General features: G+C 43.0%; 1 protein-coding gene across 1 annotated transcript; it reads left to right on the top strand.

Annotated features, from left to right (window-relative positions):
• Window positions 1-1,492: 1,492 nt before the first annotated feature.
• abca12 (ATP-binding cassette, sub-family A (ABC1), member 12) lies at window positions 1,493-96,254 on the top strand. The gene is given in 80 exon segments (XM_039006272.1): window positions 1,493-1,561; window positions 1,917-2,010; window positions 2,711-2,870; window positions 4,473-4,597; window positions 4,981-5,054; window positions 5,856-6,035; window positions 6,203-6,408; window positions 7,747-7,868; window positions 8,768-8,871; window positions 9,838-9,981; window positions 11,017-11,186; window positions 11,484-11,614; window positions 11,762-11,892; window positions 16,145-16,315; window positions 16,750-16,961; window positions 21,140-21,270; window positions 22,997-23,117; window positions 23,687-24,017; window positions 24,282-24,941; window positions 25,031-26,848; window positions 27,185-27,564; window positions 27,904-28,026; window positions 29,922-30,052; window positions 30,328-30,470; window positions 32,003-32,179; window positions 32,320-32,543; window positions 34,448-34,577; window positions 34,673-34,810; window positions 35,044-35,140; window positions 35,267-35,619; window positions 35,746-37,194; window positions 37,421-37,715; window positions 37,978-38,203; window positions 38,656-38,759; window positions 42,953-43,059; window positions 43,397-43,605; window positions 43,742-43,818; window positions 47,242-47,372; window positions 47,693-47,863; window positions 48,806-48,970; window positions 50,851-51,046; window positions 51,539-51,678; window positions 51,858-51,977; window positions 52,259-52,349; window positions 52,770-52,949; window positions 53,126-53,377; window positions 54,154-54,232; window positions 55,126-55,240; window positions 55,454-55,629; window positions 55,752-55,905; window positions 56,061-56,130; window positions 56,361-56,495; window positions 56,780-56,919; window positions 56,970-56,982; window positions 57,099-57,282; window positions 57,536-57,754; window positions 58,007-58,203; window positions 58,767-58,924; window positions 59,157-59,393; window positions 59,564-59,708; window positions 60,068-60,314; window positions 71,139-71,228; window positions 72,947-73,040; window positions 73,143-73,270; window positions 73,869-73,956; window positions 74,683-74,791; window positions 75,987-76,041; window positions 78,149-78,326; window positions 78,665-78,780; window positions 83,221-83,380; window positions 83,745-83,998; window positions 84,440-84,644; window positions 84,859-84,968; window positions 86,439-86,589; window positions 89,916-90,050; window positions 90,602-90,705; window positions 91,392-91,484; window positions 95,011-95,116; window positions 95,546-95,683; window positions 96,138-96,254. Coding segments are annotated over 80 exon segments (15,663 nt in total).
• The last annotated feature ends 25,642 nt before the right edge of the window (window positions 96,255-121,896 follow it).

Genomic DNA, 121,896 nt, shown 5'->3' with positions numbered 1-121,896 from the left:
GTCTAGGTGTCACGCCCTGACCTTAGAGACCCTTTTAATTCTCTATTTGGTTAGGTCGGGGTGTGACTAGGGTGGGCAATCTATGTTTTCTATTTCTTTGTTGGCCTGGTATGGTTCCCATTCAGAGGCAGCTATCTATCGTTGTCTCTGATTGGGGATCATATTTAGGCAGCCTTTTCCCACCTGTTGTTTGTGGGATCTTGTTTTTGTGTAGCTGCCTGTGAGCAGCCCAGAATGTCACGTTTCGTTTTCTTCTGTAATGTTTTTGGTGAGTTTCATATTAATTATACATGTGGAACTCTAAGTACGCTGTGCCTTTGTCCACTCATTCCAACAACGAGCGTGACACTAGGACCAAAAGGCTTCTCAACAGCATTTACCCCCAAGCCATAAAACTCCTGAACAGGTAATCAAATGGCTACCCGGACTATACCTACATATTACCTCAATTAGCCCCAATGCCCCCGCACAATGACTCTGTTCCAACCAGTTTGTGCCGGGTGGGAAGTTGTGGTTTGCAATATGTAACGTGTTTGGTAACGTAGGCTACCTATTTCTTGCCGCTCACTAATAAGACCACAATTAGCTATTGGGGATCCGCATTTACAACACAACTCGAAGGCAAATTAACTTCATAGACAACATTTTGTAGCCTGCATTAAAATAGTTATAACATTTTATAATATTAGCGCGGGAGCGAATTTTACGTACGCACGCATGCACAGACACACACACACACACACACTCAAATAAACAGGACAGGCAAGTTACAACACCCGCCCCTTAAGGCTGCATTATTAGTCCATGACTGTCTATGAAGCACCTGCAGAAGCCAAGAATCACGGCAAACTAAATTGGATTCAGACAACCACTCTGGACTGTAACTGCTGGCTGGGCCCACAAGATATTCCGCATATTATAATAAGTCACTAAACGCTGTGGATTGAAGTAGCCTGTTTTCTTTCTTTTCTTCAAGTTGTTCCGACTGACGGAGAGCGGCTGCTAGGATTTACTTTTACGATGTCCCAGTTGGAGTCTGTCGATAATATCCGATAAGGACTTTAGGCTACCCGGGAAAAACCAAGAGAAAATGTAACCTAATTGAAATGTTATTTTCGTGTTATATGTTTTGTGTTCATTTGAATATGTTCTAAAGATGATGATAACCAGGCTAATGTGGGGAGAATCTGTAACATGATCGAATTGATATAAAAATAAATAATGTTGGCTTAGATCTGGCCAAATTATATTAGGAAATTCAGGTCATGGTCTAGTTTCTCTATCTTTACATAATACATAACGAAACCCTATAGGTTTTTTCCATAGTGTCTGTTAAATGCAATGATTTGATGACTTTATATAATAATACAAATAGTACTGATTATATTATAGTACTGAGCATATTATAATGATTAGTATTCAACATTGACATATACATAATTTGACAAGTCCTTTTCCCCCCCATCGTTTTCTCCTCCAGCTTCCTTTACTGATGGCCGGATTTTTCCAACAGCTGCGACTTTTACTTTGGAAAAATGCCCTTGGTGTCATTAGACAACCGGTATGTAAAAAAACAAGCATTTCATTGGTTTATTGTGAAAGCTATTCCTTCAATAATTATATGAGGAGCATGAGTGACATCTTGAAAGAAAATAATTATGTCATACCAAACGAATTTTCTCATGTTCTAAGTCTCTGATGATCTATTACACATTAAGACACACATTTTAGATCAACATTACATGTTCTGTAATTTCAATGCACTTATACAAATGTATACAAAACTATGAACAAATGAAAGCAACATTGACTGTCTTCAGAAATTGTCTGTGTTTTTATCTAGTCTAAACAATGTAAGGTGTTGTGTGTGTTAGGGCTGGACTATCTGATCTGAAACTTTGTATTCTGTCCATCAGGGCTGGACTGTGGCCCTCCTGGTTTGGCCACTGGTCATCTTCATCATCCTGGCCATCACCCGCTCCCAGTTCCCCCCTAAGTTGAAAGACTCATGTAAGTAAAGGACCGTTTCTAGAGAGGTGCACTGATTTATGACATTGCGTAATAACTTGTTGGTGAATCTATGACACATTTAAAAAAAATAAAAAAATCCCCTTGAGATTAGAGAATACATCAGTCAATACTAAACTAAAGTATTGAGTTGAGTTAATCATATACCATTTTTTTTTACAGGTGTATGTGGTCATTATACTACTGCGTTAAATTACAATTCCATTAGTGACAGAGTTTAACTACTGTGTTTGCTTCATCTTCAGTTACAATGTTTTGTTCTGGAGATCTTTTCCAAAGCTTGAAAACAACAGATGAAAAGATTTGTGTGTATGTTTCCCTCCCTGACGTAAAACTCTAAAGAGTTAGTTAAGACGGTCAATGTGACGTGGGAGATCTCGTGACCCTGGGGTCCTCACCTCTCACAAAGCTCCTCATCACGTGATTCAGCAAATAAAAGAAAACTTACAACACAAATAGGAGTGACCGAATTGTGTTAGAGTTGAGATGCCATCATGATTGGTCTATGGGCTTTCGTATAGCAATACCAGTAAATTGTGTTGTTTCTGTCCAGTTTTAAGTCAACAAAGCATGACCAAAATAACTTACATTCAAGATGCATAATCGGTAGGGCTGGGAATTGCCATTGAACTCACGATACGATATTGGGGTGTCTGTTTGTCTATCTATCTTTTTTTCCTAGGCTATGTGGCCCCTAGGAACCTCCCCAGTACAGGTTTCTTCCCCTTTCTCCAGACCCTCATGTGTAACACAGACAGCTCCTGCCACAACACAACTCGTCTGTTCGCCAAGAGTTCAACTAAAAACACCAGGGCATCGTGGACAGAACACGATGCAAAGAGGTACTCTGTCTTCACATAACTTTGTGGTTTTATATAGTGCTTTTCCAGATGCTCAAAGCACTTTGCGTAGTAAGGGGGGACATTCAACTCATCCATCATTGGCCATTCTCATACAACATTCTCCTGAACCTGAACCTGAACTACTGTGCTTTAGTGGTCAAGTTATCTATCAGAATTGGATGATGCTGTGGTTTTGATTTTGCAATTCCATTGCCTAGAAGGATAGAGTCAGGGAATAGTGTGAGGAAACAGGCTGTCTTTGATTTCAGAGCAGAAAGGCCTCATGAGTCATAATATAAGTTAAAAAAGTCAAACCTCAACATCCACCAGAACTGAACAAATGAATATAATGATAACCCAAAAGGATTTGTTTTTACATTAAGTCGTTTGTGGATGTGTCACATCAATTATTCCTTTCAGATTCATCAATATTGTGATACCACTGAGGAATAAATATATTTTTGTTTTGCGTTGAGGCTCATTTTATCATCTGGTATAGTTTTAGTGAGTAGAGAGACAAAGAGACAGGCTGGAGATCAGCAACCCCACAGCACAGAGGAGGGAGACACCTTGATGGTACTGCATCACATCACAAGGGAGGGGATTAGTGTTTTCATGGAAAACTTCCTTGGGGGGGGGGGGGGGGGGGGGGGTAAGCCTCAGACAATAGACACAATCTCTGGAATGCTTTCTAACTCTGTTTTTTTCTGCTGACTGATAATGGCCTGTCGTACACAGCAATGACAATGTTGTTCATTAGACATTTTTTGTAGTACAGTTTTGAATTTGTATTGGTCAACAATATAATTTAAAATAATATGTTTAAGGTAAGATAGACGTGAGTCCTTTTCTGAACATTTGACCATGGAAAAGTCTTGCTTTGTAGAGTTAGGTGTGTTGCATATTTCAAGTTCCTCTGTGGAATCAACTGTGACTCCATCATTATGTTTAGTCCATGCTGTCGTTGTCACTTAATTCTACTTATTGTTGTTGAGCATAAGAACATTCCATGAGGGTGCCAATGTTAGGAGAACCTGTTTGGTTTCCCCTTTCCCTGGTGTAATACGTAACTGACTGACAGATTGCTTTCACAATGCCTCACCCTTCATAGCTTCTATTTTCTACCTTTTTGTTTGGACACATCTTCAGCCTTTTATAAATACTCATTATCATCGCCATTCTAGTGTAGTAAGTGTTTCTTTGTGTTAAAAACAACAGCTATTACATAAGTAACTGATGGGTGTTTGTTGTCAAAGTGTAGGGTTGTGTGAAAAGATTGTGAAGAGGCTATGTATGATGGTTGGCATTTGTAAAGGTCATTGGTTGTCATTGTACTCTACTGTGTGGTACATTTATATTTTCTCATACTGATGCCTTTTATTTTAATAGCCTAGGTGGCTGTTTGTTTCTGCTCTCTCATTATTGAATTGTCATGCTTGACAATGAACGCAATGGAGTTGGAAAGAGCACAAACAGATCTGAGACCAGTCTAAGTGGTCCCCTCTCTTACCTTACCCTCTCGCTCCACCCCTTCTCTCATTGCATAACCACTCTCACCGTACTTTCTCTCTCCTCTCCTCTCCCTCTCTCCATATATAACAGGGTATCCCTGCTGCCCCATGGCACCCCCATGCTAATGGGCATTGGGATGGGTGGTAGAGTCCGTGCTGTGCTGCACGAGACATCTGACCAGCCTCAGATCATGGAGCTCTGGGACAACTTTCTGAGTAGGTCCACTTCCTCAGTAACAGAAAACCATGGTCTGGTCCCAGATCTGTTTGTGCTCTTGCCAAATCTATTGCTGTCATTGTCAAGCCAAGCGTTTTTGTCAATGTTTGGCATGACAATAAGTAACAAGAAGTTGACATGATAGCACAAACAGACTGGCTAGAGAAACCATAGGAAAGTCTAAAAACATATAGGTGAACTGCTAATAAATACTACACTCAATATAACTATGTTGATTTGTTTCCCTTGTAGCCTATGTTAACAATCTTTGTGGCAATGTCTCTTGTTTATATTTGTTACAATTTATACAATGACATAAGGATGGTGTAATGAATGGTACCATGCTGGCCTATAATTTAATTATATCCTTCATATTTTCCAGATGCCAGCCACCAAGATAAATCAAAGTACAACTCTCCCATGGAGGGATTGAACAACACCCTACTGGGAGACAAGGTGCGTCTGATGGAAATCATCAATATGTACAGTACCAGTCAAAAGTTTGTACATTGTAGAATAATAGTGAAGACATCAAAACTATGAAAAAACACATATGGAATCATGTAGTAACCAAAAAAGTGTTAAACAAATCAAAATCGATTTTATATTTGAGAGTCTTCAAAGTAGCCACCCTTTGCCTTCATGACAGCTTTGCCCACTCTTGGCATTCTCTCAACCAGCTTCATGAGGTAGTCACCTGGAATGCTTTTCCAACAGTATTGAAGGAGTTCCCACATATGCTGAGCACTTGTTGGCTGCTTTTCCTTCACTCTGCGATCCAACTCATCCCAAACCATCTCAATTGGGTTGAGGTCGGGTGATTGTGGAGGCCAGGTCATCTGATGCAGCACTCCATCACTTTCCTTGTTTGTCAAATAGCCCTTACACAGCCTGGAGGTGTGTTGGGTCATTGTCCTGTTGAAAAACATATGATAGCCCCCTAAGCGCAAACTAGATGGGAGTGCGTATCGCTGCAGAATGTTGTGGTAGCCATGCTGGTTAAGTGTGCCTTGAATTCTAAATAAATCCCTGACAGTGTCACTAGCAAAGCACCCCCAAACTATCACACATCCTCCTCCATGCTTCATGGTGGGAGCCACACATGTGGAGATCATCCGTTCACCTACTCTGCGTCACACAAACACGGCGGTTGGAACCAGAAATCTCAGAAAGTGGTTTGTATTGAGATGATGTACTGTATATATAACTCATTCCAAATACCTATGTGCCATCCTTCTACCCTGTGCGAGCGAGCAGGAAGCGCTGGATGCGATGCTGGATTCCGTGAACCTGTTGAAGAGGTCTCTGTGCTCCTTCTCCCTGACGGTCCTTAACGTGTCCTCCATGTCCTCCATCGACCCCCTAACCTACGGACTGGTCACCTTCTGCAAGTCCAACAACACCCTGCTGGAGGTCTCACTGCTCACCATCAACCAGGTGTGTATGTGTGTGTGCTCTCAAATTTCCTCTTCCTCACTGTTCCAACAGTGACAAACAAGACTTGGAAGGATGGCAACACAATACTAATATTATGCAAATTCAGACATAAGATAGATGGATCATGTTTGATTTTTAATGTTGAAGCATGCTGCTGGTTCCCTCAGGTCCTGACGGAGCTGTTGCTGAAAGACCCAGCGCAGGCCCTAACCACAATGGGCACGGCAGTTGTGGTGTTTGAGAGGCTGCAGAGGGAGACTTCGCTGTGGGAGGGGCTACTGGGCCTGCCACGTCTCCTCATGCCCACCACCCCCGATAAGATCCTGGATCAGGTGCTGGATGAGGGGGAGAGTCTTCTGCAAAACATCAAGAGGTAATGTATTAATCAAATGTATTTTACATCAACAGTTGGTCATGTGTGGCTCAGTTGGTAGAGAATGCCTCTTAGAAGTCTTGCAATGCCAGGGCCATGGGTTTGATTCCCGCTAAGGCCATCCATATGAAAATGCATGCATGCATGATTGTAAGTCGCTTTGGATTAAGCCTCTGCTCAATGGCATTTACTATTATTAGTTGTCACAATGTACCTAACAAAGTGCTCAACAAAGTGCTCAACAAAGTGCTCAACAAAGTGCTCAACAAAGTGCCTAACAAAGTGCCTAACAAAGTGCCTAACAAAGTGCTTAAAAGTAACCCGGCCTAGAGCACAAAGAGCAAGCAGAAGCACACCAACAAGGAAACAACTAACTACAAGGAAGGACCCTAGAAAGGAACCAGGCTCCGAGGAGAGTATTGTTGAGGAAGAGGGCAGAGTTTGGGAGGAGAGAGATAGTTGTAGTATGGAGGGTATACTGTTGATGGCGTTTTAAACTGTACTGACCCTAGCTTCCAACCTTGGTTGGTTCTGGGGGTAGGGAATAGTTGCCCCCAGATGTTGATTTGGGGTCGGTTTTGCATTTCCCCCACCAATGGTTTAGGTTAGGATTGGGAGAGGGGAAGCTGATCCTAGATCTGTGCCTAGGGGAAACTTCAGCCTGTAGCGTGGTTCTGTGAGTTTAGCAAGAGATAGATAGTTGTAGAGTACAGGATGAACTATAGAGGGAGTTTCGACAAACACTGCTGAACTTTACCATTCCTTTTTATCTCAACAATCTGGTTTGTCAGCCGCACCATGGTGGAAAAATGCATACCTCCTAAGCTGTGTTTTAATCATAATGAATGACGGGCTCTTTTTTCTCCGTGACAAAAGTAATGTCGAAACTTGTTTCTTCAAGGTATTACATAAGCATAATGAACTCATCTTGCTGCAGGTGTCTGGAATGTGTGTGTGTGTGTGTTTCAAGTTTTATTTGTCGTATGTACGGCATACACATGTTATACACCATCCAACGAAATGCTTACTTCCAGGTTCCTTCTAGACAATGCAACAACAATAAGAAATAAGATACGATAAGAATACAAACATAAAGTAAACTGCTCAGTAGAATAGAATAAACATTGTAGCATTAGTATAATACAGGAAGGCACAATTTATGATCCAATATTGTACGTGTGTGTGTGCTACGTGCATGCGTACATCCATATGTGCGTGTGTGTGCTTCCGTGCATGTGTGCACATTCAGATATTTCTATGTCTGCTCACCATAGCCTACATTAGGTGAGTAAATCATTATCAGGCATATGTTTTCTCCTCCTCCCCTCTCCTTTGTAGGACTATGGCTGCCATCGAGAGCAACTTCCCGGAGGCTAATCTTTCAGCTGTCTCCATGGTGAACCCTGCTATTGTCGGAAGCATCAACTTGCTCCAGTACGTCAGGAACTGGCATGGCAAAGGTACAGTACCTATGCCAAGAACAAAGCAATCAACAAAATCAGATCTGTTTATTAGACAATTTATTTTAACACAAGTAGAAAAAGACAACATGCATAAATACAATTATTGAGGATTACACAAAAAATGTATATTTACACTGTGGCCCTCTTTAAATCACTTCCAACCTTTTTCTTACATCACGTTTGATCTCCATGTCTACTGACTATCTCTATTGGTTTCTGATGACTCTCTTATTAACATCCTTATTCTTTCTCTAATTACTACTTTACCTCAAGCACCAAATGTTCATCTGCACTCATTTATATGTTTTTGATTTGTCAATGTATTTATTCAGTTGGGAAGACACAAATATAATCTGATGCTCGGAATCAGATGCATTTTACATTTTTGAATTCAGACTCCACATGCAGGCCCACAACAATAAACCTTTATCCTAAGGGGAAACCCCCTAACAAAGCACAATACTGTTTCGCCATGTTATGGCGTTATCATCTGGGTTAATACAAGATGCAATGGCTTTAATAACTATTAAATAAAGAATCAGGAATTTCTGACCTGTTGCTTTTGGATAAACAATTTGTGATAGAATAAATCCTGGCAACTACCAAACTAGCTCATTTCAGTTCAGCTATGTGAGTCAGCCAGGTTAATTGGAAGAGGACAGAGGTAGTGTTTTTATTTGTCATGACTTACAGAATCAAACAACATTCTTTTGATTTAGAAGGGAACACTATGAAAGAAATTAGAATGTGAACGTACATCCAACATTTATACTAGGCCAAAATACAAACCCCTCAGAGGAATGTTGACTGTCATGTTTTCAGCTGTCACTTGTCAGTAACCTCTTTAGATAGGCCACTTTTATCTGACATTTCTCAAAAAATATGATTTTACACAGATGTCTACATCACTCTTGGTGATGTTATCATGGTGCCACCCAATACCTCAGCACCAGCAGCTGTCAACACCCTCATGCAGCAGGTCAGGATACCACTAGACCAGGTAAACCTCCCTTCCCTGGCCAAAGGCCCTGTTAGAATGCTTTAGAAATGTGAGTTAAGCTTCCCTAGCCTGGTCCAGATCTGTTTGTGCTGTCTAGCCAACTCCTGTGTTCATTGTCGTGTCACATTGGCAAGACAGCACAAACATATCTGGGACCTGGCTAAAGATTCCATTCCCTGGGCTAAATCTGTTCTTAGTACAGCACAGTATGTGTTTGAATATCCTCCAGTAAATAAATATTTAGCCGGTATGACGGGCATACTAAATAATATAATCTGATAAGTCTAGGTACCAGGAAGTGACTAGTGACTCTATCTGATATCAGGATGGATGTAAAACCTGTTCTTACTCAACAGTGATACTTATCACCACTTTTCTAAAAGGGACAATATAGCTTCGTCTATGAATTTGAGTTCTTCAGCACCATCCCTAAGCTATTTACCCCAAAAAGTGGCGGGGTGGCTGTTTTGTTGTTATTTGAATGCCTGATTGTCCCTTTAAAGGAATACTTCAGGATTTTGGCAATGCTGCCCTTTATCTACTTGCCCAGAGTTAGATGAACTGGTGGATACCATTTTTAGGTCTCTGTGTCCAGTATGAATGAAGTTAGAGGTAGTTTTGCGAGCCAAAGCTAACTAGTATTAGTGCAATGACTGGAAGTCTATGGGTATCTGCTAGCATGCTAGTAGATACCCATAGACATCCAGACATTGCGCTAACGCTAGTTAGCATTGTCTCGAGAAACGACCTCTAACTTCCTTCATACTGGACACAGCGACATAAAAATTGTCTGGAGAAGTAGATAAAGGGCCTCATTGCCAAAATCCCGAAGTATCCCTTTGAAGGAGATATGTACAATTACTCCTAAAAAATTATGTTAGTTCAAAGTAATTATGGGATTATTAAAGTATAAATTAATTTGCTGATGCATACCCAAACATGAACCTCTCCAACCCCAACCTTTAGGCTGTGGCGCTTACAATGGACAAGGCACTCCTGCATTCCTACATATGTTCAGGAAACCTCAGTGTTGAGCTCCAAGCAGCTTGTACTGGAGGGACAATGGATATGCTGCTGGGGTGGATCAGTGCCGACAAGGTGGCCCAACAGGTATGTGTGTGTGGGTAGGTGGCTATGTGTTATGGCATCAGCGCAGAGAACAGAGGAAAACAGACAGTGAAGGTGATGTCTGGGGTAGGGCCATTGCTGTCTTTCATTTCCTATCTGAATAGCATTACAAACCTTTTTTCCCCTTATTCTTTTCTCTGTTGTTCAAATGTAAAGACATGAATACATTATATAATTCCACTTTCTCTCTATCTCTCTTCCTCCTCCTCTCTCTCTTTGTCCCTCCCTTCCTCGCTCTACCCCCTTCTCAATACAAACACTCAATCAGAGACACAGGGGCAAACCAAACAAAGGGTTACCTTGGTAACATCCTAGCTTCAACAACATAACAGAGCAGTGGGGACTGATGGGGGAACTCACAGGGCCACCTGTATAACAGGACCCCAGAGATGACCAATTACACCTTTCTGCCAGGCTGCCACGAGGCTAGGGGTAGAGCTTTAAACTTATTACCAGTCAGAGGCAGAGGCAGTGAGCTAAGGCGCCTCTCAACTGTTAGCTCACTCACTGAACTGTTGGGTTCAGAAATAATATATTTCTTGGATGATAGCCTGACTGTTTTTTCATTAATGGACTGATCTTGTGATCAGTGGTTATTGTACATAGGTACAGTAGGCTGACATCAATCTCTTAAAAGCAAAGGGAAACACGATGTCAATGGAGATTCATTGATTAGAGGTCTATTCCATGTTAATGCAGTCAATTTAGGAAGTAAGCAGAAATTCCAATGAAACATTTCCTCATTAAATAGCAATGAGGAAAAATTGTTAAAAAATGTCAGCTTTCTTCCTGAAATGAAATTGACACCAACCCTGGTTCCTTATCTCTTCCCTCTCTCCTTCCCTTTATCTTCCCATCTTGACACACTTCAGGCTGACTGTTTGATCCCTAATGGGCTTATATGATGATCAGTGGTAACTGTATTAAACATACTGTGCATACAGGGTCGCAAAGGATATTGGGGTTCAATGGGGTTTATTGGTCCTCTGTGTGGCTTGCTGTGTTTCCTATCTTCAGAGCCTCCTGGCCTCGAGTAAAGACACTGCTCCGTGGGATGTGACCTTCGCCAAAGGCCTCGTCCACAGCCTGATGGGACTGTTTGAGGCCCCCGGGGGCCACGGCTTCTCCAACAACACCAGGTCCCAGCGTAGCAGCGACACGCAGCCTCAGACCATAGAGGAAGAGCTGTGAGTGAAAATTGTTTTGTTTCTCTCATTGTGTAGTTTTGGTGCTAGATACATGTAAAATACTGCACATTTAAAATTGTTAGTTCAATAGTTTTGGAAATAGACTTAAAGTAGTCGTCGGTGATGATAGGACTTTCACTTGAATCTACCTGAAATAGGTGTAACTGATCTTAGTACCTGGAAGCTTCAGAATAGTCTATAAACTCCATAAGAAAGTATATTGCCAAGCAAAGAAGCCCAAAGTCTATCCATAGTGTCCATTCTCCCATGGGTGACATCTAAACTCTGTGTTGGCAGGTTCCTGGGTGTGTCCTCAGTAGCAGTGGAGCTTCTGAAGGGCATTCCTGGCTGGAACTACGTTCAGATGGCCCTCACCACCGGCCATGCCTCCATGCAGCTGGCTACGACAGGCTTGGATACTGTAGTGGGTATGTACTGTGTGTATAGTACTGTATGAGTGCTGCATATACTGTATCCAATGAAGATGAACTGCAACTGTATACTTCTGTTGTGCCAATAAAGCATTTTGAATTGAATTGACCATGGTCACCTTGTGTTTTATTTCTGACACACAGAGATGATGGGGAAGGTGTCGACGGACGCCCATACCTACCAGGATACCTTCCTCTCCCTGATGTCCAACCAGGCTGCTGCTGACAACTTTGCTGGACAGGTCATGGACTCAATAGTGAAGACAATCATGAAGGTGAGTGGACTGGCTTTAATTAGGAAAAGCAGGCAAAGCTGGTTGAAATTACATCATAAAAAGAACTTAAGCACTTATAACCTGCTTACAACCAGAAGTATGCTGAACAAAAATGTAAAGTGTTGGTCCCATGTTTCATGAGCTGAAATAAAAGATCCCAGAAATGTTCCATACCCACAAAAAGCTTCTTTCTCTCAAATTTGTTTACACCCCTGTTAGTGAGCATTCCTCTTTTGCCAAGATAATCCATCCACCTGACAGGTGTAGCATATCAAGAATCTGATTAAACAGCATGATCATTACACAGGTGCTTGTGCTGGGGACATTCAAAGGCCACTCTAAATGTGCATTTTTGTCACACCACACAATGCCACAGATGTATCTCAAGTGCAATTGACATGCTGGCTGCAGGAATGTCTACCAGAGCTGTCGCCAGAGAATTGAATGGTAATTTCTCTACCATAAGTGCCTCCAACGTTGTTTTAGTGCCTCCAACCGTCCTCATAAACGCAGACCACGTGTAACCATGAAAGCCCAGGACCTTCACATCCGACTTCTTCACCTGCGGGATCGTCTGAGACCAGCCACTCAGACAGCTGATGAAACTGAGGAGTATTTCAGTCTGTAATAAGTAGGTGGGCCTATGCACTCCCAGGCCCACCCATGGCTGCGCCCCTGCCCAGTCATGTGAAATCAAAATATTAGAGCCTAATATTTATTTAACATTTATTTTATTTAATGATTGAGAGAGTAGTATCATTGTCTTGGTGTTTTTTTTTTGTGATATGCATTTACAGTTGAAGTCGGAAGTTTACATACACTTAGGCTGGAGTCATTAAAACTAATTTTTCAACCACTCCACACATTTCTTGTTAACAAGTTTTGGCAAGTCAGTTAGGACATCTACTTTGTGCATGACACAAGTAATTTTTCCAACAATTGTTTGCAGACAGATTATTTCACTTATAATTCACTGTATCACAATTCCAGTGGGTCAGAAGTTTATATACACTAAGTTGACTGTGCCTTTAAACAGCTTGGAAAATTCACAAAATTATGTCATGGCTTTAGAAGCTTCTGATAGGCTAATTGACATCATTTGAGTCAATTGGAGGTGTACCTGTGGATGTATTTCAAGCCCTACCTTCAAACTCAGTGCCTCCTTGCTTGACATCATGGGAAAATCAAAAGAAATCAGCCAAGACCTCCGAATTTTTTGGGGAGACTTCCACAAGTCTGGTTCATTCTTGGGAGCAATTTCCAAACGCCTGAAGGTACCACGTTCATCTGTACAAACAATAGTACGCAAGTATAAACACCATGGGACCACGCAGCCGTCATACCGCCCGACACGTTCTGTCTCCTAGAGATGCAAATCAATCACAGAACAACAGCGAAGAACCTTGTGAAGATGCTGGAGGAAACGGGTACAAATGTATCTATATCCACAGTAAAACGGGTCCTATATTGACATAACCGGAGAGGCCGCTCAGCAAGGAAGAAGCCACTGCTCCAAAACCGTCATAATAAAGCCAGACTATGGTTTGCAACTGCACATGGGGACAAAGATCATACTTTTTGGAGAAATGCCCTCTGGTCTGATGAAACAGAAATAGAACTGTTTGGCCATAATGACCATCGTTATGTTTGGAGGAAAAAGGGGAGACTTGCAAGCCGAAGAACACCATCCCAACCATGAAGCATGGGGGTGGCAGCATCATGTTGTGAGGGTGCTTTGCTGCAGGAGGGACTGGTGCACTTCATAAAATAGATGGCATCATGAGGTAGGAAAATGATGTGGATATATTGAAGCAACATCTCAAGACATCAGTCAGGAAGTTAAAGCTTGGTTGCAAATAGGTCTTCCAAATGGACAATGACCCCAAGCATACTTCCAAAGTTGTGGCAAAATGGCTTAAGGACAACAAAGTCAAGGTATTTGAGTGGCCATTACAAAGCCCAATCCTATAGAACATTTGTGAGCAGAACTGAAAAAGTGTGTGCGAGCAAGGAGGCCTACAAACCTGACTCAGTTACTCCAGCTCTGTCAGGAGGAATGGGCCAAAATTCACCCAACTTATTGTGGGAAGCTTGTGGAAGGCTACCCTAAATGTTTGACCCAAGTTAAACAATTGAAAAGCAATGCTCCCAAATACTAATTGAGTGCATGTAAACTTCTGATCCACGGTGAATGTGATGAAAGAAATAAAAGCTGAAATAAATCATTCTCTCTACTATTATTCTGACATTTCACATTCTTAAAATAAAGTGGTGATCGTAACTGACCTAAAACAGGGAATTTGTACTAGGATTAAATGTCAGGAATTGTGAAACTGAGTTTAAATGTATCTGGCTAAGGTGTATGTAAACATCTGACTTAAACTGTACATTTACATTGTCATAAGTTAGATTTTATGAAAGGACATTGTGAGTGATATGGTGATATTGTGTATGGGCTTACAGTGCATTCGGAAAGTGTTCAGACCCCTTGACTTTTTCCACATTTTGTTACATTACAGCCTTATTCAAAAAAAGATTTAAAAAAAAATATCCTCAGCAATCCACACATAATACCCCATAATAACAAAGTAAATAATAATAAAAATTATAAACTGAAATACCTTATTTACATAAGTATTCAAACACCTTGCTATGAGACTCGAAATTGAGCTCAAGTGCGTCCTGTTTCCGTTGGTCATCCTTGAGATGTTTCTACAACTTGGTTGTAGTCCACCAGTGGTAAATTCAATTGATTGGACATGATTTAGAAAGGCTATATAAGGTCCCACAGTTGACAGTGCATGTCAGAGTAAAAACCAAGCCTTGAGGTCGAAGGAATTGTCTGCAGAGCTACGAGACAGGATTGTGTCGAGGCACAGATTTGGGGAAGGGTACCAAAAAATGTCTGCAGCATTGAAGGTTACCAAGAACACAGTTGCCTCCATCATGCTTAAATGGAAGAAGTTTGGAACCACCAATACTCTTTCTTGAGCTGGACGCTCGGCCAAACTGAGCAATCGGTGGAGAAGGGCCTTGGTCAGGGAGGTGACCAAGAACCTGATGGTCACTCCGACAGAGCTCTAGAGTTCCTTTGTGGAGATGGGAGAACCTTCCAGTAGACAACCATCTCTGCAGCACTCCACCAATCAGGCGCTTACAGTAGAGTGGCCAGACGGAAGCCACTCCTTAGTAAAAGGCACATGACAGCCCACTTGGAGTTTGCCAAAAGGCACCTAAATTCTCTCAGAAAATGAGAAACAAGATTCCCTGGTCTGATGAAACCAATATTGGACTCTTTGGCCTGAATGCCAAGTGTCACGTCTGGAGGAAGCCTGACACCATCCCTACGTTGAAGCATGGTGGTGGCAGCATCATGCTGTGGATATCTATTAGAGGCAGGGACTGGAAGACTAGTCAGGATCAAGGCAAAGACGAACGGAGCAAAGTACAGAGAGATCCTTGATGAAAACCTGCTCCGGAGCACTCAGGACCTCAGACTGGGGCAAAGATTCACCTTCCAACAGGACAACGACCCTAAGCACACAGCCAAGACAACGCAGGAGTGGCTTCGGGACAAGTCTCTGAATATCCTTGAGTGGCCCAGTCAGAGCCCGGACTTGAACCCAATCAAACATCTCTGGAGAGACCTGAAAATAACTGCAACAACGCTCCCCATCCATTCTGACAGTGCCCCATCCATTCTGACAGGATCTGCAGAGAAGAATGGGAGAAACTCCCCAAATACAGGTGTGCCAAGCTTGTGGCGTCTTACCCAAGAAGACTCGCGGCTGTAATCGCTTCCAAAAGTGCTTCAACAAAGTACTGAGTAAAGGGTCTAAATACTTATGTAAATGTAATGTTTCAGGTTTTTATTTCTAATAAATTTGCAAACATTTCTAAAATGATGATGAATTCTTTCTGAAGGCACTGTGTATGGGTTATATGAGTGGTATTTTCAGTGATATGGTGTTCTTGTTGGTTTCCAATAGATCCTAATGGCTCAGGGACATTCATTCATTCAATCATCAATTCATTAATTAATAAATAGATTAATTCAATCATTATTGAATAAATAAATACATGTATTCATTCATTCATTACTTGTTGGTTTCCAGTAGGTTCTAATTGCTCAGTGACATTCATTCATCCATCCATTCATTCATTCCTTGTTGGTTTCCAATAGGTTATAATGGCTCAGTGACATTCATTCATTCATTCATTCATTTATTCATTGCTTGTTGGTTTCCAATAGGTCCTAATATCTCAGGGACCAGTAAGGTGTGAAGATTTGCTGGGCCAGTGGTCCTGGCTCTCCTCTCTGAGCTCCATGGACCCCAGCCTGTGGAACGCCCTCTTCTGCCCAGGGAACAACTCTCGTCTCCCAGATGCTCTGCTGGCTGAGTGGATGCCTGTGGTTGACAAGGTAAGTCATGTGTACCTGGACAGCTCTTACAGGTTGTGTCTTATTGGCTAGGTCTCCCTAGAAAATGAGGTTCTGATTAAATAACTGAAGATTAAAAGGTTATCACAAAAGCAGAATACAAATAACACAAACCTCCCTCCGACCCAATACTGGTTTAGACCATGTAGGTCATTTCCATGAGAAACATTGATGAATGGTCTAGTGAGAATATCGTTGGTAGTAAACAGTAAACAGAAACTGTGTCATATATGAGCCTATGGATTTTCTTTCTATATTTTTTTTCTTCCAGAAACCATTTTGTTACTTTAAGTACATTTTTGGGGATATTAAGACATTTTAGAATAAGCCAGCAATTGTTGTTATGTTATATCCTAAAACATGTACAGTATATTCAACTTTCTTTGATCATTTTATAATTTCCTTCTATATCCAAGGCGACTCAGCTTATGAACATAGTACAGGGCACTACCAACGCCAATGTCACCCTTCCCATGATCCTCACTGAGTGGCATGCACTGGCTGGCTCCTTTGTCAGCGGTGAAGTGGCCTTGAGGAACTTCAGTAATCTGTTGGATGCTGCCTACCTGGTGGGCTGGGTCCCTGAGAACATCACTGCAGTGGACTGGACACAGATTCTCATGACAAGGTTAGTGTGTACACACACTAATGAAGGCCCTTTGGCCGAAACGTTGGTCAAATAAATCGACCAAGTAGAGATGAGTGTGTACTTTCTTTTTCATTTGTCATGGTTAGTGTACCTTTAGTAACCACAGGATGACCATGCTGTCTTGAGATAATATAATCAAGGTTTGTGTATAAATGAGTATACAATATCCTTGCATCCACAAGCGGAGTTATCAGTATGTACAGTACCAGTCAAAAGTTTGGACTCACCTACTCATTCAAGGGTTTTTATTTATGTTTACTATTTTCTACATTGTAGAATAATAGTGACGACATCACAACTATGAAATAACACATACAGAATCATGTAGTAACCAAATATATTTTATATTTGAGATTCTTTGCCTTGATGACAGCTTTGCACACTCTTGGCATTCTCTCAACCAGCTTCATGAGGTAGTCACCTGGAATGGATTTCAATTAACAGGTGTGCCTTGGTAAAAGTAAATGTGTGGAATTTCTTTCCTTCTTAATGCATTTGAGCCAATCGGTTGTGTTGTGACAAGGTAGGGGTGGTATACAGAAGATGGCCCTATTTGGTAAAAGACCAAGTCCATATTATGGCAAGAACAGCTCAAATAAGCAAAGAAAAACGACAGTCCATCAAAACTTAAAGACATGAATGTCAGTCAGTCTGGAAAATTTCAAGGACTTTGAAAGTTTCTTCAAATGCAGTCGCAAGAACCGTCAAGCGCTATGATGAAACTGGCTCTGATGAGGACTGACAAAGGAAAGGAAGACCCAGAGGTACCTCTGCTGCAGAGGATAAGTTCATTAGAGTTAACTGCACGTCAGATTGCAGGCCAAATAAATGCTTCACAGAGTTGAAGTGACAGACACATCTCAACATCAACTGTTCAGAGGAGACTACGTGAATCAGGCCTACGTGGTCGAATTGCTGCAAAGATACAACTACTAAAGGACACCAATAATAAGAAGAGACTTGCTTGGGCCAAGAAACACAAACAATGGAAATTAGACCGGTGGAAATGTGTCCAAATTTGATGAGCACAAATTTACTCCGCCGTGTCTTTGTGAGACGCAGAGTAGGTGAACGGATGATCTCTGCATGTTTTGTTCCCACCATGAAGCATGGAGGAGGAGGTGTGAGGGTGTGGGAGTGCTTTGCTGGTGACAGGGTTAGTGATTTATTTAGAAATCAAGGCCCAATTATCCAGCACGGCTACCTGTAACAAGTGCGTTGAGAGTCGGGAAGCAAGTTCAGTGAGTGAATGTTTTAATAAATAAACGTAACATAATATAAAACAAGGAAACGCGAACAATGCGCAGACATGAAACAGAAACAATGACACCTGGGGAAGGAACCAAAGGGAGTGACATACATAGGGCAGGTAATCAAGGAGGTGATGGAGTCCTGGTGAGTCTGATGACGAGCAGGTGCACGTAACAATGGTGACAGGTGTGCGCCATAACAAGCTGCCTGGTGACCTAGAGGCCGGAGAGGGAGCACACGTGACACTACCACAGCATTCTGCAGCAATACGCAATTCCATCTGGTTTGTGCTTAGTGGGACTATAATTCCCACTAATTTTTCAACAGTACAATGACCCAAAACACACCTCCATTCTGTGTAAGGCCTATTTGACCAAGGAGAGTTACAGAGTGCTGCATCAGATGACCTGGCCTCCACAATAACCCGACCTCAACCGAATTGTGATGGTTTGGGATGAGTTGGACCGCGAGTGATGGAAAAGCAGTCAACAAGAGCTCAGCTTATGTGGGAACTCCGTCAAGACTGTTGGAAAAGCATTCCTCATGAAGCTGGTTAAGAGAATGCCAAGAGTGTGCAAAGCTGTCATCAAGGCAAAGAGTGGCTACTTTGAAGAATATTAAATCTAAAATATATATTTTTTGGTTACTACATGATTCCATATGTGTTGTTTAATAGTTTTGATGTCTTCACTGTTATTCTACAATGTAGAAAATAGTACAAATAAAGAAAAACCCTTGAATGAGTAGGTGTGTCCAAACTTTTGACTGGTACTGTAGGCGAGCCGACATCATGAAAATATTGAGTCTATCAACATGCGTTAGCAAATACAACATGCAGAAATGATACTGAATAGACATTGATGTAAAGTGAGATTCCACTTGACCGTTGAGTCACAGTAATCTCCTTTTATGCGCTCTGGACATACTTTGGTAGTTCCCAACTTGCTAACGACCATCAGGTCCTAACAACCTGGTACTCAGGGCTCTATTGTCCCTCTAACCACTCTGATGTCAATGCAAATGCAATCAAAAATCACATCCAACACTTACCATCAAAACAGTATGTGCTTTTAAATCTCACCTCACTGTGATGATCAATTTGAAAAAAGAAGTTCAAAAACAAGTTGAAGCTGAGTGGAAAACATGGTTGTTTTTGATGTTGTTTCAAAGCCTTAACACAACAAAATGGATACCACTTTCTAAGGTGATGATTAATTCAAAGCACCCATATGCATATTAGAATGAGCCATTAAAACTAAATTGTACAATACATAGCCTACCGCTTATTACGCATGGCAGAAAAACATCAAATAAAACCGATTTAAGATGTCCTTGCTACATCATTGGTCTAGCCTATACTCCAAAATTAAACAAATTGGAGTAGGCCTAATCACCTTTGAGTGTGTACTGTATTATTATGCATACTGGATGGACTGGTTAACTTATGCTGTGCTCCAAATTTCTATTCATGAGTCTGGGAGAGAATGAATAGCCCTAGGCGTTGCTGTAGGTTCATTGATTGTGTAGGGGAGCTTACAGGTAGCCTACAATTATAGTGCATTTGTATTTGATTTTGAATAGCCTAGTAATAGGGTATTTTTTATATTTTCCTAATTAATCGGGTGGCACATTACCTTTAGCTATACAAAATATCTCACCACCAAGTGTTTCCATCTCCTACTCTCTCCTTTATTCCTTTCAGGAGCATTCAGAGAAGCTGAATTTCATTGTGAAAACATGTTACTATATTTATTCCCAAACAGATTTCACTTGGTTTCCCAAATTAAGCACTGGGTAGCTGCAGAAACAGGGTTGGGGAGCCCAGCAATAGCATGCACCTCAAATAGTGGTTGATGCATGAAGTGAAATAAGTGTTGTTGTATTTATTTTCCAGCTGCTCATATTAAGCACAGCTCTGCTATAAAACCCAAGTAGGCTACCAGGAATAATTGAAAAACGGACCGGTGGGAAGTTTGCGGCCTCCATTCACTGTCTTTTCCCCTGCCCCTTGTTCCTGCCCATTTGATAATGGGCCGTTCTAAATCGAAACTAATTTCACATATTTGTGAAGACAAGATTAAATTGAGAATAATCTGATGGGTGAAAATATGATCACTTGATGAGAGAACAGCTGTGCATCCTGAGGCAATGAACAGAGCGCATGCTTTTTTTTGCAACTTTCTCAAATCATCAATAGCCTATAGTCTCGTCATGCAGCCCATATATCTTTTGATTTCTAAGATATTCTAAGGTTGATCATTCACAACACCATTTTCCAAAGAAATCTAAATCTATTTTATAGGACCTGTTTCAAATGATCACTTTTACGCTCAGCATAGCCATTTCATATGTGCACTCGCTCTGGACTGGTAAAAAATCCTTTCTATTTTATTCAGCTATATTTAATTATATTCTTCTTACCATAAAGTTATATATGGCACGGGACTTTTAAACATATCTTGTCAGCTAAATGAACAAGCCTACAGCCTATGGCATGGAGCATAGCCAGATAACATACAGTAGGCCAACTCATATTCTGTTAATCTGAAATACATTTTCTTCATATCATAATGTTTCTTTAGACCTGACTAAAATAAATAATAGATTTATTGTGATGGTGTATATTAAATTGAATTATTAGACTTTTTGAAATGTAGATGTTCCAAAGGCGCTTGTATGTTTGGAGGCCTGGAGATGCTAAACACGTTTATGTTCATTAACGGTCAATTACCGTGAGACCAGCAGTCTTTTGCATGACAATAACCGGTTGACAAAATTTCATGACCGCCACAACCCTAGCTGAGATAAGGTATTGCTATCCAATATGTTAGTGGGATATGTAAGTGTATATAGGTTATGAGTTGGTTGTCATGTATAAACTCAACATCCATTTCTCTGTCTCTCAGGGGTTTGGGGGCATTCGTCACTGTGGGCTCTCACCTTCAGAACAGCTCAATGTGGCCGTCTATGGAGTCATACTTCCACATCGCCTACTGGATAATGAACTACCAGCCCAACGTCACCGCTTCACCAAATTGTGAGTCAGGCACGCATACACCAATCCAACAAACACATTAAGAACACACGCACACATAAGAAAAGGTACGTACAGTGCGTTCGGAAAGTATTCAGACCCCTTGACTTTTTCCACATTTTGTTACTTTACAGCCTTATTCTATTATTTCCCTCATCTATCTACACACAATACCCCGTAATGACAAAGCAAAAACTGTTTTTTTGCAAATTTTGCAAATATATTAACAATAAAAACTGAAAATAACATTTACTTAATTATTCAGACACTTTACTCAGTACTTTGTTGAAGCACCTTTGGCAGTGATTACAGCCTTGTGTCTTCTTGGGTATGACACTACAAGCTTGGCACACCTGTATTTGGGGAGTTTCTCCCATTCTTCTCTGCAGATCCTGTCAAGCTCTGTCAGGTTGGATGTGGAGCGTTGCTGCACAGCTATTTTCAGGTCTCTCCAGAGATGTTTGATCGGGTTCAAGTTCGGGCTCTGGCTGTGCGACTCAAGGACATTCAGAGACTTGTACCGAGCCACTCCTGCATTGTCTTGGGTTGTGTGCTTAGGGTCGTTGTCCTTTTGGAAGGTGAACCTTCGCCCCAGTCTGAGGTCCTGAGCGCTCTGGAGCAAGTTTTCATCAAGGTTCTCTCTGTACTTTTCTCTGTTCATCTTTGCCTTCAATCCTGACTAGTCTCCTAGTTCCTGCTGCTGAAAAACATCCCCACAGCATGCTTCACCGTAGGGATGGTGCCAGGTTTCCTCCAGACTTGGCATTCAGGCCAAAGTGTTCAATCTGGGTTTCATCAGACCAGAGAATCTTGTTTCTCACAGTCTGAATGTCTTTAGGGGCCTTTTGGCAAACTCCAGTGGGCTGTCATGTGCCTTTTACTGAGGAGTGGCTTCCATCTGGCTACTCTACCTTAAAGGCCTGATAGGTAGAGTGCTGCAGAGATGGTTGTCCTTCTGGAAGTTTCTCCCATCTCCACAGAGGAACTCTCTTCCCCAGATCTGTGCCTCGACGCAATCCTGTCTTAGCGCTCTACTGACAATTCCTTCGACCTCATGGCTTGGATTTTGCTCTGACATGCACTGTCAACTGTGGGAACTTATATAGACAAGTGTGTGCCTTTCCAAATCACGTCCAATCAATTGAATTTACTACAGGCGGATCAATCAAGTTGTAGAAACATCTCAAGGATGATCAACAGAAGCAGGATTCCCCTGAGCTCAATGTCAAGTCTCAAAGCAAAGGGTCTGAATACTTATGTAAATAAGGTATTTCTGTTTTTGATTTTTATAAATTATAAATTGATTTTTATAAATTGATTTTTATAAATTAACTAGCAATTTGATTACTCATTATAATGAGGAATAAACAAACATTTATAGTCAGCAATATCCAGTATCCATATCCAATGCTCAAAGCTACATGCATTTTTGGCAATATGGCCGCCATTGCACGTGTGTACATTTCGATAACGTGACTACTCATTGCCCTGGTTGTCTTGGTGTTGTTATCAACGCTGAGCAGTAGCTCTGTGACAAAGATACATAATGACAAGATACTCTGTTTGTCCCAAATGGCACCCTATTCGCTATAGAGTGCACTTCTTTTGACCAGAGCCCCCTGGTCAGTAGTAATGCACTACATAGGGTGCTATTTTGGACGCAGGCTCTGTCTGTTCCACTCATGAGCTCTATCTGTTTTAAAACAATATATATGAACTGTCATAACAGGTACTGTTGATTCTACCACATACGCCTATATCTGCAATACTGGGTTTACCTGGCAGCAGTTTATCCCAACCACCGCTGCTCTGGTGCAGGAGTTTTCTGCTAATCCTGCTGTAATACTTCGGTAAGTAATCTCATAGGGCAGAGAAGGATAGAGCCTGGCCATAGGTGTGGAGTCTATGGTATAGGCTGTGTCCAGAATGGCAACATTTTCCCTACTTAGTGCACTACTTTTGACCAGGGCCAATTGGGCTCTTTTCAAAAGCAGTGCGCTATATAGGGATAGGGAATAGGGTGCCTTTTGGGATTTATCCCGTGCCTATAAGTAAAGTGTTATCTAACTACTGTAACTTCACTTCTGCCACAGACTTCTGCCATCTCCCCTGGTGTCTTTCCTTCTCCTGCTCACATTGTGTCTAACTGTTCCTCATATTGTGATGACTCCGATTCACACTTACTTCTTAGTGATGCGCTCTCATTGATCTGTTTTGTTGTTGTCAATTGATCATATATTTTATGACTAGATTATTATTATAACATATAGACTAGTAGATTATTACTAAAACAAATGATTTGTTATTGATTTTGATTAGTGGTTTATTAAATGTCAATGTACCTTTTCTAGTTGATTATGAGGCATGTGTTTGGTGCCAAGTGAGAAGATAACAAACATTTTTGTTCTCTTTTCCACAGGCATGTCCAGGGCTCCTTGTCTTTCCTCCAGGCTGTCTATGGAAACATCGCCACGGGCCTGGTCACCCAGCTCCTCAGCGCCGACCTAGTCCTAGGGGACGGCTCCATCCCAGCCCTCCTGGAGAACCTGATCACCATCCTGAACAAGGACATCACGCTGGTCTCCAACCTCATGTCCCTGGAGCAGTTTAGCACCAACTCCGAGCTGCCCCTCTCTCTCCTGGGGGAGATGTTAGAGGCCCTGGGCCTGAAGCCTCTGGAAGCCCTGTGGATCCAGGGAGGTAGATCCCAGGCCCCCAACACCTCATCTGTGATGGCCATTGCCCTGAAGGTAGCCAAAAACATTAGACAGAGATTAAGCCTAATTCTGGACTAGAAAGCATTTTCAAAGGAGATTCTTTATTGAGCATGATTTTTAGTCCAGGACTAAATTTAATCTGTGTCCGGGAAACCACACCGTATAGTATTTTGCAATTGTATTATTTATTCAAGATCAATGTTTTTAAGAAACTGTAGATTTGATTAAGCTTCAGAACATCATTAAAACACCCCAAAATATCATATGTAATAATAATAAAGTCAATGAACTTCTCAGGTGGCCAAGAACACCCGGCATCTAGTTACCGGGCTCCCTGTCGAGAACGCCAACATGCCAGACCTGACCGGGGTGGAGTCTCTGCTGATGCAGTGGCTCTCAGTAGCTCAGGGAAACCTGACCCTGCCTCTGTCTCTCAGTATGGGAGATGCTCTGATCACCTACTCTGGCTCTTTCAACTCTACCTCCCTGGCCTTCCTCAGACAGCTGCTCAATCCTCTCACCAACCAGAGCTCAGCGGGCATAGCAGACAACATCCTGTGGGCCATGGAGCGGCTGAAGACTGTGCTGGATGCTCCTAACGGTGACTCAACACCCATTCTCCTGGGGTATGTGATCCAACTACAGGAGTTGCTGGTCTCGACTCTACAGCTACGCAGATATGAGCAGCTCTTGCTTCCAGATGGGAACCTCACCACAGCTCAGGTGACAGACCTCCATTTGGCTGTGGTGGACCTCTTCCAGCTCCTGTACGTCCAGCAGCTCAGCCAGGCTGGGGATCAGGCTGCCCTACAGACCCTACTACAGAGACTCTCAACCCTACTACCTCTACAGCTCCAACAGCAGTACCTTGGGATGGTCAGCCACTTCCAGGCTGTGATGGAGAGCTTGGTGTCTTGTACAGCGGCAGGTCAGGACTGCACGGCTACGGTCCCACAGGTTGGTTTTGTATTTGTTTTGCCATCCATTGTCCTTCATTTTTTTAAAGGCATTTTAAATCCAATGTATTATTATTGTTATTATTACAGGTGCTCCAGATCCTGGCAGCTAGTGGGGACCACATGTTCAGTGGGGGCCAAGCTAAACCCAGCATGCCAAGCCAGGAGTCCATGAAAGTGACTGTCAACCTGCTTACTCTCCTCTTCGCCTGGCACGATACCGACATGTCTAACAATATGTCCGTCACGCCAGAGTCTGTCCTCAAGACCGTGGACCAGACTGCCTTCTTCCTCCAGCAGATTACATCGACTCCCAACATCAGCGTATCCTCTCTCCAGCAAGCTATGCTACAATCCAACCTTACCCTGGGGGAACTGGAGAAGATGGCTGCCCTGGCCGGCGCAACCAACGCACCAGCTCTCCTGGCTAGCATCATGGGTGTCATCAACGTGCAACAATGCCTGGAGCCCCAGCCCAACAATCCCATCAGCCTGGCCCAGTGTGCACTGGAGCTGAGTGAGAGAGTCACTGGTTTTATCCTTGCGCTGCCTATACCTCCGGGATGCCAGTCCAACTGCACAGCGCTAATCTCCCTCCTTCCCATCCTGGTCAACCACTCTGTGAGTATCGGCCTTGCCGCCGGCTCTGGCCCAACCCCACTCATACCAACAACTGAGGCTATTACAGCTACCATAGCCAGCATCAGAGAGAATCTACAGCATCTCAACCTGGAGTCTGTGGAGCTGATCAGTAACGAGCTCCATGTCCTTGAGGGTTTAATCAAACTGTCCGCCTCTGGACAGTCTCCAGTCTACTCACACAATTCCACTGATCCACTGATGCAGGACTCGGGTAATGTACAGAAGGTGTATTTGGAGATGGCACAGTGTTATCTGAGGAAGCTAGAGAATGTGACCAGAACCAGTACCTTCTCAGAACTCCTGGACCCTTTCTTCCATATGGCAGAGATGCAGCTGGCTCTCCAACTCTCTCAGACTGAATTTACCATCTTTGTTAGTAAAGAGGTTGAGTATTTGATGAGAAGTATCCAATACCCTATCAACGGGACAGACGTGAGTAAAATCGGCCAATCGGTCATCAGGATACTCAAGGGTAACCTGGACCTGTTCAAGTTAAACATTGCTTACCAAGCGGTTATGGGGAACAATTGGCTAAACTACAGCTTGATTAATGAGGCCGAAACCCTGATCAATAATGAACTCCCTGTGCTTGAGGGTTTGATCGAACTGTCCGCCTCTGGACATTCTCCAGTCTACTCACTCAATTCCACTGATCCACTTATGCAGGATCCAAATTACGCACAGAAAGTGTATTTGGAGATAGCACAGTGGTACCTGAGGAAGCTAGAGAATGAAACCAGCACCAGTGCCTTCTCAGAAATCCTTGACCCTTTCTTCCGTATCGCAGAGATGCAGCTGGCTCTCCAACTCTCTCAGACAGAATTCACCATCTTTGTTAGTAAAGAGGTTGAGTATTTGATGAGAAGTATCCAATACCCCATCAATGGAACAGATGTGAGTAAAATCGGCCAATCGGTCATCAGGATACTCAATGAAAACCTGAACCTGTTAAAGTTAAACATTGCTTACCAAGAAGTTTTACAGAACTCTTTCGGGAACTTAAACTGGCTAAACCACAGCTTGTTAAGCGAGGTCGAAACCCAGATCAGGGAGTACCTCAACCTGACACAGGATTGGCTGAGACAGCCCCGTGTGACCCAGGTCCTGACCAATATGCTGCATTGGAACATAAGCGGTGGGATGATGAACGTGACTACTCCTGGGATGGACCTCCAGCAACTTCTCAGGACTCTTGGCTCTTTCCTCACCCCAGAGCAACAGGCCTACCTCACAGCCATCCAACACAACAGCCAGACTCTCAACCAGGTAATTTCATTTTACACAGGTAGTCCCATTGAGGTCAGAAGACTTATTTTGCAATTTTACAATGTTGACAGTATTTGTAAATATTTTACTATGGGGTGAATTTTAACTGTCAATGGGATACAAAGTGAAAATGGATACTTTTAAATTAGGATTACAGCCCCTATGGCTGTAGTATGACAGACAAACTAATTTCCACTTGGGGATTTATAACACAAAATCTTGTATCTTCTATTTTCTTCTCTTCTCTTATCTTCTCCCTTTTCTTCTATTTTTTTCATTTTGTTTTCTCCTCTCCTCTCCGTTCCTCTCCTCTCCTTTCCTCTCCTATCCTTTCAGGTTCTGTTGGTGGCCAGTCAGGAAGGAGGTCTGGGTAGTGACCAGTTCATCCAGGCGATCATGGATGCTGCAAGCTCTGTCCTGAGTGGCTTCACCATGGACCTCACACCACAGAACGGCACTGCAGAGATCCAGGGTATTCTACAGGGTGAAGAGGTCCAGATTATTCTTCAGGATGCCCTCCAGCTGGCATTCAGACCTAACATGAGCAACGCCCAGTCACTCAACATCACCATGGAGATTGTCAGGAGGGCGGAGGGTGTGGTTAGATTGCTGGTCCCCCAGGAGGCTGTTGGGTATCTGTTGCCAGGGTTCAGGTTCATTAGCACCTACCTTGAGACAGTCTCCAGACCTGGCGGGCCTGATAAGTGGAATGAGATGTGAGTTGTACTGTGTGTGGACTGTCAATATTAATGTATTTTAGGTTGCGTCCCAAATGGCAGTAGTGCTGTGCGTGGATCCTGGTCAAAAGAAGTTCCTGAGATAATAGGGTGCTATTTGGGATGTAACCTTACTGATTCTAAATGCTCACTGAAAATCAGAAGACGTCAGTGTTTTTTAGGATGATGCTGTTGATGACAAAAAATATTATCATCAGGTTGTTTTGTTACTCCCTCCCCTCACAGTGAAGATGATGACAATGATACTGCTACTTTTGCTGCTGCTGATGACGATAAACGATAACATAACGATAACAATTACATTTTCTTTCCTCTCAGCATTGTGAACGAGCTGAAGATGGTCCAGGGCCTCCTGGCCCCTGACAGCAGTGCCCAGGTCTATCTCTCTGTCATCATCAACATCACTCATGTCATCCTGGACTCCAGCCAAAGCCAAGGCAAGTTGCCTATAACAGCTCCTCAATATCACTGTAGGACTACATCCCAAATGGCACCCTATTCCCTACATACAGTAGTGCGCTACATTTGACCAGGGACCATAGGGTAGTGCACTACTATATAGGGAAAGGTGGCAATTTGGGACAGTGCGTCTACTGTCCTAATGGCCTGTGATATAGTACTGCTGGCACCATACACTTCATTATTAAATAACCCTACCAGGATCTCAGCCAGACACTTTAAGCACAGTTTATTGTGTCCTCTAGGAAAACAATGACTGTATCTGTATATTAACAGTGGCCAGAAATCAACATGGCAAAATACTGTACATCTATCTGTCTCACTGTCAGAATCTGTGTCTTCTTGGAAACAATTAAGTTAGCTAACAGAAGCTATCGATTTGTTTGATTGTTGGCTACAGTTATGTTAATAGCTAACGATATGCTGTCATTTTTCATAATTGTAACATTATTATCGTCAACAGTTAGCAACATGGGCCCTTGGAGCAACATGAGTCTATGGGCTAACATTGGTAATGATATGACTGCTGAAAACCTTGCAGAAATTGCTGGTCAGGTAAGGCCTTATATATTATACCTTTGCGTTTATTATCAGTGAAATGGGGCGGCAGGGTAGCCTCGTGGTTAGAGCGTTGGGCTAGTAACCGAAAGGTTGCAAGTTCGAATGCCCGAGCTGACAAGGTACAAATCTGTTGTTCTGTCCATGACCACTGTTCCTAGACCGTCATTGAAAATAAAAATGTGTTCTTAATTGACTTGCCTAGTTAATTAAAGGTAATTTTTAAAAATAATAATCAAATTCCTTCTACGACAGTGGCAGTTCTGCAAAGTCATCTTTATACATGTGCTGTAGGCTTGTCAGTTGTATGACATATACCTCAGGCAGTCAACAACATGCCAAAGCACAAAATGCTATCCGATGCAGATATCAAGATTGTATATTTTGTGGTTTGTCCAGTTTACATCTTATAATATGTGTCAGTGTTTTTCCTCAGTGGGTTACTGACTTGCCTAGTTAAATGAAGGTTTAATACAAAATGTAAAAATACAAAGATTGAGCTGTCACTGACATTCAAGAGTCACAGTAGCTCATGGTGTGGACAATTCCAATACTAATTTCAGTTAGTCAATCTTTCCTTCTGTCTAATAACCATGCCTTAATAAATGGTGCTGTTTTCCAATGGAGAACACTAGCAACATGATATTTTTGTATCCTTTCAGATGACTGGTCTCCTAAACTCTGTGCTACCCCTCATCCTTGGGCAGCAGGGTATCATGCCTTTCCCTCTGCCTTCTCCTGAGATGCTCCCTGACATACTCCCTGTGCTGATACAGATCCTCACTCAGCAGGCTAACCAAAGCAGCTGGGATAAGTACGTTCAGGGGTCAGGGGTCATCGGTACAAGGAAGAAAGTGGTATCTGGTTAGATGGGGAGAGAATTACCATGGTGTTTTAACTATAGTAAGGTAGTATAGCATGCTTGGGCTACCGAGTGGCGCAGTGGTCTAAGGCACTGCATCTCAGTGCAAGAGGTGTCACTACATTCCTTGGTTTGAATCCAGGCTGTTTCACATCCGGCCGTGATTGTGAGTCCCATAGCGCGGCGCACAATTGGCTCAGCGTCGTCTGGGTTTGGCTGGGGTAGGCTGTCATTGTGAATAATAATTGACTTGCCTAGTTAAATAAAATATAGTATTATATTTTAGTCAGTGGGGAGAACATTATCATGTTTGTTTTGGTAGTATAGTATTATATTTTATTGTATAGTATTGAGGGCCACAACATAACCACCTGTTGTGTATATAGTGATAGTTTTAAGTTAGCTATATTATGTTGGTTGTAAAGTTTCTAAACCAAGTGCTTCCCTGTGTTGTCAGGTTGGAGGGGATGATTGGGGCCCTCCTGTCGACCCTCAGGGACACCCCGGTGTGGGACTCTGTTCACCCTGCTGTTTCTGTCATGAGCCAAGTCATGGGAGCCTTGGTCAACAATATGCAGGCTGAGACAGGTGAGACTGAGAGGCAGCTTTCCATACACCCTTGACAGCACTGTTGTTTCCTTTGTACCACAGATTGCTAGTAATTCTGTACATTAGACATACAGTACATGAGATACACAAGTTAGGGATTTGGTGAACTGTAGCCTAGCATTGAAATTTATTTATGCAAATACTTATCTTAGTTGCTCACAAATGCTCCCATAAGTGTCCCATTGTAAAACTCTCTCTCTCTCTCTCTCTTTATCTCTCTCTCTGCCCCCCCCCCTTTTCTCTCTCTTTCCCAGCATTCATCTTGAGTTTCCAGAAGCCACTGGCTGTCCTGATGTCAGAGTTGGTACAAGCTGTGAATGGCAGTGATTTCAATATGGCTGACGTGTCTGAGGGAATGATCCCTGCCATCGAGCTCACTGTGGAAGCTGCCATACAGGTTTGGTCAGAGCACTGGCTGCAGTCTTTCTGTTTTCTTCTTTCTGCCTTACTGCTGAGAACTGCTGGTTCTGCTGGTGAGAACTGCTGGTTCTCACCCTCTTCGTGACATTTACTAGGTTACGTGGTTGGTAACACAATGTCCTCAGTGCTCACTAGGAATGTCATGCTCTTCACAATAAATAACACATGGGCCAATTTCATGAATTCATGTTCAATTGTTAAAGAATTTACCGGTTTGATGGCTTCAGTGGAAGGGAAACTAAATACCTCAAGCTATGCTGCTGTTGAAAGACAATTGGCTCCTCATGTTTTGAACGTTCATCCTGACTTGGGTAGGCTATTGTTTGTCTGTTTAGCTATCTGTCACTGAGAGAACAGTCTCAGGAATGGTCACAAATATCAAATATACTTTTTAAAATCTGGTTCAGAGATGTTCTTAACGACAACACAATGAGCATAGACTCACCTTTGCACTCTAAACGGTGGGCCAAGATCATTGTTTTCAGTAAAAAATATATATATATTCAGTTGACCGTTGCCAAAACTGATTGCCCTAGTATCTCATACCCCATCTCGTTGTAAGCCACATTACCTGTCAATATTGCCTAAAAAAGTTGTCTAGAACAGTTTCACAACCGTAAGAATCAGGAGGGAGATGTATCACAATAGGTATTTTCACATTACCTAGCCAAACCAAACTAAGCAGTACTGAGCTGGCCAGGTTACACATCCACCATAGATGCTGGAACCATGCTGAAAAGAACAAATTGAAATAAAATATCAGAGCCAGCACAGTTTAGTTTGAGTTGGTATGACAGTGTGAAAAGGGTTCATGTGGATCAGGACAAAGTTCTCCCCTGAGATTCCAGCCCACGCCCAAGCTTGGACAATAAGGTACAATAAAAGATGAATAGAAAGAGAATAGGTCACAGCTTCCCCAACTTCCTTTCAAGTTGTGGGTGATCCAACAAGGAAAAGAGACAAGGAAAAACTACACCATTGAGTTTAGTTTTAGTAAGTTTTATGATTCATTCTCAATAGATCACCTTTCATGTGACCAAACTCTTAGTCATGCCATACATATTTATACAATAAAAGGAAGTGTTTCTACATAAATATGGAGGCTATACAAGTTTTATTGACACACTTGACCGGCTTACTTAATCGTCTGTTCTATTACCCTTCATATGATATACTGTATTGTTGTGTGTTTACCCTAGAGAGAATCTGATGACAGTCCAGAATAAAGAAGTCAAATAAGGCCGATATTTTATCCCCCATTGTATGTATGAGACAGTATGCAGTCTTCAAGATTATCACTGATAACGGTGTGAATCTTCTGCCCTTCTCTTTACTGGAACTGCTTGTGGAGAAGAATGAGTCCATTTCCCCACGTTTGTCTTGATGTCAATTAGTTTATTATTATTATTATTTAATCCCATTCTTCTGTTAAGCTGTTTTGTTTTTTAAACAATTAAGTAGAAATCACAATTCACTGTCCCTCCTTGTTGCTGTTTTTCACCATCATAGGCTGCTAATAGGAGTAAGACCTTGGAGTGCAGGCAGGTCCTGAAAGCCTGGGAGCCAGTTAGAGAGGCGGCTGGGCTGAGTGAGGCCAGCCTGGGTTTGTGGTGTAACATCAGCCTGCTACCAGTCATGGAGGCCGATGCTGCGTCCAACTATGTCTATGCCAATCCAAACATGACCGTGAGTAGTAGTAATCACTAGGATTTCAGTTTGTAAAACTTCCCCACTAGAGGGCACTGTGGTAGCACCTAGTAATCTCTGCTGCTACGTTACTGACACAGCTCCTTTGCCTGTTGTCTTCTGTTGTGTTCTCTTCCCAGGGCATGGGGATGGGGCATGGGCCAGTATCAGTGGACACTACAGCAGCTATGATGGTGGCAGCTCTGCGTTCGTTCTACTGGGTCCAGGTTAACCGCACCATAGTTACTGAGCAGCTTGGTGCAATGCTGTTCAACACATTGTACCAGCTACAGGGACTTAATATGACCACCGAGGACCAGGCTCACTGGAACGCACAGTTTCTCCAACTACAACTGAGCCAGAGGTGAGTACTGTGTGGCTCAGTTGGTATAGCATGGCACTTGCAATCCCAAGTTCTGCAGGTTCAATTCCCCCTGGGGACACCCAAAAGTGTCTACTAAATATTATTATTATATATTAGTTAACAACCAAAACACTAATGCCCCTTTCACATGACTGATCCGAGCTGAGCTGTACTGCATTGGCCTGGTTACGTATCCACCATATGGTAGTGGCTGGAAAGGACAATGTGAAATGAAAATATCAGCATAGGACGGTTTGGGCCAGAACAATAGTGTAAAAAGGGTATAACAGTGACAAATACTTACCTGACCAGACCTTCGCATGACTTTGTTTCTATGTGCCACTAATGGTTGTTTTGGGTCACCACAAGGTAAACTTTGACAGTCAGAGGAAGAGTGCAAGTCATCTCCGGTGCTGCTTTGTGTTTTTGTTTATTCTGCCTTTCTCAGTATACCCGATTGACACACCCTGTTTACTTTATAAGCTGTTTATAAGCTGTTTCTCTGACTGTATTCAAAAAGCATCCCAGAGTAGGAGTGCTGAGCTAGGATCAGGTTTGCCTTGTCCATATAATCATATTCATTATGATCTGGAAGGCAAAACTGATCCTAGAACGGCCCTTCTTCTCTGACACACTTTGTGAATATGGGCCCTGGGAGTGCTCAAATACAAGACATCGAGAAGGACGAGGAGAAAAGCATTAGGCAGAATAAAATGTTTATCTCAGAGGGTTAGAGAGAGAATTAAATGACCAATAAAGACACAAATCACAGTCATTTTATCACCTACACGCACAAACCAGAGGCAAACCAATTTAGATTCCTTCCTAAATTACATTAGAGAATTTGGAACAATCAAATGTGCATTAGTTTAGTTTAACTCTTTACCTGAACACAGATCCTGTGTGTGTGTGTGTGTGTGTGTGTGTGTGTGTGTGTGTGTGTGTGTGTGTGTGTGTGTGTGTGTGTGTGTGTGTGTGTGTGTGTGTGTGTGTGTGTGTGTGTGTGTGTGTGTGTGTGTGTGTGTGTGTGTGTGTGTGTGTGTGTGCAGATAGTGATGTCTAACTATTATTCAGTTATCTGAGTCTCTTTTCCTCTTTAATTGATTTCCTTTTCTGTAATAATGAACTCAGTGCTGATAAGAATCACATTATACATATCTCATGGAATCAATCACGATTGCATCCCAAATGGCACCCTATTCCCTATATAATGTACTACTTTTGACCAGGGCCCAATGTGATAGCGCTCTATGAAGGGAATAGGTTGCCATTTGGGATGTTGACCAAGTTTGACGGCGAGAGTCGTAGATCACTGACCACTGTAATGGAAATATCCCAAAGAAAGAAACAATCTTATACCTTAAACCACGGCCTAAATTATATCCCAAAATTATGAATAAGTACCCCCCAAAAAAATACATGATGAATTATGATTATATTCAATCCAGATGAATTAAATAATGGTATTACTGAGTCATTATTATTTTATGTAGGGGAAAAGTGTAGCAGTTGCAGTACATGAAAGCATACAGTAAATACATTCTCTGTTTCAATTTAACCACAGGCTATCCAACTTTAGCTATATGCTATTATATTCTTTGTTTCTGACACCAACATATCTCTTGCTGCTATTTCACTAATGGGAGAGTAGTTTCACTGACACATAAGTAGCATTTCTGTCCTGCATGTATGAAATTATAATATATGTGAAAGCATTCAATTTATCTATGTCTTTAACACATAGGGCCTGTTTCCCGGACACATATTCTCCATTGAGCTTGGAAACCGCTCCCTATTGTCCTCACTCACAGTCATAACCTTAAACATACAGATCTGTATATTCTTGTTGTAAATGATTAGTTGTACAGTCATTGGTCCTAATCCATGTCTCTTGTCCTCCCCAGTACTCAGGATCTCAGGATGGCCTTGGAGCAGCTGGATGCCCTGGCCATGGACAACCCCTGGATGAGACCCTACCTTCTGGCTGTAGAGATGACCCTAAACTACACTCTGGAGAATAGCCATCTGCTCCAGGTATCTTACAATCTCCCCTCAATGTGCGTGTGCGTGTGTGTGTGTGTGTGTGCGTAAACTATTCTATTCTATTTCAGAACTCCACCTCCGCCCAGCATGTGTTCATGGAAGCCATGGAGATCCTCCTGAAAGGCATGAACTTCACCGAGGACCTGGACCTGTGGATGCGTCCCTACCTCCAAGCCATGGAGATGACTATCAACTACACCATGGTCTACAGCCAGCTCCTCCAGGTGCTGTGCCATCTTCTTCCTTTGTGCCATTGATCAAGGCAATCACTTAACCCTAAAGTGCTCTCCATGCACCCGGTGGTTTCTGACCCCTGTGCCTCTCAACATTTGTGTGTGTGTGTGTGTGTGTGTGTGTGTGAGAGAGAGTGTGTGTCTGTCTGGGGGTGTTGGGAAAAGGCAGAAGCGGAATTTCAGTTTTCACCAAATGGACAATAAACGATTCTATTCTATTGCAGAATGCCACATCTGCCCAGCACCTCCTGATGGAAGCCCTGGAGATGCTCCTCACCGGGTCTAATCTCACCCAGGACTCCATCCAGGCCATACTCACAGGTACAACTTTGCACTGTTATGTCATTTAAAATTGTGTCTAATTATCACATAAATGATTGGTCACATGAATGTTACAAGACAGAAATTGAAACTCATTCATCCATTCTTTCATTCATCCATTCACAGAGAACATCTTCTCCAGGCCAGACGGAGGGTCGATCAACAAGCTGCTGAAAGATATGATCAGGGAGCTGGTCCGTGTACAGTTTCTGGGAGACTGGCCTATTGTCTACGGCGTCATGGAACAGTTCCTATCTGCCAACGCCACAAACCTCATCCTGGAGAAGGCTATTGAGTTCAGCGGCTGGTGGGGCTCCTCTACCGCCACCGGGTTGGATCTGGTAACCCAGGCTCTGCCCAGGATGTACGAGGTGGTGAAGGCCTTCTTATCCACTTTGAGACAGATGAGTGTCCCCTTCCCTCCCATCTCTGAGATGTTTGTGGAGCTAGCAGAGCACGTCATCACCATGCTCAGACAGGTATCCCAGACACATGCATGTGGTTAATGAAGATATGATGTTATTATAAGTTAAAGAAAATAAACACAAAGCTTCAATTGCAAATCATATTCAAGTAGGTGCTGGCCTTTTTTTCTGCATTTTTAGGTATCTCAGACCAGTGATCTCTTCGCCCCGCTGGACTACTACCTGAGCCAATTACAAGACGAGATGACCGGGCGGAGCAGGAGTCCCTTCCCCCACCACAATGAGGGTGTGTCCAGGAGGGTCCGCCGCGAATTGATGAGGGAGGAGCCAATGAAAGAGCCAATGGATGACTTCCTTGATCTGTTCTACTTGGACTACCCTGTCTTGTTCCAGGCCCTGGCAATGCCACCCACCATGCCAGACATCATGGAGACTGCCCATATGTTCTTCGGCAACCCTGACTTGTCTGTAGTGCTCAAAGGGGTCTCTAGGGACATGGGCATGGTACCACCATCACTACCACCCATGGGGAACGTCTCCAGGTCCATGTCCAGGGCCGGAGCCGTGACATGGGGCCCCTCAGTCCCCCCTCCTCTGGACGACCCCATCGACGTGGCCCTGGGCATCCTCTCCTACCTCACCCTCCCCAAACAGTGGCAGGCATACAGCCAGCTATTCGTGGAGATAGCACATGAAGACTGGATCATGGAGGACTTGGCCAAGATACAGAAGTTGTCAGCAGGCCTGGGCAAGATGGCGGACATGGCCATGGTGCTGTCCCAGCATCCCCCACTACAGGTCGCCCAGAGGGTGGAGCATATGGTTAGGCAGCTGAGTGCTGAGGTGGCAAGGATCATCTACAGTGGCCCCAACAATGGATCCAACATGGCCGTTCAGTTTCTCACCGCCTTCAACGACATCCTGGCGGATAACCTTGAAGAGGTCTCTGATATTACATCTCAGATCAATGCTATTATTCAGAACATCCTCAGCTCTCTGTCCAGACCAGAAGCTTACATGAGTCTGGCTCCGTACATGATGGCTCTAGACCAGACCATTGCTGTGTTCACCTCTTACCTACCCACAGACAGCCTGATGTACCTCAACACCTCTGGCCAGATGGTGAAAGGCTTTGCACGGCTGGTTTCACACCCACGGGACATGAATAAGATGATGAAGGCTACAAGCATGCTCTCTGCCTCACTGGATCATCTCCTGGCCTCTGATAGGGAGACAACCCTTCCGGACAGGAAGCCGATCCAGTCCATCACTCACCCTCTCTTCCTGAACAGTGCCTTAGCCACTCATACCCTGTTCAACCTCTCCGCTGAAAGTCACAACTTCAGCAGCCCTCACGAGAAAGAGGCAATGATCAATCAGACTTTCCTTGCCCTGGTGGCCTTTCTGCCTGAGGACCAGAGAATATACGTTCTCCCTCTGGAGCCGGTCCTTCTCGCTGCCCTCTCTGGGGTCTCCAACACGGCCCAGATCCCTCCATCCTTCCTGGGGATCTCCAAGCAGGTCACCATGTCTATCCTTACCATGCTCAACCTAACCAACACCCCAACAGGGTACCAGGGGGACAGTGCTGGTGCCACGGTCCAGGTCCTGTTTAGAGTGTCACAACAGGTAATGTTTGTGACTGCCTTTGACAGATATTATAATGTCTTATGTAGCTGTTATAAGTGCTTTATGAATGCATACATAAGTAAATATCAACAGTAAATATGTTAGCCATATTTGTAATGTTTCCTATTGAATCATTACATTGTAAATTGTTCTTGCAATTGAGCTTGTGGCTGGCTATTTGTACAATGATTTTTGAACAATTAAAAAACATCATCATCATCACCAGGTGTCCACCAGCCTGTGGCAAGGTTTATCAATGCCCCAATCAGCCGTCCACGTACCCTCCATGTTGGCATCCCTCAACCGGGCCGCCATGGCTGTGGCACCCCTGATGCCTGATGGCAGTGAACACTACTTCAACGTCTCCCTCCATATCTTGCACATCACCACCATGGCTATCAACTACACCGCCACCACTGGGGACATAGCCGGCGCTATGGCTGTCATCTCTAGCTCGGTTCAGAGTCTCCTGGTCTCTCTGTCTTCATACCCCAGCCTGCAGACAACAGGCAGTATCATAGGTAATTCTTTCTCCATCTTTTTTTGTACCAGGGAACTATGATACAAGGTAATGGTCCCTCTTGTGTCAGGGACTGGCAAGCTATAATTATCTGCTCCATAGATGAGCACTTACAATTAAGATCAAGCAAAACATTTGCTAAACATTTTTTATGTATTGATTCAAACAAATTAACCAAGATATACTTGTTCCTCCTTGAAGGAATGCTTACATTAAAACTAGCACTGTAGAAAGGACTATATTTGTGTCTGTTAACCATTTAGGCGACCTGGAACATGCCATCCAGAAGATGTTGCAGGTGTTACGGTCAGGCCGAGGCCCCCTGGCCCAGACTGCTGATATCACCCAGCTGCTTCTCCATAACGTTCAGGGTCTCCTGGGCCTGGCAAACACTAGCATGGAGGCCAGCGTGGCTCGTCTGGTACTGGCTGCAGCCAAGATGAACACTGGACATCTGCTAATGATGAACGAGACCAACTGGACAGACAAGTTCGTTTTCTGTTTTTAGACTGATTGCATATCTGTTTGTCCTGTCCTGCCAACTTCTATGGTCGTTGGCATGAAAATGATCATAGACGTTGGCTATCAAGCACAAACAGGTCTGGGACCAGGTTAAGTTTTTCTGTTGCTTTGGAGATAAATGGTTAATGAAGCTGAATAAGTGTCCCATCTGTCCCATGACAATAGCTTGTGCTCACAGGTGTAGCATACAGAGATCTCAGCTTGGATGACTTATTCTTTTATCTCAGAAGCAGTATTTTCCAGTTACTTGGTGTTTACTTTAATACTATAATCTACTAATATTATCATCTAGTCTGTTAGGATCATGTGCATAACAACCATGATAAAAGATGTAACTAATTGTAGTGTACAGTACTACATGCAGAAATGAGAGGAGCAGCTGATGATGATGGTTTTTCGTCTTCCGCACACTCCCACAGGTTGACGATGGTTCTGACAGACATATCTAACAGGGTTCCCGAGGACCTTCCCTATGCTCCCCTTATTAAGAATATCACAATGGGCCTGGCCACTGAATCACAAGGTAAGCCTAGTTACTTTACTCTTCATTTACAAATCAATCAATTCTTGACTCCCTCCCCCTCCTCTCTTAGTGGTTCAGAGGCTCATGGCTCAGTCAGGACTCCCTTGAAATTAGATGTATTGCTCAATAGGACGCACGTTGTTTAAATGGTTGATAAATAAAGGAGACAAGAGTCTCACTATAGACCTGACCGATTGGCTCCAGAAAGACATTACAAAGACAAAAAAATCCCATTTAGTTTCCATCGTTAGTTTGATGGAGGGGAATCCGCTGAGTGGGCAAGATTACTTTTCTTCATTCTTCCATTATCCCAGCCTCTAACCCTAGAATATCTCTAACTAGGCCTACATCCCAAATGGCACCCTATTCCCTATTTAGTGTAGTACTTCGGACCAAGGGCCATAGGGCTCTGGTCAAATGTAGTGGGGTCGTTCTTGAGTTGCGGTAGCATTTGCCCTTGCCTTTGCAACCATGAAAACACTTTAAAATGACAAATAGTTACACATCATACATGTTTTTGTTTATATTGAGATGTTTATCAATTATAAAACATAATGCAAGTCCTTTATACAATGTTTATGCATTGTTCAAAGTACTTACAGTAGGGTAAGCAAACTGGCTTGTCCCCAGTAGTGATGTGTAGAGTTAATAGTGACATATTTTGGGGATTTAGAGATATCTGTCTATTATGAATGCTAGAAAGTGAACAAAAGTATTTATCATATTGTATAGATTATTATAAACAAACAAAGCTATCAAAATACCTATTTTATTTACTAGTATAATTTCTGTCCCTCAGTTATGCCATATGTCATTAATGTTAGCGCCTTGAAAATCACTCTTTACGAAGACATACAAGGACCTTGAGCATTCCCTCCAGTGGCAAACTGTTATCGGGGGAGGTGTCTATATTAAAGAAAATGATTCGCTTATCACACCCTTTTAGAATGTCATCAATTTGAGGATTCCATTGATAATTTGGTGTGTCTAAATCCAAAGTGTCACTTGTTGTTACTAAATGTAAATGAAGGGAAATAACATTGTGAGCAACATTTTTAATCATATCACTTTAGTCAATTATTTTTAAAGGGTTAATAACCTTGATTTGAGCATAACCTTGATTTGAGCGTCTTTGGCCTCCGTTTAAGAAAATATCCTCAACAACCTAAAATGTCTCATTAGTGTTACCATCATTGGTGTTACTACTGGTGGCACAATGTTATCATAATATCCAAAATGTGTAAAGTCATTAAGCTGCCATATTAGTTGATTTAGAGTGGGAAGATGTACCTAAATACATTTAAATAAGAACATTCTAGAATAAATAATTTCTTTCTAAAACGCCTCTAACTATATGTTCTCCTACTAACTCCACTTCTCTCACAGACAATCTCCCCTGGTGTCTTTCCTCCTCCTACTCACATTGTGTCTAATTGCGTAGCGGCGACTCTAGACTCCTACAGACCTAACCCTCACAGACAACCACATGCAGTCTTCACACTGTTAAATGTTCATATGCATTATTTGATTTCTACAACTCCACGTGTCAGGTGTCCTCTGATACAGAAGTCAGAAAAAGTCAGAAGTCAGACCTTCCCTCCGCCTCTCTATTTGACCTTTATATAACTCCTACTAGGAACTCCTACTTGAGGAATCCCACGCAATCAATTATTTATATACACTAGATGACTGACAGGGGAGCTGTTTTGAAGCCATCGTGCCTCGTGCCTCCATCTTGGCACTACCCCACCATTGTAAAAAATATTTTGGAAGCTATAGAAATGCATTTTTTAATGTCTACATTTTTGCCAATTTTATGATACTATCAACATCTTAATGCATACTTCAAAGTTATATTATAAAACTGGTTGTTTGGATCCTAGATACTGATTGGACGAGCAGCTTTCCAAGCTATGCTGTATTCGCCGCCATAGACACACGAATGCCTGCTAACAGTTCCATATGAAAATGATCACTCCATAAGAATATCATGCTCATGTTGCTGTCCGAATCAGCGCTTGTATTTATCTCTACTCGCACATTATTTCTCCTTGCTTCCAGCCTGGCATTTAGTTTCGTACAGCAGGGGTTAATATAAGTCTCTCTGTCTGCCTGTCTGACCTTGGAAACAATGTTTCACTTTTGAATTCTGATCTCTGTAGTACCATACATACTGTAGAGCTAGTTGAATCACACATCAACGTCTTTATCATGGACATATCCAAGTAATTTTTTTATTTTATTTTTTTATTTCACCTTTATTTAACCAGGTAGGCTAGTTGAGAACAAGTTCTCATTTGCAACTGCGACCTGGCCAAGATAAAGCATAGCAGTGTGAACAGACAACAACACAGAGTTACACATGGAGTAAACATTAAACAAGTCAATAACATGGTAGAAAAAAGAGAATCTATGTACAATGTGTGCAAAAGGCATGAGGAGGTAGGCAATAAATCGAATAATTACAATTTAGCAGATTAACACTGGAGTGATAAATCATCAGATGATCATGTGCAAGTAGAGATACTGGTGTGCAAAAGAGCAGAAAAGTAAATAAATAAAAGCAGTATGGGGGGTGAGGTAGGTAAATTGGGTGGGCTATATACCGATGGACTATGTACAGCTGCAGCGATCGGTTAGCCAAAATGCCAATAGAACATAACTCAAACAAACAAAAATGCAGCTAGTGGACTGTCATTCCAGTTTCAATGTTTGACATGTCTGAGTCATCTGAAGTCGGTGACAAGTGACAAGAACATTATCCAGCCTGCATAGCAACCATTCTGTTTAGAACGGACGACCAGTCCTTTTGCATAGCAAATTTGTGAAAAATAATTAACAACTGGGTCGCGTTTATAGCAACATGACCAAAAGAACTAACGACCACATTTTTGTCCAGACAATATCTTGAGGTGGAAGAATGAAATTTGATGAAAGTTTTGATGAAAATGTGTAATTCATTGTCATTTTAATGTTGGTATCGTGTCGGTCCAAACAACGCCATTTACATGTGACTGTATTCATGATACAGCACTGCCTCTTGTGCCTTATTGGTATATTATGTGAGCGAAACATACAAAAAATATCTACATTTTCCTTAAAGTATAATTTTTTGAAAGTACTAATGTTACTGTCCCCACTACAACAAAAAAATATATGCTTAAATACATGTCATGTTTTCCTATTCAATTAAAATACTGTAGGATTCCATCCATTCCTATGGAGGACTGCTCCTTCTGGGGAGTGCCAATATGGCTGACCGGTGGCTTCAAAGCCTCTCATTGGCCAATACATAGCATCAGCAATCCAGAGTTTATATACATCATTGCGCACAATCTGTTTTTAATGTAGCCATATTCCAAACACCATTATTATATAATGGACATATTTCATATTGAAACCAGGCAGTGCAATAGGATAGGCTTAATAATGTGAGCTTTGTTAGAACTCCAGATAAGCCAGGAGGCATATGGCACATCTCCAAGAGAAAGACACTCTGCACCTTATTAAACATTATTAAATCGCATTAGCCTAGTAAGAATTCAATCACTAAATACCCCCCCCCCCCCCCACGCACAAATATAATAGCTTTGTGACCACATTTTAATTGGCTACTGTACTTGTTTTATAATGCCACGTAACAAGGTTATATCTCTGTATATGCAATATAGTCACTTGTAAAACTGCACCACAGCTACTTCAGCTACAACCCTTTCATTTCCCAGAGGTATGATCCTAGCTTGAGGATCATACCCTTTTTATTATTTTCTCCACTGCAGTACCCCTGAGATCCTAAATGATTCAAAGAGTATGTTAAGTCACTCGCTTTTCTTCTGGGTTTTCAATGCAGTGCACCAATATTTACCATTCACCGTAGTTCATGTCTCGTTTTAATTAGATGTTTCGCCTTGAGGTCTCACTGCTTTGACCAGAGACCTAAGTAGTGCACTATGTGAGGAATAGGGTGCCATTTGGGACGCAGAGGTTGGTCCCTTTGCCTTGTCAGTAGTATGCAGGGTCCCACATAATTTGGTGCTTGCTGTTCAGAGAAGCCACCCTGAAATAGAGGTGGTAATGATGCCCTGTGGGACACTGTGTTACCATGTCACCTTAACACATCTCTACTGCCCTCCCTTTCCCTCCCACGCTCTCTCTCTCCCTCTCACTCCCTCCTTCTCTCCCTCCCTCCAAAGTGAACCTACACCTCCTACTCCAGACCATCCAGTTAGGGTCTGAACTCTTCAGCAGCAGCTGGTCAGGTGGAAACTTCAGCAACAGACTGGTCTCCCTGACCTCTACGGTTAGAACACAGTACTTCTCATGAAACTTTCATCTGTAGGGCGAGAGGGATATAGAGGCTATTCTCTCTGGAATAATGTCTAGACTACCATAACATCACCAAGACTAGGGTAGGCACAGACATTTGTTGCAACAGCGAGGAGCTACATGTGTTCTACAACAAGACACATACAGTAACCTGTTTTATTTACAGTGTTTTGACTGCTACCATTGGCCTTCTATACGGACAAAATTCACAGTCCATATGACTCAGCTTGCACGTTCTGCTTCGTGAGTGAGATTTTCAATGTAGGCCTATTCATTACACATTGCAAATAAACTTGTAACTTGTGTTGCAGGTGTGTGCGCTGGAGGATATGGACTCCATCCAACAGGTGATGCAGGCTCTGTCTCTTGGCCCAGGGTTCCTGTGTGAGACTGCCATGCCCATTCTCCAGGCCTTCCACATAATGACCCGGAGTCTGGTCCAGGACAGCTCTGACCTGTTTGAAGCTCTGTTCGAAACCTTCATAGGAGACCCCAACACCTACAATGTCAACATAAACTGGTATGGAGACATTGTAGGACATGTAGACTTAAAAATAAATGAAGAACTAAATGGTATATTGTGTAAATGGAAGTTATCGTTGACAAATGTTTGTGTGTGCATGTGTGTGATATGCCTGTGCATGTTTGTGACACAGGACCTCTGCACTCACCCAGACGCTTGGCCTGAACATCAGCAGCCTGAAAATCCTCAACATCAACATGACCTCTCCAGGTATACCAATTACTTTTCAACATTTATTTATTAGGATTTTATTGTTGTTTTTGACGGTGACAGGCATGGATGAAGGGGAGATAGATAGATAGATAGATTCATTAAAGGGAGATACAGAGGTGAGAAGGATGGTGAGGCCCGGGATTCAATCTCATGCAGGCAGGGGGACAATATGTGCTGGAGGCAGTGGCCTTAACCACTAGACTAGATCAACTCCAGGCACCACTGCCCCATTACTTCAATTACTCTACTCGATAAGCTAAGTCATTAATGAGCTAATTGCTTATTAATTCAGGGTTAATTAGCTAATCACTTAGATAATTTGTTAGCTAATTGCCTAATTATACTATGAAGCGTAAAGCTCATGTAATGTATTTTGCTCTTCTGAACATGCAGCCCGTACTGCTTTTAGAATTACTTATAATTATATTTAAAGGTGGTATATTATAACCTGGGTGGTTCGAGCTCTGAATGATGATTGGCTGACAGCAGTGGTATATTAGACCATATACCACACGTATGACAAAACATTTACTGCTCTAATTACGAGGGAAACCAGTTTATAATCCCAATAAGGTACCTCGGGGGTTTGCATTGTGCATAAGAACAGCCCTTAGCCCTGGTATATTGGCCATATACCACACCCTCTTGGACCTTATTGCCTAAATATACACTACAGTTTAAACGTTTGGGGTCACTTAGCAATGTCCTTGTTTTTTAAAGAAAATGACATTTTTTTGTGCATTAAAATAACATAAAATTGGTCAGAAATACAGTGTAGACTTTGTTGATGTTGTAAATGACTATCGTAGCTGGAAATGGCTTATTTTTTATGGAATCATCTACATAGGCGTACAGAGGCCCATTATCAGCAACCATCACTCCTGTGTTCCAATGGCACGTTGTGTTAGCTAATCCAAGTTTATCATTTTAAAAGGCTAATTGATCATTAGAAAACCTTTTTGCAATTACGTTAGCACAGCTGAAAACTGTTGTCTGATTAAAGAAGCAATAAAACTGGCCTTCTTTACACTAGTTGAGGATCTGGAGCATCACACAGAGTTCCTCTGTCCAGTATCTGTGTTCTTTTGCCCATCTTAATCTTTTATTTTTATTGGCCAGTCTGAGATTTGGCGTTTTCTTTGCAATTCAGCCTAGAAGGCCAGCATCCCAGAGTCGCCTCTTCACTGTTGACGTTGAGACTGATGTTTTGCGGGCACTATTTATTTAAAGCTGCCAGTTGAGGACTTGTGAGGTGTCTGTTTCTCAAACTAGACAATTTAATGTACTTGTCTTCTTGCTCAGTTGTGAACCGGGGCCTCCCACTCCTCTTTCTATTCTGGTTAGAGCCAGTTTACGCTGTTCTGTGAAGGGAGTAGTACACAGCGTTGTACGAGATCTTCAGTTTCTTGGCAAATCCTCGCATGGAATAGCCTTCATTTCTCAGAACAAGAATAGACTGATGAATTACAGAAGAAAGTTCTTTGTTTCTAGCCATTTTGAGCCTGTATTCGAACCCACGAATGCTGATGCTCCAGACACTCAACTAGTCTAAAGAAGGCCAGTTTTATTGCTGCTTTAATCAGAACAACAGTTTTCAGCTGTGCTAACGTAATTGCAAAAGGGTTTTCTAATAATCAATTAGCCTTTTAAAATGATCAACTTGGATTAGCTAACACAACATGCCATTGGAACACAGGGGTGATGGTTGCTGATAATGGGCCTCTGTACACCTATGTAGATATTCCATTAAAAACAGCCGTTTCCAGCTACAATAGTCATTCATTTACAACATTAACAATGTCTACACTGTATTTCTGATCATTTTGATGTTATTTTAAATCTCAAATTTGGACTCATCAGACCAAAGGACAGATTTCCACCGGTAATGTCCATTGCTCAGGTTTCTTGGACCAAGAAAGTATTTTCTTCTTATTGGTGTCCTTTAGTAGTGGTTTCATTGTAGCAATTCGACCACGAAGGCCTGATTCACGTAGTCTCCTCTGAACAGTTGATGTTGTGATGTGTCTGCTGCTTGAACTCTGTGGAGCATTTATTTGTGCTGCAGTTTCTGAGGCTGGTAACTCTAATGAACTTATCCTCTGCAGCAGAGGTAACTCTGGTTCTTCCTTTCCTGTGGCGATCCTCATGAGAGCCAGTTTCATCATAGCACTTGATTGTTTTTGCGACTGCACTTGAAGAAAGTTCTTGAAATTCTCCATATTGACTGACCTTCATGTCTTAAAATAATGATGGACTGTCACTTCTCTTTGCTTATCTGAGCTGTTCTTGCCATAATATGGACTTGGTCTTTTACCAAGTAGGGCTATCTTCTGTATACCAACCCTACCATGTCACAACACAACTGATTGGCTCAAACACATTAAGAAGGAAATAAATTCCACATATTACATTTTAACAAGGCACACCTGTTAATTGAAATGCATTCCAGGTGACTACCTCATGAAGCTGATTGAGAGAATGCCAAGATTGTGCAAAGCTGTCATCAAGGCAAAGGGTGGCTACTTTGAGGAATCTCAAATATAAAATATATTTTGATTTGTTAAACACTTTTTTGGTTACTACATGATTCCATATGTGTTATTTCATAGTTTTGATATCTTCACTATTATTCTGCAATGTAGAAACTAGTAAAAATAGAGAAAAACCCTTGAATGAGTTGATGTGTCCAAACTTTTGACTGGTACTGTATATATATTTATATATATTGTACTTTTTACGCTTTTTTCTCCCCAATTGGTAGTTACAGTCTTGTCCCATCGCTGCAACTCCTGTACGGACTTGGTAGAGGCAAAGGTCGAGAGCCATGCGTCCTCTGAAACACGGCCCTGCCAAGCCTCGCTGCTTCTTGACACAATGCTCGCTTAACCCAGAAGCCAGCCGCACCAATGTGTTGGAGGAAACACCGTACAACTGGCAACCGTGGCTGTGTGCATGTGGCCGGCCAAACCCTCCCCTAACCCAGACAACGCTGGGCCAAACCCTCCCCTAACCCAGACAACGCTGGGCCAAACCCTCCCCTAACCCAGACAACGCTGGGCCAAACCCTCCCCTAACCCAGACAACGCTGGGCCAAACCCTCCCCTAACCCAGACAACGCTGGGCCAATTGTGCGCCGACTCCTGGGTCTCCCGGTCGCGGCCGGTTGCGACACTGCCCGGGATCGAACCCTAATCTTTAGTGACGCTTCAAGCACTGCGATGCAGTGCCTTAGACCGCTGCGCCACTCGGGAGGCCAACGTATAAATATATCATGTAAAATATATATTCTATGTTTCCCAGGTGTGGTCAAGATCCTGTATTTTCTCTTCAGTCACCTGTTACATTTTTTCTACAGGTGTGGTCAAGGTGTTGAACCTCCTGTATTTTCTCTGCAGTCACCTATTGTATTGTATTTCCTAGGTGTGGTGAAAATGTCGGAGCTCTTGAGGAACAAGACAGCATTTGCTCTGGAGGTCCAGCGTTACACTGACATCCCACCTGAGATCCTCCACCTGCTGATGGAGACCACCATGCCTAACAGCAACTTCCAGGTGAGCTCACCTCAGCTTATTCTAAGCCACAGATCAGCTGTGATGCCCATAGGATGTGTAACAATAACACCAAATACAATTATCTCAAAAAGAGAGAGAAATCATATAATCATCATTTTTAGAAGTTGTCATGAAAGTCAGACCAGTCTTCAACCTCTCTATGTCTACTGTAGATCCTAGCCTGGCTGGCTAACATGCACCACTGCAGTGAAACATCTCTCTCTCTTCTCTCCATCATATGTTCTTACTCTTCTAATTTGCTACTAGCTAGTACTATATCTAGTGATCTGACCCATACACAATCTCTATCTCCCCTCTAGATCCTAGCGTGGCTGGCTAACATGCACCACTGCAGGGACCCAACCAGCCTGCAGATGAATAGCACAGAGCAGCTCATCTTCCAGGTCTTCTGCAACCTGCCTATAAACCAGTGGTACAACTTTGTAGTCATCGTGGCTCGCTACGTCCACATGGAGAACGTGATATACAGGGTATGTGTGTGTGTGTAACCTGCCATCTCAGCAGTTTTACAGTACAACTTCATAGTGCTGTTGGCTTGCTACGTCCACATGGAGAGTGTCGTCTACAGGGTAAGGAATGGTTATGTCTCAGTGCCAGGGCAGGTCATGTAAAGGTTACACATTGGAATTCTCTGTGACTATATGTGCGTCTGGGGACCCAAACTAGTGCACATTTTTGTTTTATCACTAGCACTACACGTCTGATTCCATTAATCAAAGGTTTGATGATGCGTTGATTGGTGGAATCAGGTGTGTAGTGCTAGGTGTGTAGTGCTAGGTGTGTAGTGCTAGGGCAAAAACAAAAATGTGCACCCCTTTGGATCACCAGGACCGGGATTAAGAAACCCTGAGATAGGTAGACATGTAATGTAATTAAGGACAGTAAGGCCAAAGGTTGATTCTGTCCACAGGCTCTCAGACGACAGAGAGTTCAGCTGTCTACAGCCTAGTCCTAATGACAGAGGGTTCAGCTGTCTACAGCCTAGTCCTAATGACAGAGGGTTCAGCTGTCTACAGCCTAGTCCTAATGACAGAGGGTTCAGCTGTCTCCAGCCTAGTCCTAATGACAGAGGGTTCAGCTGTCTCCAGCCTAGTCCTAATGACAGAGGGTTCAGCTGTCTCCAGCCTAGTCCTAATGACAGAGGGTTCAGCTGTCTACAGCCTAGTCCTAATGACAGAGGGTTCAGCTGTCTCCAGCCTAGTCCTAATGACAGAGGGTTCAGCTGTCTCCAGCCTAGTCCTAATGACAGAGGGTTCAGCTGTCTACAGCCTAGTCCTAATGACAGAGGGTTCAGCTGTCTACAGCCTAGTCCTAATGACAGAGGGTTCAGCTGTCTACAGCCTAGTCCTAATGACAAAGGGTTCCGCTGTCTACTGTGTGATACTAATGTCCCTCCATATGTCTCTCCACAGCTGATGCTGTCCAGTGAGATGCAGAGCATAGTGGGGTTCATGCTGCAGATGGTCAAGTTCCTGACGGACATGATGGGCAAGCTGCTTCCTGCCATCGCCCACCTGCAGGACTACATGTTCTCCATACGAGACCTCAACCTGGTCTCTGACCCAGAGTTCCGCAGTGTAAGTATTAAAGCATGATGCTGCGACAATCTGGGAGGATTGTAGCTAGCAGTCTGTCTACCTGTCTCTGTCTTCCTGTTTCTTTCTCTCCTTCTGCTCATACTGAGACAAACACACATAATTAGATAGAACAGTAGTATTGTGTTTCTTTATGGAGACCCTATGGAGTATTACATAGAGCTCTACTCATACTGAGATAGTAGTGAATGGCTGAGTCTGATATAGAGCTCTACTCATACTGAGATAGTAGTGAATGGCTGAGTCTGATATAGAACTCTACTCATACTGAGATAGTAGTGAATGGCTGAGTCTGATATAGAACTCTACTCATACTGAGATAGTTGTGAATGGCTGAGTCTGATATAGAGCTCTACTCATACTGAGATAGTAGTGAATGGCTGAGTCTGATATAGAGCTCTACTCATACTGAGATAGTAGTGAATGGCTGAGTCTGATATAGAACTCTACTCATACTGAGATAGTTGTGAATGGCTGAGTCTGATATAGAGCTCTACTCATACTGAGATAGTAGTGAATGGCTGAGTCTGATATAGAGCTCTACTCATACTGAGATAGTAGTGAATGGGTGAGTCTGATATAGAGCTCTACTCATACTGAGATAGTAGTGAATGGCTGAGTCTGATATAGAACTCTACTCATACTGAGATAGTAGTGAATGGCTGAGTCTGATATAGAGCTCTACTCATACTGAGATAGTAGTGAATGGGTGAGTCTGATATAGAGCTCTACTCATACTGAGATAGTAGTGAATGGCTGAGTCTGATATAGAGCTCTACTCATACTGAGATAGTTGTGAATGGCTGAGTCTGATATAGAGCTCTACTCATACTGAGATAGTTGTGAATGGCTGAGTCTGATATAGAGGTCTACTCATACTGAGATAGTAGTGAATGGCTGAGTCTGATATAGAGCTCTACTCATACTGAGATAGTTGTGAATGGCTGAGTCTGATATAGAGGTCTACTCATACTGAGATAGTTGTGAATGGCTGAGTCTGATATAGAGCTCTACTCATACTGAGATAGTTGTGAATGGCTGAGTCTGATATAGAGCTCTACTCATACTGAGATAGTTGTGAATGGCTGAGTCTGATATAGAGCTCTACTCATACTGAGATAGTAGTGAATGGCTGAGTCTGATATAGAGCTCTACTCATACTGAGATAGTTGTGAATGGCTGAGTCTGATATAGAGCTCTACTCATACTGAGATAGTAGTGAATGTCTGAGTCTGATATAGAGCTCTACTCATACTGAGATAGTAGTGAATGGCTGAGTCTGATATAGAGCTCTACTCATACTGAGATAGTAGTGAATGTGTGAGTCTGATATAGAGCTCTACTCATACTGAGATAGTAGTGAATGGCTGAGTCTGATATAGAGCTCTACTCATACTGAGATAGTTGTGAATGGCTGAGTCTGATATAGAGCTCTACTCATACTGAGATAGTAGTGAATGGCTGAGTCTGATATAGAGCTCTACTCATACTGAGATAGTTGTGAATGGCTGAGTCTGATATAGAGCTCTACTCATACTGAGATAGTAGTGAATGGCTGAGTTTGATATAGAGCTCTACTCATACTGAGCTAGTAGTGAATGGCTGAGTCTGATATAGAGCTCTACTCATACTGAGATAGTTGTGAATGGCTGAGTCTGATATAGAGCTCTACTCATACTGAGATAGTAGTGAATGGCTGAGTCTGATATAGAGCTCTACTCATACTGAGATAGTAGTGAATGGCTGAGTCTGAGAGGATTGCTGCTATCAGTCTGTGTTCTGGCTGAGGGTCTGTCTGGCTGTGGGTCTCTCTCTCCCTCTCTCATTCATCCCTCCTAACTCTCTTCTTTTCCCACCCCCAGATGGTGCATGGTAAAACCAGAACAATGTCCAGCAGAGCTACATTCACCACTGTGTCCAGAGCCATGTGTAACCATGGCATCATGTCCCTGTTTGGCATCTCCAAGCTGCCCATCATGACTGAGACAGACCCCTCCACACAGCAGGAGCACAGGATGGAGGAGCTGGTCAACAAGTTCAAGATCCCTCGCAATGCCAGTATGGAACTCACTTTGCAGAGGGTTGATTAGTTGATTGTTTTGTTGATTGATATCATTTATTAGATAATTAAAAGTAGCAGGCTTTTATGCTACCGAAAGGTTGCTAGATTGAATCCCTGAGCTGACAAGGTAAAATCTGTCGTTCCGCCCCTGAACAAGGCAGTTAACCCACTGTTCCTAGGCCGTCATTGTAAATACGAATTTGTTCTTAACTGACTTGCCGAGTTAAATGAAGAATAAATAAAATAGGCTGCTCTAGCCGGAGACAACATTACATACATTTTACATACATAAGCACACATTGCTTATTTGATTTAAGCATAGACCCAGTGTTCAAAGCTGATTGAAATTACATCATTACAACAAGATTATGAGTATCTTTATTTATTATTAATTATGATTTAATATGAGGTTGAAAATTGTGACATTTTCCTATAAGAATGTAGGACTGACACATCTTATAACCTGCTCCTTCTCTTCCCCTGGCCAGCTCCGTTCTGTATGAACTTCTACCTAGACATGGTGAACACCACTGGAGGAGCCATAGCCTGGGCCTTCCTCAAGCCCATGCTGCTGGGACAGGTCCTGTACAGCCCAGACACACCACTCACTAGGACCATCATAGAAAAGGTACAATCACACACACAAACACACACACCCATGAACACACACACACACACCTATGAACACACACACACCCATGAACACACACACACACACACACACACACACACACACACACACACACACACACACACACACACACACTACACTACACTGTATCACCATCTGTATGTATTGTCTTCCAGTCCAATGCCACATTGCAGCAGTTTGCCAACCTGAAGATGTACTCCCAGGATTGGCTCCAGTCCTCTTCCTACATTATGGACTCAGTCAAGATACTGAATCAAACCCTGCCAATGCTCCAGGTATGAACCAGCTATTCTCAAAGCTACAATGGATTTATATAAACTACAATCTGCTTTTTTCTGGAATCCATGGCGGTGTCCCAAATGGCACCCTATTCTCTATATAGTGCACTACTTTTGACAAGGGTTCTGCTCAAAAGTAGTGCACTCTCTAGCAAATAGGGTGAACATTCCATCTATCTAGGAAAGTAGAGGAAAATACTAGAACGTTTTTTCAGCAACTGAAAGTTTCAGCAACTGTATCTTGATGTTATTTTACTCAACTTCTTTCTCCCTCCTAGAATTCCCTTGGCAATTCTTTTGTTCAGAATTTCATTGAGATGCAGACAGACATTGATGTGAGCAAGATGAAGGATACTCTCAAGAACTTCTGTGAGTTTTGTATTTGAAGGTCTTACTTTTGGAAAATGGGTACATACAAGACAACCCTTATCCCTTCTTTAGTTCCATGTATCTCCATGTAAAATATAAAACATATCAAGGCCTTCAATTAAGACACATTCCAATAAAATGTGTCTTAACATATCTTCTACATTCAAATTCCCTTCGGGGCAATACATGTTTTCATTAATTCATACATTCTTTCAAATGTGGATCTTTTTTTCTTTAGTTTTATATTATCTTTGAATTTAATATACATCTTCCCCCTGACTCCTGACCCCCTGACCACTTCTCACCACTTAAATATCTTAATCCGTCTTAAGATATTTATCCCCTTTATTAGCTATAGATCTTCTTTATCTTTCTAGTTTTATTTGTATTTGATCTAATAGACTCTTGTTCTCCCCCTAGCTAACACAACGACCCTCCTGGAGAAAAACAAGGACATTGTGACCCAGATCACCACTCTGTCCAACCTGATGATGAACCTGTCTTCCTGTATTAATTTTGACCGTTTCCACGGCATCAACTCTACTGACAACCTCAACACCATGGCCGAACACCTCACCCAGACCAGAGACCTCTACGCCAGTTAGTCTATCCTTTATATTTCAAAATAAGCCTTGTGTTTTGACATTTTACCCTACAGCCGTCTTGATTCCTATATTAAATATTTTCTCTGTAACAATACAGTTACTTAATATAATATTCAAGTAGTCAAAAATAAAATAGCAGTTTGTGTTCTATTCCTGTGTTTCTTTCTGCAGGTATCATCTTCAAGCTGCCCAAGGATGATGACGACTCACACAGGAAGCGGCGAGACGCCTCACGCTCCTCCTCTTCTGCGCTGCCTCCCAAGGTGGACTACACCATCCGCATGTCCATCGAGAACTCCATGCGGACCGACCGCTCCCGCAACCCTTTCTGGGTGAAGGACCCCTACATCTCCTCATTGAAGACCCAGCGCTACAACCGAGGCTTTGTATACCTGCAGGAGAGCATCGACAGGGCCATCATAGGTAACGTTATGTTGTTGATGATATGTTTACATTTACATTTTGGGGATTTAGCAGATGCAATTATCCAGAGTGACTTACAGTACAGTCAGTACATTTACCCAAGGTAAACTCTTTTTAAAAAATGGTGCTATCTAGACCCTAAAAGGATTCTTCAGCTGTCCCCATAGGAGAACCCTTTGAAGAACGCTTTTTGGTTCTAGGTAGAACCGTTTTGGTTCCCGGTAGAACCCTTTTGAGTTCCATGTACTGTAGAACCCTTTCCACAGAAGGTTTTACATGGAACTCAAAAGGGTTCTACAGGGAACCAAAAAATTGTTCTATCTGGAACTAAAAAGAGTCCTATGGGGACAGCCAAAGAACGCTTTTGGAACACTTTTTTTAAGGGTTTCAAAGGGTAGGTAAGGTAGGTAAGACACAACCCATATCATAGTCATAGTAAAAACATTCCTGAAAAAAGCAGCTGTCAGCTAAATCAGTGCTGTTAAGAAAAGAGGAAAAACAGTGTTCTGTGTTATGTGATGATGTGTTATGTGATGATGTGTTATGTGATGATGTGTTATGTGTTATGTGAGGATGTGTTATGTGAGGATGTGTTATGTGATGATGTGTTATGTGAGGATGTGTTATGTGATGATGTGTTATGTGATGATGTGTTATGTGAGGATGTGTTATGTGAGGATGTGTTATGTGAGGATGTGTTATGTGATGATGTGTTATGTGATGATGTGTTATGTGATGATGTGTTATGTTTTACTGTCTCTCTCATCATCTCTCAGAGACCCAGACAGGACAGCAGGTCACTGAGCCAGCCGTCCAGCTACAGGCCTTCCCTTACCCCTGCTTCCTCAAGGACGAGTGAGTAGGCCCAACACACACACATGCACACATGAATGCAGGCACACACACACACAAATACACAGACACACAGGCATGCATATGCACACACACACATTATCTCCCCTCCTGTTGATGAGCAGACCCACAATAAAAAACGCTCTCATCCAGCCTCCGATCAGTTACACATAAACTACTAGCTATGTCCCCTGCATCAATACAGTACACGCTTCGCCATAAATCATGGCTGAGCATAATGTCTATGTTTACATCTTACTGAGAGTGCTTCTGAAGCCAACATGGATATCTCATCTCGCAAACGCAGCGTAGCTGCTCTCTGTGCCTGGCTGCCTCCCATTCATGTGTGAGATATAACTGCGCCTCAAATGGCACCCTATTCCCTATATAGTGCACTAATTTTGACTCAATGGACCTATGGGCCCTGGTTAAAAGTAGTGTACTATAAAGGAAATAGGGTGCCATTTGGGACGCACACATGGTGATCCCTGCAGCTCTGGTGCATTGATTTATTAGGGAACAACACATTATTCCCGATACGATCACTTTGAAATATTACTTGTATTATAATAAACATTGACAAGGTCCATGTATCAGGGTATACCCTCTCTGATTATGGAAAAAAGCTGAGTGAATTACATGAGGTTAGGACATTGTCGTTGTTATTGTTTTTTCTAGGGCACTGTTTTTGTTTGTGTGTGTGTTATATACATGCTCATCATGATGTGTTCATCTGAGAGTGATTGTATGAGTGTGTGTAGGCATGACTATGCAATACATATTTTTAGCAAGTGAGTGAAAATGTTGTTTTTCTTTCTCAGTCCCAGTGCTGATAGCTAGGCTGTGAGATTGATTGATTGATTGATTGATTGACAGCTGTCATGTCTCTTCCTAAGGTACCTGAACAGCATCGCATTTGCATTCCCTCTGGTCTTGATGATTGCCTGGGTTCTGTTCATCGCCAACTTTGTGAAGAAGCTGGTTCATGAGAGAGAGCTCAGACTTCATGAGGTATAGTAGCCGCCAACCATCTCCCCTGGCAATTATGTCATTTCCTGTAGATGTCTCTTTCAAACAAACACATATTTTGCAAATCACAAGGGTGGCAAGACATTAAAATGTATTCATTAATTATTCTATTCATTCATTAAATTCTAAATACTGTATTTGAGTCATGAGTTCTGATTGTTTGATTTCCTAACCCCTCCCTTTTGACCTCCACAGTACATGAAGATGATGGGGGTCAATCCCATCAGTCACTTCTTCGCCTGGTTCATAGAGAGTGCATGCTTCCTTATCATTACCATAATCATCCTCACCATCATCCTGAAGGCTGGGCGCGTCCTGCCCCACAGTGACGGCTTCCTGCTCTTCCTCTACCTCAGTGACTACGGACTCAGGTAGGCTACCTCAGGGTGGCAGGGTAACCTGGGTGTGTGTGTGTATGTCAGTATGTGAATGGGCATTTTTAAATTTCTATTGAAAAATGTGACATAGTATTCTCCTCTCTTATATTTTACAGCATCCTGGCCATCAGTTTCCTGGTGAGCTCATTCTTTGACAAGACCAACATCGCTGGGTTGAGCGGCGCCCTCATCTACGTCATCAGCTTCTTCCCATTCATCGTAGTGATGTCACTAGAGAGCTCGCTATCGTTCTCCACCAAGAGCGCCCTGGTGAGGAGAAGGGAGGGAAGGAGAGGGAGAAAGAGAGAGATCTAGAAACAGAGAGGAAAAGGGAGAGTAACAGAGAGAGATAGAGGGGTTGATACAGACATTTTTTTATTGATGTCCCTTTGTTATGCCTTATCCGTGCCTCTTGTTTCCCTCAGAGTTTGTTAGCCCCCACCTGTTTCAGCTACGCCAGTCAATACATCTCTCGCTATGAGAGCCAGGGAGAAGGTACGACATGCTGGGAAGATGGCTGTCTGTGTCTGCGTGTGTGTGTGTGTACGTGCGTGCATGCGTACGCTCGTAAATGTGTGGGGTGTGTGTGTGTGTCACAAAGCCATCAAAGGTGCTTAAAAAAAACTCATGAGGAGAAAGCAGCCTCTATACTAGCCACGAAGATAGAGAGCGATCTAACAAATTAACTGAAACCTTTTTATGTTCCTACTTTCTACTTTCTCTAGGGATCCAGTGGAGCAACCAATATATCTCACCCATGGCCGGTGACACGTCATCTTTCGGCTGGCTATGTTGGCTTCTCCTCATCGACTCAGTTTGCTACTTCATCATTGGAGCCTACATTCGCATAGTCTTCCCGGGTAATCACACAACACAGCGTCAAGTAATAAAAACACACAGCAAGCCAGACTAGACTGGAGACAGAGTCAAATACTGTTCAACAGTTGGTCAATTCCATTTCCATTCAGTCAATTCAGGAAGTTAAATGAAATTCCAATTGCCAATGTAACCCACTGCAATGAGGAATTGCATGGCATGTCAGTTCACTTCCTAAATTGACTGAATTGAAATGGAATTGACCCCAACCCTATGGCAAATGATGTATTGCTTTTCCTCTATTGATCATATACTTTGTGCCCATCAGGAAAGTATGGCATTGCTAAACCCTGGTACTTCCCTGTGATGCCCTCATTCTGGACTGGTCTCTTCTGCTGCTGCAGCAAGGGCCCTGAGAATGTCAACAGGGGACTGCTCTTCTCCAACATCATGAAGAATAACGTCTCTGTCTTTCCCAATGAGAAGGACAGCAAAGGTACAGTACTGCAACACAACAGCCTTCCTAAAGCAGCTTGCTGCAGTTAACAGATCAAGAGATGTGACTGTGTTGTAATATGTTTTGATCTCTCTCTCTCTCTGTCCCCCTGCTCCCTGCCTCCCTCCATCCTCCTCTCTCTCTCTCTCAGTTGAGGGTGGCTTCCCCTTTCATATGAAAGAGGAGATCACAGGTCTTCCTGTGGGCGTGGCTCTCCATGGACTGACTAAGACCTATGGGAACAGAGCAGCCATAGAGAACCTCAATGTCAAATTCTACGAGGGACAAGTCACTGCACTGCTGGGACACAACGGAGCTGGCAAGACCACTACCATGTGAGTTCTGACAATAATCTATCTGTTCTCTACTTCTCTTTAATCAGATATAATCTATTAGGCACACTAGTTTATAATAGCTTATATACTGGTTTATACAATAGCCTATAATACCCGCTATTAGGCACATTGTAATATGTCATTGGGGTTAGGGATTTAGGCCTGCTGAATATATTTATTAATTGCTTTTTCACAATGTCTTCTCTATTGAAAAACATGAGTTTATGTGATGTATTATTGTCTCTGTTTCCAGGTCTCTGCTCACCGGTTTGTTCGCCCCCTCCTCTGGTACCATTGAGGTGTATGGGAAGGACATGGAGACTAACATTGATGACGTTCGCCAGGAGCTGGGTGTGTGCATGCAGTATGATGTCCACTTTGACCACCTGACCACCAAGGAGCATCTGCTACTGTACGGACAGATCAAGGCACCACACTGGTCACAGAATGACCTGAAGGCGCAAGTCCGCAAGTGAGTAGTCACGTACCGCACTGCTGTTGTGTCTAACAGCAAGTCAACCTAAAGTACAATCTGAACCAAGATCACATCCATATCCGCCCCAAAAATCTCTAAATTACATCATATTAACCATGTAAGATGAACTGCCTTAGCAGATAGATTTGTTTTTAGATTGTAGTGACTAAATATGACTGAAACGCTCTGAGTCAAATTAACGTTTCCCACATACAGTAACACGTCTTTTCCTTCTACTGTCTTTCCCAGAATCCTGGAGGAGACTGGCATGTATGCCCACCGACACAAGAGAGTGGGGACACTGTCTGGAGGAATGAAGAGGAAACTGTCCATCTCCATCGCCTTTATCGGGGGCTCTCGTCTCGTGGTCCTGGATGAGCCCACCACCGGGGTCGACCCCTGCTCCCGACGTGCCATCTGGGACATCGTCATCAAGCACAAGAAGGGTGAGTCTCACAGCCCAAATACCCCCACCCCTTCTTTCTCTCTCTCTCTCTCTCTACATTTAATGAAGCAAAAATAGATTTTCTTCAAGTGCACATAGCAGTATAGTGTGTGTTGTGTGTGTGTGTGTGTGTGTGTGTGTGTGTAGCTGTGGAGAAAAAGAGATCCCACAGCATCTGTAGTGGGGGAGCAGAGGGATCGGTATCCGTCATGTGGCTGTGGAATCTGCTATTTAACACACACACACAGACATGCCTGCTACTTGATTGGGTTTGTCTCAGTCGATGTGACTGACAGTTGCTGCTCAGGGAGGGAAGGGAAAACTGAAAAGGTTCAGAATGGGATTGCTCATACTTTTTGTCTCTGTGTTGTTTGTCACATGTCTCTGTGTGTGGGTTTTCTCTGTCTGTATGTTGGTGTTCCTATGTCCTTTTCTTTTCCTGTTGTGTGTGTGTGCATGCATACATCTGTATGTTCGGGTGTGTGTGTGCGTCCTTGCATCCTTGGCTGTGTGTGCCTGTGTGTGTGTGTCCGTGTGTGTGTCTCTCTCTTTACCTTCTCTCAGACCGTACCATCATCCTGTCTACCCACCACCTGGACGAAGCAGAGGTGTTGAGCGACCGTATAGCCTTCCTGGAGAGAGGAGGCCTCAAGTGCTGCGGCTCCCCCTTCTACCTCAAAGATAAGCTGGCCCAGGGATACAACCTCACACTCACCAAGAAGGTACTTATGAGCCTTATTATAAGACATTCAAAAAAATACTTCTACTGTACATGCTTATATCAAGTTTTAAAACTAACACAGGGACTACAGATGAAAACATTTATAGAAATGTTAATTGATGTGTATTGTCCCTGTCAAATAAATAACGTAATAACCATGGTAAATAAAATGGCCTGACGTAGGCCATACTGTATGAGCACTCCTCTTCTTCCTCACCCTGGTCTCTTGTTAGGTCCAGGCCCCAGACTCCCAGGCCAGGTTTGACGGTGTCGAGGTCAAGACATTCATCCAGTCCTACATGCCAGATGCTCGTCTGAAGGAGGCTGAGATGGGAGACCTGGTCTACTCCCTTCCCCCGTTCAGCTCCTCCAATGCTGAGGCCTACCGCTCCCTGCTCTCCAGCCTGGACTCTAACCTGGACCTTCTACAGCTGGGCTGCTACGGCATCTCTGACACTACCTTGGAGGAGGTTAGAGATACATAGATGCTTTTCAATGTGGTGTGCACTCACAGAGTACACCAGCACTCATGCATATACAGTGTACTTCATATACAGAGATACACACTCAGATAATGTACATGACATGCAATTACAGTTCACACCGATTGACACGCTTATGTTTTTTGTGGTCTGTGCAGGTGTTCCTCCAGCTGACCCAAGATGATACAGAGCCTGCAGAAGATAAGCCATATTCTGTGTCTGAATCCATGCCAGACCTGTCTGCCTCCAGAGACAGCTTACCAGAGGACCTCCAGAACAACTCCATCTTCGGAGACAAAGCCAGTGAGTCACGTCCACTTCACTGCTCTTTGACATCCAAGACTAGACTGACCAGCTAGTATAGTGGTACCTTACCCAGGAGGAAGAACTATGGGTCCTTGATACAGGCCAGTTATTCCCATTCCGTTAACGAAAAACTCAGGAAAAACTCCTGGTCCTAGGAATAAAACATACTTACTTAGACCTTATTGTGCGAAGTGGCACAGCAGGCCTCCACAAACTCCCTCAATCTCTTCCTGTCCTCTTGGCTATTTTAGATGCCCCTTTCCCGTTGGGCCCTAGTCTGGTCTGGTAATAGCATCCCACCAGCTTTGGTACAGATGCTAATTCTACTAATAACACAAACCCTTGTTGTCCTGTAGGTCTGACGGGCTCGTCTACGGTGCACGGCCTGGCCCTGACCTGGCAGCAGGTGACTGCTATGTTGATGAAGAGGGTTCACCACTCCAGACGGGACTGGAAGGGTCTCTTCTCCCAGGTGGTTCTACCTGTCGTGTTCATCATCCTGGCCATGGGTCTGGGCTCCATCAAGAGTGACCTGCAACACTTCCCAGAGATGGAACTGTCACCTGCCCTCTACCAGCTCGGACCACAGTACTCCTTCTTCAGGTCAGAGAGACTGATAGACACATATTACTTACTTACACACACAAACACACTCACCCTATACCACCTCGGACCTCCTTCTTCAGGTCAGGTACAGGACACACTGCACTGCTGCATTATGGGATAGGAGATCAGGGGCAGATTAAGTGCTGATTAAGGTTTTAGATCATAATGAACTGGGTGAACCTGATCCTAGATCAGCACTCTTTGAGACATCTGATATACAGAGCATTCGGAAAGCATTCAGACCCCTTCACTTTTTCCACATTTTGTTACGTTACAGCCTTATTTGAAAATAGATTACATACATTTTTTTCTCATCAATCTACACACAATACCCCATAATGACAAAGTGATAACAGGTTTTTAGAATTTTTTGAACATTTATATAAAAGTAAATACAGAAATACCTTATTTACATAAGTATTCAGACCCTTGGCTACGAGACTCTAAGTGGAGCTCAGGTGCATCCTGTTGCCATTGATCATCCTTGAGATGTTTCTACAACTTGATTTGAGTCCACCTGTGGTAAATTCAATTAATTGGACATGATTTGGAAAGGCACATTCCTGCAGCAGTGAAGGTCCCCAAGAATACAGTGGCCTCCATCATACTTAAATGGAAGAAGTTTGGAACCACCACGACTCTTCCTAGAGCTGGCCGCCCGGCAAAACTGAGCAATCGGGGGAGAAGGGCCTTGGTCAGGGAGGGGACCAAGAAGCCGATGGTCACTCTGACATAGCTCCAGAGTTCCTATGTGGAGATGGGAGAACCTTCCAGAAGGACAACCATCTCTGAGGCACTCCACCAATCACCAATCAGTGACAACAAATATTAGATTTGATTTGAATGTCCTTGAGGGGCCCAGCCAGAGCCCAGACTTGAACCCGATCTAACATCTCTGGAGAGACCTGAAAATCAAATCAAATTTATTTGTCACATGCGCCGAATACAACAAGTCTTGACCTTACTGTGAAATGCTTACTTACCAACTGTGCAGTTCAAGAAGAGTTAAGAAAATATTTATGAAATAATAAAAAATAAAATAAAAAATTATAAAAAGTAACACAATAACATAACAATAACGAGGTTATATACAGGGCGTACCGGTACCGAGTCAGTGTGCCGGGGTACAGGTTAGTTGAGGTAATTTGTACATGTAGGTAGGGGTGAAGTGACTATGCATAGATAATAAACAGTGAGTAGCAGCAGTGTACAAAACAAATGGGGGTGGGGGTCAATGTAATAGTCCGGTGGCCATTTGATTAATTGTTCAGCAGTCTTATGGCCTGGAGGTAGAAGCTGTTAAGGAGCCTCTTGGTTCTAGACTTAGTGCTCCGGTACCGCTTGCTGTGCGGTAGCAGAGAAAACAGTCTATGACTAGGGTAGCTGGAGTCTGACAATTTTATGGGCTTTCCTCTGACACCGCCTATTATATAGGTCCTGGATGGCAGGAAGCTTGGCCCCAGTGATGTACTGGGCCTTGCGCAGTACCCTCTGTAGTGCCTTACGGTCAGATGCCGAGCAGTTGCCATACCAGGCGGTGATGAACCAGTCAGGATGCTCTCAATGGTGCAGCTGTAGAACTTTTTGAGTATCTGGGGACCCATGATAAATCTTTTCAGTCTCCTGAGGGGGAAAAGGTTTTGTTGTGCCCTCTTCACGACTGTCTTGGTATGTTGGACCATGATTGTTTGTTGGTGATGTGGACAACAAGGAACTTGAAGCTCTCGACCCGCTCCACTACAGCCCCGTTGATGTTAATGGGGGTCTGTTCGACCCGCCTTTTCCTGTATTCCACGATCAGCTCTTTTACCTTGCTCCCTTTGAGAGAGAGGCTGTTGTCCTAGCAGTGTCTCTGACCTCCTCCCTATAGGCTGTCTCATCGTTGTCTGTGATCAGGCCTACCACTGTTGCATCGTCAGAAAACGTAATGATAGTGTTGGAGTCGTGTTTGGCCACGCAGACGTGGGTGAACAGGGAGTACAGGAGGGGACTAAGTACACACCCCTGAGGGGCCCCAGTGTTGAGGATCAGTGTGGCAGATGTGTTGTTGCCTACCACCTGGGGGCGGCCCGTCAGGATGTCCAGGATCTAGTTGCAGAGGGAGGTGTTTATTCCCAGGGTCCTTATCTTAGTGATGAGCTTCGTGGGCACTATGGAGTTGAATCCTGAGCTGTAGTCAATGAACAGCATTCTCACATAGGTGTTCCTTACGTCCAGGTGGGAAAGGGCAGTGTGGAGTGCGATTTAGATTGCGTCATCTGTGAATCTGTTGGGGCGGTATGCGAATTGGAGTGAGTCTAGGGTATTCGGGAGGATGCTGTTGTGAGCCATGACCAGCTTTTCAAAGCACTTTATGGCTACGGACATGAGTGCTACGGGGCGGTAATCATTTAGACAGGTTACCTTTGCTTTCTTGGGCACAGGGACTATGGTAGTCTGCTTGAAACATAGGTATTACAGACTCAGGGAGAGGTTGAAAATGTCAGTGAAGGCACTTGCCAGTTGGTCCGTGCATGCTTTGAATACATGTCCTGGTAATCCATCTGGCCCCGCGGCTTTGTGAATGTTGACTTGTTTAAAGGTCTTGATCACATCGGCTACCGAGAGAGTTATCACACAGTCATCCAATACAGCTGGTGCACTCGTGCATGCTTCAGTGTTGCTTGCCTCAAAAGCGGGCATAAAAGGCATTTAGCTCATCTGGTAGGGTCGTGTCACTGGGCAGCTCGCGTCTGGGTTTCCCTTTGTAGTCCGTAATAGTTTCCAAGCCCTGCCACATCCGACGAGCTCTGATGCTCGTAGTAGGATTCAATCTTAATCCTGTATTGACCCTTTGCTTGTTTGATGTTTCGTCTGAGGGCATAGCGGTATTTCTTATAAGCGTCCGGATTAGTGTCCAGCTCTAGCCTTTAGCTCAGTGCGGATGATGCCTGTAATCCCGGAACATATTCCAGTCTGTGCTAGCCAAACAGTCCTGTAGCGTAGCATCCGCGTCATCTTACCACTTCCGTATTGAGCGAGTCACTGGTACTTCCAGCTTGAGTATTTGCCTGTAAGTAGGAATCAGGAGGATAGAATTATGGTCATATTTGCCAAATGGAGGGCGGGTAGAGCTTTGTATGCATCTCTGTGTGTGGAGTAAAGGTGGTCTCGAATTTCTTTTCCCCTGGTTGCACATGTGACATGCTGGTAAAAATTTGGTAAAACTGATTTAAGTTTGCCTGCATTAAAGTCCCCGGCCACTAGGAGCGCCGCTTCTGGATGAGCATTTTCTTGTTTGCTTATGGCCTTATAGAGTTGGTTGAGTGCGGTCTTAGTGCCAGCATCGGTCTGTGGTGATAAATAGACGGCTACGAATAATATAGATGAGAACTCTCTTGGTAGATAGTGTGGTCTCCAGCTGATCATAAGGTACTCTACCTCAGGCGAGCAATACATCGAGGCTTCTTTAATATTAGACATCGCGCACCAGCTGTTATTGACAAATACACACACACACCCACCCCTCATCTTACCAGATGTAGCTTCTCTGTTCTGCCGGTGCATGGATAATCCCGCCAGCTCTATATTATCTGTGAGTCGTGGCTGAGTCGTTCAGCCACGACTCAGTGAAACTTAAGATGTTACAGTTCTTAGTGTTCCGTTGGTAAAAATAATCGTAATCGTAGGTCATCAATTTAATTTTCCAATGATTGCATGTTAGCAAGTAGAACGGAAGGCAGTGGGAGTTTATTCGCTCGCCGGCTGATTCTCAGAAGCCCAATCTGCGTCCTCTTTTCCTCCGTCTTTTCTTCATGCAAATGACTGGGATCTGGGCCTGTTCCCAGGAGAGCAGTATATCCTTCTCATCGGACTCTTTAAACGAAAAAGCTCCTTCCAGTTTGTGGTGAGTAATCGCTGTTCTGATGTCCAGAAGTTATTTTCGGTCATAAGAGACGGTAGCAGCAACATTATGTACAAAATAAGTTTAAAAATAAGTTACAAACAACGATTTTTCTTTTTAAATAGCACAACTGTTCAGGAGCATGTAAAATGCCAGCCATCCTCTTCAGCAGCATCTTTCACAAAATAGCTGTGCAGTGCAGTGCAGTGTTGCCAACTACTTTTCAGGGGAAGTTGCTAGAGGCAGGTCGATTTGTTGCTTAAAGTTGCTAAATGACGTTGTGATGTCATTGCGTGATGACGTCATTACCTAATAACGTAAAACTGCGTCATTACTTAGAATACTGTCACGTCGTGTATGTAGGTGACAGGGAAGTCAAGCACAGGAGAATTAAACTTGGTATAAATTGAGTATTTTAATAACTTAAAACATAAACTCCAAAATCCAAAATAAAATAAATGTGGGTACAAGAACCCGTCGCACACCAATCCATAGAACATGAACATAACAATAAACAATCTCTGACAAGGACATGAGGGGAAACAGAGGGTTAAATACACAATGATTAATGAATGGGATTGAAACCAGGTGTGTAAGAAGACCAGACAAAACCAATGGAAAATGAAACATGGATCAATGATGGCTAGAAGACCGGTGACGTCGATCGCCGAGCACCGCCCGAACAAGGAGAGGCATCGACTTCGGTAGAAGTCGTGACAAATACACAATAACGTTACTCAAATTGACTGGCCATCTCGGCGAAAAATATGATTTTACATTTGTTAGTTTAGATTTGTTTGTTTATTATCATATATTTTTATTTGTAAAAGTAATATAAACAACACATTTTATATGATCACATATATTTATTTTTAAACACAACACATTGAATTATTGAGCAATTACACATTATTGAACAATTACATTTTATTTATTTTCTTTTTAACTAGTAAACCTCCACATTCTTAACAATTATAGTTTTAAGCAGTGCATTGGTAGTTAGTTAACATGCTACAAAACTGATCAACAATTATAGGTACAAGCTAATAACAAGGTATATATGCTATCTTATTGAACAAGCAACTTATCTCAAATAATGATGTCTGCGCTAGGCATCTCTCTCCAGGTTGTTGTGCTGCTTGGCTGGCTAGCTGCTCAATGGTTTCCTCCAGATATTGCCACTGTTCTCACACACACTGCAGTACACACTGCCACCATCAGCTGTGTGTCTCCACCAGTTCCAGAAAGTCCACTCCTTGCATACGTACTGTAAATATGATGAATCATAGATTGGCAAGGAAATCCTCTTCATCTTCACTGTCCAACTGCATTGTCACGGAGCTGGAACCAGCAGTAGAGGATGGAGTGGCCTTAAAGCTGTATGCTGCTGTGGTGCCAAACTGCTGCAGAACTTCACTTGGTAGTTTATGCTGGTAACAGGTATCACCAGCCAGCTTCAGTCCATACCGCACCAGGAGTATGGAGTCGAGATTGTGCAGTGACATTCTATTTCTTAACTTTGACTTGACCACAATTATTTGGCTGAACAGCCATTGAACCTCCGCATTTGAGTGTGGCAAGGAGAGGGCAGCGAGTGCAGCTTTGAACAGTTCTTCAAATGGATTTGACCCGGAAGAGTCCGTGTAGTTATTGACTTCACTCCAAAACTCGACTGTATTTTCAGTTGAGTCCCACCTTGTAACGGTTTTCGTTGGTGGAAGGAGAGGAGGACCAAGGTGCAGCGTGGAACTGTTTCGGTTGTTCTTTTTTTGTTTACTTTGTATTGTAGTGTTCAGTTTATTAAAATGACGAACACTACAATACAAAGTAAACAAAAAAAGAACAACCGAAACAGTTCCGTCTGGAAACTAATACTAAGACAGAAAACAATCACCCACAACACACAATGAAAAACAGGCTACCTAAATATGGCTCCCAATCAGAGACAACGATAGACAGCTGCCTCTGATTGGGAACCACACCAGGCCAAACACAGAAATAGACAACCTAGACATACAACATAGAATGCCCACCCACATCACACCCTGACCAAACAAAACATAGAAACATACAAAGCAATAATCTATGGTCAGGGCGTGATAGTACCCCCCCCCAAAGGTGCGGACTCCGGCCGCAAAACCTAAACCCATAGGGGAGGGTCTGGGTGGGCATCTGTCCATGGTGGCGGCTCTGGCGCGGGACGTGGACCCCACTCCACCATAGTCTTTGCCCGCTAAAGTGGTACCTTTGGAGCGGCGACCCTCGCCGCCGACGTCGGACTGGGGACCCTTTCAGCGGGCCCCGAATAGATGGGAGACTCCGGCAGCGCCGGACAGGCGGTAGACTCCGGCAGCGCCGGAGTGAAGGGCGACTCCGGCAGCTCAGGACAGACGGGCGGCTCCGGCGGCTCAGGACAGACGGGCGGCTCAGGACAGACGGGCGGCTCCGGCGGCTCAGGACAGACGGGCGGCTCCGGCGGCTCAGGACAGACGGGCGGCTCCGGCGGCTCAGGACAGACGGGCGGCTCCGGCGGCTCAGGACAGACGGGCGGCTCTGGCGGCTAAGGACAGACGGGTGGCTCTGGCGGCTCAGGACAGATGAGCGGCTCTGGCGGCTCAGGACAGACGGGCGGCTCTGGCGGCTCCTGACTGACGGGCGGCTCTGGCGGCTCCGGACTGGAGGGCAAACCTGGAGGGAGAAGACGGAGAGACAGCCTGGTGCGTGGCCTTGGCACCACTCCTCCAGGCTGGATGACCACTTTAGCCCGGACCCTCCAGAGTGCAGGCATAGGTTGAACCGGGCTGTGGGGGAGCACTGGAGATCTGGTGCATACCACTCGCACCTCTCCCTTAGGCTCAATGCCCTCATTCGCCCGGCAAGAGCAGAGGTCAGATCAACGATAGACAATCAGAGACAACGATAGACAGCTGCCTCTGATTGGGAACCACACCAGGCCAAACACAGAAATAGACAACCTAGACATACAACATAGAATGCCCACCCACATCACACCCTGACCAAACAAAACATAGAAACATACAAAGCAATCTATGGTCAGGGCGTGACACACCTAAACAGATGGATGTTTCTCCATTGGGAAACAATTTTATCAATTGTTTGGGGCTGGTATCCCAGTAGCTCAGCTACTTTAATAATTTCAGTGGTGCCTTTATTGTGCTTTAGCGTTTCCTTAACACTGAACAAGGCCATGTGTCGCAAGGCTTCAAGGTTGTCTGGGAGCCTTGCTTGCAGCTCCTTGCTTAAAGCAACAATGTAGTTGATGCACTGTCTCCGAATGACCATTTTGTCCTCTGGCGCAAGACTGAGTTGGTACACCGTGCTCTCTAAACGGTACTCAAGGTATGGTGATGGATTGAGATGTCCATCAATACCATCCTTCAGGACATCAATTTTTGCCTTCGGGTTGACTACTCTGCTGCAAATTGATGTTAAGAGGTGTACCAGATTGTCCAAAAGCTTGACAGGATCTGTTTGCTCTCCCTCAAATGACTTCACTGCAACTTGTACGTCAGACAGGATTGATTTCAAGAATGAAGAATGTCAGATAGACATAGTTGGTCTTGTCCATGTACATGGCGTGGAGCACATCTGCCATGTAGCAACGCTCACTGGCCTTGGTCACCTCAAAGTGGAGTTTCAGTTCTTCCCACTGGCTAAATATACGAGTTACCGCAGGCTCAATCAATAGCCAACGTGTGGCACACACTTTGGTGATCTGCAGGGGTTTCTGGCCACAATTAATGGTGGCATACACTGCTTTGTACGCCTCGCACCGTTTTGGGGAAATCGAAAACCAGTTGTAGGTTTCCCTGATTAAGTACTCAACACTCCTAGGGATGGTTTCTTTGGATGCTGCACTGACAGCCAATTGTAAAGAATGGCACATACAGCGGATGAGTACCAAATTGGGCAATGCACATTCTTCCTTTAAAATCTTGTGCACCCCAGTCATCACGGACACATTATCAGTGCCAATACCCTGAAGATTCTCTTTTTTAAGGTTACACTTCTCAAGAAACTCAACTACTGCCTTTACTATTGATCTGGCATCGCCCCCCTCCAATTCAACCAGCCCGAGAAATGTGGACACAACGGTTCTTTTTTTAGCACTGAAATACCGAATCACCACACACAGGTATTTCGAGACACTGACGTCAGTGGACTCATCCAAAAGGAGACTGAACTTCTCATCCCCACACATCTGATGTTTCCCTTTTGAGAAAATAAGGAGCCAGTACTCCCATAATCAGTTCTGTGCACTTGGTGCGGTGCATTTGGAAGTTTGTTGCTGCCACAGAATCTGAAAAGGCAGCTATACAAGCCATACCTAAATGGTCGCATGCTAGCAGCGAACAATGCTCCGCAATGGCCATTGCCATAGTAGCTTCTGCACTTTTGCAGTTATCCACTTTCTTAACCAACTGTGGTAATGTAGACTGCGTTGTGGGGTTGTACGGTTTTGATTTATTTATATGCTTTGCTGTAGCACAATGTTTTTTGATGTCATACATTTTTGCAAGCATACCTGATTTGCAGTACGCACAGTATGCCCGTCAATCATCCCCAATTACTGGCTTCAGTCACCCTTTAAATTCAGGTACAGACTCCCACTCTTTTTTGTACTTCTGGCTGTACAATTTTGATTGAGACATGTTGATTGATGTTGTAAGTTCTGTTCAAGATCAAACATTTGTGACCAACTATATTCATTGGGTTTGTCTCGTCGAACGCATACTACTGCTGCTGCAGTCAGCCAACAATGATTTGCAATTTGCTGAAATTGCTGCTGGCCTGCTACTGCCTGTGCAGGAGCTGAGCGCCTGCTGCTGATGTCACTCGCAATGAACTTTTGCAGCCAGGCACGCATGTTGTGACTGACACCTTGCCCAAACCGGCTGCGCGCGTGCACCATCGTGCGCTATCGTGCATAAATTAATTTTGCCCCCCCACACCAAACGCGATCACGACACGCAGGTTAAAATATCAAAACAAACTCTGAACCAATGACATTAATTTGGGGACAGGTCGAAAAGCATTAAACATGTATGGTATTTTAGCTAGTTAGCTTGCACTTGCTAGCTAACGTTAATTTGTCCTGTTTAGCTAGCTTGCTGTTGCTAGCTAATTTGTCCTGGGATATAAACATTGAGTTGTTATTTTACCTGAAATGGACAAGGACCTCTACTCTGACAATTAATCCACATATAAAACGGACAACCGAATCGTTTCTAGTCATCTCTCCTCCTTCCAGGCTTTTTCATCGTTTAAATTATATGGTGATCGCATCTAAACTTTCATTGTATTACCACGACTACCGGCAAAACCGTTTTCGTCTTTCTATCACCCACGTGGGTATAACCAATGAGGAGATGGCACGTGGGTACCTGCTTCTATAAACCAATGAGGAGATGGGAGAGGCAGGACTTGCAGCGCGATCTGCGTCAGAAATAGGAACGACATCTATTTTAGCCCTTGGTGTCGCAGACACTCGTTGGCGCGCGCAAGCAGTGTGGGTGCAATATTTGAATAACATGGGTTTCTAAATTTATTTTGCGACGCTCGCGCACGCGACGTGTCCAGTCTGGTCAGCATGTAAGTGTGTGACAGAGAAAATCGGTTGTGTGTCATTTAGAGGGAAAATGCATTTTAGCGTTTGAGTCACTTTTCAAAAGTTGCTAAAAGTTCCAAATACATTTTAAAAAATAGCAAAATTTGTTGCTAGGTGCTGTTTGAAAAAAAAGTTGCTAGGGTACTCTGAAAAGTTGCTAAATCTAGCAACAAAATTGCTAAATTGGCATCACTGGTGCAGTGACGCTCCCCATCCAACCTGACAGTGCTTGAGAGGATCTGCCGAGAAGAATGGGAGAAACTCCCTAAATACAGGTGTGCCAAGCTTGTAGCGTTATACCCAAGAATACTCGAGGCTGTATTCACTGCATCTTCAACAAAGTACTGAGTAGAGGATCTGAATACTTCTGTAAATGTAATATTTCCATTTTTTGTTTTTTTTAATTTGCAAAAAAAAATGTTTTGCTTTGTCATTATGGGGTATTGTGTATAAATTGATGAGGGGGAAAAAATACATTTTTAGAATAAGGCTGTAATGTAACAAAATGTGGAACAAATGAAGGGGTCTGAATACTTTCAGAATGTACTGTACAGTCCCAGATCAGTCCCGTCCAGTCACTGTTTGTCTATTGCTGTGCCATCTTTCTCATTTTCAGGTTGTAAGTTAGGTTTTTTGGGTAAGAGCGTAGAAGTTTCTTGAAGGGTGACTCAGATAAATGGTAGAGGGGGGAGGCAGTGAGAGGTAGAGAGAGTGAGTGAGATTTAGAGATAGAGGGAGTGAGATGTTGAGAGAGAGATGATTATGATGATGTGATCTGAGGTGTGAGATGAAAGTATAGAGAGAAGGAAGGAGAGAGTCGAAATGACGAAGTCTTGATTGTGAAGAGCAGTTCTTTGATCTGAGGGAAGGTAGAGAGGAGAGGAGAGATAGAGAGATATAAAGGAGAGGATATGCTGAGGTAGGAACACATCAAACACTGTGTGCCCTCTCACTGTCCTTGGTTGACGGTTAAATGAGATTGAATTAGCCTTTTTTGATGTTGGGCTCATATTACCGTCCAAACCACTGTCCTAATTGGATCATTTACTAATACTGTACTGAAGGATTTGCTCAAAGTCACTTGAAAGTATAGCCTGGTCCCAGATCTGTTTGTGCTGTATAACCATCTGTCATGGTCAGTGGCATGACACATTTCGAAAACATGGCATGACAATGATCATAGGACTTGGCAAACTAGACAGCACAAACAGATCTGGGACCAGGCTAACTAGAAAGTATTAGACGAGACATAATGTTGCGTTCTGTTATAAGTTTGTCCTGAAACTTTTTGTTTTTACGTCGTCAACAGCAACCAGAATCCAAACTCCAGCAACCTGGTCAACTCTATGATGTCATTCCCTGGGATGGATAATGGGTGTCTGAACAGCCCTGATAAACCGTATGTACCTGACCAACTTCTACATAATCACTGTGTTGAAGATAGATCTCTTACTTGTCTGGCTACTTTCTCTCCACCACATCTTCTCCTACTTTGTCTATATCTAGCACTTCCGAATTCTCTTCCCCTATTTTCCTTCATATGCCATTGTCAATCTTTTCCCTTTTAGTATCTGTCTTTGTTCCACTTCTCCCACTCTCCACTATCCTCTCGCCATACTCTGTACTCTTCAGCATTAATACATGGTGCATGTCTCTAAACGCCTGGAGCAGCTCTGCTTTGCCGTCTGTGTGTGTATGTATGTGTGCGTGTATTTGGACATGCGCGAGTGTGTGGGTCAGTGGCGGTCAGTGCCGTTTAAGATGAGGGAGGAGGTTTTTCTTTTTTCATGAGCATGGCCTTATTTCTATTACAGCATATTGGATGACTGTCATTCATATTCCATTCACCCAGCTCAATATAACATCGATAGGTTTAGGCTACTATGTGATACTCTAATTTTCCCTATACCCATCATGAGGTTGCTACAACCTAGCCAATGAATTAAAGTTTACAACGTAGGTGTACACAGGTCGAGATAAAAATTTGAGGTGACAGACAGTGACACATGGACAGACAGTGACACATTCAATACTGCCTTGCACAATACTGCCTTGCATACTGCCTTGCCTGCATCTAGCTGATATAGGGTGTAATCATTAGTCCAGCAGTTAGCTAGCTGTAGCTTTAACTTTCAGTACGAGAGTCATTCTCTGAATCTTTGATTGGGTGGACAACATGTCAGTTCATGCTGCAAGAGCTCTGATAGGTTGGAGGACCTCCACTGGAAATTGTCATAATTACTTGTACGTCTATAGAAGGGGGTGTGAACCATGAGCCTCCAAGGTTTTGTACTGAAGTCAATGAACCCAGAGGAGGATGAAAGCTTGCTGTCCTCTGGCTACACCACGGTGCTACTCTACAGAGTGCTGTGAGGCTACTGTAGACCTTCATTGCAAAACAGTGTGTTAATCAATTATTTGGTGACGTGATTATATTTAGTATAGTTTTATCTAAAAAGGATAACTTTTTTAATGTTTTTTTTTTTAATTCCGAAATTCACTGAGGAGGATGGTCCTCCCCTTCCTCCTCTGGGGAGCCTCCACTGGTGTGTGGGTGCGTGTGTGTCTGAACGTGCATGTGTTTGAGGAATCATTGGTATTCCATAAACACTCTGTGTTTATAGGATAGATTTCCCCTCGCAGGCACTCAAATCAATGTTGGCACTCATGAACCAGACCTCAGAGGCACTATAAAATTGTCAGCCAAAAAAAAAGACATTTAGCTAGACGTGCAGCTAGGCAGCAGGGCGTGTGTGTGTGTGTGTGTGTGTGTGTGTGTGTGTGTGTGCGAGATAGAGATGCCCTGTGGACAATCACTGAAGAGCGCTGAGTGCCATGGCACTTCCTGACTACTGATTATATCTCTCCACCACTCTGTGATGTCATGCCTGTTTATACCTCGAGAATAAATACTGATTTACTGTCCATATGAATGGAACACTGGTATTGGTGTGTTACTGTGGTGGTGTTTATGCATGTGTGTGAGTGTATGTACAAGTGTAAGTGGAGTGGGTTAGCTAGTGTCATTGTGAATCAGTACATGTATGCATTGTAGTCATCTTACCATTTAAAACGGGCCTGTGGTTTACCTTGTGAATGTCTTTTGTCTTTTTGAAGGTTCTGCACCAGAAGCACCAAGTCTGCCAGCTGGGAAACTAAAGGAGACAGTTCAGTGCCGTTTGAGTCCTGCAAATGCAACAAATATCAACAGGTGGGTTAGAGTTCATTAAAGGACATACCAGTAAAAAATTAGCAGATGTTCTGTGTGTGTGTCCTACACCCACTCTACTCTCCTTTCTGCTCCTCCAATCAGGTGTGTCAGTATAACCAATACCAGCCTCCCCATAAGATGAACCCCTCCTCCCAGATCGTCTATAACCTGACTGGCATCAACGTTGAAAACTATCTCCTGGCTACAGCCAACAACTACATCAGGAACAGGTAAACAGTATGTTTCAATGCAACCTGCATACACTAATGTGTCTGTTTCTAGATATGCTCTATACTGTATATCCCTCTTTCTCTATCATAACAAATCATAGGAAAAAACTGTTTTCAATGACATGAAATGTAAAGGATCACTGGCTGGATAGTAAATGAATGGAACTGGGGAATCGGATATCCTGAACTATGCGTCTTCTTCCAGCTCAGTTATGTTCAGTTCACTTTATTGGTCTTATTCAGGAATGAGTCTCATGCCTTGATCACGGAGTTAAAAAGACAATAACATTGGGTAATGACTTATTACTAATGAATAACCGATACCTATATGAACAATTTATCATAGGTACGGAGGCTATGATTTCTCTCTCTCCCCACTGTCCTCTTTCCATATTCTTTATTATCCAGCTTTACTAAGTGGTGCATGTATCTAAACACGTGGTGTAGCTCTGCCGTGTGTGTGTGTGTGTGTGTGTGTGTGTGTGTGTGTGTGTGTGTGTGTGTGTGTGTGTGTGTGTGTGTGTGTGTGTGTGTGTGTGTGCAAACGTGTACATTATGTAAATAATAATCAATTATATATATGAACAAATCATCATAGGTATGGCGGCTTTGATTTCGGGGGGGCACTCCCAACTAGTCTCCTGATGGATCTCTTGGAGGTGCCCGCAAACCGAACCCTCTCCAAGGTAACTATATACATACTGAATATGTATGAATATATATGTTTATGGGTTACTATAGTGTAACTGCCCTTCTGTACCTATATCAGCCTCCTGCTGTTATGTACAGAATAAAAAACCCTGTGTCCTTACCCCCACCAAGAAAACAACAGTCTTAACTGCTCTTCTGTCCTAGTATATCTCTTGTTGGTAGCCTGGTCCCAGATCTGTTTGTGCTGTCTTGCTTGGCTTGATAATGACTGTAGCAGTTGGCTATACAGCACATACAGATCTAGAACCAGGCTATCTTGTTGTGATGTATAGTGGTTAAATTAGCCATGATTTCCTAATTGGAGCCGTTATGATACAGAAGCACTAAGCACTGTACCAAGATGGAACGGGATTATTACACCATCAATGTCGTCGTTAACATTGTTAATCGCAGCTACTCGCAGCAATTATGTTTTTGGCTGAATCTGAAATGGCCCCTGAGGGATAATGATGCTAGCGATTTAGACTTAGACACCTCCTCAAGATAAGTGTATTATTAGAGATAAGAGAATTAGAAGTAGAAATGTTGAGAAGCATGTGCTGCAATCCTGAGATATTCATGAATGTGTGTGTCTTCAAACTTTAAGTTCTACTTGAACTTGAACTTTTGTGTGTGTGTGTGTGTGTGTGTGTGTGTGTGTGTGTGTGTGTGTGTATGCATGTGCGCGTGTGTGTGTGTGTGTGTGTTTTCTTGTCTTCTAGGTCTGGTACAACCCTGAGGGTCACCATACCATGCCTGCGTACCTAAACAGCCTCAACAACTTCATCCTACGTACCAGCCTTCCAGCCGGCAAGGACCCACAGAATTATGGTGAGCAGCGCAAGAAGTCTATTTTTGTGAAAGAAAACAACAGCAACTTTATCTCTAAAGACACCAGGAGCCTGTTTCACGCGCCGCTAATTCATCAAATCAGAGCTTGGAAATGCACCTTGAATAATTGTGATGCACCAGCTCTAGGGATAGCATAACAATTGTAATTTGATAAACAGTATTAAAAACTTGGTGTGTTGAAGCTAGCTTCTCAGGGGGTTCACACTGATCAGCCACACTACCTGGAATCACTTTCACTTTCAAATCCAATTGTATGTATCAGAGCCAAGTTTTAAAACCAAGCTAATCTGCTGAAAGGGATTTAGGCACACACACACATCCAGGCTGTATCACAACCGGCCGTGATTGAGAGTCCCATAGGGCGGCGCACAATTGGCCCAGCATCGTCCCGGTTTGGTCGGTGTAGGCCGTCATTGTAAATAAGAATTTGTTATTAACTGACTTGCCTCGTTATATAAAGGTTAAATAAAAGAATAATAATAAAACGCACACACACAAACGTACACACACCCTCTGAAAATAGTTTTCAGAGAGAGACCCCTTTTGGATCCTATAGGCTGAAAGGCTCAATTTGGCACCCTTTTCCAGAAGTATGCATTTGCACACTTCCTGCCATAGATTTAAAAGCAGTGGATTGTGTAAACGTTGGCTGAAGGGTTTCCACCATTGTTAAATCCATGCACGAAAGTGTTCACAGTTGGGTCATAGTAAGGTCAGTTCCAATGTTTAGAGCCAGGGGGCAGTAGTGTGTTCTCCTCAGTCTACAATCACTATGCAGGCTGAATAGCAATCAGGGAGTGTTGAGAGGTGTACTCAGGGACTGAGGCAGGCAGACTGGCGTTTCAACCTTATTTCAGCACCACCTGAAATGTACTGTCTGCCCAGTCAATAAGCGAGCCGAGGGGAGGGTAGAGGAGGAGGGGAGGAAGGAATGCAATCATTCAAATGTAACCTGTAGACTCACACAGGCCAAGGAGGAGGAAGGAGAGGAAGGAGAGGGAGGAGGAAGGAGAGGAAGGAGGAGGAGGGAGAGGGAGGAGAAATCTAGGGATTGTGTCTAGCGCTACTCTGGCTGACTCTTTTGTTTTATCCTTGGTTCAGTATATCTGTGCAGTGTCATGGTTTTATCTTATGAATGTGGCTAAATTGATTGTCTGTTTTTGTGTCTATACAGCCATCTCTGTGTCCAGTCATCCCTATCCTGGTGAAGTACAAGAAGAAGATGCCATGTAAGAACACAGTACACACACTCCCTCGTCCTCTTCTCTCTCTTTCTCTTTCTTTCTCTTTCTTGCTCTTGGTTCACTCTACAAAGTATGTCACTTGTCGCTAAACGGAGTTACCACGTCTTTCATTGGTCCTCGTGAGATTGTTTCAATATTGGTTGGCGAGCCAAAGCCTGATGATCCGGTGTCTGCCTGACATACCTAAAGATACTTCAATGTTTATTACTATCATTAACCTGTGTTGATATCTCCAAAAGGAAACCAGTCTAGTGCTAGACTGAGATAACAAGGATTATATGGAGACTAACTCTGACATTTAAATTAAAGTCCTAATGTAATCTGACCTGCTGTATTTACCCATATCTGATTTGATAAATGGATTTTCCTGAGCTGGCATTATTGATTAGGGACAGACAGCAGGCCCAATATAATGTGTATGTGTGCAAAATGGCACCCTATTCCCTATATAGTACAATACTTTTGAAAAGGGTCCATAGGGCTCTGGTCAAAAATATTGCACTTTGTAGGGAATAGGGTGCAATTTGGGACTACGACTATGTGTGTTTACTATTCAGGGTGGTGCAGAGGTTGAGTAATTCACAGAGCATCCCACTTCTCCGACCGTGGCTGTTTTTAACACTGACTGCAGGCTATTTTAGTGACCTGGGATTGCTCTTCTCAGTCGTAGGCTATGCATCGCGACAGTATTTCCCCACCCACAACCTGGGTTAGCTTTGTTTTTTTCAGACTAAGAGGAATTGACAGAGCAGAGGACAGAACCCTGCTTTCAGACAGATGTTCCCCAATACTTTCATCATCATTATCAAAGATCTCTTGAAGTTTTGTGACCTCTTAACTTTTGCTCTTCCATCAGATGAAAAATCATTCAATAGCTGATATTTGTTGTCTACAGTTACTAATTGACCTAATTGACTAGGCTATACAGTGTGGCAGTCCCCCCGACTAAACACACACACACTGGTCCAATTTTAGCCCAAAGCCTGTCATTTTGTTCTGAGGGAGAAGGTCACTGCTTTGATCAAGGGGTTCCCTTAAGACATTCATTAGTATCAAAGATCTGTTGAGGAGTCTCAACTGCTGTATTTCTTTTAACTTCAATCTTAACGTTTCCTTCAGATGAGAAATCAAAAATCACTAGCTAAAATTTGTGGTGTCGAATATAATTTTTGGCCTAACTCGTGTTTAAGATGACCCCAAATGATGTCTCGTCCTCACTATGGTGTTCATGCATCTGCCTTAGTGGGGTTCGGTATGGCCATACTGATAATAAGACTGTCTTTGCTTCTGGTTACAGGACACACTACAGCCTGTCTCTTTGTTCCTCTGCCAGTGATTCTCTTTCATTTTTCAGCTATCCTCGTCCAACATATTCTCTTTGTCCATGGTCCTCTGTCTGTGGTCCTCCTGCCTCCTGCAGCCTAGCCAAATGAAATGAAGAGGGAGGCAGAACACCAATCATGTAGGGTAGCTCGATCAAAAACAAAAGAAGTAAAGGGGAGGCATGAATCTAGCTGAGTGAATTTGAATGGGGAGGCATCAAAGACAACGACACAGTAGGTAATATCTTAAAGAGCTCCAGCCAGTTGCTATGAATCTGACAACCATGACGCTTCTCAACAATGCCTCTTAAAATATCTTTATCACATAGACGTCTCAATAGCAGGAAGCAGCTGGTTCGATTCATAAATTGTAGGAGAGCTCTGGCAGGTGGTGTTGGTAAAACAGTAATTTCTTCTTCGTGGCTATTATCTTGTCACTGCTGGAGTTGGAACATCTCTCTTAGCGAGAGACCATTTATTATTAATGAAATCCTGTTTGTTGTGAGTTTCTCCAATGAACCCTTCAAATGAATTACTGGCTCAGCTGGCATGGAAACCTACTAACAATGTTTTCAGGCCTGTAAAATAAGGGCAGGACAGTTCATAGGAGGACTAATAAACATAGGACACTTGGCTCTGGTGATAAATCAATCAATCAATCAATCAAATGCTAATCTTCTGGCTATAAGAGGACACTTGGCTGTGTGATCCCCCAGCTTAGTGACCTCTCTCTTTTTCTCTTCTCTTTCTCCCTCTCTCCGTCTCCCCAGAGTGCAAGGTCTGGTCCATATCCTGGTGGCTGTGTGTGCCCTGACTGGCTACTCCATTATGACGGCTAGCTTCGCGATCTACGAGGTCCAGGAGCACCACAGCGGCTCCAAGACACTGCAGCACATCTCTGGGATTGGAGAACCCTTCTACTGGACTATCAACTTCTTCTATGACATGGTAGGACTATGTCAACACATCATGCACGGCTAACTGATACAATACATTTCCACTAGCATTGCTGCATTGTCCAAAAATGCTAGCCAGGAGATTCTTGATGTTGCTCATCCTGCACTTCCTTCATACAGTCAATTATGGCCCACACCTTTTCTTTATTTGTTTTGGGATTGTAGACTACAAGAATATGATGTTTAGCTGTTAAATGAATATGACTGGTATGAACTTGATTGATTTCCACTATTGAAAGAGGCAGTTGCCATTGATTCTACAGTTTGATGTATGTGATGTATTTAAGCGACCAGTGTACTACGGTGTGTTAAGCGTTCCTGTTTCTCCAGGCCTTATACATGGTCCCAGTCGCTCTCTCAATTGCCACGATAGCAGCCTTTCAGCTCCCAGCCTTTACTGACAGGCAGAACCTCGCTGCTGTGAGTCTGCTGCTGGTCATGTTTGGGTAAGTACACACACACACACACACACAGATAGACGGACAAACACATGCAGGCACACACACACACACACACACATACACACACACACTCAGATGGACAGACACACACACACACGCACACACACGCACACACACACACACACACACACACACACACACACTTTGGGTGAGTGGGTATCACCATAGTGACTGCACACACACACTCAAGGAAGATCACACCTTCCTTTCCTTGAGTACCATATACACAGTATGTAACGGTGTTCCTCCTCCTCTTCAACCGAAGAGGAGGAGTAGTGATTGAACCAAGGCGCAGCGTTGTGAAATGACATATTTTAATTAAACAAGACGGAATAAACACGAAACGAAAACACTTGAATAATTAACAAAATAACGAAACGAAAACGTAGACAGACCTGAACTATACGAACTTACATATAACACGAAGAACGCACGAACAGGGAAAATAGACTACACAAAAAGAACGATGTACAAACAAACCGAACAGTCCCGTATGGTGCAACAAACACTGACACAGGAGACAACCACCCACAACGAACACTGTGAAACAAATATGACTCTCAATTAGAGGAAACGCCAAACACCTGCCTCTAATTGAGAGCCATACCAGGCAACCCTTAAACCAACATAGAAACAGAAAACATAGAATGCCCACCCAAACTCACGTCCTGACCAACTAACACATACAACAAACTAACAGAAATAGGTCAGGAACGTGACATAACCCCCCCCTTAAGGTGCGAACTCCGGGCGCACCAGCACAAAGTTTAGGGGAGGGTCTGGGTGGGCATCTGACCACGGTGGTGGCTCAGGCTCAGGACGAGGTCCCCACCCCACCATAGTCAATCCCAGCTTGCTAATCCCCCTCAGAATGACCACCCCTCTCTTCCACCCACCTAATATAGGCAACACAAAATAAAGGGACAGCTCCGGGACAAGGTAGCTCAGGACATAGAGGTAGGTGAGAATAGAGAGGTAGATAGAGAGGTAGCTCAGGATAGAGAGGTAGCTCAGAATAGAGGGGCAACTCCGGACAGAGAGACAGCTCTGGACTGAGGGGCAGTTCTGGATTAATGGCCGCTCTGGGCTGAGGGGCAGCTCATGACTGGCTGACGGCTCTGGACGCTCATGGCTGGCTGACGGCTCTGGACGCTCATGGCTGGCTGACGGCTCTGGACGCTCATGGCTGGCTGACGGCTCTGGACGCTCATGGCTGGCTGACGGCTCTGGACGCTCATGGCTGGCTGGCGGCTCTGGACGCTCATGGCTGGCTGGCGGCTCTGGACGCTCATGGCTGGCTGGCGGCTCTGGCAGATCCTGTCTGGTTGGCGGCTCTGGCAGATCCTGTCTGGTTGGCGGCTCTGGCAGATCCTGTCTGGTTGGCGGCTCTGGCAGATCCTGTCTGGTTGGCGGCTCTGGCAGATCCTGACTGACGAATGGCTCTAGCGGCTCCTGACTGACTAACGGCTCTGACGGCTCGGGACAGATGGGCGGCTCTAATGGCTCGGGACAGACGGATGGCTCAGACGGCACTGGGCAGACGGATGGCTCAGACGGCGCTGGGGAGACGGATGGCTCAGACGGCGCTGGGGAGACGGATGGCTCAGACGGCGCTGAGGAGACGGATGGCTCAGACGGCGCTGAGGAGACGGATGGCTCAGACGGCGCTGAGGAGACGGATGGCTCAGATGGCGCTGAGGAGACGGACAGTTCAGGCGCCGTTGGGCAGACGGCAGACTCTGGCCGGCTGAGACGCACTGTAGGCCTGGTGCGTGGTGCCGGAACTGGAGGCACCGGACTGGAGACACGCACTTCAAGCCTAGTGCGGGGAGCAGGGACAGGGCACACTGGACTCTCAAAGCGTACTATTTGCCTGGTGCGTGGTACCGGCACTGGTGGCACCGGGCTGAGTGCACGCACATCAGGACGAGTACGGGGAGAAGGAACAGTGTGTACAGGGCTCTGGAGACGCACAGGTGGCTTAGTGCGTGGTGCCGGAACTGGAGGCACTGGGCTGGAGACACGCACCATAGAGAGAGTGCGTGGAGGAGGAACAGGGCTCTGGAAACGCACTGGAAGCCTGGTGCGTGGTGTAGGCACTGGTGGTACTGGGCTGGGGCGGGGAGGTAGTGCCGGAAATACCGGACCGTGCAAGCGTATTGGCTCCCTTGAACACTGAGCCTGCCCAACCTTACCTGGCTGAATGCTCCCCGTCGCCCGACCAGTGCGGGGAGGTGGAATAACCCGCACCGGGCTATGTAGGCGAACCGGGGACACCATGCGTAAGGCTGGTGCCATGTAAGCCGGCCCAAGGAGACGTACTGGTGGCCAGATATGTAGAGCCGGCTTCATGGCACTTGGCTCAATGCTCAATCTAGCCCTACCAGTGCGGGGAGGTGGAATAACCCGCACTGGGCTATGCACACGTACAGGAGACACCGTGCGCTCTACTGCGTAACACGGTGTCTGCCCGTACTCCCGCTCTCCACGGTTAGCCTGGGAAGTGGGCGCAGGTCTCCTACCTGCCCTTGGCCCACTACCTCTTAGCCCCCCCCCAAGAAATTTTTGGGTAGTACTCACGGGCTTTTCGGGCTTCCGTGCCAGATGCGTCCCCTCATAATGCCGGTTCCTCTCTCCAGTTTCCTCCGCTCTCCGAGCTGCCTCCAGCTGTTCCCATGGGCGGCGATTCACCTCCACTTTAGCCCATGGTCCTTTTCCTTCCATGATCTCCTCCCAAGACCATAAATCCTGCTTCGTGCGCTGTCCGTTCCTCCCGTTACACCGCTGCTTGGTTCTGGTTATTTGGTGGGTGGTTCTGTAACGGTGTTCCTCCTCCTCTTCAACCGAAGAGGAGGAGTAGTGATTGAACCAAGGCGCAGCGTTGTGAAATGACATATTTTAATTAAACAAGACGGAATAAACACGAAACGAAAACACTTGAATAATTAACAAAATAACGAAACGAAAACGTAGACAGACCTGAACTATACGAACTTACATATAACACGAAGAACGCACGAACAGGGAAAATAGACTACACAAAAAGAACGATGTACAAACAAACCGAACAGTCCCGTATGGTGCAACAAACACTGACACAGGAGACAACCACCCACAACGAACACTGTGAAACAACCTACCTAAATATGACTCTCAATTAGAGGAAACGCCAAACACCTGCCTCTAATTGAGAGCCATACCAGGCAACCCTTAAACCAACATAGAAACAGAAAACATAGAATGCCCACCCAAACTCACGTCCTGACCAACTAACACATACAACAAACTAACAGAAATAGGTCAGGAACGTGACACAGTAGCTCCCCAGTACTATCAACTCAAGCAGGTGGGGAGGTTTCATCAAAGGATGAAACCATTTCTTGTCACTAAGTGATGGGTGGCTGCTTGCTACTGAACATGTTTTCTTAAGACCTCAGTCTATTTCACGCAAGGTGGATTGTGAAGCAGAATTCCATCAATTCAGAGCCTACTTCAGTGTGATTCCCCTTTCACAGCAGCCTGTCTGTCTGTCTGTCTGCCTGCCTGCCGGTCTGTCTGCCTATACATACTCTGGACTGGTTTCTCTGCTTCTGTGTGGCAGCTTGGCTTGGAGCAGATGGTCTCTCCTATTTAGTCAGTCTGACTGCCCCACAGCCTCCTCCACCACCCTCTCATCTCTCTCTTCTCCCCCCCTCTCTCTATTTCTCTCTCCCCCTCTCCTCTCTTCCACTCACTTCCCTCTGCACACACTTTCCCTTGACCCAGGCACCCCAATCAAAAGAAAAAGGCAGATCATTTAGAGTAAGAGGAGAGAGGATAGGGTATCACCATGGGGGAATATATAAAGGAACTCATTTATCTTCTTCTCTTTTAGCTTTTGTGGTTTAAGTGTTTACTCTCCTTGAAAATGGAGTTAAAGTTTCTTTAATTTTTTCTTTATTTTTCAAAGTTCTCTGGCTTGGTCTCTTGTTTCATATAGTCATGCCACCGAGTCAATTACAATGAGATGAAGCAAATCATGCATTCATCATCTGTTGCAAGTGAATCTCAGAACCCAGAAAATGAAATCGTACGTGCGCTAGCTCTATTCCATCTAGTTGTGGGGGCAAAAGTGTTGAAGCCTGAGCTAGTGGAAACATCAGATTCAGCTGCTCCCCAATACAGAACCACCCACATGTTCTGGTAAAAATCCTTGCCTTCACATCAAGCACCACCTCCACAGAGTCTTTCACGAGAGATTAGTTGCAAGTTAAAGGCTGAAAGTTGTAATCATAATATCATAACCCAGAACCAAATATCACGTGTGCTAGCTTGCTATGTTTAACAGTCTGTCATTAGAGAGACTAAATGTCTCATGCATTGAACATTAAATAACATGTTATAATGTAAAGACTGACAAGTGTCATGTTGTCATCTGGTTTTCAGGTTTGCCACATTCCCGTGGATGTACCTGCTGTCAGGGGTCTTTAAGGATGCAGAGATGGCCTTCATCAGCTACGTGTGCATCAACCTCTTCATCAGCACCAACACCATCATCTCCACCTCCATCGTCTTCTTCCTGGGACAACTCAATGAGAACAATGAAGTGAGCAGCACAATGTAGAGATGACTGAAGGAGCCATTTTATGACTGGAGCCATGTTGAAAAGATCTTTCCCTGAAAGGATGTGTAGTTCAGACTTTTGTTCTGATTGCCTTTTTATATCGAAGGGGTTTCTGAGTCCATTACTCTTTAGGTTTGATAAAGCATTGTTCTTCTTAGGTAAACAAAGAGGGGTTTTGAACTTCCTTTCAATATTGTTAAATAATTGAACTCATTCTTTGTTTACCTAGTTGACATCCCATGGAATGAGCACCCCTTCTGCGGGTTATTAGATATTCCAGCTCCTGGATGAAGTGCTGACACCTCTCTCTCCCTATCTATTTTTCCTTCTCTTTCTCTCTCCACAGAGGATACACGAGGTGTACAGCATCCTGTCCTATGTGTTCCTGATCTTCCCCCAGTTTAGTTTTGGGAACGGCCTGATGGAGCTGGCCAGGGTTGAGATGCAGGTCCAGATCCTCAGTGTGTATGGAGTGGACGCCTATAAGAACCCCTTCGCCATGGACATGCTGGGCTGGATGTTCGTCTCCCTCTTCCTCCAAGGCTTCATTGGCTTCACCCTGCGTCTGCTGCTCAACAAGTGGCTCATACGTAAAGTCAGGTGAGTCTGCTGTGGTGATAGGGAACTATAGCAGATTGGAATGGGCAATGATGATATATGGATGTGGGAGGCATGGTGGGCATGTAGGGCATAATTAAACTGGTCCCAGATCTGTTTTTGCTGTCTTACCAACTCCTATGGCATGGCAACGACCATATGAGTCGTTATCAGGCTAGAGGGTCAATGGTGGAAAAGCGTAAATTCCTGGTCCCCACATGTTGCTGAGTTCTTCTGTTACTGTTATCCTCATATGCATCTTTTCTCACAATCTTTCTCCCTTTCTCCCTCTTCGAGCAAGCCACTTAACCCTAATTTGCTCCAGGGGCACGGTACTACTATGGCTGACCCTGTAAAACATTTAATTGCACCTATCCGTTGTATGTGACAATAAAACATATTTTTTTTATCCCTTCCTCATCCCTCCATCCCTCTCCTCCATAGGAACCTGATCTTCCCCAAGAAGGCAGTGCCTCAGACAGGTAGCCAGGACGAGGATGAGGATGTTGTGGCAGAGTGCCAACGTGTGACCAGCGGAGCGGCTGTTACTGACCTGCTGCAGGTCAACCAGCTGACCAAGGTCTACCATCACCTGGCCAAGAAGGTCCAGGCCGTCAAGAGGCTGTCTGTGGGCATTCCTGCTGGGGAGGTAAACTCAGGCTCCGTCTGATTCTACAACAATCACACCCTTTACAAAGTTTATGAAGTCACTATAAGATTTGCCAATAGGTCACATTAGGCAAGTCTAAGGCAAGTCCAAGTCTTAAGTTAAGTCTTTGAGGATGAGTCCAAATTAAGTCTCATTCTGAGTTTGGTACAGCGGCTGCTTTGGTCCTTGACATGAGTGTGGTTGTGCTGTGCAGTGCTTTGGTCTACTGGGGGTGAACGGTGCAGGGAAGACCACCACTTTTAAGATGCTGACTGGAGACATCAGCCCTACTGAAGGGACAGCACAGATCAAGGACTGGGATGGGTAAGGCTATGGTGTAATATGTGTTACATTACCTTATACAGTGCATTCGGAAAGTATTCAGAACGTTTCCCTTTTGCCACATTTTGTTACGTTAGTCTTATTCTAAAATGTATGAAATAATTGTTTTTACTCACCAACCTACACACAATACCCCATAATGACAAAGCAAAAACAGGTTTTAAGAAATTTTAGTAAATGTATTAAAAATAGAAAACAGAAATACCTTATTTATATAAGGTCCCACAGTTGATAGTGCATGTCAGAGCAAAAACCAAGCCATGAGGTCAAAGGAATTGTCCGTAGAGCTCCGAGATGGGATTGTGTCGAGGCACAGATCTGAGGAAGGGTACCAAAACATTTCTGCAGCATTAAAGGTCCCCAAGAACACAGTAGCCCCATCACTCTTAAATGGAAGGAGTTTGGAACCACCAAGACTCTTCCTTGACCTAGCCGCTGGCCAAACTGAGCAATCGGTGGAGAAGGGCCTTGGTCAGGGAGGTGACCAAGAACCCTATGGTCACTCTGACAGATCTCCAAAGTTCCTCTGTGGCGATGGAAGAACCTTCCAGAAGGACAACCATCTCTAAAGCACTCCACCAATCAGGCCTTTATGGTAGAGTGGCCAGACGGAAGCCCCTCCTCAATAAAAGGCACATGACAGCCCGCTTGGAGTTTGCCAAAAGGCACCTAAAGGACTCAGACCATGAGAAACAAGATTAACTGGTCTGATGAAACCAAGATGGAACTACTTGGCCTTAATGCCAAGCGTCACATATGGAGGAAACCTGGCACCATCCCTATGGTGAAGCATGGTGGTGGCAGCATCATGCTGTGGGGATGTTTTTCAGAGGCTGGGACTGGAAGACTAGTCAGGATCGAGGGAAAAATGAACGGAGCAAAGTACAGAGAGATCCTTGATGAAAACCTGCTCCAGAGTGCTCAGGACCTCATACTGAGGCATAGGTTCACCTTCCAACAGGACAATGACCCTAAGCACACAGCCAAGACAACACAGGGGTGGCTTCGGGGACAAGTCTCTGAATGTCCTTGAGTGGCCCAGCCAGAGCCCAGACTTGAACCTGAAAGAGACCTGAAAATAGCTGTGCAGCGATGCTCCCATCTAACCTGACAGAGCTTGAGAGGATATGCAGAGAAGAATGGGAGAAACTTCCCGAATACAGGTGTGCCAAGCTTGTCGCATCATACCCAAGAAGACACAAGGCTGTAATCGCTGCTGAATACTTTCCTGAATGCACTGTATTTTACAAATATTCATTCATTAATGGATTTGAGCATATGATCCATTTGATTATCCCCTGCAATTATGCTCTTGTGAGATACATTTTTTAAAAGTGAAGTATACTTTTCTCACGTCGCCTGCCTGTATTATTCAGAACCATATCCTGAGAGCCTAGAAACCATTTCACCTCTTACACTCTTTTAAATCTCTATCTGTGTACGTGCTTTCAGGAGGATGGTTGACATCATTGACTGCCGTAACGAGGGCATCAACATTGGCTACTGTCCCCAAGTGGACGCTTTGGATGACCTGCTGACAGGGGAGGAGCACATGTACTTCTATGCCCGCATCCGAGGCATCTCCAAGAGAGAGATAGACCGGGTAAGACATCCCACAACCATAGAGGACTTGTGTTTTCTTTGTGACCGTGTAGAGGGTGGATTGTGTCACCTAGGATCTGGGTAACTGTGTTTCTCCCCATTGAGATATGGCCCTCCCTTACACCCACAACAATACACTTATCTTTCATCAAAGCACAGAGAACAACATCACCATTGCAGAACAATGTTAAAATCTGAAAATAAAAGACCCATATCTAGCTAGGTGCTGTACTCCTTTCTTCTTTGCTTTACATCAAAGCACGGAGAACAACATCAACAGAAGAACTTCAGAATCTGAAAATAAAATACTGAAATCCAGCTAGGTACTGAGGTACTCTTTCCTACTTTGCTCTCATCAAAGCATGGAGAACATCAACATAACAGAATAACAAAATTAAAAAAGTTAAGATTGACATCTAGCATGACACTGTACTCCTTTTGTCCTTTGCTGTCCATCAAAACACAGAGAACAACATCAACAGATCGACTTTAGAATCAGAAAGGATAAAAGTTCCATCACTAGCTATTGTAGTACTAAATGCTGGAACACTCACTATGAGTAAGACCGAGAAACCTAGTGAAGAACCCTTAAAGATACAGTTCACCGGGCTGGTATAAAGTTGAATGTAGTTTAGACAGAGCTGTGCTTGGTTACCTCTGTTTTCCAATTAAGGCAGACTGTAGTGGATGTATCAATGGATCCAGATGGATTTTTCTTCCTAGCAGAGAGATCATGCTATGATGAGAGGATCATGTTTGACAGTTCACCGCAGGCACTGCTCCACCTAATTCATCACTCAGAAAGGTAATCAATCTGTGCATTCATTCTCCCAGGATTATTATGGAGAGTGAGTGTTTCTGATGTTTCTCTCTCGCTGTAATACTGATGAAGTCTGCACGGAGAACAGTCAAAGATAATGAGATAATTAGATTTTTTTTCTATCTGACAAGTCACAAGAGGTCACAAGTCACATGCGAATCATATTTACAGAGAATAATACATATACATGATGACCCAGATCTGCTTACAAAGGGGGAAAGCTAGCCTCCTTTGACTGTGTGGGTTTTTGAGGATGTATAGCATATATCAAGGGCTCCCTCTACCACCCTCTCTCTCCCCTTCCTCCCCACCCTCTCTCTCTCTTAACCTCCCTCTCCTCTCCCCTCCTCCCTCTCTATCCTTTCATTTTGGACACATCAGCCCCGTTACACTGATAGGCTCTGACAACCTCAATGATGTCACCAATAGATACAAACAGCCAATCAGACACAGAAATGATGCGGATGACTCGCCATAATCTCCATTATACCAGAGCCTTACAAGGGCTCTGGCCATTATTGCTGTCGTTACGATTCTCTGTTCCGTTCAGGGTGATGACAAAAATGGCTTTAATGTCCACAACAACAGTGGCTGCTAGTCTTAGGTAATTCACACAGATAGGTAGAGGGGGGAGGGAGAGAATGAGAGAGAGACAACAATGGCTTTAATACCATAACAACAGTGGTTATAGTCTTAAGATAATTCACAGGGATAGGTTGGTTTATATATAGCCTCCCTCCTCTGTAATGCTCTTCATCAGACAGTCATAACTTGAGGTAGTTAGACCAAGGCCTAATGCCTTAATGGGGTTGTTTCATATTTACATGGTTTAGCCACTATTTATTTAGGGGAAACATTATAGCTCGGTTGTAAAGGCCACCTGAAGAGAGAATAAAATAGCACTTTTAAACTAAACGTTAGTACACTTACTGTTAGTACAATCTAGGAGACCGAACATACTTTTGAACTAACTGTTAGATATTTTCTTATCAACGTTTTAGCTAGATAATCATTCAAAATTCACATTTGTTTGATGTTGTGTCTTTATCCATGGAACACATATGTTATAAAGCTGTTTATTATACAAAGTTAATCGAAGTATACCTGGGGCGGACCAGAGAGATTTTTCAGGACTTAAAGGGTGTGGACTTTGAAAGGCGTTCTATATCTTTGCTCAGGACTATTAACCAGGAATACAAAAGACAATCATGTGTAAATGTTGTCGACCTATGGGAAAATAGCTCATGCTTAAGATTGCTGTAAAGGAGCCTTAGTGTAGAATGAATATAAAACAGTTGCATTTAGAGCAGCTCCACTGTCTAGGGTTTTTATGGTGCATGTAATATGGATTATTTTAAATGCAACAAAAAGTCTAGCATACTGTTAATGTCTTTGATGCACACATAGACAATTCAATGTGTTGTTGCTCTCAGTCAATGTCAATTGCTTATTAGTCAACTCGAGCTTATAGCTTTTTTGGTTTAAATTGATAGATTGCAAGCAGACTATGTTCTTCCTCAGACTGGTTTAAGCTTGCAAATGTACATAGGTAGAGAAGACAGGTAATATAGCACACAAAACAACCAAGCCCACCCTTGATTGCCAAATGTCATTAAAAATGCATGGCGGAAAAGTCAAACTAGATATTCATCTGGGTAATAGGTATATAACTGCTGGACCCCGGTGCTTTTTAACCCAAAATGGTCTCTTTAACTAGGCAGAAGACACGTTTACATTTCTAACCAAAAAGTAAAGTATCCTATTCTTCTTAACATTCCTCCATAATAGGTTTTACAGTATATCTGTAAGTCTTCGAGTAATAGCCCAGGAGTTTATTTGCTTCAATCACTGAAAACAACCAGTGCTTAGTAGAAAGAGGCTTCTATTTGAGCCAGGCATTTATTTCCTCAATGCACACAGGTTTTGCTCAATAAAATGTTGAAAAGAATACCACACTGTTAATTGTGACCAGTATGGCCAGTATAAACATTATACTAACAAATCAATTGCAGATCAGACTTGCAAAGACTAGGCTGCCTATCATACACCCCCCCGATTTTGCACTTAAGCATCATTCTCTGACTCGTTGAGCCTTGTATCCCACGTAGTTGAGCCGACCATGCCAAACCACACTGCTGTGTCATCCATGGCAATGATGTTGCTTTCCTTTATCTTCTTTTGCACAATATTTACAGTACTCACTGAAGTTCACTCCTAAACAATTCATTTAGGCACAGGTTTATTTGAAACATTTATTTGCTGAAATGTGTGCTGATGCTCGGCTTGAAAAAAAGGGACAGGAGGCTATTTGAGATTGCATTTGAAGTTTTACAGTAGGTAACAGGTCTCTGTTTTTTTACCCAAAATAATGTTTAGAAAAATTTCAGTTTCTCACAAAATGGAAAATAAAGTATGTATTCTTCTTTTCTCCATAATAGGTATATACGTAACTGGATTATTTATTTTTTTAACCCAAACTGGTTTCTCTTGTCCTTTCTCCCTCCCAGGTGGTCAATTACCTACTGAAGAAGCTGGAGCTGGGGTACCATAGACACACCATCAGTGACAGTTACAGCTGTGGAACCCGTAGGAAGCTCTCCACTGCCCTGGCACTCATAGGACACCCGAATATACTGCTGCTGGTGAGGACACACACACACACACACACACACACACACACACACACACACACACACACACACACACAGATAAGGCTGCTGGTGAGCAGTCTGAGGACCCATCCGAGAGCAACACCCATTCATCAATCTGTCAAATTAACAGTGTGACATCATCATACCTACTGCTAACACAATGTTGCAGATACTCATCTCATCACTGTATGGTGTCCATTTTAGGAAATCCTCAGAAATGTGTTTATTACATTTTTATTCATATTTTTTATTTCAGGGGGTGCTGCAGCACCCTCAGCACCCCTATTTCCCGTGGCTTAGGCCTCATACTGAAGCAAACATATTGCTGCTGCTCCTCCGGTGAAAGCCTTATCTCAGTCCTAAATATGGTGTCCATATTAGGACATCTTCAAACAGACATCAGTGTCTTACCTCACCTTTACATGAGTCAAGTTTGACCACTACACAGGTCAAGCACCAGGCATTCACTCCTCCCTATTCCATCTCACTTGAACTCACCTCTCTCCTCTTTTCCTCTCTTCCCTCTGTCCCTCTCTCCTCAGGACGAGCCTACCTCAGGTATGGACCCTCGCTCCAAACGTCACCTGTGGAAGATCATCTCAGAGGAAATCAAGGGGAAGTGTGCTGTAGTTCTCACCTCTCACAGGTAAACGTCCCTACCTCTCCAACGCCTCTACAATCCGATGACCTTTTTAAAATAAAAGATACTGTACTATATAGCCTGTCTTTTACACAACTTTTTTTAGAAAGTATCTTTAATAAAGATATTGAGTGATCATAAAATTAGGGAAGGTTCTGGGTTTCTGTGAAGCTACGCAGTATACTGTATGAGTTATATAATTAAGCAGTAAGGCCCGGGGGGGTGTGGTATATGGTCAATATACCACAGCAAAGGGCTGTTCTTATGGACGACACAATGCAGAGTTCCTGGATATAACCCTGAGCCGTGGTATATTTGCCATATACCACAAACCCCCGAGGTGACATATTGCTATTATAAACTGGTTACCATTGTAATTAGAAGATGTTGTTTTGTCATACCCGTGGTATATGGTCTGATATACCACAGCTTTCAGCCAATCGGCATTCAGGGTTTGAACCACCCAGTTTATAATAATAAGAATTAATCTCCCATCATAAGGACAACAATGGAAATACGTCTCTGACTTCCTTGTCTCATCCTCAGTGATTTTATGTGTTTTTTTATGTGTGTTTTAAAATGGTCAACTAAACTCAAATGTGTGTGTCCTTGGTGCAGTATATGTTGTATATTCTGATAGATAATGGTTCATTTTCCCTCTATAACTTCTACTGTGTGTGTGTGTGTTCCAGTATGGAGGAGTGCGAGGCTCTTTGCACCCGTCTGGCCATCATGGTGAAGGGTCAGTTCAGGTGTCTGGGCTCCCTGCAGCACATCAAGAACAGGTCAGTGGCCTCTCGTCCTCCCCTCTCCTCCACCTCTCCTTCCTCTCTCATCCCCTCTCAGCTAGTCATTAGTCACCTCTGGTCCTCTGCTGCTCTCCTCCTATTGTTTTCTCACTGATCTGTTGTTCTCTGTACCAGAGCCTATGCTGGGCTGGTTGCAGTTTTTTTTTGTGTTGCCTTGCAAACTCCTATAACAGTAATTGTTTGGCATTACAACAGCCGAAAGAGATTTGGGACCCACATATTCCTATTGTTCTCTGACTCATCATTTGTTCCCTGTATCGTACACCTAGCCTGGTCTCAGATCTGCTTGTGCTGCCTTGCCAACTCATATAATCATTGTTTGGCATGAAAACGGCCATAGGAGTTGGCAAGACAGTACAAACAGATCTAGGACCAGGCTATTCCTATTGTTCTCTGACTGATCTGACGTTTGTTTCCTGTACTCTAGGCTAGCTTGTTCCCAGATCTCTTTATGTTGTATAGCCAACTACTGCACAATGACAACTTAAACAGATCTGGGACCAGGCTAACTGTATGCTAGGCTGTAGCTTGTAGACAAATATTAGTGTCAAACCGTGACTATTGGACCTAGGCCTTCGGTGGAGGTAAAACATCTTCCAACACATTGTACCAAACTCAAAAAATCAAGGAAAATAACAGAAACATAGCATCACTTAATGCACCCAACTGAATCAAACAGGCCTGAGGCTGAGCCACGCTTCGGGATGCCACTCACACAGACAGCCCCAGCACGGATAATGCTACTAGCAACAACAACCTAACTGCTTACACAACCTATGGTAGCCTAACGCCATCGCTATCATACTATCACCAAAAGCGACAACAGTGACATATCAAAGAATGTGAGTGTGACAGGTTGGTAATGCTGTAAGGACAGTGACTGTACTTTTTGTAAAAGACATAGCTAAGGCTTATAGAAAGACAGCAGTCACACATAGCATGATGTTATAGAATAAGCAGTACATTCACTCAGACATAATAAGCCAGTAGGTCTCAATCATAAAACAAAAACCCAACCATTAGGCTAAGCATTTCCCAATCAAAATGTACAAGTCTTATTTCTCATTTAATTTTTTTTTTCACATTCAGTACACAAAGTAACCAGTTATCTTAAAGAATCATGAAGGAGCCCACACACATCAGGCAGACGGTATCAGAACATGAGGTCTGATACCAACAAGCTCTGAGACAGTTTTCTGACATCACAGACTCTCATCAGACTAACTCCTTGAATAATCTACTCCTTGAAGTTTGCAGTTGTCTGAACACTATTTAGCAAAATATATATATTTTTTACCCTTTAGTGTATGTACTTTACTGCATTTATAATTTGGATATAGATTTTCAACAGTAAAAGTTCAAAAATCTCTGGAGGACGTCTTTAACTTCTTGTTGAAAGTTAATCTTGAAAAGGGCGAAGCTAACAAATTAGCAACAACATCCTCTTCAATAACACCTGCTGCAGCTGCTGCACACTAGCCTACAACAAAAGCTAAACTCAGCAAAAAAAGAAACGTCCCTTTTTCAGGACCCTGTCTTTAAAAGATAATTTGTAAAAATCCAAATAACTTCACAGATCTTTATTGTAAAGGGTTTAAACACTGTTTCCCATGCTTGTTCAATGAACCATAAACAATTAATGAACATGCACTTGTGGAACGGTCATTAAGACACTAACAGATTACAGACGGTAGGCAATTAAGGTCACAGTTATGAAAACTTAGGACACTAAAAAGGCCTTTCTACTGACTCTGAAAAACACCCAAAGAAAGATGCCCAGGGTCCCTGCTCATCTGCGTGAATTTGCCTTAGGCATGCTGCAAGGAGGCATGAGGACTGCAGATGTGGCCAGGGCAATAAATTGCAATGACCATACTGTGAGACGCCTAAGACAGCGCTACAGGGAGACAGGACGGACAGCTGATCGTCCTCGCAGTGGCAGACCACGTGTAATAACACCTGCACAGGATCGGTACATCCGAACATCACACCTGCGGGACAGGTACAGGATGGCAACATTAACTGCCCGAGTTACACCAGGAACGCACAATCCCTCCATCAGTGCTCAGACTGTCCGCAATAGGCTGAGAGAGGCTGGACTGAGGGCTTGTAGGTCTGTTGTAAGGCAGGTCCTCACCAGACATCACCGGCAACAACATCGCCTATGGGCACAAACCCATCGTCACTGGACCAGACAGGACTGGTAAAAGGTGCTCTTCACTGACGAGTCGTGGTATTGTCTCACCAGGGGTGATGGTCGGATTCGCGTTTATCGTCAAAGGAATGAGCGTTACACCGAGGCCTGTACTCTGGAGCGGGATCAATTTGGAAGTGGAGAGTCCGTCATGGTCTGAGGCGGTGTGTCACAGCATCATCGGACTGAGCTTGTTGTCATTGCAAGCAATCTCAATGCTGTGCGTTACAGAGAAGACATCCTCCTCCCTCATGTGGTACCCTTCCTGCAGGCTCATCCTGACATGACCCTCCAGCATGACAATGCCACCAGCCAAACTGCTTGTTCTGTGCGTGATTTCCTGCAAGACAGGAATGTCAGTGTTCTGCCATGGCGAAGAGCCCGGATCTCAATCCCATTGTGCAGGTCTGGGACCTATTGGATCGGAGGGTGAGGGCTAGGGCCATTCCCCCCAGAAATGTCCATGAACTTGCAGATGCCTTGGTGGAAGAGTGGGGTAACATCTCACAGCAAGAACTGGTCAATCTGGTGCAGTCCATGAGGAGGAGATGCACTGCAGTACTTAATGCAGCTGGTGGCCACACCAGATACTGACTGTTACTTTTGATTTTGCCCCCCCACCCCCCCCCCCCCCCCCCCTTTGTTCAGGGACACATTATTACATTTCTGTTAGTCACGTCTGTGGAAATTGTTCAGTTTATGTCTGTTGTTGAATCTTGTTAAGTTTGCTGAAATATGAGTTTAGCTATCTAGACCGTGGGAAAACTACTGCTCGCTATTGCGCAGTGACATATTGGCCTTCGAGAAGACGAAGTTTCCATAATAAAAAAAAAAAAATGTCCCACCCATTAATTTGATTAGTTGATTCCACTGTCACTCCAAAATTCTGCCCTAATACAGTTGTATGGCAGGTTTCTGAGGGCCTAGCCAATGGCTGACTTAACGAATGGCTGATTTATGTCCCTAGAGACCACCAAAGAAAAATTCTGATTGGATTTTTTTTCTCTTCGGTGTTAACCCTTTCCTTTCCAACACAAACTGAAGAGATTAAAGCAGAATATAATTGAAAATAGGAATATAGTTAGAATATAATTGAAATATTATTGAAAAGATTAAATAGAAATTAAAAGTAAATGTATATTTTAAAACTACAACAAATATTTTATAAATCCTTAGGCCTTCTCTGAAGTCGTAGAAGGCCCTCATGCCGGTTCCCTACTGCCTAATATTTCCCCTTCCAACAGACATTAACTCTGATTGGTAATAAAATAGTCAACATTCCTTCGTGATGATATGTGTTTCTCTCAGGTTTGGCAGCGGCTTCACGGTGAAGATGTACCTGGCTGTGTCTTCCTGTGACGTAGAGGTCATCACCAATTTCATGCAGTGCCACTTCCCCAGCACGTACCTCAAGGTAAGATACCTGGGACAGTCTGGTCTGGGGTACTGAATGAATGAACTGTACTGATCCCCAGAGGAAAATCTGATTTGTGCCAGTATAAAATACATTTCTATAAAATTCCCACAAAGCACATTCACACACACACTGCACTATAATGGCAAAACGCAGTAACTACGAATTTGGTCAAACATCTTTGATCTGTTACGGTCAGGTATATTATCTGATTAATGTTGTATTTAATTTCCTGACACAAGAACAAGCCAGTTGATCAGAAATGGTTGTCTGTCAAGTTGGAAAAATACTTTGAAGTCAGATTTAGCAGTAAATAAAAAAATGTAGTTCATGCGGTTTGCCTTTGTACTGTAGAACGGCACAGTTTATGACATGTGGCACCTGATTGATTGATTGATTGAGATGTGCCCTAATGTCTCCTCCTCCCAGGACCAGCACTCTTCCATGGTGGAGTATCATGTGCCTGTGGCACCTGGAGGTGTGGCGGACATCTTTGACCAGCTGGAGTCTAACAAGGCCGCTCTGCAGATCAAGCACTTCTCTGTCAGCCAGACTACCCTGGATGAGGTGAGAGAGAGAGGGATGGTCCGAAAGAGGGAGGGAAGGATGGTGGAGGATGGAAGGGAGAGAGAGGGACACGGAGAGAAAGGCAGACGGAGAGAGTGAGTGATGGGGTGTGAGAATAAGAGAGAGAAAGAAAGAGAGAGAAACCGAGGGGGGGAGTCTGTTGGCGGGAGAGAGAGACCTAACAGACTTAAAATGCCATTATGTCTTCACACTTCAGAAATCAAGGTACAAAAATAGGTTTTGAATCCTAATCAGAGTAACTGAGAGAGGGTATGAACCTACAACCAACACTCTTAGAAAAATAGGTTCCAAAAGGGTTCTTTGGTTGTCCCCTTTTTGGATCCAGGTAGAATAATTTTGGGTTCCATGTAGAACCCTCTGTGAGAAGTATGTAAATCAGTCGGAAACAACCAACCCAGTCACTGATCCTGTTGAATCATTCATTCCCCTCCAGGTCTTCATCAACTTTGCAATGGGGAAGGTTGGCATCGAGACGATCCCAATCCACAGCGACGAATATTCCGAAGCAGACAGCATCAGCCTCGACTCCATCGCGGCTTCAGATACATAGCTTTGGCGGCAATCTTGTTCACAATGCATCTGTTTGAAGACACAAACTGTGAAGGAAGAAGAGCAATATTCACACTAGATAGAAATTAATAAACTGATCTAAGTTTTAATAATAATGGAAAATTTCAAATATGAATCAACCTGCAATCACTTCACTTAATTTTAATTTTGTAATTTTGCTTTGGTAGTCTTCTCAGTTTCACTTTTATACCTTATGAAGTCACTTTGTTGCCACTTTGGACTGTTAAATTGAACAGGGTGTGTCTCTTTTTGTTTCATCAGGTAATGAGATTTATAGAGATGTGAACATGCTTCTATCATGTTTCTTCACTAATGTGTCAAAATCCTAAAAATGTAATGGCCTTCCTTCCTCACTTGTAGGTTATAACCAATGAACAAAAGTGCAATTATCTGTTTACTTGTCACGAACAAAATATATATTAATGGAAATCGTGCCTAAGATCAAATACGTTGTATTGTCATGTTATTATCATTGCAAATCTGAGTACTGTGGTGGAGTCACTGCTCTTTAGCAATAGTTGTAACCTTAGAGAGATAAGCATTCTCCACTTTTATCACTCTGTATTCCATTGGTGAAACTCATCTTTTGTTGATTCAATTCTATTGATTTGGCCCATTGGTTAGAATTATATATATTTTATGTAGCCTACTACCTAGTATATCTGCAGAGGTTCTCATACTTATGGTGACAATATTATAATCACAGCTATTGAGGTAAAAGTCAATACCAAACTTTTTGGCATCCTTAACACTTCCTCTAATGGCATATCTCAATATTTTATTGTTCACTTTCCTCCTAATGCACAGATCCACATGAATATGAATGTACTGAACTTATTTTTTTTTTTACATTTAATAAAGCTATTATATGATAGCACACACAGTGTTGCTTGTTATAACAGTGCGTCATGAAACATTACTTTATCCATTAGGCCCTATCTATTGAATTTCACCATGTGCAGGAAAATGACCTTCCTCCTAAAGATTGTTGTTAGCTACCTTCATCTTCATCATAATTCATTGTCTATTCATTCTATGAATAACAAATTAATGAATAGAAATACAGTTTAGCTGGCCGCCTGGCAGATGTTTCCCCATATAGACGGGTTAGCTGACAATGTCACAAAAACAATGTGCACGCTTCAATGTGGCAGAAGTCTGTGTGTTGTGATTCTAGATAGACAGATAGCTAGCAACAATGACAAGAAGCTAGCATTTGGGGAATTCTAGGTTGCTCGTTTCAGCTCTCATCTTGTTATTGATATATCTTGAGGTGTTTTGACTGATGTCACGTATATGCTAATATGGCTCATCCGTTAGCTAACCAACAACTGTAACAATGTATTTGAGAGACAAGTGCTCATTGTGCAAATTGATTTATGTTTTCAATAAACATTGGAGAGGAAATATGGTTTGCGTGTTGTCAACAATCTAAGCCAGCCTCGTCTAAGCCAGCCTCGCACTTGTCTGTTTTGTTGCTAAACAACAAACCTGTCTATAGGCGTGCATAGGCCTAGCTTACATTTGCTTTCTATGGGGACAGGCTATGCTGTGTTGCCAACAATTTTTCAGTGAGATCCGCAATTGGTTCCTTGATTTGTCACTAGACGTCACATGACCAAATTGCCTTGCTGCAGCACGGTTGCGATCCCCACGTAGCTTTATCACCCTTTTCCCCCTTCACATCCCCTCCCCTTTTCCTTCTCTGCCTGTGTGTGCGCCTCTGCTGTGACTTATGTTATACAGCTTCTCCCACTCTCTTTGCAGCAGAATTGAGTGGGAAAAGTTGCTAAATGCAGGGGCAGACTGGGACAAAAATGAAGCCCTGGCATTTCAGCCACAGCAGCTCACATCATCATAATTAACAGTAAGGGTTGATTACTATTAAATATATAATATAAATATCAACAAACTGCCAGTACAGTTGAAGTCGGAGGTTTACATACACTTATGTTGGAGTCATTAAAACCCGTTTTTCAACCACTCCACAAATTTCTTGTTAACAAACTTTAGTTTTGACAAGTCGGTTAGGACATCTACTTTGTACATGACACAAGTAATTTTTCCAACAGTTGTTTACAGACAGATTATTTCACTTATGATTCACTGTATCACATTCCAGTGGGTCAGAAGTTTACATGCACTAAGTTTACTGTGCCTTTAAACAGCTTGGAAAATTTAAAAAAATGATGTCATTGCTTTAGAAGCTTCTGATAGGCTATTTTACATCATTTGAGTCAATTGGAGGTGTACCTGTGGATGTATTTCATGGCCTACCTTCAAACAGTGCCTCTTTGCTTGACATAATGGGAAAATCAAAAGAAATCAGCCAAGACCTCAGAAAAAAAATTGTAGATCTCCACAAGTGTGGTTCATCCTTGGGAGCAATTTCCAAACGCCTGAAGGTACCACGTTCATCTGTACAAACAATAGTACGCAAGTATAAACACCATGGGACCACACAGCCGTCATACCGCTCAGGAAGGAGACGCGTTCTGTCACCTAGAGATGAACGTATTTTGGTGCGAAAAGTGGAAATAAATCCCAGAACAACAGCAAAGGACCTTGTGAAGATGCTGGAGGAAACAGGTACAGAAGTATCTATATCCACAGTAAAACAAGTCCTATATCGACATAACCTGAAAGACCGCTCAGCAAGGAAGAAGCCACTGCTCCAAAACCGCCATAAAAAAGACAGACTTTGGTTTGCAACTGCACATGGGGCCAAAGATCATACTTTTTGGAGAAATGTCCTCTGGTCTGATGAAACAAAAATAGAACTGTTTGGCCATAATGACCATTGTTACGTTTGGAGGAAAAAGGGGGAGGCTTGCAAGCCGAAGAACACCATCCCAACCGTGAAGAACGGGGGTGGCAGCATCATGTTGTGGGGGTGCTTTGCTGCAGGAGGGACTGGTGCACTTCACAAAATAGATGGCATCATGAGGTAGGAAAATTATGTGGATATGTTGATGCAACATCTCAAGACATCAGTCAGGAAGTTAAAGCTTGGTCGCAATTGGGTCTTCCAAATGGACAATGACCCCAAGCATACTTCCAACGTTGTGGAAAATGGCTTAAGGACAACAAAGTCAACGTATTGGAGTGGCCATCACAAAGCCCTGACCTCATCCTATAGAAAATTTGTGGGTAGAACTGAAAAAACGTGTGCGAGTAAGGAGGCCTACAAACCTGACTCAGATACACCAGCTCTGTTAGGAGGAATGGGCCAAAATGCACCCAACTTATTGTGGGAAGCTTGTGGAAGGCTACCTGAAACATTTGACCCAAGTTAAACAATTTGACGGCAATGCTACCGAATACTAATTGAGTGTATGTAAACTTCTGACACACTGGGAATGTGATGAAAGAAATAAAAGCTGAAATAAATAATTCTCTCTACTATTAATCTGACATTTCACATTCTTAAAATAAAGTGGTGATCCTGACTGACCTAAAACAGGGACTTTTTACTCTGATTACATGTCAGGAATTGTACAAAGCTGAGTTTAAATGTATTTGGCTGTGTATGTAAACTTCCGACTTCAACTGTACATGTGTCAGTGTCTCTCTGTTTTCTCCCTACATCCACTACACAGCTGAGATGTCTGTGCCACTAAGCCTGGCATCACTGGGACCAGAGGACCACACTGGGCCCACCAACCTCCTAGGATAACACTTTATTTTTAAGGCTCTATAATAAAACATTTAAAAGGCATTTATAAGGCATTTACAAACTGTTTGCTCACCATTTATTAATCATTACTCACACATTTGTAAATGTTACTTAGCTAATTATTCACACGTATAAATATTTCCTTAAACATCCTGTGTCGTGTGCTTGTTCTTTTACAAGTTACAGCAGGAATGGCTACCAATGGCATGCCCTTCTTTTTGTGAGAAATTACATTGGTCACTCAAAACCTTTATGAAGTGTTTATAAAGATTAAATAGCACTCACTTTAGATTAGGGACTAAAAAATACTTTACTAATGACTAATAAATGGTTTATTAATGTGAGGGGCCTTCGAGAAGACGGACATTTCTATACGTTTTTGTAAAACGGGTCCCACCCGTTAATGTGATTAGTTGATTCCACTTTTACTCCAAAATTCTGCCCTAATACAGTTGTATGGCAGGTTTCTGAGGGCCTAGCCAATGGCTGACTTAACGAATGGCTGATTTATGTCCCTAGAGACCACCAAAGAAAAATTCTGATTGGATTTTTTTTCTCTTCGGTGTTAACCCTTTCCTTTCCAACACAAACTGAAGAGATTAAAGCAGAATATAATTGAAAATAGGAATATAGTTAGAATATAATTGAAATATTATTGAAAAGATTAAATAGAAATTAAAAGTAAATGTATATTTTAAAACTACAACAAATATTTTATAAATCCTTAGGCTGTAACGTCCTGACCAGAGTTCTTATGTGTTTTGCTTGTTTAGTGTTGGTCAGGACGTGAGCTGGGTGGGAATTCTATGTTGTGTGTCTAGTTCGTCTGTTTCTATGTTCAGCCTGATATGGTTCTCAATCAGAGACAGCTGTCAATCGTTGTCCCTGATTGAGAATCATATATAGGTGGCTTGTTTTGTGTTGGGGATTGTGGGTGGTTGTTTCCTGTCTCTGTGTTTGTGTTCTGCACCAGATGGGACTGTGACGGTATGTTATTTTGTATAGTGTTTTTGTTTTGTCTAATTAAATTCATTATGTCAAATTACCACGCTGCACATTGGTCCTCTGATCCTTCTCGCCTCTCCTCGTCTGAGGAGGAGGACGAAGTAGACTGCCGTTACATAGGCCTTCTCTGAAGTCGTAGAAGGCCCTCATGCCGGTTCCCTACTGCCTAATATCCCCCCTTCCAACAGACATTAACTCTGATTGGTAATAAAATAGTCAACATTCCTTCGTGATGATGTGATGATGTGTCTTTCTCTCAGGTTTGGCAGCAGCTTCATGGTGACGATATACCTGGCTGTGTCTTCCTGTGACGTAGAGGTCAACACTAATTTCATGCAGTGCCACTTCCCCAGCACGTAAGATACCTGGGACTGTCTGGTCTGGGGGACTGAATGAATGAACTGTACTGATCCCCAGAGGGGAAATCTGATTTGTGCCAGTATAAAATACATTTCTATAAAATTCCCACAAAGCACATTCACACACACTGCACTATAATGGCAAAACGCAGTATCTACGAATTTGGTCAAACATCTTTGATCTGTTGTTACGGGCAGGTTGTAACGATTGTCGTCGGGAGAAGGAGAAGAGGACCAAAGTGCAGCGTGATAAATATTCATAATACTTTTAATAAATATGAACACTCGAACAAAAACAACAAAACGACAAAACGAACAGTTCTGAAAGGTGCAACAAAAACACTAACCAGAAAATAACCACCCACAACTCAAAGTGGGAAAACAGGCTACCTAAGTATGGTTCTCAATCAGAGACAACGATTGACAGCTGCCTCTGATTGGGAACCATACCAGGCCAAACACAATAGAAATAGAAAACATAGACATACAAACATAGAATGCCCACCCACATCACACCCTGACCAAACAAAAAATAGAAACATACAAAGCAATTTATGGTCAGGGCGTGACACAGGTATATTATCTGATTAATGTTGTATTTAATTTCCTGACACAAGAACAAGCCAGTTGATCAGAAATGGTTGTCTGTCAAGATAGAAAAATACTTTGAAGTCAGATTTAGCAGTAAAAAAAAATGTGGTTCATGCGTTTTGCCTTTGTACTGTTGAGCAGCACAGTTTATGACATGTGGCACCTGATTGATTGATTGAGTTGGTCCCTAGCTAACCAACAACTGTAATAATGTATTTGAGAGACAAGTGCTCATTGTCCAAATGTATTTATGTTTTCAATAAACATTGGAGAGGAAATATGGTTTGCGTGTTGTCAACAATCTAAGCCAACCCGTCTGTTTTGCCCTATTGTTGCGCACTTGTCTGTTTTGTTGCTAAACAACAAACCTGTCTATAGGCGTGCATAGGCCTAGCCTACATTTGCTTTCTATGGGGACAGGCTATGCTGTGTTGCCAACAATTTTTCAGTGAGATCCGCAATTGGCTCCTTGATTCGTCGCTAGACATCACATCACCAAATTGCCTTGCTGCAGCACGGCTGCGATCCCCACGTAGCTTTTTCCCCCTTTTCCCCCTTCACATCCCCTCCCCTTTTGCTTCTCTACCTGTGTGTGCGCCTCTGCTGTGACTTATGTTAAAGAGCTTCTCCCACTCTTGTTTGCAGCAGAATTGAGTGGGAAAAGTTGCTAAATGCAGGGGCAGGCTGGGACAAAAAGCCCTGGCATTTCAGTCACAGTAGCCCACATCATCATAATTAACAGTAAGGGTTGATTACTATTAAATATATAATATTAATATCAACAAACTGACAGTACATGTGTCAGTGTCTCTCTGTTTTCTCCCTACGTCCACTACGCAGCTGAGATGTCTGCCACTAAGGCTAGCATCACTGAGACCAGAGGACCACACTGGTCCCAGCAACCTCCTAGGGTAACACTCCGTAATAAAACATTTAAAAGGCATTTATAAGGCATTTACAAACTGTTTGCTCACCATTTATTAATCATTACTCACACATTTGTAAATGTTACTTAGCTAATTATTCACACGTATAAATATTTCCTTAAACATCCTGTGTTGTGTGCTTGTTCTTTTACAAGGTACAGCAGGAATGGCTACCAATGGCATGCCCGTCTTTTTGTGAGAAATTACATTTATAAAACATTTATAAAGTGTTTATAAAGAATAAATAGCACTCACTTTAGATTAGGGACTGAAAAAATACTTTACCAATGACTAATAAATGGTTTATTAATGTGGGAGTAATGATTAATAAATGGTGAACACACGATTTATAAACGCCTTATAAATGGTTTATGACGGACCCTTAAAATAAAGTGTAACTCCAAAGTTATGATTTTCTTGGTCTAATATATGTGTTTATTCATTAACAACTATACCCGATGGGTGGTACTACATATGTCAAATTAGTGCATTCAAGTTTTCCCCCTGCCCACTTTAGATAAGTGATTAAATAATAGTCTACATATAATTAAATTGAGGAATACAGATAGAGAGAAGGAGAGAGAGAGACTGTCAGTTCCTTAATGTTTTGGCTGTAGCCAATGGCTACATTAAAGACGTCTCTGTTTTCTTCTATTGAATTCAATATACAACATTATGTGTTGGTCAAAGGAAGATGCTGGGACTAGTTTATGTGGATGTGGGTAGATTTCCAGCATTGTGCTTCGTCTGGGCATGCGTATCTTTCTGCCAAGAAGTGACGGGACTATCAGCGAATGAAATAAGCGGGATAGGCAGGACTTTCCTAATCCAACACCAGAGTCACTTGTTACTACAGCTCATAAACTCACTCACTGGGTTGAAGAGATTCAGAAGCGAATAAACATTGATTAAACAATTAAAATACACAGAGAGTCCCCGAATTGACCTTTATTGTAATATATGATGATTGTGTTTAGTAAAAAGCACTGTATAAATGTCTAGTAGATGGCTATTGCCTTACCTATGTGTTATAAAAGCCAATCTAACGGCTTGTTAGGCTATATTGCAAGTAGCCTAGTGTCTAAATGTTCTCCCGAATCCCCCCTTCCTTAATTAGCCTACTATAGTAGGTATTAAACATATATTTCATACAATATAGCCTACAGCCAAAATATTAAGCCTAACTGGCAGTAGTAGTAAGCTACATCAGTGGTTCTCAACTGGTTTTGCCTTGGGACCCAAATTGAACCAGGTTGTCTCAGTCGCGACTCAATTTTTGCATCGCGAAAACAAAGTACAATCTGGAGAACGATTGTAATGCTATATTGATAGTAAATGTAGCAATTATATGACAAGGGAACAATATTCCCACCTCCTTCATTGTTAATAATTAAATGTTGCCCATATTCTTGATGAAGAATGTTAATAAACTCACTGGCTTGAGACCACACAATCAAACAAAATAGAGCTGATAATAGCTCTATATTGAAAAAACTGTGATTGAAAACTTGTTCAGAGATTAAATTATTGTAATTTTTTTTAAATTCATTATAATTTCTACACACTTTCTACCTGGTTTTACTCGTTTAAGTTCAGACTGGAGCATTTTTTCATTTAAAGTTAAATAATATATACAGTACCCGTCAAAAGTTTGGACACACCTACTCATTCCAGGGTTTTTCTTTATTTGTACTATTTTCTACATTGTAGAATAATAGTGAAGACATCAAAACTATGAAATAACACATATGGAATCATGTAGTAACTAAAAAAAGTGTTAAATAAATCAAAATATATTTTATATTTGAGATTGTTCAAAGTAGTCACCCTTTGCCTACTTTGAAGTCATAAACATTTTTAAAACAAGCTCATGGTCTGCCGGCCGTGTCCATATTTTAAATCTACAATTTTGGGGGGTCAATTTCGTCCAGCCCATCCTAATAAAAGATGGTCCGGGCCTTCTGGCATTTGCCAGACAGACAATCCGCCCATGGCTAAATGCTATCAAAACCATAGAAACCATTGGTGTCAAAACTGCCCAAAGGCAATCTTTTACCAATAAGTCGTGGAAGTGTCTGAAACTCGCTAAATATAGAAACAAAGTTATGTTAATGTTTTGCATGTTACTGTTTAATAAAAAATCATTAAAAAAATCGCTACGTTGGCAACACTAGGCAGGTTTCCATTGATCCAGGGATGCGATTAGTACTTTTTTACTTTCTGAAACGTTCAATTGAATGGAAACAGTGCTGTACTGAACAAGTTGAAGACGGGGAGAGGTTGGGTTGTGGGTTGGGAAACTGAGGTATAATAACAACTGAAGACTGAGTGTCAGACCGTTGTTTTCAAGGTATTGTAATGAAACAGCAGGGAGCAGGTCTCGAACCATCGACCTTCGAGCCCGAGGTCCGGCGCGCTATCGACTGTGCCGCAAAAGCATGCTCGTGCGGCAGAGTCGATTTCCGCGGTTATAAACCCAGGGTTGTTACACTACTCCCTCCTTTCAAAGAGCGCGTCCTCGCGCTAGCTTGCGACTCTACGTCTTACAGGAATGCATATGTGGCATGCTTTTGCGGCACAGTCGATAGCGCGCCGGACCTCGGGCTCGAAGGTCGAGGATTCGAGACCTGCTCCCTGCTGTTTCATTACAGTATTGTAAAAGGGACTAGGCTAGTCTGGAAACACGCTTTCCACTGTGTTCAGAGGGTATTTTCGGTATTGCAGTTTAGCTGCAGTACGGACTATAAAGACAATTCCCATTGACGGACATATAGAGAACTCACATTTTAAAATTTCAGACAAGACACTTTAGTCATCAACTTTGTAGACAAAACGTCAATTGAATTATTCAAGTAATTGTCTTAGAGGCCTATTCCCCTCCCCCATCAGTCACAGTTATTAACATTTCATGCTGTGACGTGGGCGAGCTTATGCCACATGCACACGCTGAAGGTAAAACTCACTCGCTCTCGACCTGGACCTGCTGGTAGCTCAAGGAGCCAAGTGAATGCTTTGCACCAGACAGAATCAGGAAAAAGAGACGCAGCAAGAACCTGAATATGCTGTTGTGTTCAGCTTTCAACTGCATCAAACATGCGAAGCAGTCTAAACTATTTTTTTGTTATTATGATTTTGTTTTTATGGCTGTTGTCATGATGAATGTAGATCTGTTAACGATTTGTGTTGTACTGGAATCTAACACATAGCTAACTAACATCAGCTAACGGCATCTTGACAGGGTTGTTTGCTAGTTGCTATTATAGCTTTAAACACAATGTCTGAAAATATAATTGTGAGGATAATATTTATTGAGTGACATCAATTCAAATGCTGTCAATAAGGCAACATATTAGGTGGCACGACTCTGGCGGGGCTTAGTTAGTTAGCTAGCTATCTAACGTTAGAGTTCACGTGAATCAACGTTCTAGCTAGCATGGTAGCTATCTAGCTAAAATAAGCTATCTAACTAGAATCCACGTGGATCCGTTTCAAGATCGCAAGCTCACTAACAAGCTAAATGTGACAGACCTAGTATGTCTCTAAGTCAGCCTGGCTATAACTAAGGTTAGCTAGCTACTTTAACCCCCCAAATAAAATGTATTTTCAAACTATGCCGTTTGCCTAGCTAGTGATTCTCAATAGCTAGTAGCTATCTTGGTTAGCCCCCATTTGAATAACATTAATTGAGGATAGCAAGCTAGTGTGCGTCAAATCGCATTAAATAACTTCCACAAACACTTGTTTCTATAGCTGACTAGGTAAACACCAATACTATCCTGCTATCTAGCTCATACATACTAAGTAAAACTTGGGCCAGGTGTAATTACATTGATCATTGTGTCTACATTGCTTGACAGCAAAGTTATTTTAGAAGATTCAGATGAAAAGGTGGTCTTCAAAAGCGGTCACAATGCCCCAGGGAAAGATGAAGAAATACAGTATGTACAGAGGTAAGTGGCAATGTTGATGATGCGAAAGCGTCTGCTGCACATGATCACACTGTGTAAGTAACATCGTTGAGGCACTTGATGATGCGGATCTTGATCAGTGATATCACTGTGGTGCTGGATATGCATGATGACACCAGTTGTATGTCAGATGTAGCCCTACATCACAATGATATAGCTGTGATAGTGAATGAAATGTTTATGCCGTTGAGGACACCCCTTGTGTTCCTGAACACAACTACAGGAGGCTGCTTATGTCACCAGGTGATGTTTCCACACCTCAGCTGAGCAGAGAGGATCCAAATCCAATACCCACAAACCTACACTCTATCCCAGTTTGCCCGCAAATGTTTTCCATACTTCTTTATTGGCGTGAGTGCCATTTACCATTTGTTTTCACGTGCCACTTACCTGAAGTCCTCTGTGTGTTCCAGCTAATGTTGTTAATCGCATTTTATCCAATTTCACTTGTGTGTTCCAAGCCAGCCGCTGTTGATTCCTTGCCTCTACCAGAGAGCTACCTGACTGACTACAATGGAGCTGGAGGCTGCTGACATCACCAGGCAATGTTCCCACCCCTCAGCTTAGCAGGTTAGCCAATTTGACAAACCATGCAGTAGATCCTTAATGGTACAGTAGTTCAGCATTTTGGGTGAATACAAAGATTCTCTTTTATATTCTACTCTACATTTGGATTGACAATGGTGCTTGTGTGCATCTAATATTTTTTATGAGCTTTGATGAGAGGCATAACCATATGGCTTTAGAAGTATAACACAGAAACTATTGAAAATGCTATCCATAAATCTTACAAACTAGTTTGTTGGTCTCTTTCCTACAGAAAATAATCGTACTCGTAACTCTGATTTGGACTGCCGGTTTCTGTCAAAACACCCACACAGTGATGAAAGTGACCTTGTGGAAAGCCTAGATATCATCAGTCTTTGGGCAGGTTAAATCATGTCCTCTGTCACTTCCTTCCTTTGTCTCTACTCTACAGCACGTGGACATTGCAGCCTTCCTGATCAAGTTCAAAAGCAAGAGAGCTCTCATAGTTTTTTTAATGGTAGACATGGTGGATGCATGCATGTGTTATATATTTCTAGTTGCGCAAATAAGTATCTGATTTACAATGATGTAGTCTGCTCACTATAATTCCCATTCAATATATTGTGTCACCCAGTAACGCCTCCTCCATCAGGCGGATGATATCCGTGCCCTGTTGATGGACAATATGCCCCCAGATGCAGAAAAGAGGGATCACCAGCTCAGCTCATCAAACTGTCCAATCTCTGGAGGTGACAACAGACATTGCTCAATCAGCGCTTGATTTGGCTCATTTGCTAGCCAGCTGAACGGATTAACGTGTTAATACACAAATCCTTTAGCTATTTTATTTTAACATTTTGTGTGTATTTCTTAGAAGCTGGCAGGATATTGGGGGGCTGTTCTGAGGTTCAAACAGTTTCATTGTTTAATATCTGCTCATAATTATACTGAGCAATTACAATTACAAAATATAAACTCAACATGGAACAATTTCAAAGATTTTACTGAGTTACAGTTCATAGAAGGAAATCAGTCAATTGAAATAAAGAAATTAGGCCCTAACCTTTGGACTTCACATGACTGGGCAGGGGCGCAGCCATGGGTGGGCCTGGGAGGGCATAGGCCCACCCACCGAGGAGCCAGTTCCAGCCAATCAGAATTTGTTTTTCCTCACAAAAGAGCTTTATTATTACAGACAGAAAGTCTTGATGGTATTTGTGAAAGAAAACAAGTAGGTGGCCAATAGAAGAAGACCAATTTATTTTACTATTTACAGATAACATTTAAGTGATAATGCCCAAGAAGCCGGGGTTTGGAGGATATTTTGGCACGGGTGTTGTTATATCCTATATATCCTCAAAATACCGGCTTCGAGGCCATTATCACTTTTATACAACGGGTTACTAGCATATTAAAATAATGATTGACATATTTTCATGAAAAAAAAATATTGTCCCGATACAAATCTAGGGTTGCTACCCAAGCCGTTTGGCCGTTCGTTCTATTGGTTCAGTTGCCAGAGACGCGACCCAGTCGTTCAGTCTTTTTGTTCTGTATCTACATACAGGCTGGCAACGTTCTTATCCGTTGCTTGTTAGCTAACCAACTATGGCTAACTTAGTCACATCAAACAGTGCAGCCAGAATAACAGCAAAGTAGCTTATTTAAGCTGTTTGCTAGTGACATTTATTTGGATACATCCATAACAATGAGCTAATGTGCGATTTTGCCTGGCGTAGAAACTGCTCTCGTCAGGACACTTGTTCAGAGGAGCTAGCCAACACAATCACTTCAGACTGAAGCTGGAAAGACGGCAAACTAGCTGCACTTTGTTTTGTTTTACCTGTTTTCTATTGATAGTTCTTTGTATATATCCATAAGCATGATGCTGATTCATAATTTCGACAGGCTGACAAAAGCTGCCTGCCTGTCTGTCTCATCCCGACTCGTTCATTACTATGGGATATTTGGAGATTGAATTTGAATATTGAAAGTGTTGCAAATGTCGGAGAGACAGACAGCAAGGTTTATACAAATCTCTGCTGTTGAAAACTGAATGTTTGTCTAAAAGAAAATGTGAGATAATGTCTAGATGCTTTTTTAGTGGAGATCAAGTTTATAAATGCCTTGGCTGGGCTGATAGGACAGTGGATTGCGCAATCAGATGGAACAGAGTAAGTAGGCATTTTAATGTCATAGATTTAGCCGGTGTTAACTTGTGGAATAGACACCAGCTGGAATGCGGTTTTAACCAATCAGCATTCAAGATTAGATCCACATGTTGTATAAATTCAACATATTACACATAAATAGGAGCAAATTAACATTGTTCATCCTGATGTAAACTATCTTCCACTTCTGTAAGGGGTTCTTATCTTGTCATTCTTACTCTGATGCAGCACTTGATTGTTTTTTAATAGCAGGACAGACTTAAAGTACCTTACCACTCATGTTGAAAAGACAGGTCAAAGAGATCTCTTGGCAGGGGTTAAAGGGTGGACCCCCTAATGTCACAGCAAATAGTACAGTGCATTCAGAAAGCATTCAGACCCTTTGACTTTTTCTACATCTTGTTACGTTACAGGCTTATTCTAAAATTTATGAAATAGTTATTTTTCCTCATCAATCTACACACAATACCACATAATGACAAAGCAAAAACAGTTTCATTTTTTTGCAAATGTATAAAAAAAAAAAAGAAGTAAGTATTCAGACCCTTTACTCGTGTTGAAGCACCTTTGCGATTGAGCGATTACATCCTCAAGTCTTCTTGGGTATGACGCTACAAGTTTGGCACACCTGTATTTGGGGAGTTTCTCACATTCTTCTCTGCAGATCCTCTCAAGCTCTGTCAGGTTGGATGGGGAGCGTCGCTGCACAGCTATTTTCAGGTCACTCCAGAGATGTTCGATTGAGTTCAAGTCCGGGCTGGGCCACTCAAGTATATTGAGACTTGCCCTGAAGCCACTGATGCGTTGTCTTGGCTGTGTGCTTAGGGTTGTTGTCCTGTTGGAAGGTGAACCTACACCCTAGTCTGAGGTCCTGAGCAGGTTTTTCATCAAGGATCTCTCTGTACTTTGCTCTGTTCATCATTCCATCGATCCTGACTAGTCTCCCAGTCCCTGCTGCTGAAAAACATCCCCACAGCATGATGCTGCCACCACCATGTTTCACCATAGAGATGGTGGAATGTTTCCTCCAGACGTGACGCTTGGCATTCAGGCCAAATAGTTCAATCTTGGTTTCATCAGACCAGAGAATTTTGTTTCTCATGGTCAGAGACCTTTAGGTGACTTTTGTCAAACTCCAAGCGGGCTCTCATGTGCCTTTTACTGAGGAGTGGCTTCTGTCTGGCCACTCTACCATAAAGGCCTGATTGATGGAGTGCTGCAGAAATGGTTGTCCTGGAAGGTTCTCCCATCGCCAGAGAGGAACTATGGAGCTCTGTCAGAGTAACCATTGGGTTCTTGGTCAGCTCCCTGACCAAGGCCCTTCTCCCCGGATTAAAATCGTATCAAATTCTATTTGTCACATGCGCCAAATACAACAGGTGAAATGCTTATTTACAAGCTAATCATCAATGCATTTTAAATTAAAATGAATAAGAAATAAAGTAACAAAAGAGCAGCAGTAAAATAACAATAGTGAGGCTATATACAGGGAGTACCAGTACAGATTATTCAGTTTGGCCGTGTGGCCAGCTCTAGGAAGAGTCTTGGTGGTTCCAAACTTCTTCCACTGTGTTCTTCGGGACCTTCAATGCTGCAGACATTTTTTTTTCTTCCCCAGTTCTGTACCTCGACCCAAACCTGTCTCTGGGGGATCTATGGACAATTCCTTCGACCTCATGGATTTGTTTTTGCTCTGACATGCACTGTCAACTGTCAGACCTTTTATATAGACAGGTGTGGGCCTTCCCAAATCATGTCCAATAAATTGAATTTACCACATATGGACTCCAATTAAGTTGTAGAAACATCTCAAGGATGTTCAATTTAAACAGGTTGCACCTGAGCTCAATTTCGAGTCTCATAGCAAAGGGTCTGAATACTGATGTAAATAATTTGTTTTCTTTTTAATATATTTGGAAAAAAAGTTTATAAACCTGTTTTCACATTGTCATTTGAGGTATTGTGTGTCGATTGATGGGGAAAACATTTATTTAATCCATTTTAGAATAAGGCTGTAACGTAACAAAATGTGTTTAAAAAGTCTTTGTCATCACTCCTAATATTGGTTGGACATAGCTCACAATGTCAGTGGCTCTGTACATACATAATGTTGTGAGGGTCTTATAGAATCCTGGAGTTGGTATATTAGATTACTTGTACATAAAGCTTTTGTTAAATAATACAAGGCCATTTTACTGATGAATTGACTGAATAATTGGGACACAGGTTGAATTATTAACAGGCAAATCATAACTTTAACTTTTGCAGAAACTTCTTTCACCAACTTTTCATTTTGTAACAAGTGGTATGTATTGTTGTGTTGAATAGAAAATATACAACTGCTATGTCTCCAGAGGTGCACATGTAGAGCTAGCAAGAGCATGTATGATTTAGTCCTCGATAAATTACTTGCATACACAAAATTGCCTTTCATGTTTAGAGTGGTTGTGGGAACTGGTGCCTGCAGATTTCCCCTCCACCCAACTTGTCGCACCCATGCTGATCGACGTCCCAAGCTACACTGGCAGAATGCCCAAAAGCTTCCAGAGTTTATGCTTGTGATGACATTGCTGCTCGTGCTCATTCTCGCGCTGCTCTGGTGGAGTAGTCCCAAAATGGCAGCAGCCACGATATAGCGTTTGCGAACGTGAGTAGATTACAGTATGTAGAAAACAATGGTCGGCCTTCTCCAGTTCTATATACCTCAGTTGGCCAATGTTCCGGTTTAGAAAAATGGTTTCGACTGCTACAGTTTTGATTTGGTAGTGCAGTTTAACTAATGCCCGGCCCAGAAAGACAATTTCCATAGACGGCCACATAGAGAAGTCAGATTTGAAAATTCTTAATAAGATACTTTAGCCATCACCTTTGTGTACAAAACATCCGTTGAATTATTCAAACAATTGTCGCTGAGATGGATTCTTTTCCATCACTCACAGGCAAAGATATTAACATTTATAAAGGACCAACATCGCATGCGCACTAGCACGCAGTGCGAGCAGCGATGACGTTACGACGTCATCCAAAACATGGCAGACAACCCATTACATTAGGAAAACTTGTATGGTGGGCTGAATTTTCTGGACTTTACTACCTTAAATAATACTTTTAAGATCAAATGGATAAAACAATTCCTAAGAAGATCCACTTTTCTGTGGAATTTTATTCCTCATCATGTCTTCTCTACTTTTGGTGGCCTTAACTTCATGTTGGTTTGCAATTATAATATTGACAAAGTTCCAGTGAAACTTAATGCTTTTCATCAGTAGGTTTTCTTGTCATGGTCCTTAATTTATAAGCATAATTTTTCTCCGCACAGATATTATATATGGAATAATCAGAACATATTGTATAAAAATACTTTTCTTTTTAGAATATTGGTTCCGAAATAATAATATATTGGTGACCCAACTGGTAAATGCAGAGGGTCTTTTACTTAGTTATAAGGAATTCTTATCAATTTACAAGGTCCCTGTAACACCTAAAGATTTTGCAATTGTTTTAAATGCCATTCCCTCAAGTGTTGCTTTATTATTCAGGAACGTGTCAAGACCTGACCCTTAGAGCCTACCTTCCATTGACCCTGTTGACTCATCAGTAGGAAATATTTTCTCTTTTGGTCCATTCAACAACAGAGCGATACCTGTTGGAAAAAAGTTTGGATGTTGCCACACACATACCATACCTACTTGTTAACAAAAATAAGTTTGTTTCCTTTAACATTATTCATAAATATTATTCTGCCAACCACTATATGAAGAAGTTTAAGGAAAAGATCAACTCAAATTGTACCTTTTGTAATGACCACCCAGAAACAGTGTTGCATCTTTTTTGGCATTGTATTCATGTAAGAAAACTGTGGCAAGACATCAGTAGATTCATAATTGAACACATTTATGAAGATTTTACACTATTGTGGAGAGATGTACTGCTTGGATTCTTTACCTACGATATAAATAAGCTGAAACAATTTTATGTAATTAATTTCATCATTCTTTAGGCCAAATTTCATAGTCACAAATGTAAATTTACAAACAAAACACCACATTCTCTTACCTTACAAAAATATATTTAACTGTATTTTAAGACAATTAAATACTCTACTAACAAAAAAGCTGTTAGAATAATAAGTGTAGTTAGGTCCTTGTGTAATGTGATATTGTACCCCCTAGTCCAATTGTCCTTTGTATATTATTTATATATACTTGTGTTCCCACATGTACTTCCTGTATTGATTTGTTGTTAAAAAAAAAAGTCTGCTTTAAAAAAAGATATTGAATGAATATAAAATGTTAATATCTTCGGGTCGTCACTAGCTACCACAGCCACAAAGTCAGAAGGCCCGTCTACTTGACCAATCAGACGAGGAAGTGTGATGATACGTATGCCGGCTAACACGGAACCCAAACCGGCTGCGCGCGTGCGCTATCGTGCATACATTTATTTTGTCCCCCTACACCAAACGCGATCACGACACGCAGGTTAAAATATCAAAACAAACGCTGAACCAATGACATTAATTTGGGGACAGGTCGAAAACCATTAAACATGTATGGCAATTTAGCTAGTTAGCTTGCACTTGCTAGCTAATTTGTCCTATTTAGCTAGCTTGCTGTTGCTAGCTAATTTGTCCTGGGATATAAACATTGAGTTGTTATTTTACCTGAACTGCACAAGATCCTCTACTCCGACAAATTAATCCACACATAAAATGGCCAACCGAATCGTTTCTAGTCATCTCTCCTCCTTCCAGGCTTTTTCATCGTTGAACTTATATGGTGATCGCATCTAAACTTTCATAGTGTTACCACGACTACCAGCAAAACAGTTCGTCTTTCAATCACCCACGTGGGTATAACCAATGAGGAGATGGCACGTGGGTACCTGCTTCTATAAACCAATGAGGAGATGGGAGAGACAGGACTTTCAGCGTGATCTGCGTCACAAATAGAAAGGAGTTCTAGTTTAGCCCTTGGCATCCAGACGCTCGCGAGCAGTGTGGTTGCAATAATTGAATAACATGGATTTCTAAATTTATTTTGCGACGTGTCCGGTCTGGTCAGCATGTTACTGTTCGTGGGAAATGACTAAACAGATGAGGGAGAGTGATGGGGGAGAGTATGCCAACTGGCTTGCCGGGGCAGACGACAGACATGCATTTCTGTTATTTTGTGATCCAATGATTTGGTTATTTATTAGCTATAATAAAACCAAACATTCTAAATGCAAAGTGGTAATCGAATGTCTTAATCAAACTCAGCTAGCAAGCTTATCATGTTTGCCCTTACTCATAGTTACTTATCTTAACCCAAAATAGGTTTACTTCAAATCTGCATAGTCATTATTTAACTTAACATAGCCTTGCAGTCTACTCTTGGTATTTTGTAACAGTTTCCGTCTCTGTACAAATGCATTGTCTTCAACGTTTAATAATAATAATTAATTGGACTTGCGTGACACTTTTCTAGACACTTAAAGCTCTTTTATAGTATAAGGGGTAACTCAACACCCTAACCCCACTTACAAACTCTTTGTTTTGATTTGATTTATCTTATTGGCCCACCACCCTACTTTGTTTTTCTTTTTACAGATATTTGTTACTTATACATTATTCATACACTTCACATACAGTGGCAAGAACTTATGTGAACCCTTTGGAATTACCTGGATTTCTGCATAAATTGGTCATCAAATTTGATCTGATCTTCATCCAAGTCACAACAATAGACAAACATAGTGTGCTTAAACTAATAACACACAAATTATTGTATTTTTCTTCTCGATATTGAATACATCATTTAAACATTCACAGTGTATGTTGGAAAAAGTATGTGAACCCCTAGGCTAATGACTTCTCCAAAAGCTATTTGGAGTCAGGAGTCAGCTAACCTGGAGTCTAATTAATGAGACGAGATTGGAGATGTTGGTTAGAGCTGCCTTGCCCTATAAAAAACACTCACTATTTCTGTTTGCTATTCACAAGAAGCATTACCCGATGTGAACCATGCCTTGAACAAAAGAGATCTCAGAAGACCTAAAATCTAGAATTGTTGACTTGCATAAAGCTGGAAAGGGTTACAAAAGTATCTCTAAAAGCCCCGATGTTCATCAGTCCGCGGTAAGACAAATTGTCTATAAATGGAGAAAGTTCAGCACTGTTGCTACTCTCCCTAGGAGTGGCCATCCTGCAAAGATCACTGCAAAGATTGAGTCTACGATACGTAAAACACTAAACAAGAATTGTGTTCATGGGAGGACACCACGAAAGAAGACACTGCTGTCCAAAAAAACCATTGCTGCACATCTGAACTTCGCAAAAGTGCACCTGGATATTCCACAGCGCTACTGGCAAAATATTCTGTGGACAGATGAAACTACAGTTGAGTTGTTTGGAAGGAACACACAACACTGTGGAGAAAAAAAAAGGTACAGCGCACCAACATCAAAACCTCATCCCAGTTTTGTTGGCGCGTTTTGTTCAGTAATCCACTGGCTCAAAGGCGGTCACAACAGGCAGACGAATACATCCTAATAGTACCGGTAAAGTTCGTCGAAAAGTCCTGACCAGTCAAAGTCCTGACCTCAACCCGATTGAGATGCTGTGGCATGGCCTCAAGAGAGCAGTTCACACCAGACATCCCAAGAATATTGCTGAACTGAAAGTTTTGTAAAGAGGAATGGACCAAAATTCCTCCTGACCGTTGTGCAGGTCTGATTCGCAACTACAGAAAACATTTGGTTGAGGTTATTGCTGCCAAAGTAGGGTCAACCAGTTATTAAATCCAAGGGTTCACATACTTTTCCCACCCTGCACTGAATGTTTACACGGTGTGTTCAATAAAGACATGAAAACGTATAATTGTTTGTGTGTTATTAATTTAAGCAGACTGTTTGTCTATTGTTGTGACCTAGATGAAGGTCAGATCAAATTTTATGACCAATTCATGCAGAAATCCAGTTATTTCCAAAGGGTTAACATACTTTTTCTTGCCACTGTACATGGTTCTTTTATACACAGTATTACATGACAGTAATGCTTACTGCTTCCAAAATAAAACTATACAAATAATGTTTCTTTGCAGGACAGGGATTGACCTGACTTTCAAGAATTACTGAATTGCTTCGCCTTGCTTTTCTGGTTGGCTGGATGCAAGTTTCACCATCCAATTATTTAAGATCTACAGGAGTGCAAGGTTCACCATGGCACAGACCATGGCGATACATTGGCACATTAGAATGATTAGAATATGGGAAATATTAGTCAATTATTGCATTTTATCAATGTTGGCTTTCGCGGGTAATCTGAGACATGAAACAGATATTTATCATTATCAGGCCAAAATACCAGCAACAGTGTGTGAAAACCTTGTGAAGACTTACAGAAAACGTTTGACCTCTGTCATTGCCAACAAAGGGTATATAACAAAGTATTGAGATAAACTTTTGTTATTGACCAAATACTTATTTTCCACCATAATTTGCAAATAAATTCATTAAAAATCATACAATGTGATTTTCTGGATTTGTTTTTTCTCATTTTGTCTGTCATAGTTGAAGTGTACCTATGATGAAAATTACAGGCCTCTCTCATCTTTCTAAGTGGGAGAACTTGCACAATTGGTGGCTGACTAAATACTTTTTTGCCCCACTGTAGGTGGGAGGGCTTACAGGCTGTCGGCAATTTATTAATGCGCAATTTTCCTGAATGAGTAATGGAAACACTTCATTCACTACATTTTTATTAGACACTAACCATGTTTCCATCAACAGTTTTATGTGAGTAAAATCACAGTATAACAAAACAAATCACGATCAGCTGTGATGGAAACAGGAAGTTTCGATAGGCCTACAATTTTAAATGCAGACAGATAATTTGTTAGGTCGACATGGTGGGATCTTTTTGTGTGTGTAAAATGTATTGTGTTAGGAATGTCGGTGGAAACGCCTTTATGCGCAAATATTGATATGATGATAATCATATCGAAGTAAACTTGGGAGTCACGCAATGATATACTGTGTGGTCCTCCCACTAGACTCTGGAAACCATTCCGTTTATTAGACTACAGATGAAATAATTAATGATGAACTTCACAGGGTGGTGTAAGTGCACAGTGATCTTGATGCTCCTTTTCTATAAATATCGAGGGTCTTATTCAGGTAACATGATAATCGAGGCTTGACTGCTGCTTGACAAATAAAAATATTCTCACTCTTATCCATAATAATCTCATCATGTAGACTAGCCTACCTGCACTCTATCTGCAAGCGGCTGGTTATAAGCATGTGCCAAAACCATTGTAGGGATATTTGCTTTTTAACGCAACAGTTTTTGTGACCCAACTATCGGTAGAGTTCAAAATGGGATGGAAACACATTGAACTTTAGATTTTTATTTGGTACATGAAAACTTTTGTGAAAAAGTAAATTGTGTGCAGTACATCAGGCACAGCCTTTTATCCACAGCAAGTCAATTTGATGAAAGCATCTCTGGTGGGAAAATGTGCATATTGTTTTAATGCAGATTTGAGAATATCCACATAAAAATCTGTTGCGAATTGGATGGAAATGGTAGGTTTTTGCGTAAATGTCTTTACGTCCAGCTGTTTTTATGGACGCAAGATAGTTAAATGGAACGGGATTGGTCGACAGTCTGTTGGTTGAGGTGTTATACTTTCTCCATTCATTGGCTAATGGGATTCCTATCTTCTTTCGCTAATATCTCTCCCCTTTCAATGATGCTGATGAGAGAGTTGGAGGGTGGGAGAAGAGGTTGGGGACTGTTGAATTTTAGAGTTTCTTCTGTCCAGAGGGAGCAGGCGCTCCAGACCACGCGAATAGAGACAAGATCTCTGACTTGCTTTGCTCTCTGGAGCAGGGCACCATTGAAAGGAGGGATAACGGGGTTGCGTTAAGTGTGGAGGAGGATCCACTGAAATGGAAGATTCCCGCCATTTGGTGCGATGCAGACCTGGTGGAGAGCCTGGTGAAACGGAGAGGACACTGTCCTGCTGAATTTTGGTGCAGAGTCTTTGCCTGACAAGGTCAAGTTAGGATGTGTCAGTTATCCCATCAGAGTTATTGTCCCGACTCCATTACGGTGTTTTAGGTGTCAAGCTTATGGGCATGCGGCAGCAGTCTGTAGGAGGGAGATTCCTAGATGTGAGAAGTGTGCGGGAGGACATGAGACAAAGCAATGTGTAGATTCGGTGGAAAAAGTTGTGTGTGTAGGAGGGCACAGAGGAGCTCGTTCAGGAAGCAATGGAAGTGTCTCGCCTGCTTTCCCTGCTCCAGAGGGATGCAGGTAGGTTACGACAGTCCGTCTGAGGAGGCGGCATGAACCATCTCAGGGTCTCTCGGTCCCTACGAACCTTATTGGTCTGCTCCAGAACGTCATCAACCCCAGGGCCAAACCCCTGGGGTGATGGGGAGAGTGGCAAATGTGCTCTGGAGAGCAGCTGGCAGATGGGATTGGGCCAGCCAGAGATGGCGCCGGGAGGTAATCACCTGCGCCATGGCCCATCCGTTGGCACGGGCCACATCCCTCTGGAGCAGGGAAAGCAGGCGAGACACTTCCGTTGCTTCCTGAACGAGCTCCTCTGTGCCCTCCTACAGGCGGGGCAACAGAGTCTGCAGGTAGGCCTGCAGCAGCATGGCCTCGTTGGTAAGGCAGCCAAGAGAGCACAGGGACCCATATGTGTCTTTCAAGTCTGCATCAAAGACTCTGGAGGGTCCCGGCTTCAGTCGTGGTTTTCGCCCTATAATCTCCCAGTGCAGGAGGACCATGGCAGCTATCATGGTGTCCATGGTCAGGTACTCCCGTAGGCCGAGTGACTCTGCACCCACAACATAACTCCATGGTCCAGTCTCTGCTGTGAGTCGGAAGCGCCCCCTGGCAGAGGCCCAGCTCTCCTGCAAGGCCTCGCAGAACTCAGCAGAGATGGGGACAGATGGAGAGTCATCACTGTCCACCAGTTTGATGTCCAGTGCAGTGGCTACCCGAGTGAGTAGACTCCTCATAGCCTCTCAAGCCGTTGGGGGTGATGAAGCACCGCTGGCGGCTTCTGATGGCCTGTCAGCCTGGTAGCCCTGCAGTGCCAGCATCGTCCCCCGGGAACAGCCCATCACTGGCCAACAGGTGATAGCTGTCATCACCATCGAAGCTATCAACTTCCTGATGCAGAGCATGCAGCCTCCGTTCAAGGTGGTCCCAGCGGTCCGACTCCTGCCCCCGTCCAGGCCTGGCATCAGATGGGCTCTGCCTGCGGTTTCTCCGGCCACACTTCCTGGGAGGGGTACTGGGCCAAGTAGTGGGACTAACAGCTCGCTGACGCTCCACTCCTGAGGGAGGGAGCTCGTCCCCAGCCTGAGGCCGAGCCTGGCCGACCCACTCGCGCATGGCCTCCATTGGCGCCAGGCACAGGCGTTCTGAGAACACCACACAAAACAGGCATCCAGTAGGGCGCTTCACCGCCCTCTCCACATGGCTCAAACCCAGGCAGTGCATACACAAGGTATGCGGATCACCAGGGGGGATGCCAACATCACACCTGTCACAAAGGGAAGCCATAAGCTCAGCCAAGCCAACAAGGCCATGGAGCAGGGGTCTGACGCCCTGGGAGAGCTTATGTCGTGACTCGCTTGGAGGAATAGGAACCCGGGATAATTATCCAGTACCTCTGCAAAAAACGGCGAAGACCCGTGTGGGACAAGCAGGCAGACAAAAAAACAGCAAGCAGGTAATGGATTTGATTTATTTGTTTTTTTTGTTTTATGCCAACTGCAATATTACCCGGTTGAATATCCAAGCAGTAAAAACAGCACCATTTGATGGAGTAACTCCATTCAGGAACTCCAAAGTTAATGTCTCAATGTAGTAGAAAGCCCACCTTGATACTCTTACACTCTGCAGGGGAAAGAACAAGACAAAAACCCGCAGGGTAATTAGCAGAACCCAAAGCGGGGAGCAGCATGTTAAAGCAATTCACAATACACACATAAAACAAGCCAGTCGTCAAGTTGTGTAAGGTAAATTAAAGTTTGTGGCAGCAAGAGCCAACATACTAGTGGATGCACACGGAGTCGTAGTGTAACACTAACGAAACACAAGTACGACAAACCACGGGCGTAAGATACAGATCAACTGTGCGCAGTAAGTGGAGCACTCAAGAGTAGGTGCTGGCCATGTGCCCAGCTGCTCCAGACAGCAAACCGCGAGTGAGTATACTTCCACACAAGATATTACACTTACCAGTGACTTACCAAGTGAACTTCAGAAAGTTTGTACCTCAAACCATACAGACGTCCGCCGAGAAAATTAAAGAGAACGTGTGTCACTGCCATGGGGTCTATATATAGGGGCGGACCCCAGCCGTGACACAGGTGTACACGGGAGTAAATCTCTAAATCCTCACCTCAGATGCATCCCTCCTCCACAGAGTGATCCAATATAGTGAAACACAACCACAGATTATCCATCATATAGACCCCTTTCCAGTACGCGACACACTGACGTCACCCACAGATGTGCGCGACTCTTGGCGGCAGTTAGAAAACTATCGCCGTTTGCCCCCATTTAACATAGCTTAGATTTAAGTTTTTATTACTTCTAAACAAAATAACTGTTTTGGGTTCCCATGATGTTTAGATTCTAGCATGAACAATTACTAAGATTATATTTGTTTGTGATCTTTGCACAATAACTATTTTGGCTGCAGCAGTTGTTAGCTAGAATACAAAATGCTCATTGATATAGGCTGTAGAAAAAGCTAGCCAAAGAGACATTGTTTAGTTTAAGTGTTTTTTTAAAGTATAATGCAGTTGATTTGCGATTATGACACAGACATATTAAGTAGACCATTCATTCATACGAGCCTTTAAATCTGATTATAATCCAAAAGTATTGTGAATTTCACTCATAAGCAACATTTATTTTGCTGGCATTCTATAAGATCTTCCCCATGTTCTGCCACCTACCTACACGCATCTCCTTTGTGCGGCAATGTATGCAAACACAGAAAGGGGTCTATAGACCAGATACTCAAGTGGCGGCTCTAACAATTTAAATAAATGTCTTCAAAAATGGAAGGCAGTCGGGAGGAGGCAAGATCAGAGTGGACCATTCTATCCAATGAGTGGGCAGATGCATGTGTGAACAACGGGCATAACAACCTAATCATTGTGAAACTTCTATTCAATCAAATAAGCCATACATTTTTTGTTAACCAAATTCGACACTCATTGACCTCCAAACCAAAACTCCTCGCGTGAAAAAAACACCACCTGCTGGAGAAAACAGATTTTAAACCCAGTTATTCCTCTCGCTTCACCGCTTCCTTTCTGGCAGAACTCCTATCCACGGTACTGGTAGGAGTATTTAGAAAGCAATCTTGTTGTATGAA

This window comes from Salvelinus namaycush, chromosome 13, assembly GCF_016432855.1.
Source record: "Salvelinus namaycush isolate Seneca chromosome 13, SaNama_1.0, whole genome shotgun sequence".
Taxonomy (NCBI): Eukaryota; Metazoa; Chordata; class Actinopteri; order Salmoniformes; family Salmonidae; genus Salvelinus; species Salvelinus namaycush.
This window is presented reverse-complemented; position numbering and strand designations above follow the sequence as displayed.